At 44.4% G+C, this 142,930-nt stretch overlaps 4 protein-coding genes and 2 pseudogenes across 8 annotated transcripts; 2 read left to right on the top strand and 4 right to left on the bottom strand.

Moving 5' to 3' along the window:
* Nucleotides 1–1,208: 1,208 nt before the first annotated feature.
* Nucleotides 1,209–7,364, bottom strand: Tmem230 (transmembrane protein 230). 5 transcript variants are annotated; one of them, XM_040746340.1, is made up of 5 exons: nt 7,202–7,364; nt 5,882–5,980; nt 5,131–5,249; nt 3,152–3,274; nt 1,209–1,772 (listed from the first exon to the last, which is right to left on the bottom strand). In XM_040746340.1, the coding sequence occupies exons 3-5, from the start codon at nt 5,227–5,229 to the stop codon at nt 1,524–1,526; spliced, it is 471 nt and encodes a 156-aa protein (XP_040602274.1). In that variant the 5' UTR covers nt 5,230–5,249; nt 5,882–5,980; nt 7,202–7,364; the 3' UTR covers nt 1,209–1,523. The 5 variants fall into 5 exon arrangements, with proteins under 5 accessions (XP_040602274.1, XP_040602272.1, XP_040602275.1 ...); XM_040746338.1 differs by having other exon boundaries at nt 7,118–7,364; XM_040746342.1 differs by having other exon boundaries at nt 1,497–1,827; nt 7,118–7,361.
* Nucleotides 7,365–9,171: 1,807 nt separating this feature from the next.
* Nucleotides 9,172–13,345, bottom strand: Pcna (proliferating cell nuclear antigen). Its single transcript, XM_013112270.3, has 6 exons — nt 12,968–13,345; nt 12,149–12,246; nt 11,930–11,997; nt 11,410–11,604; nt 9,644–9,767; nt 9,172–9,555 (listed from the first exon to the last, which is right to left on the bottom strand). Exons 1-6 carry the CDS (start codon nt 13,186–13,188, stop codon nt 9,476–9,478), a joined length of 786 nt encoding a protein of 261 aa, XP_012967724.1. The 5' UTR covers nt 13,189–13,345; the 3' UTR covers nt 9,172–9,475.
* An 8,182-nt stretch (nt 13,346–21,527) lies between these two features.
* Cds2 (CDP-diacylglycerol synthase 2) lies at nt 21,528–66,597 on the top strand. Its single transcript, XM_005068665.4, has 13 exons — nt 21,528–21,817; nt 45,639–45,775; nt 46,664–46,760; nt 47,765–47,862; nt 49,473–49,612; nt 49,887–49,945; nt 50,733–50,815; nt 54,971–55,058; nt 55,693–55,761; nt 56,551–56,703; nt 59,171–59,290; nt 59,649–59,752; nt 60,065–66,597. Exons 1-13 carry the CDS (start codon nt 21,764–21,766, stop codon nt 60,195–60,197), a joined length of 1,335 nt encoding a protein of 444 aa, XP_005068722.1. The 5' UTR covers nt 21,528–21,763; the 3' UTR covers nt 60,198–66,597.
* Nucleotides 66,598–90,291: 23,694 nt separating this feature from the next.
* Nucleotides 90,292–91,742, top strand: LOC101829061 (annotated as a pseudogene).
* A 10,297-nt stretch (nt 91,743–102,039) lies between these two features.
* LOC101830951 lies at nt 102,040–102,860 on the bottom strand (annotated as a pseudogene).
* Nucleotides 102,861–121,020: 18,160 nt separating this feature from the next.
* Nucleotides 121,021–130,440, bottom strand: Prokr2 (prokineticin receptor 2). Its single transcript, NM_001281405.1, is given in 3 exon segments — nt 121,021–122,036; nt 127,129–127,711; nt 130,272–130,440. Coding segments are annotated over 2 exon segments (1,155 nt in total). The 5' UTR covers nt 127,587–127,711; nt 130,272–130,440; the 3' UTR covers nt 121,021–121,339.
* Between the last annotated feature and the right edge of the window lie 12,490 nt (nt 130,441–142,930).

A 142,930-nucleotide genomic window follows, 5' to 3' on the forward strand; every position in this document is an offset into this window, starting at 1 on the left:
ATGTGTGTAACTTCACTGGAGAGCTCCCTAGCCCCATGGTTCTAAAGCTACTATCTAAATACCAACTCCCACATTTTTACCTCCAGACAGGACCCAATCCAATTTCCAGACATGCAGCACTGCAACTGTTTTCCCTTTCCATGGCTCTCCTTGGGTGCTGAGTAGACATCTAGTTTTAACACATCCAAAAGTTATCTTTGCCCCAAACTCCCCTATTCACAGCTTTCTAAACATCAGCTGAAAACATATCCAGATTTCTAGTTGCCCAAGTCCATAACCTCAGGGAAAAAAAACTGACTGGAAAGCACAGTCTAACTCATAAGGCTAGTTACCAAAAAACAAACAAAACAAAAAAACAAAAACCCAAAACCAAAACACCATAATCTTGATGCTGGGATTAAAAGTATCAAATCATTAGAATGCTTTTCTAAAACATGCCTAAAATTAATCATTTTAAGTCTAGAGTTTGAATTATGACAAACTGAATTATGCAAACTCAAAACCAGATTTGACCTAATACATTTGCAGGGATCTTGGCCAAGTCTTGTAATCTTTAGCAGAATGATGTCATAGTACCAGGTGCCAGCAGTAGGGTTATAAACTTTAAGTACACTTATCTACAGTTTTACTAAGAAACAGCCAAAGTCTAAAGATGATTCAAACATCCTCTTAATCTACGAAGGCAGGCTCACCTGAGTTTTGTGGTGGGTATCCTAAGGAGAAACAAGAGGAACTGTTTTGCTTCTGTTTTTTTATTTGAGCCAGGGTCTTACTTGGCAGCCCTGGTTGTCCTAACACTCCATATGAAGACCAGGCTGGCCTTGAACTCAGAGGTTCACCTGCCTCTGTTTCCCAAGCATTGGTATCAAGCATGTGACCCCATAGCCAATGAAGTTTACATTTTGAAAAACCTACTTTGTAATTTAAAATTGTAGGTTGAGGTCAGCTGGGGGTGGGGGTGTTAGTGGTGCATGCCTTTAATCACAGCACTCAGAAGGCAGAGGCAGGAGGATCACTGTGAGTTCGAGGCCAACCTGGTCTATAGAGCAAGTTACAAGACAGCCAAGGCTACACAGAGAATCCCTGTCTCCAAAAAAAAAAAAAAAAAAAAAAAAAAAAAAAATCTAGGTTGCTGTCAATTTTTTAAAAAAGTCTATTACAGATGGATCACAGATAGTTTTACCAGCATATGAAAGTAGAGGAGAGTATACGGGATTAGACAGATACTTTAATTTTACCAGAATGTGAAGATAGAGGAGAGTGTAAGGGATAAGATAGATATTTTAAAAAATAAATTACTTAGTAATAAGAAACTAGACATAATACATTTTTCATATGCTACAAAAACAAGCTGACGAGAAGGCAAAAGGAAGGCTCACCCCGAAAGAGGGTAACACTTTCCACTATAGAATAGCCTGCTTTCCCAGACAATTAGCCTCACAGTTAGTACATGATGCATACACATGTGGAAAAACTTGTCAAGCTTTGCCAGGGACAGCAGATGAAAACATAACATGTCCTAATTAGCTAATTAAAAGCATAAGCATTTTGGAAAAGGACTCATACAATCCGGCCATTGTTTTGGTAAACATCTGCAAATTGTAGATTTCCTCAGACTTAGCCATAGTTTCTGCTTGATGTCTTAAAGTAAGTGCACTGTGTCTCTTCTCAAGGCTGAGGTGACTGCTAGTCATCAAAGTCTGGAATGTCATCATAGGAGTAACCCCGGTAGCCTTTGGATGCATAGTAGGCGATGCGCAAATGGTAAAATCCTGGCAGGAACACCAAAATGCCAATGATGAGGACAGGAACGGCTCGGTCTGCCCCCTGGTGGCAGAAGAAAAACATTAATACCATATAAACTACACCTTTGTATCCCTTCTTTTTGAGCATAAATTGTCACCTCCTCTTTTTCCTGTGATGGGGATCATATTAAGACTTTGGCATGTCTACACAGTGAATTCTAGGACACCCAGAGCTGCATAGAGAAACTCTGCCTTAAAAAATAACAATAAAAATACCCCAAATATTGCTTAAAATATAGTGGCATGTAACAGTTCCCCAAAATGCATGTCCCACAATTTTATTTAACTATCATCTGAGCAACTGGATGCTTAATTTTTGCTTTTTATAATTATAAAACAACAGTAGGAACTGCATTTTTTTCTAGGGTATTTAAGAATGGACCTGCATTATGATCAGAATACCTGTTTGGTGTAACTTAAGACACAGAATACAAGCCGGGCGCTGGTGGCGCACGCCTTTAATCCCAGCACTCGGGAGGCAGAGGCAGGCGGATCTCTGTGAGTTCGAGGCCAGCCTGGTCTACAAAGCGAGTTCCAGGACAGCCTCCAAAGCCACAGAGAAACCCTGTCTCGAAAAACCCAAAAAAAAAAAAAAAAAAAAAAAAAAAAAAAGACACAGAATACATAAACATAATCCACAGGAAAGAACTACCAAGCACCACTTAGGCTTTGAATACTGAAACTCAACAGGACTCAGCACACCAACAGAGAAAGGAACCCAATTACAAGGTGCAGTGGCCACATACTTACACACGACTCACGACTTCTCCCCAGACACTGATCAGCATATCTACATGGATGTAAAAACTACAACGATGGCATTGTACATGTCTGGAAGCTGGAAGCCAGGCACAGTCACATTATTCTAACCTGTATCAGAAGTCATACCTGAAAGGTTCAGGCATTACACTGGCCTGCCCTGTAACCTGGCAGAATGCACTCAGGCACTCTGGCCAGCCCAGAGTTCCATGAGAACCAGTCTACACGCAGGTGCAAAGGACCCCTTTAAAGGATAGACCCCTGCCCACTTACTCTCGTCTTCTCTCTCTCATCATCTCTTCTCTCTTATCTTCCTCTCTCTCTCTGTCATGTCTGTCTCCCCCCTTTCGGTCTGGCTATAATAAACTATGATTAATATGCTCTCCATGGCTTCTGCTCTATGGCTCGTCCTGGTTCCTTAATTAACAACAATACTTGGTAAGCACCTACTTCCAGGCATGACGGAAACATGCTCAAGGGGAAAGCACCTAAACAAAACCCCGCCCTATCTTTTTAGTGGAATCTACTCAACTTCTGGCTCACAGGAGAAAGACCCAGGGCATATTCTCCCATGTCCATTAGCTTACCCCTTTGCTGATGTAGCCCGATAGCAGGAGAGAGCCTATGATTATGAGCAAGGTGCCAATCAAAAACAGCACGGTGGCAAGTGCAATGGCCTTATAAGGGATCTTAGGAGGGCTTTTCTTAAACTGGAAGAAGACAAAGAACATTATTAAAATACCAGCCCAATGACTTTAAAGCAGAGAGGGTGATTAAGAACCAAAGTGGACGTTTCAGGTGTCTTTAAGTACGTCTACCAGCCAGTGCAGCAAAGCTGGGACTCGAGGAGGCAAAGCTCCTGCTATTCCACAGACCCCTCGTTACAACCAAGGAAAGCCCTTTAAACTACTGTCTCCTAGTTGTTGGACATGCCTTTACAACACGCATGTGCACGGAAGGTCGTAGTGACCTGCAGTAATTTCAGAGTGAGCACCCTGCTATCTACGCAGAAGTGAAAAGGTGACTTCTGGAATTAAAGGTAACCTAGCATGCAGTCAGTCCAAAGTTTAAAAGCAGAACTTCAGTTTTTCTTTTCTTTGTAAAGATTGACTTTCTTTTTAATTATGTGTCTGTGTGGGGGTATGTGCATGTGAGTGCAGGTATGTGCATGTGAGTGCAGGTGTCTGTGTAAGCCAATGGAACTGCATCCTCCAAGAGCTGCAGTTACAGGCAGTGTAAGCTACCAGACAAGGCTGCTGGGAACCCAACTTGGGTTTTCTGCAAGAACAGTACTTTTAGGCTGGAGAGATGGCTCCAGGGTCAAAGCATTTGCCTTCTAGATGACCTGAGTTCAATTCCCGCACCCACATGGTGACTCAGTCTGTAACTTCCAGAGGATCTGACCCCCTCTTCTGGCCTCTTTGGATACTGTATATTCATAGTACACTTTCCAGGTTTGGTTCCTGTACTCACATGGTGGCTCATAACCATCTATAATTCCAATTCTAGAAGAATCAATGCCTGCTTTTGACCATCTTTGAACACCAGGCACATGCATGGTGCACATGAAAGCAAAACACTCATACATAAATATAAATACAAAATATTAAAAACACTAAAACAGTATATGCTCTTAAGTGTTGAGTCACCTCTCTGTCTAAATTTCAGCTTTCTTTTTTTTTTTTTTAAAGATTTATTTATTTATTATGAATACAACATCCTGCCTCCATGTCTGTCTGCAAGCCAGAAGAGGACACCAGATCTCATTACAGATGGCTATGAGCCACCATGTGGTTGCTGGGAATTGAACTCAGGGCCTCTGGAAGAGCAGTCAATGCTCTTAACCTCTGAGCCATCTCTCCAGCCCCAATTTCAGCTTTCTTAAAGTACTCCATTATGAGTTAATTCAGGTCAAGGTTAAGATTCAGGGACAGATTAAGGCTAAATACAGCACGAACACATGAAAATGTCACAATGAAACCTATTATTATATAAAATAAGATATGCTACTAAAAACATTTAAAAAATGTTTAGAGGCAAATCTTCTAAGGTTTGGCTCATTACTGAATCTGATGTTAAGTGTTTGGAAGCACTCCAAAGCTATTATTAACTCTTTTTCAAATAAGTTCAAAGAATAATAGACTTATTTAATTTAAAACAATGGGTTTCTGCTTGCAACTTGACCTCTGGCTCAAGCTCCACCTAGAATACTCTATCCTAAGGGAAAGGGGAAAAGGAGCTGTTACCCTACTGAAGGCAATGATCAGGTGAGGACACAAACTTGTTTACTTTCTGTTTGCCATAAAGAGCATTTGTAACTAACTGCATCTCCTGACATCAGGAAAGAAGATTATTTTCTGGATAAGCTAAATAAAATCTGTAGCTACATGGCTTTAGTACTTCAACTGACACTGGAAACAGATAATCCTGGAACTGTTTAAAATCACCTTGTCAAGATCCCTTCTCCAAGCTGGGGCTGAAAGGGTCTTGGAAATATGTTTGCTTTTTGCTGGTCCCAATAACAGATACACAGCTAAATGTTTTTCTATTTTTTTCAGTGTGTTACCTGAAGGTCAATGTAGCCATCGTCTGTGCTGGAAAGCCTTGAATATTTTACTTTACTACTGGGGATCCCAGTCGCCAGATTGGTACGAGATGGCATCATAACACGGTGACACAGCTAATCTGAAAGGGAAAGACTGTTACTGACCATAGGAATAATAGTACATTACAGGCAAAGACATCAGATACTGTGTACTAGAGTTCTAGTAAGAGCAACTTCACGACCTGATACTTCTTGGACACACGAAGCACACATCTTTTAAGTATCTGGCTTGTTTTCACTGAATGACACCAAAGGCATTTCACAAAGAATCACATCCAGTTTACTTTGCTACCAATGTTTCCTGCCTAATTTTTCCCAAGTCATGTGGAGATGAGTGAAGACTCAAATCCAAAGTTCACTTTTTTGTTGTTGTTGTTTTTTTGAGACAGGGTTTCTCTGTATTGTCTACTCTGTAGACCAGGCTGTCCTCGAACTCACAGAGATCCGCCTGCCTCTGACTCCCGAGTGCTGGGATTAAAGGCGTGTGCCACCAACGCTTCGCCAATGTTCACATTTTCAACCCTCCCTTACAGTAAGTACTGTCTGCCCCTTAACTTTTCTCAGGCACTTATTTTTAAGTAACTCCTTTTGCTTGCTATGAAATGAGAGATAAGGAATGGAATACATTCACATCAGTATTTTGTCTATTCTAAATGTGATATCACCCTAAGTGCAAGTGATGTGAAAAATCTTATCAACGTGGGTAACTTACTGGCTATCAATACCACACCAGAAACTTCAGAGCCACCTGCCTCTCTGCTCCCATCCCAAGCATCAAACAAGTGATTTTACTTTCCACATCATGTAGCTCCTGGAAAAATGGATTTGAAAGTCTGTTTTACTCAAACTATTCAAACCAGACAGCAGTAATAAAATCATAACTACTGTATTATTCGAGAGTAGGTAAGATTTAAAAACAATGACATTTAAATAAAAAAAAATAAAATTTGAGCTCAGTACTGCAGTAGGTGACTGTAGTATTGGCTACTTGGGAGGACAGGTGTGAGTATACAGAGGGGGGAGGAGCCAGTTTGGGCTGCATAGTAAGACCAGAGTTCTTCCCTACCACAACTGAAATTTTTTAGTTCTTTATAAAGTCATAAAATTATGTAAACAGATTTCTGGGGGGTTTTTTTGTTGTTTTTTTTTTGTTTTTGAGACAGGGTTTCTCTGTGTAACAACCCTGGCTGTTCTGGAACTAGCTCTGTAGACCAGGCTGGCCTCGAACTCACAGAGATCCATCTGCCTCTGCCTCCCGGGTGCTGGGATTAAAGGAGTGCCATCACCACTACCCAGCCGTAAACAGATTTTTATTGCAAAAGTATTTGAATTGTAAATGCAAAAGTCTATTTTTAAGAAGATAACTAAGTATTTCAATAACCAGGCCTTCACTGGTTTGGTATTTTGCACATCATCTCTATAATGGTATGTGGTATTTATTTATTCGATCTTGGTGAGGTGCCAGACACTGCTATTTACAGTCGACTTAAAGTAACTAGCATGCAAAATTGGTGCCAAATGCCTTTTTGTTCATTACATTCTAGTTCAGAAACCGAGTATTAAAAAGGAACAACGCAAATCCACTTGCGTTTCTAAAACTGTTGGATCAAGAAGTTGCATTAAGTACCAGGTTTTTGGTGTTACCATCCCATTATATGCTTAATCCCTCCAACCTGAAAAAGTTCAAGCTACCAATAAACAGGAGTTTTGAGGCAATAAACCACACCTGATTTGTATTACATGCCACAAAGTTAGGAGGTCGCATTAAAACAAAAATGTTGCAGAGTCTGAGCGAGAGGGGAAGACTTGCGCTTTTCTTAGCAAAGGATTCTAGTAGGCAGTCACCACGCCCTAAATGACAATTCTAAAAACCATCAGCCCAAGTTTCTATTATGCTTTTTACCGGTCCCACCGCAACCTCGGCCACCCCCCCTCCAGCCCCCAGCACCTGCGCGTGGCGCTGTGGGCAGCCTCCCGCCGACCTCCGCCGTCGCCACCCACGGGTCAGGACCCACGCGAACTTAGCACTAACAAAACTGGCTACGGGAAGCAGCCTCGGTGGCTGGGCGAGGCTCGCGGCTGGCTTCCGGGAGCGCGCTCCCAAACCCCGACCCGCAGAGGGTGTCCCGCTCTCCGTTAGGCGCGCGAGCACCGCTCGCCCAACAGCCAACGGCGGTCAGAGCGCCAGCCCACCGGAAGCGGTGTGCGAAGAGGCGCACCGGAAATGGCGCCATCAGGAAGCTACGTCGTCACACCAAGTAGCGTAAGGCTGGACAGTTTTTAGACAGTTCCCCCATGTATCCCTGGCTGTCCTGGACCAGGCTGGCCTCGAGTTCCGTGTTTCCCCTGCTTCTGCCTCCCGAGTCCTGGGAATACCTAGCGGGCCGCCAGTTTGGTCTGGTGTTGGTGACCTGGGCCTGCTACCTCCACATGGTGTGTAGAAACCTAAGAGTCCCTCCCATCGCGATCTAACCCAGGGCAAGGCTGTTAATGTGGTTCCAGCCCAGACCCATCATGGCCAAGTCGGTGCACAGCAGAGTCCCCAGATCCGGAGGGTGGGGCTTCCCCTGCCCTACCCAGCGCTATGCTGACACTGTTCTGTACCCACTAGAGTACTCTCAGCCCCAAATTCTTGTCCTTGTTTCCCTATCTGGCTATCAGACCCCACTCAGGTCCTACTGACCAGACACAATATGCTCAGTGGAACACTGACCAGTCTTCATAAAGCATGTTCATCACCCCAGAGTTCTACAAGCGAGGTGTATTTGTAATCAATTCCTTCCCTACCTGTTGACACAAAGCTTTGAATAGTAGTAGTTACTGGGTATGAGCTCTAACCAACCACTTCCTAGAACAACTGAAGCTGTTATCTTTTACAAACTGCTGAACACAAAATTCGATGGGAAAGCCTCCAAAGCCACAGAGAAACCCTGTCTCGAAAAACCAAACCCCCCCCCAAAAAGCGATGGAAAAACTAGCTTGGGAACTATGGAGACATCGTTGTATCTAAGAACCCTCCGAAGTGTGGCCACCCATAAACCCAGCCTGGAAGCAGACAAGACTTGCTCTATAGCTCTGGGTTTGAGCATCAGTAAGACAGAAACACACAAAATGGTTGCCTACATCAACCTAGATTTTCTTCACGCATGCCCACACACCTGGAAAATGCATGCACACAAAAAACGGAAAAGATGCAGGGTAGTGGTGGCACACACCTTTAATCCCAGCACTTGGGAGGCAGAGGCAGGTGGGTCCCTGTGAGGAGTTTGAGGCCAGCCTGGTCTACAGAGCAAGTTCCAGGACAGCCAGAGCTGTTACAAAGAAACCCTGTCTCAAATAATAAAAATACCTGACAGGGTGTGGTGTAGTTTGGACAAGCAATGTTTACTGAGTGAAGGTGCTTGTCTCCAAGCCTGAAGCACATTTAATCCCTGGAAGCCACATCGTGGTGGGTGTACCAATTCTTATAAATTGTCTCCACACTTAATCCCAGCACTCGGGAGGCAGAGGCAGGAGGATCTCTGTGAGTTCGAGACCAGCCGGGACTACCAAACGAGTTCCAGGACAGCCTCCAAAGCCACAGAGAAACCCTGTCTCGAAAAACCAAAAGTCTCCACACATGAAATAGTAAATATGACTTTTCTTCAAGCCCACAGGTTTTTTTTAACCCTTCTTGCTTGACTCAAGCATCTACAAAATTTAAATTAGGCCTTTATATATTTGAGGTCTAAGTAGTCCTGAGTAGCCTAGGAAGAGATCCACCTACTCCTTGGCCTCTGTGCTGGAATTAAAAGTATTTTAAAAGCTACATCCCATGCAAGACTACTCATACCAGAAAAAAATTTTTTCTATAACCTAATCACACAGTCTAAAGTGAGACATTAAAAAAAAATCTCCATGATGTATTAACTCCAGGCTGCTTTAAAATGGAAGAGAACAAAAACCCATTTACATTTCTTTGAGAGTTCAAGTAGTTGTGTTTTAAAGACACTGTTATTTGAGTTTTGGATTCAGTTAACTTTATTTAAATTGAAAAACTTCTTGAAACTGCACTTAGCATCAACATCCTTTATAAAAATCACCAGTATTTCTAAGGCAGAAATATTTATGTTAAAAGAACCAGTTTTTACTTTGGAGCTTATTCTTTAAACAAATCGTGGAGAATAGAGAGAAAAAAGTAGGTTATTTACAGAAGATATCTACATATGTACTCAGGTACAAATTCGGTGACAGAAAAGACTTCAAAACATGCTGGCATCTCAGAAGCAGTTCTCAAAGGCTTGGTTTTCTCAGATTCTAGCAATGCCTAAGATCCTTCTTCATCTTCAATCTTCGGAGCCAAATAATACTTTAAGTGTCCCATGTCAGAAATTTTATACTCTACAACTGAAAGACAGGAAAAGTTAATTACTGAGGAGTAATATAGTATTACTATACTACGGAACAATGTTAAAATTTAAGTTTAGGATCTTACCAAGGGGTACATCTGCAGACATACTGAGTGTTACTGTAGGAGACAGTGGAGTGGCTTTTGTGAAAAAATTCAGGTACCTCAGTGCAAAAGTTAGCTGAACTGGCTCATTCATCTCTATGGCTACCTAGAGGAGAAAACAGGCTCACTATAAACAAAGTCAAGAAACTCATATACATTAGTTCTTAACATACAGCACAAAACAAAAATCTTTAGCTATCACTTGAGAATTTTATGAAAAGTTAAGACTAAATAAAGAAATGAAACTTATTTAGCTTATCTCTCTTGTAGAACCATACCCCAAGCAACCAACACAAAGAAAGTGCTGTTCTTATCTAGACTACAAACACTAATCTCTTCCAAAGAATCTATACAGAGGAAAAAGAAATGGAATGCTAGCTAACTAGTTGAGTAAAGTCATGGGTTCAATGAAGAAAACTAAGTCCCACCCCCACAGTAACCAGGGCTGGAGAGCTGGCTCAGCAGTTAATACTCGATGCTCTTCCACAAGACCCAAGTTTGGTTTCCAGTACCCACATCCAGCAGCTTATAACCAACTCCAGTAACAAGAAGCAACAAGTGGAATGCAAGCTAAGGGAATTTTCATTTTATCAGCATCAATTTTTAACTCCAAACTAATGAAATAGTAAACATATGAATACTGAAAATTAATTTCCTTTGCTATGGTAATGCTTATACTTTAAACAAAATACTTATGAATTAAATGTCTTATGATCTGAAGATTACAGGGAAGTAGAAATTCAGCAGACAGATTAAGGTTAAGAACCAGTCCTATGGGTTGTGTATATAATCTGTTCTAATCCTTAGTTATACAAGTTGCAGACAAGAAAATAACATTACTTTTTGTGAAGCACTCTGAATCTTACCACATTTAGCCCTAAAAAAAAAAAAAAAAAAAAAAAATCAGGGCTGGAGAGATGGCTCAGAGGTTAAGAGCACTGACTGCTTTTCCAGAGGTCCTGAGTTCAATTCCCAGCAACCACATGGTGGCTCACAACCATCAGTAATGAGATCTGGTGCCCTCTCCTGGCTTGCAGGCATACATAGAGGCAGGATGTTGTATTCATAATAAATAAATAAAATCTTTAAAAAAAAAACATACTTAGTTCAGACTTCTGTCTGCAATTTAGAATCTGATGCTCAGGCTATCTGGCAAAACTTTTAAAAATTTAGTATAATTATTAAAAAAATTTGACTTCTGAAAGTCTTGACTCAGGGATTGAGGAATTAAAGACACCTAGTATCTTCTGCTGGAATGAGGGCTTTCCAGGCATTTTCCTTTGACTCCCGAATATCTTCCTCATTTTTGAGGACTTCAAACTTGTCACCACTCAACCTTGCTCAGAACGCTTCTGCACCATCACATGGGCTAGCACATGGAAGCCCAACAACACATACAGCTACTACAAGATCTACCCGATCCCAACAGACTCACAACCCCAACCATCTTCTTCTGTTCACTTGTTAATCCTCGTTTATGTGTCAGCCATTTCTAGGAAGCAAAAGCTGGGACACCTAGCTTTCTAATCCCACCTGTGAAAGCATGTGCAGACTGTGGATCTGAGTTCAGACAGTCTGGTCTACTCAGACTCCACCTCAAAAAAGCTAGGCAGACAACTTTTTTTTTTTTTTTGGTTTTTCGAGACAGGGTTTCTCTGTAGCTTTGGAGGCTGTCCTGGAACTCACTTTGTAGACCAGGCTGGCCTTGAACTCACAGAGATCCGCCTAGGCAGACAACTTTTACTTACAGCTTCCTCCTCTTTATCAACATTGCTTGTTTGTGACAACTTAATGTTTCCATTTCCAAGCTCTCCACTTGCAGAAAACTTCACCCCATCCTTTGCACAGGATATTACAACAGCATCTCCAATGTGGCTAAGGTCTCGGCATATGCGCGCAAATTCACCAGAAGGCATCTTTACTACACAGCTGTACTCTTGTTCCTGTAAATCCCAAAGTTAAAGGTCAGAAGTGTGAAGACTACTTCACTTTCTCTTGAGCATCTTAATGAGAACTCAGAAGGCAAGACTTCTGATTTCTTTAATACGCAATTAATTTCAAACTGTCATTGCTTGGTGAAATTGCCATTTATTCTAATTACCCACTTTGAAACATGCATCAGCTGGTATCACATCTTGGCAAAATTCACTAGCAAAAACAAGATATTCTCCCAGCACTGAGGAGGTGGAGCCAGAGGCAGGCAGATCTGTTGAGTCTACAGATTGAGTTCTAGGACCCAGGGCTATACAGTCAAAACAAGATACTCACAGGGATTCCCAGCTGCTCAACATCCAAGTCCATTAACTTCATTTCATAGTCTGAAACTTTCTCTTGATCTAACAAAAGGAAGCAAATGTTACTGAAGCACATGTTCATATGTATGGTGTAAAATTTTACAGCCACCACAATTCTGTTAATATTCTTAGCTTTGAGAATTAGAGCATCATACTTTGCTTTGTGTAACTGAGTTTTAGAGGTGTAACTTACTTGGTGCTTCAAATACAAGCGCTAAGGTATCAGCATTATCTTCAGCCCTTAGTGTAATGATGTCTTCATTGCCAGCACATTTTAGTATTTTGGACATGCTAGAAAACAAGACGCAGGGCTTATCAACACCATGTGTTCAACAGCTACATTTTTACACCCTCTCCGACAGGGGAACTCTTTATTAACCAGGGTAAGGGCACCCCAAGTCCCCTTAGGGGGTGAAGTAACTTATCGGGAATGTGATCCTTAAAACCCACTGAAAGGCAATATTCGAGGAAACATTTTTTGAGCAGGATGTCCTTGATTTCCAGTGTGCCCTATCACGTCTGGCCTTTTCACAAATCTTTTAAAACGTATACGGTGGCAAATTCATTTATCTGTAAAAGCTAAAAGCTAAGACTGTTAAAATTTCCCACAAATGATGCGCAGTGAGATTCTGGACTGCAAGGTTAGAAAAGGCCTATTGTCCCTGTAAGTGTAGAGTACCACATTTTCACTACAACACGTTTAACAGGCAGCTAAAATTAGCCAGGACAAAGCTGTGCCACTAAAAAAGGCTGCTGGCATTTAATGAGCTGATCTCCAACACTGGCATTTTCCCGCCGGCACCCGTTTTGTGGCTTTGGCGCGGAAACAGCGGGTTCGCGCGGTCGCCAGCGCGGGCTTTTCAGAACCGCGCGCTTCCCTGGGCTCCGCCCCCGGCTCCACACACCAATCAGAAGGCGTGGATGACCATGTCAGCCAATGAGAGCTCGGAGCCGGAGCCCCGCCAAGACCCGAGGCGGGAGGGCTAGGGCCCCGCTCCCGCCACCCGCTCACCTGGTGAGGTTCACGCCCATGGCTAGGTTGCGGTCGCAGCGGTATGTGTCGAAGCCTTCGGAGCGCAGAGTGAGCTGCACCAAGGAGACGTGCGACGAGTCCATGCTCTGCAGATTCACGCCGCCCGAGCTGATGTCCCAGCAGGCCTCGTTGATGAGGTCTTTGAGAGCCTCCAACACCTTCTTCAGGATGGAGCCCTGGACTAGGCGAGCCTCGAACATCGTGGCGGCGACTAGATGCTAGAGACTGATAGGAGCGAGATCTGGCCGCTAAGGTCTCCCGGCTCGCGATGCAGAAGCGGCAGCGAGGACCCACAGGGAACGACTACCAACTTGCTGCGCCCGCAACCGTTTAATGCTGCCGCTTCCTAGGCGCGCGCTCTTCCCGTGCGCGTGAGTCTCGACGTCACCGCGCTGTCCCGCCCACTTTCCCTTCAGGACCAATCGTATCCGTGTCCCGCGCAAGGCCCGCCCCGCCGCGTACACAGAGGCGGAGCTGCGGCGTAGGGGCGTGGAGGCGTGGGGCATTATGGGATCTGCGTAGGCCCACCCTTGTGTGGCGGAGGCTTGGCTGCTGTTTCGGTACGGGGACGTTTCCGCGCCACGGAAATGGAAGTCACGTGCAAACCGAGCTGTGCCCGGGCTGCTGCCTTAAGCCGAAGAGTATACATGCTTCAAACACTACAGAGCGCTTTCGTTTTTCTACTGCGTAAGTGAAAACGCTGCGAAATACCGAGTAATGAAGAGGCCACCACATCTCAACCCCAATTTCCTATCACTTCAGTGTTCGGCGCTCTGAACTTTTCCTCCCTAAAGACTAAAGAATACCTTCTTACCGTGAACACTTCTGCCAAGAATCCCAAAGTATGACTATCTCTTAAGATACGTAATCCGTAGGTGCCACCTAATTTGTTAGTTTCCTGTTAAACCTGTTTCCCTTACTTTCCTGTCTGTGACTGTTATTAAGTGTTTTCATCTTAATTTTAGGCTAGAGATGAACCCAGCCTGAACCCCATCTAGGCTGGAGACGAACCCAGGGTCTAGACGCTAAGCACCAATAACCTCATTTTAAAATCAGGCCGGGTGTTAAAATCAGTACCCATTCGTGAAAATGCATGTGTTCTTGGGCGTTTGCATTTTTTTTTTTTCGAGACAGGGTTTCTCTGTGTTTGGAGACTGTCCTGGAACTAGCTCTTGTAGACCAGGCTGGCCTCGAACTCACAGAGATCCGCCTGCCTCTGCCTCCCAAGCGCTGGGATTAAAGGCGTGCGCCACCAAAGCCCGGCTTGGGCGGCTGCATTTTGTTCTACTGAAATTGCTTTTTCCTGTTGATTATAAGTGTGGGGGAAATTGAAAGCAGGTAATGGACACCAGCTGCAAACGGATGTAGAGCTAATTGTTTTCTATTACGTTTTTTCGCTTTGCTTTGTTTTTGGTGATGGATAAAATATATTTGATGCCAAAAGTGTAAAATGTTAATGTGAAATTCCAGTTTCTATTTCAAGTGCCTCTTTTGATTGTATAGAAATTTATTGAGTTGTATAGACTTCTGATGTGTGTTTTTTATTTATTTGCAAGTTTTGAAAATAATAAGGTTTATAAAATTTCAAAAACTTAAAAGGAATGTTTTAGCTGATCAGAGTGATTTACAACTGTATTTCCAACACTTGGGAAGGCCGAGGTGGGAGTGCCTGGAATCCAAAGTCAGCTTGGACCATCTACCAAGACTGACACTAAAAGGAAAAAAGGAGTATTTTACATATGATGATATTAATCACATGTCTTGTATGTTTCTCCTTTCCATGTTTACAGCCTTTCTCTTTAGGACATCTTATTTGTTTTGCTTTTCCTGTCTTGGAGATCTAGCAAGACAACCCCAGTCTGCTAACAGTTCTGACTGCCTCAAACTCCCTCTGTTGTCCAGTCCAGCCATGAACTCATAGTCCAACACCACAGCCTCTGGAGTGGCTGCGATTACAAGCCTGTGCCATCAAGCCTAACTGTAGTTACTTTTAATATCTTCGTCTGTAGAGTTCCTCAGCTTTTTTTTTTTTTAAACCATATGTCCAGGTATGATGAGATATGGACTTATTTATTAAGTCTAGAATACTCTGGACCATTTTGACCCCAAATGCCAGTTTTCCCTAATGTATTTACTCCCTCTGGCCAAGCTATTAGAAGTGTCTGTTTTATTGGAATTAAGATATGCTCAGTTGGATTTCTCTTTTTTTTTTTTTTTTTTTTTTTTTGAGATTGGCTATCTCTATGTTCCCTGATTGTACTGTACTGGAGCTTGCAGGGTGACAATTTGATTTATTTGTTTGTTTGTTTACTTATTTGTTTTTTTCAAGTTGGTTTCTCTGTGTAGCTTTATACCGGGCTGGCCTCAAACTCACAGATCTGCCTGCCTCTGTCTCATGAGTGCTGGGACTAAAAGTGTGTACCATCACTGCCTGCCTGACAATTTGATTTTTTTTTTTTTTTTTTTTTTTTTTTTTTGGTTTTTCGTGACAGGGTTTCTCTGTAGCTTTGGAGGCTGTCCTGGAACTCACTTTGTAGGCCAGGCTGGCCTCGAACTCACAGAGATCCGCCTGCCTCTACCTCCCGAGTGCTGGGATTAAAGGTGTGCGCCACCACCGCCCAGCGACATGTTTGTGCACTGTGTACTTGCCTGGTTCCCTTGGAAGTCAGAAGACAGCATTGGATCCCTTAGGATAGGAGATACAGATGGTTGTGAGCTGCCTTGTGGGTGCTAGGAGTCAAGCCTGGGTCCCATGGAAGACTCCTAATCACTGAGCCATCTCTCTGGCCCGAGATTTATGTCAGCTTATATGATGTACCATCATTTTATGCAGCACAAAAGAGGAAAACTACCATACAGTGCTCTATCATATAAAATTTCACTTTTTTAATGACTAAAAAGCACTATTATAGCCAGGCAGTGGTGGTGCTTGCCTTTAATCCCAGCACTAGGGAGGCAGAGGCAGGATGATCTCTGTAGTTGGAGACCAGCCTGGTCTACAAGAGCTAGTTCCAGGACAGCCTCCAAAGCCACAGAAAAACCCTGTCTCGACCCCCTCCCCAAAATAAAGCACTATTATGTTTGCAGCTCCCCCTTTAAATCATATATACTCTTGTGAGAACATTTGTAGAAAAACATGGGAGCTAGAGTATATAGTGGGAGAGTGCTGGCCTGACCTATGCAGCAGGCCCCAGCATGAGCCACAGTCACAAGAGAGAGTGTGTTTGCACTGTTTGCTTGCATTCTTACATTCAGGGTTTCTCACTCAGTTGCTGCTATTCTCTTTTTAATGTATTACACTCTGCTTTGTTTTTTTTGTTTTTTTTTTTTTTTGGTTTTTCGAGACAGGGTTTCTCTGTGGCTTTGGAGGCTGTCCTGGAACTAGCTCTTGTAGACCAGGCTGGCCTCGAACTCACAGAGATCTGCCTGCCTCTGCCTCCCAAGTGCTGGGATTAAAGGCGTGCGCCACCAACGCCCGGCACACTCTGCTTTGTTAAAGGGCATTGATGAAGCAACTCAAGTGCCAATCTAAGGCTGGAGGGATGGCTCAGTGGTTTAAGAGCACTGGCTGCTCTTGCAAAGAATTTGAGTTCAGTTCCCAGCACCAACATGGAAGTTTATAAACCTCTGTAACTATACTTCTAGGGAACTTCACACCCTCTTCTAGGCTCCAAAACACCAGGCATGCATGTGGTATACATATATACTTGTAGGCAAATACGTAAAATAAAAATTTTAAGAGAACTCTGTTATCTCTGGACTTTCTTCCAAGTCCCTGTCATTCATTTGTAAAGTTTGATTGCTTTTTTGTTTTGGGTTTATTTTTTTGTTTGTTTTTGTTTTTTGAGACAGGGTTTCTCTGTGTAACAGTCCTGGCTGTCCTAGAACCGTAGACCAGTCTGACCTCGGACTTACTGAGATCCATCTGCTTCTGCCTCGAAAATGATGGAATTAAAAGGGTGCGTTACCACTGCCTGACTCATTTGTAAGTTTTGATACTGACACTTTTTTGCTTTATGTATAAATAAAAGAAATTTATATGTGGTGCATGTATGTCTCAGCTGTAGATGGAGGTCAGAGGAAAACTTGCAAGAGGCAGCTCTGTTCCTCCACCATGGGGGTTTCCGGGTTAGAACTCAGGTACCAGACCTGCTATGCAGTCTGGGCAGCCTCAATTATTCCTTCATATATCAAAACATAACATAGGGTGGGGCTTGTATGTCTCTCTCTCTCTCTTCCTCTCTCTCTCTCTCTCTCTCTCTCTCTCTCTCTCTCTCTCTCTCTCTCTCTCTCTCTCTCTCTCTCTCTCTCTCTCTGTCTGTCTCTCTCTGTTTAGGACTTTGGGTTAGATCTCCAGCACCACAAACAAAAATAAAACCCTGTAATATAGCTACATATGTTTGTGAAGATTTTCTTTTCTTGGGCCTCTCTGTCTCTGTCTCTCTGTCTCTTGTCTCTGTCATCTTTTGAGACAAGGTTTCTCTTTGTAACAGCCTTGACTGTCCTGGAACTTGCTCTGTAGTCCAGGCTAGCCTTGAACTCACAGAGATCTATCTGCCTTTGCCTCTGCCTCACCACCAACCAGGTTTTCTTAAAATCTCTTTTCCTTTGCAAATAATATTCCTGCAGGTTGATGGTGGTTCATGCCTTTAACCCCAGCACATGGAAGGCAGAGGCAGATAGAGAAAACCTGTCTCAAAAAACAAAACAAACAACAAAAACAACCAAAGACCAAAAGCAATATTCCTAAAAATACTGTATTGGTGAGTACAGTTGAGGTTTTCATGGTTCAGAATGTAATTGAAATCTTTTTTTTTTCTGTTAGTTTTTATTATTTGAGTCAGGTTCTTAACTCTGGCTTGGCTTGGAACTTACTGTGTAGTCCAGAATGGCCTCAGACTTGCACTAATCCCCCAGTTTTAGCCTCCCGAGTGCTAGGATAAGAGGCCTGAACCATTACACCTGACTTAAGAACATTCTGTTGGAGCTTTAGATTTGGACTAGGCATCTGTACTGAGCCCAAGAGACCAAACCAATACACAGTGTAACAGAGGAAGCAGCTTTGGCTGGTTATCAAATGTCCCGTATCCAATGAGCTAATAAAGCTGTGAACAATTTGCTAGTTCAGCTACACTGTATTGCTGCTACAGCTAATTACTAGTTGATTGACTAAGTTGTATCCTGCTAAATTGTTTTCTAGTTCACAACTATGATTTTCTGAAAATGCTGTTTGATTGCATTGTGAGCCCAAATTCTCAGAACCTGCTTAGTTGGGTTCTGGAAGCCAGTCAATTCTGGAGTGACATTAATTTAGTGTAAAGAAGTTTTCATTTTATTTTTTGGTACTGGGGTATGACACAGGTCCTCTAGCAAGCTAGCACAGTTCCTAATGCCTTTTTCTGGTTTTGACCTCTGCAGTTATCAGGCCCATACACATGAAATAAAGTAAATCTATTAAAAAAAAAATGTACGGGCTGGAGAGATGGCTCAGAGGTTTAAAAGCAACTGAGATCCTGAGTTCAATTCCAGGCAACCACATGGTGACTCACAACCACCTGCGATGAGATCTGGTGCCCTCTTCTGGTGTGCAAGTGTACATGCAGGCAGAATACTGTATAAGTAATGAATAAATAAAAACCTTTAAAAAAATTTACAAAATGTGTGAGTCCTGGAAGAAATTATTTCAGAATGTGATAGTTTCAATGAATTTGACCTGCATAAGCTAATAGGGAGTAGCACTATTAGGTGTGTCCTTGGAGTATCTATAGTCTTGTTGGAGGAAGTGTCACTGTTGGGGTGGGCTTTGAGGTTTCCTATGCTCAAGCTATGCTCAGTAGAGAGACAGTTCACTTCCTGTTGCCTGTGGATTATGATGTAGAACTCTCAGCTCCTCCTCCAGCATCTTTTATGCCTGTGTACCACCATGTCCTATCATGGTGATAATGGACTAAGCATCTGAAACTGTAAGCCAGTAACAATTAAGTGTTTTCATTATAAGAGTTGTTGTGTCTCTTCACAGCAATAGAAACCCCAACTAAGACACAGAGGAAAGACAAAATATAATGAGCAGAAAAGAAGGAACAAAACCCAGGAACTGAGGAGGCACAAGAGCGTGTGAAGGAACTAAATGCTTTGGCTGGGGGTAAAGGAAGACTTTTTTTTTTTTTTTTTTTTGGTTTTGGTTCGTTTGTTTGCTTGTTTTTGGCTTCTCTGTGTATTCCTGGCTGTCTGGGAACTCAGTGTGTAGCCAGGCTGGGCTTGGACTCACAGAGATCTGCTTGGCTCTGACTCTCAAGTGCTGGGATTGAAGGTGTGCATCACTACTGCCTGGCTGAGGAAGACTTTTTACTTTTGATTTTTTTCTGCAGTTGAAGGACAGTCATTAAAACTGACACAAAGTACTTTTTTTTTTGGTTTTTCGAGACAGGGTTTCTCTATTGTTTTTTGGAGGCTGTCCTGGAATTAGCTCTGTAGACCAGGCTGGTCTCGAACTCACAGAGATCCGCCTGCCTCTGCCTCCTGAGTGCTGGGATTAAAGGCGTGTGCCACCAATGCCCGGCTGACACAAAGTACTATTAACATGTCTTCTAGAAATGTCTGACTAATGGATTCTTGCTCCCCACAACACTGATTTTTAGGTGTGGGTTCAATTAACCGGTTTAATTCACTACTTGGTGTGAGTTCAATTAACCCAGGTAGGTCTGATGATGATAACTGAGAACCTTGTTCAGGTCAAATTTTAAGGCATTGTCTAGTTGAATACATGTTTCATCACTCCATAACTCTGACTTATGTTATTGGTTTCCAGGTCTTGGTTTATTTTATTTGATGTGTATGGGTGTTTTGTCTCCATGTATGTCTGTGTACTATGTGTGCAACTGGTGCCCTAGGAGGCCAGAAGAGGATATTGTATCCCCTAGGGCTGGAGTCAAAGACATTGTAAGCTGCAATGTGGGTGCTGAGAATTGAACTCAGGTCCTTCCTCAGAAAAAGCAGCCAGTTCTAACCACTGAGCCATCTCTCTAGTCAGAAGAAGGAAGCTGGAACCAGAATTATTGGCAGTTGTGAGCTACCTTGTGAGTGCTAAGAACCAAGCCTCTGCAAGAGCAGCTAGTGTTCCTAACCACTGAGTCATCTCTATAGGTCTGTGTTTCGGGTTCTGACAGGGTCTCATGTATTATAGGCTGGATTGAACTCACTTCCCTATATAGATGAAGATGACTTCAAACTTTTGACTGTCCTGTCTGTCCCTTCCTCATACTGGTATTATAGATGTGTGTCCTTATACCACAAGTTTGTTTGGTGCTGGGATTAAACCCAGGTTTTATGGGTGTAGGCAAGCACTCTACCAACTGAGCTACATCCCTAGCCCTCTAGCCTTCTTACAGTAGACTGGGCTTGAAATGGAAGACTTAGACTTGTACTGACCAATGCAACACTCTTCAACTACATGATTGGTACATGATCTAGATAGTAACACCTTTACTTGTCCCAAAGATATGGTCACTCTGAGCTGGTGCTAAGTTTTTTAGATACTTTGATAAAGCAGTGACAAGTGGTGTTGGTCAAACAGGCGTTCACACAGACTTCAAAGCATTTACAAGAATTTTTAAATTATGGTTTGCATGAGGGCACTGCTGGAGCAACACCGGTGTTACTGGGTTCAGGCTGCCAATGTGAACAGTGGCTATAGTGTGATTTTGGTAACGAACATCTGGGTTCTAATTCTTACTAGGTATTTTGTAGTTGCTAGCTAAATACTTTCCCTTTCTAAGTTTAAAATCCATTTATCAACTGCATAGGCTATGTCAGGGATGTAGAGGAGCCATAGAAAACGTTCCTGTAAGCTGAAAGATCTTCCAAAAATCAGGTGCGGGAATAGCATACTCCTGAATTCTATCTGCAGCACCAAACATGACAAAGACTTAAGAAATTTATAATACTTTGGATGGTCTTTCTTGCAAAAGTTGTATCCATTTCCAAGTTTTTTTTTGTTTTTTTTTTTTTTTGAGACAAGGTCTCATTGTGTAGCCCTGAAACAGGCTACATATATCAGATCCACTTGTCTACTTGTCTCTGTCTCCTCACTTGTGCTGGGAATTAAAAAGGAGACAAACCAACCAAGGCGTTTTCTGAGCTCTGTGCCTAGACAGTGCTACTATTTTACCAACAACCACAGCTTGGCAAGGCAACGTGCGGTGAAGTTCGGGTTTCACCTCTGCTGATGCCCGCTGTTCAGAAGTCCACCTGGTCTCTCCACTTGGACTCCAAGCTGAGAACATCAAGTACTGGCCAGTTTACACAGCCCGGAGGCGCTGTAGTGCCCCAGTAACGAGTTACCTCCTGCGCGGGTACACGCGGTAGGACGCAAGCGCCCATTGGCTCGTTTTGTTCCCTTCTCCCGCCCCATCCCATTGCTGTCCAATGATCGTCTCCAGCTCCGCCTATCCACCCACCCGGTCCGTCTGCCCTGCCCCCTGGCGTCTAGGCTTCTGGGCCGAGATGGCGGCGGTGCGCGTGCGCGCTGGCTCACAGCTTCCCGGGAGGAGGAGCGAGCGGCCACTAGGGAGGCAGCGCCTCGGCTCTCCGGGCAAGGGCGGCGGCAGCGGTGCTGGGCGGGGACGGGCTCGGGGCTAGCGGTGCGGCTGCAGGGGCTGTGCGAAGCACTGCTGGGCTGCGAGGCGCTCGGGCCCGCGGAGAGGCCGTGCGCGCTGAGCCGATCTCCACCGCCACCGCGCTGCTCGCCCTGGGTGACGTCGTGCCGGGGTCCCCAGCATGACCGAGCTACGGCAGAGAGCTGTCCGCGAGGACGCACCGCCGGAGGACAAGGTAGAGGCGTCGTTGAGTGCGGGAGGGGGGAGCGTGGGGGAGACGCGCCGACAGCCTCGCCCTCTGACCTTTGTCGCGACCCTCGGCACCAGGCCTGAGCTGCGCAGAGGGTCGGCGAGCGTCCTCCGCTCGTGGGGACAGCCGCCTGCGGGCGCGGGGGGGTTAGCGCGTGAGCTCTGGCGGTGGGGTGTCGGGGGGTGTCTAGGCCTTCCTGGTGTGGAGACTGGACACCCCACAGACTCGGTGAGTGCGATGTAGCCTCACCACTCGCTTTAAAAATGCTGCTGTTAAATGGGGAGCGGGGAGACTCAGGCCATAGCATTTGTCCCCTGGGAGATTAAAATCCTTTCTTGAACTTGATTAAAACATTAAATTTGTTGGGTTTTGTCAGGGAGGCATCTTGATTCAGGCGGTGTGCCGTCCGGTTAATGAGCAGGTGTGTGCTCCCAATGGTGGTTTTGTTTACTGCGCCAAGTGTGGGCTTTGGTGGGGTAAAGGAGGAAGGTAAGGAGGAGGCCATTTTGGCAGGGACACAACCAATGTGGGGGGCGCTCCTTTGATTGAAAGTGCAAGGTTTGTGTGGAGAAATTGAAAGGTGCTACTGTGGATGTTGCATGACAGCATTTGCGCTTCTCGTCTTCGCAGTGGTCAGACTTAGTGACGTGCGGACAGACTGAGGGATCCTGGACCAGAGTGATGGAGACTGGTCAACTCAGGGATAGCCTGCTGATGACCTGCTGATGCTTTTTTAGGGCCACAAGCTGATAACAGAAATAAAGGTTCTTCTGATGGTTTCTAGCCTGTCTTCAGTATTGGAGCATCTTCCTCGTTTCCTCTGATTAATAGCAGACAGAGTTTAGTATCTTTTTGTTTGAGACAGGGTTTCTGTGTGTAACTCTGGTGCCCTAGAACTTGGCCTCGAACCCAGAGATCCGCCTGCCACCGCCTCCCGAATGCTGGGATGAAAGGTGTGGGACACCGTCACCCTTTTCCCCATTCCTCTTTTTTTTTTTTTTTAATAGCAAGCCTACAGCACCCACTTTTGTCCTCTGAACTTTTGTTTGGTTTTGGACAGAATCTCTCTATGAAGCCCTGCTAGCAGGCTTGGACGCCATCCCTCTCTGCCTACCCTGTGCTAGAGCTAAAGGCATGAGCCCCTCAGCAAGCTTGTATCTTTTAACTGTGTTTCAATTGGTTAGAGGGAACATCAGGGAGGAAAAGCTTTGACAGCATGCCAACTTACAGTAATTTTACTAGGAAGAATGTTCTAGATGAAAGATAGAGAGAGCTTAAATAACTTTGTTTCTACTCTAGACAGTGGATCATCAGAGGAGAACTCTATCCCTTTGGAGAAAGTTTAGGGCTGAGGTCCAGATTTAGGAGTATCTTGCAAAGACAGTACAGTATGGTGGATTGGCCCTGAAGAATGCTGTATTCACCCTGGATACTTGTTGGTGAGTTTGAAGGTTGCACTGTGGGTGACCCTGTCTAGTTAAGTGTGACTGCATACTTAAAGTTACTCGACCAAGGAGGTGGGGGAAGAAAGAAGGCCTAGAGGAGTGAGTGTTGTGGTACACAAGTTGGTCCCAGTGTTCCAACAAAGGCAGAGTCTGAGCAAGTTCTGGGACAGCCAGGGTTACATAGAGAAACCTTGTTTTTAAAAGCCTGATGGTGGAACACACACACACACACACACACACACACACACACACACACACACACACACACACAGAAAGTTAGCTTTAATGACCAGATAAGACAAAACAAGTGTAATGTTAGTAGGTGAAGCCCTTTTTACACTCCCCACCCAGCTTTTTGGCTCCATTCCCCAAACAAAGTGTCAGTTGATTCTTCCGTTCACATCCATATTTTATATAGAGAAGATATGAGGAGCTGTCCAGCCTTAGTAATTACAAGAGCATTTAAACCACGTGTGCAGTTAAAGAGGCTTGTGGTTGTGAGGTCTGCTAGGTGAATGTTCCCTAAAATACAGCAGTTACACATGATGCTTAAAAGATTATTGTAGGCAATTAGCTCATGCAGGGTAATGATTACTTATTATTGCCATGTATGGGATTTTGGTAAAATAAAAATATAAAAAATGAGTAAAAATTTATTGTAATAAAATAAAACTGGGATTTAAGAAATAGAAATCAAAAAGTACATTTAGGAAACAGTGATATGCATTATTTTCTTTTGATGAATATATGTAGTAAAATTGTTTGTGTGTGTGTGTGTGTGTGTGTGTGTGTGTGTGTGTGTGTTTTGAGACATGGTTTCTCTGTGTTAACAGGCTGTCCTGGAACTCGCTTTGTAGACCAGGCTCAAACTCACAGAGATCCACCTGCCTCTACCTTCTGAGTGCTGGGATTAAAGGGATGCACCACCACTGCCTGGCTAAAAAAAAAAATTAATAAAAAATGTTTGTTTTTATTTATGTTTCTGTGCCTTTTAAGGGAAATGAATTGTGGAATTTGAACTCTGTTACTTCATAGTACAAGAATCCAAACAACAGTTTTCAGGTCAATTCTTTAAAGAACAATTTAGAAAGGTTCCTCAAAATGTTACAGTTGCTAAACTGAGTTTGTAAAACTGTCTTGTTAATAGACAATCATCACTATCAAAATAATCTGGAGAATGTGTTTATAAAGGTCAGGAGGTTTTCGTTATATTTAGCATCCTAGAATGGTGTTCTCAAAGCCGGTTGCTAATAAAGGAAATGTTTTCTGGGATCTAGAGTCCCAAAGCAGTTGCCAAACTAAGACCCTTGGAAGTTAGGTGTTAGCACAGACCCATGCTGCCTGGCCATGTTTTCTCAGCACAGATTAGGAAGCAGAAGGATGAAACCTGAACCAAAATACTAAAAGTGACTGGTTTGGCATTTCAGGAGACTTTTGTTATGAACTTAAATGGGAGGTTTTGGGTTTTCTGCTTTACTTTGATGCTGAAATGGTGTGAAAATTTCAGCTTTAGTTGTTTCAAAGGCTTCTATTCTAGATGGGTAAAGTTAGTGTAGATAGGCAGCAAGTTGTCTGTCTGTCTGTCTATCTATCTATCTATCTATCTATCTATCTATCTATCTATCTATCTATCTTGAAACAGGATCTTGTGTTCCCTACTGGTACCCAGGTTGGTCTCAGACATGCTTCTGTCTAGCAAAGGCTGGTCTTGAATTGGAAATCCTTCTGTGTCTGTCTTCCCAGGGCTGGTATTACAGGTGTATGCCACACCTGGCTAGAAGGGAGAATTCAAGTTTTAACTGCAGGTAATCTACCTTGTGCCTGGACTCTGCCACTTGTCATTTCTACACGTCAGTTTGTCAAACCCGGATTATACAGGTGGTGAAATTGTATATGCTTCCAGTAATTTGATTGGATTCAATGTGTACATAGGGCATTAAGAACATGTCAGCTACTGCTGCTGCTGGTTAAAATAGACTTTTATAGGATTTAAATTATTATTTTATCTTGGCATGTGTTTAAACCTTCAAGTTATAAGTAGAATAACCAATGGCCTTCTGTGACCTGTTTTGAGTTCATTTTCTTGATGAATTTTACAGTGCTCAGACAACACACTTTAATTGTAGAAGGAACACTAGGGGTTAGTATGGACAGTCTTCATCTCCTTGGTACCAGGGAAAGTGGAACCTAGGGCTTCAAGCCTATTAGGCAAATGCTCTACCACTGAGCCATACCTCCAGTCCTCTTATTTTCTCTTTTGTCAGAGAGTGTCATTAAGTTGACTAGGTTGGCTTTGAAGCTGAGTTCTTCCTGCTTCAGCATCCTGAGAATAGATAGGCATAGGCTACAGGCTTGTGCCACCAGGTCTGGACTTTGGCTATCTTCTTCCATAGCATTAGTTATAATATACTTGAAGACATTCCTGAATAATGTATATGGTTTTCTGGTAGATTTTGAGAGTGAACTACTGAAATCTTGTTGTAAGAACTATAAGTTTTCAGAAGCAAAATTATGTTAATATTTATTTTTGTAATTAACAAAGATTTTTATATGTATCAGTGTTTTGTCTGCATGTATGTATGCATACACAATGTGTGCCCACCGAGTCAGAAGAGAGCATCAGATCCCCTGGAACTGGAATTATTGATGATTGTGAGCAGCCATGTGGGTGCTATGAAATGGGCCCCGGTCCTCTGGAAGAGCAGCAAGTGCTGTTAACCATTGAACCATCTCCCCAGCCTATGTATTATATCTTTTTAAAAAAGCTTTTATATGAGTGATGGGGGAATTGAAAAACCACAACATAACCACGCTTCTATGTAGGGAAATGAGGGAAAAGGTAGGTTTGTCATACACTTAGCATTTTAGGTCTCTTAAAATTTTATTATTTTTTTGTGTGTGTATGTATGTATGTATGTATGTATGTATTTTTAACTGTGTGAGGTGTGCATTGGCAACTGGAGGTCAGAGGAGGACTTGAAGGAACAGGTTCTTCTGCCTGTAGGACCCTGGAGATTGTACTCAGGTCATTTGTTGAGTTGACAGTAAACACCTTTACCCATTGAACCATCTTGCTAGTATTTATGTTGGTAAACTATTGTTTTATTTTAAAGACTCAGCTACTTCCCAATTTATGACTGCTTGAAAACCATTTTTCCCACAAAGCTAATTTACTCAAAATACCTTGCATGCACTTATTTCTTTAAGTAACATAGCTAGTTAGATGTAGAGGGGTTGATAGTGTGAAGTCATTTTAAGTTTTTCTCTTGTGTTGCACAACGCTGCCTTTAAGGATATAGGGTTAATGCATTAGTTTACAGTCTTTAGGAGTTCCTATATTGATGTTTTGGTTTAAAAATAACCTAAATTTTGTCTAGTTTTCTTTATTTCTTAATAAAAGATTTATTTATTTTGCATACAGTGTTCTGCCTGTATGTGTTCCTGCAGGTCAGAAGGGGGCACCAGATCTCATTACAGATGGTTGTGAGTCACTATGTGGTTGCTGGGAATTGAACTCAGGACCTCTGGAAGAGCAACTGGTGCTCTTAGCATCTGAGTCATCTCTCCACCACTTAATTAATTTTTTTGAGACAGAGTCTCACTATACATTTCTGGCTGTCCTGGATTTCAAGTGTAGACCAGGATGACCTTGAACTGAAAGATCCTCCACCTCCTGTGTTTTGGGATTAAAGACATGTGCTACTACTTCAGGCCTAATTTTCTTATGTAGTTATAAACAAAAGTTTGCAAAATCATCTTTGAAAATGTAAAAGCAAGTGAGGTTTCAGTGCATGTGATGAGTGTCGGGAGAACTTTTTTTAAAAAGAGAAAATACGACACTTCCTGGTGGTCGAGTGGTTATGGTTCAGCACTTTCACCCTGGTGGCCCTGGCTCTATTCCTGGTCAGCAAAGCCTCTCCAGGCCAAGTGGTGATGGCACATGCCTTTAACCCCAGCACTCAGAAGCAGAGACAAGGCAGATCTTTATGAGTTTGAGGCTTGCCTGGGCTACAGAGTGAGTTCCAGGACAGCCAGGGCTGTTTCACAGAGAAACCCTGTCTTGAAAAACAAACCAAAACAAAATGAAACAGCAACAACAAAAGAGAAAGTAGATTAGACAACTCTCAGTCTTTGGTTCTCTGATTTATTTGTTTTGAAGTCCATCCCTGAGAGTAGCCACTGAAGCATCCTTGAGTGGAACCCTGTTTAGGCTTGGCCACCAGAGGACTCCACTTAAGGCAGTGTGTGAGGCTCCTTGAGGAAGTGCTGGTCATGCATGACTAAGCTTCAGAACTATCTGTGCAAGCATCGTCAGTCATCAGTGTTCAGCACGTCCCGAACATTCTCTCTTCCAGTCCAGCACGTTGCCTGTGGCTCTGGTATACTGTGTGGCTCTGATTGAGGTCCGTATGTTTGGATCCTACTACAATTTAATTCCAGTTGTGTGTGCTCATACTCACATGTGGGGATGGAACACAGGGCCTTGAACATGCTAGGCAGATCATCTACCAAGTGACCTGTACCATAGCCTCTATATCAGTTTGATTTTCAGTAATTTTTTTTCTGATTTAAATAATTGTGTTTGTTTTTGGCTGTACAGGAGGTCAAACCAAGGCCACAATGGTTACTACTTCAAGTATTCTACATCCCTAGCCATTAAAAAAATAAAAAAAATTATAGTGTGTGGTGTGTGTGTGTATGTGTGTGTGTGTGTGTGTGTGCAGGTAAACACCCTACCATGAGTGTGTGGAGATTGGAGGACAGGTTTGTGGAATCAGTTTTCTCTTTCCACTTTTATTTGTGTTCCTGGGTCACCATCTCTCAGGCCAAGGTCTCATGTAATTCAGGCTAGCCTTGAGCATTCTGCATCTGCTTCCTAAGTGCTGAGATTATAGGCATGTGTCACTGTCCCCTTCTGAGAAACTCATTGAAAATAAATCTTGTTACACATTTCACAGCAAATAATCATTCTTTAGATTGTTTGAAAGCATCTGTGTCCATATTTCTGGTTTTTATAGTTGTCTGTCATTCTGAGGTTGTATAGGCTGAGCTGAGCAGATTCCTCTATACAGCTTGTTTCCTTGTAGTTGTGCTGTGATGGTTTCTAGTCCTTCAGTGGTATGAAAGGTTGTGGGGTTAAAAAGTACAGCCACGGGCTGGAGAGATGGCTCAGAGGTTAAGAGCACTGACTGCTCTTCCAGAGGTCCTGAGTTCAATTCCCAGCAACCACATGGTGGCTCACAACCATCCATAATGAGATCTGGTGCCCTCTCCTGGCTTGCAGGCATACATAGAGACAGGATGTTGTATTCATAATAAATAAATAAAATCTTAAAAAAAAAAAAGTACAGCTACTCCTCTAGTTTGGAAAAGAGGCTAGGGCTGTTAAGCTTGCCAGAGTCCTGTTAAATAAATACTGATTTGTTCCTGGCATTAAGCAGAGTTTCTGCTTTCCAAGTGTTGTTCTGTAGTAGTTGTTTGATTGGGGGAGTGGTCAGACCCCGCCCAGTCCCTCCTCCTCCACTAACTACTTTCCTTGTGCCAGTCACTGATCTTTGGCCTCCTGTTTATTCAGCGGTAGGGATGGCAGTGGGTCCACAGCTGCCTGACCTTGAAAATGAAAGTTAAATTTTATCGTGTTATTTTAAGTGGCAGTGCTTGCTAGGTCAGGATGTGAAGGGAAGGGTGCCCTGTGAGGCTTCTGCCTGTGTTTTCCCAGAGACACACCCCCTTCCATGGTAAGCTGTAGAGCTCCTGAGGGCTAGTACCTGTGGAAAGGCCTGGCCTGTGTTGCCAAGATCAGATGTCCTTTTGATTCGGTGCCTATGGCATCAGCCTCTTTGTAATAGGGCCCCTATAGAGCCAGCTTGACTGTTCCTGAAGACTTGGCTGAAAGTTGAAAAAGCTTTTGGGACCTAGAATTGTCAGACTATACTTGTATTTGAATCTCTGATATGGAGAGATGCCTGTCATGGATACCTCCCCACCCCAACTTAGTAACTGTTAGAGCGCCATCTTCCGCATCTTGGTTTGTCTCATACCTCAGTTTGTCATGTTCTCTATGCTGACCCTGTTCCTACAGTTTCCTTTCCCCCTCAGCTAGAATCATGGATCTCTCAGTTATGCAGGCTTGGCATCTGCTATTCTTCAGGCCCAATGGATAAGCTTGCCGCCAAGTCTGACAACCTGAGTTCGATCCCTGGGTTCTACTTGGAAGAAGACAGTCGACTATTGGAAATTGTTCTCTGACTTACACACACACTAAATTAATCTACATTATTAAGAAGAGATCTTCTAGTCTTGAGTGGCTGCTCTGCTCCTCTGCCCAGTTCTGGACTCTGGTTCTAACCAAGGTTCCTGGATTTCTTATCTGCCACCCTGGAATATTCCCAGTAGTTCAGGACTCCATACCCTTGCCTTTGTGAACTCTTCCCATTGAGCCTCCTCTGGTCCTTCAGGATGGGCTCTCAGTGTCTGCTGTTCTAGTTCATCGGGGCTTTGTGTCTTCCAGCTCTTCAGAAGTTACCCTGTGAATTATGGAACAAAGGCATAGACTCCTTTCTGTCTTCCCTGGTACCTCCTCCTGCTGGATGCCTGTGTCACTGATCTTGGTCCTTAGTTCCAACCTGTGAAGTATTTTTTGTTGTCACCCTCTTCCACTTTGGCTTTTTTAAATCACACTTTCTCACTGGACACGATTCAGGCCTATGTTATAGAAACAAATGAATGTGTACATGTCAGAATAAAATCTGTCTGTGAACCCATGAGAGACCCAGCCATGGGTCAGCTCCTGTGCAGGTAGCTGAGACTGGAAGATCACCCTGAGTAATTGACAGCTTTCCTCTTTGTGCTGAATTCTGCTGTTTAGGTACCACTGAACATATATGTATATATACATGAATATGTATATATGTAGATATATTTCATTTTAGACATTTTACACATTCTTGCATTCTGTGTTTACACCTACTTTATGACCCATGGTTTTCCCATTTTTAAAAAATGTGATTTGAACATTGAGATTTTTAACTCAGTATTTTTTTAAAGATTTATTTAATTTTATTTTTTTTGTGTATGGGTGCTTTTTCTGCATGTATATATCTGAGTACCACATGTATGACTGATGCCTACAGAGGCCCAAAGTCGGTGTCAGGTTCCTTGGAAGTGGAGTTACAGAAGGTTGTGAGTTACCATGCCAATGTTGGGAATTGGACTGAGTCCTCTGGAAGAGCAGCCAGTGCTCTTAACCACTGAGTTATCTCTTCAGCTCCTCAGCATCCTAAAATTTATTTGTGTGTATATAGCAGAGGACAGTTTGTGGGACTTGGTTTTTTTCCTGTTTGTGGTTTCTGGGTACTTAATTTAGACCACCAGGCTGTCTTGCTGGTCCTCACCATCATTTTTTTAAACTTAGAAAAATTATTATTTTTATGTATATGTGCGTGCCTGCATAAATTATGTGCAAGAACCTGCAGAAGTCAAAAGAGGGTGTTGGATTCCTTAGAACTGGAGTTATAGGAAGTTATGAGCTGCCATATAGGTGCTAGGAACCAAATTCAGGGCTTTTTGTTTTGTTTTGTTTTTCAAGACAGGGTTTCTCTGTGGCTTTGGAGCCTGTCTGGAACTAGCTCTTGTAGACCAGGCTGACCTCGAACTCACAGAGATCCGCCTGCCTCTGCCTCTGCCTCCCAAGTGCTGGGAGTAAAGGCGTGTGCCACCACTGCCCGGCCAAACTCAGGTTTTCTACAAGAACAGCAAGTACTCTTAACCAGTTAGCCATTTCTCCAGCCACCCTACCCCAGATCATTTAACAGTGGCAGGCCATTGTGTTGTGTGATGAGCCTTAGTCTATTAAACTAGTTAAGAATTTAAGTTGTTTTAAGTATTTGCCTGTTAGAAGTAGTGCTGTATGAGTACTGTGGCTAACAAACACCACCACTGAACTGATTCTTGGGCAGTATCCTTGGAAGATTCTTTTGTTTAGAGTCAGAGGTTCAGAAAAGGATGTCCATTGTTTAAACCTTTGATACAATAAATGCATTTCCTTCTACAGGAAATTCATAGATTCCACAATGTGTTTGTAATCTATCCTTCACTTGTTTCTTGATTTTCAAGAGAAGTATGATAGCCTGGCACTGACAATGCAGATTTGGGAGTTGGCTTGCCTGGTTTATACTGCAGCACTGTACTAATTTGCCATCTGAACAGTGGCTGGGAATGATGGGTTACTGATTGTTCTGAGGCATTCTTTCTTTCTCCACATGAAGCACACTTTAGAGAAGGCTACCCTTTTTCTCCAGAGAATTTTCTTAACCTGATTTTGGGTATATAGGTAAATAAAGTATCTATATAAACCAAACATTTAATTAAATTTGTAAGTTTATTTTAGGGATAGGGATATCCCTAATAGCTTAGCCATCAAATTTCTAGCTACATGAACATGAGGAACCAAGTTTGGTACCCAGAACTCATCCAAAAAAGTTAGACATGGTGGCATATCTTGTAATCTAGAGTTGTGGAGGCAGTGACAGATGACTCTGGAGCTAGCCAGCCTAATGACAGGCCTGTCTCCTGAATAATGACACTTGAAGTTGACCTCTGACCTTCACATACATACATACACACACATAACACATACAAGCACCCATACCAACACATGTATACATGCATGCACATACAAATTTTTTTTTTACATTTCTTTATGTATGGGATGGAGTATGCCATGGTGTATATGTGACCACAGATCACCTGCTGAAATCAGTTTTTTCCTTGTTACTTGGGTTCCAGGGGATCAAACTCAGAGTTGGTAGCAAACACCTTTACCCACTGAGCCATCTCCCTAGCCCTAGTAGTTTTCTTTAAAGTTGCTATACATATAATTTTTGTTCATTGAACAAAAGCACATTTACATTTGAGTTGGATGCTCTTAATTTTATATAGCGCTAAATCTTAAAACCATATTATTGTTAAGACAGATGTGGTGCACATGTCTTTAATCCCAGCACTCAGGAGTCAGAGGTAGGCAGATCTCTGTGAATCTGAGGCCAACCTGGTCTACATGCAGCCTGGTTCCAGTACAGCAGCAACTACATAGTAGAGGAACCCGATCTCAAACATCAAAAAATATTGTTATTTACTTTGTGGGGGTGCATGTGTGGGTGTCAGAGGACAACTTCCAGGAGTTGATTCTTTCATGGTGGTTCTGGGAGGTCAAATTCACATTGTCAGACTTGGTAACAATTGGCCTTTCCTGCTGCCTTAGTTTCTTACCTTCGGGGGTGAGACTGGAATAAATGGTTCAGCACCCTGCTCTTGCAGAGGACCCAGGCTCAGTTTCTAGTACCCACATGAGGTGGCTCACAACTGTCTGTAATCCTAACTCTGACAGATCTGAGGCCTCTGGCAAACACCCACACATAGGGTACATGTAAACAAAGTTAAAAAATGATAAAAAGAAAATCTTAAATTAAAAAAAAGTTTCTGGGCATGATGGCGCATGCCTTTAATCCCAGTACTAGGGAGGCAGAAGTGGATTTCTAAGTTTCTGGCCAGCATGGTCTAACGAATTCCAGGACAGATAGGGCTACACAGAGAAACCCCATCTCAAATAAGCAAAACAAACAACAGAACAACCACCACCATAAAAAAGCAGCAGAGACAGCATGTTGTCTTCATTAGGGCTCTATTACTGTCATTACACACCGTAACCAAAAGCAACTTGAGGAGGAAAGGGTTTATATCTGCTTATAACTGTGGCCACATTCCATCACTGAGCAAAGTCAGGACAGGAACTCAAACGGGGCAGCAACCTGGAGACAGCAACTGAAGTAGAAGCCATGGAGGAGTTTTTCCCTCTGGCTTGCTTAGCCTGCTTTTGTATATAGCACCCATGAGTTCCAGCCCAGGAGTAGCACTATTTACAGTGAGTTGGGTTCTTCTACTTCAGTCATGAATCAAGAAAATGTACCACAGGCTTGCCCACAGGTCAATCTAATGAAGGCATTTTCTCTTTTCTTTTCTTTTTTTTTTTTCCCTTTGGTTTTTCAAGATAGAGTTTTTTTTTTTTTTTTTTGTGTACAGCTGGTTGTCCTGGAACTAGTTCTGTAGACCATGCTGGCCTGGAACTCACAGAGATCTGCCTACCTCTGCCTCTTGTGTGTTTGTTGGGATTGGTTAAGGGCAGGAGCCACCACTGCCCAACAAAAGGAGGCATTTTCTTAATTGAGATTACCTCTTCCAACCAAAATGATTCTAGCTTGTGTCAAGTTAGCCTAAAACTAGTCACTACACTGAACTTTAGAGAAATCAAATAGTTGATTAGGGAAAGTTTGTCTTTGTAGACAGTGGCAAAGGAATGACAGAGTATTATGGCCTGTGGGCTGTAGAGCTGTGGTTAGGCCTGGCTTCGATCCCCATTGCTATCAAAACAATAATGGAGCTGTTTTAGCCACGTTGAATTAATGGAATGAGAGTAATTGTGCTGTCATAGAGGTAGACATATATTCTGTACCTTCTGATGGAGGAGTGTTCTTAGAAAAATCCCACTTGCAAGTTATCAGAGCTTTTAGTTGTAAAGACTAATTGACAGGAAATTGAAGGACAGAAGAATACATGACTGAACTAATGGCCTGGGTGCTTCTGCAAATAAATGGCTTAGAGATGCTCCAGTTTCCCATGAGACTGGGAGTGTGAGGGGAAGGTAGACATGGTAGGAAGGTAAAGTCACTCACTGCATTAACTGACTTAAAGAATATTAATTATTTCTGAACTTTATTTGAATGTTGATCCAATGAAACTTATGCAGAAAAATAATTGAGATTCTTGATATATTTGATATTTGTATTTAATTTGATATTTGCAATATATATATACATATATATATATATTGCATGCTTTGACTGAGACCATGTTAGGGATATCTTCATGAAGTTTATGTGTTGTCCCTGTATATTGTCCCAGGAAAACACTGATTGACTGGGAAGGGTCTGCAAAGCATGTGGGCTTGATCCCTTTGGTCTTGCAGAACATGTCACTTCCTAAGTCAGTTTTCTACTCGGGTTTGGTGAAAGAGCCACCAAAGAAGGAAACCTTGTGAGTGTTTCAGAGAAAACACTAACTTCCTCTGCATCCAGTTTTGTAGAGAGGAGGTGGTGACAAGTGCCTAGAGTTCTTTGAGGCTTACATACTGGAAGCAGGAGCATCCTGGATTAGTGTGAAATGATGTACTACAAAGCCTTAGGCTCCTAAGACCCCAATCAAGCCAGCTTTTTCTGTGAAACTCTCTGGACTTCTAGTCCATTTCCACATCTCCTATCTATTCTTCCCCTTGCTTTTGTGGAAATCACTGCCACACCTCCATTAGGTGGCATCTCCTGCCATCCTCTCAGTAGATGATCTCATGTTTGGTTCTTGTCTTAGATTTCTGCAGCTGCCTTGTTGGACTCACAGTTTGGCTTTCCTACAGACTCTGTCATGAACTCCTTTTAGATGGCTGGACTTGGTGTCAGGAGGTTGAGGTTGAGTTGGTGCTAAATCAGCTGTGAAGATTAACAGCTGCTTGGGCAGCGAGAACCAGGGCTGTGATTTAGGGAGGAGTTGGTGACTAAAGTATTGTGAAGCACAAAGAAAATTGGTCTGTGAGAGTTTTATTTTAGCACTGAAGTACTGGGTAAATATGTGTTAATGCTTCATTAACACAACTCCAGTATTTTATTTAAAAGTGTTTAGGATTTAAGAAATGGATAAAATCAAGCAGTTCAAATATTCAGTGTTTGGACATACCACAGAATAGTAATTAAAAACCCAAGTTAATAAAAATGTAACTTTGAACATTAATTATTCTTCCTGGGTAGGTTAGTAGATAAAATTTAAATATTATTTCCAATTATAATTTACAAAAATACCTAAGATAGGCCAGGCAGTTGTGAGGCACCGCCTTTAATCCCAGCACTCGGGAGGCAGAGGCAGGTGGATCTCTGTGAGTTCGAGACTAGCCTGATCTACAAGAGCTAGTTCCAGGACAGTCTCCAAAGACACAGAGAAACCCTGTCTCGAACCCCCCCCCCAAATTACAAAAATGTCTCACATTAACTGAGTTTATTAAATAAAATATTAAAACATGAACTTAAAATGAATGCCCTTTTAAGATTTGCACCAATGGTGACATTGACTTAGGTTGGGTTTGTCTCCCAAGTGCTGGGTTTAAAGGTGTGCACCACCACTGCCTGGCTGCAAAGCAGTAATCTCACTGTCTGAGAAAATGTCATAGTTTGTTGCTCTTGGATTTTATTATATCTACCCTATCAGTAAAGCTTTGTTGAACTGTAACGGACATGTGGAAATGTGTACACGCAGTAATTTCACAGTGACTTCACAGCACATACCTTCAGCTACATCAGATCAAATAGAACATTCCCAGAGGCTCCTGTGTGATGTTTTTTTGTTTACTGACCTCTTTCATGGGAGTCACCTGTCTTCTGGCACTTGTGTGTGTATGTGTGTGGGGGGGGGCTAGTTGTGACCTACTAAATTAATTTCAAGACCTAGTGGTTCTCAGCTTGCTACTTGAAAAAAATGTAGCCATGTTTCATCTAATTATTCTTGAAGTAGGAATTTTCTTTTTTGTGGATGAAAAGGATGAAGTCCAGGATGACTTGGTTTCTCCCAGGATCACATGGCTTGTGCTGTTTGTCTTGTTCCCATGTTGTCTTCTTCCTGAGATGAAGAACGTTGTTTAGAAGGTCAGTTGTAGCTGTTTGTGTTTTATGCTCAGCTTATCCCTCTTAATGTGCTTACAGAATGGATGTTCATTAGGAAGACAGTTTTGGTGAATTGCTGGTATTAGCACTCTGAGCATGAGTCAGATCCATTTGTTTGTTGCTTTGGTGTTGTTTTGGGAGTACATTTGTCCTCTGGTCTCAGGATAAAAGGCTACTGCAAGACATAGATGGCATGGGCTGTCATCATACAGGAAAAGCCTAGTGCCTTCCCTGCCTCTCTGGCATAGCATGTTGGAGAGATTTCTGTCCAGCCCATGTCTCAGGGGCTTAGTGCAGAAAGCCCAGTGCAGCAGTCCTGTCCTCCTTACCTTCTGCTTGAGAGGCCGTTACTTCTAACCAGCTTCTCTGGGAATTGGTACACTGAGAGCTGCTGAGGTCATGTTTCACAGTCTGTACCCAGAAATTCCTGCTTGAGTATGCACCTAGGGATACTATCAGGCTGGAAATGTTCCCTAACTTTGTTAATGCTTAGCTGAGACTTAATTGTAACAGCCTTGAATTTTCAGGTTCTTCACTCATGCTAGAATTATCTGAGAGACAGACATGGGATATAGCAGTGAATATATCAAGTCCCTCTCAACATGGAGTTCATTACTGTCAAGAGTTAATGAAGTTATACAGACTAAAGCAGATCATTCTTTTACCAGTCTCTATGTTGCCCAGGCTTTTGGAAAACCCGAGCTCAAACTCCTCTCAAGTATCTGGGACAGCCAGTAACATACTACCACACCTGCCTAGGTCTGTTGCCTTTTCTTCCTTTCCTTTTCTGTTCTTGACAGGCTCATGATATAGTCAAGGCTGGTCTCAAATTCACATTCTTCCTACATCAGCCTCCAACTCACAGAGATCCGCCTGCCTCTGCCTCCCAAGTGCTGGGATTAAAGGCGTGCACCACCACTGCCTGGTCCATCTTCTTTTTTTCTTAACAAAAGATTTATTTTAATTATGTGTGTTTGTGTGTGGATGTGTACATGTGAATGCAGGTGCTCCCAGATGCCAGAGGCATAGGATCCTCAGGAGTTGTGATGATGTGACCCACCTGACAAGGCTTCTGGGAACTGAATTCAGGTCCTCTGGCAGAGTTGCCTTTCAGATTCAGCTTCTTGGTTTTTGGTTTTTTTTTCTTTAAGTCTTGAAGTGCAACATTAGGTTGTTGGAGAACTCACTAGTTTTAAAAATATGAGTTCTCATTTACAGTGGTGGCAGAGACAAAGCTGGGAGTTTGGGTAAGGTCTGATCCTAAGGAAGTTTGAAAGGGTTTAGACGTACATAGTATTTGGACACTGGGCTATTCTGTAAAAGATGTAGGATGGAGGAGAGCATTAGTTACTTTTCTATTCCTGTGATAAAACACCATGACAAGGCCACTTATAGTAGAAAGAGTTTATTTGGGCTTATAGTTCCGGAGGGCTGGAGTCCATGATGGTGGAGTAAAGACACGGCTGCTGGAGCAGCAGCTGAGAACTTGCATCTTGAACTGGGAAAAGGAAGCAGGAAGAGTGAACTGGGAATGGAGAGAGCTTTAAACTCTCAAACGCTGCCCCCTAGTGACTTACTTCCTCCAAAAAGGCCACTTCCTAATCATGTCCAAACATCACCATCTTGGGACCAAATATTCAAATGCCCGAGACTATGGGGACATCAATTCAGACCACCTTAGGGAGGCATGAGGTTAACTGTTCTTTCCTTGCTGCAGTGTCAGCATGGACAAGAGTGGGTTCAAGGCTGGAGGAAGGTGGCTAGTTAGACTGTTGATGGTATCAGAGGAGGGACGATACACTAACTTCAGTTCAGGAGTCAGAGAGGTGATAGGATGCAGTGAAAGCAGTTTGAGAGGTAGCGTGTGCAAAGTTAGGGATGGGCATAAGGATTGAGGGAGGAGGAGTCACATTTCACACTAGGAAATTCAAGGTGAAAGATAGTTTGCTAAGACAAGTTACACAGTAGGAGGAGGGGATTTGGAGAGGAAATGATGGATTTGGTTTTGGACACATGGAGAATTTTGGGTGTTTGTGGAGACCCCTGAGAGGTATTTGGACATAAATGTCTTCAGTCAAGAAGAGAAATTTGATGGCTGGAGTATAGCTTAGCAATATAGAAAGCTTGCCTAGCATGTATGTGCAAAGCCTTGGGTTTGGTGTCCCCCTGTCCCAAAAGGAGGACAGTTGGCGGCCTGATTTGAGTGAGATTACTCAGAACCTGTTCAATGGTAGAACCCCAAATTAAGGGACAGTCTGAGAAAGAGGAGCTGCTAAAGCGAAGGCTGGCTAAGATAGCGTAAACGGAGATGGGAAACCAGGAGAGGCTGCTTAGAAGCCAGAGGAGCGTGCTCTCTCTCTGTCTCTGTCTCTGTGTCTCTGTCTCTGTCTCTCTTTGTCTCTCTCTGTCTTTCTTTGTCTCTCTCTGTCTCTCTCTCTCTCTCACTGAGATGAGGATAGAGCATTCAGAAAGGTTTAGTCATGAAGTTCTGTTGATGAGGGAGCTGCTTAGTGGACCAGGCTTAGTTAGATGAAGTTGACTTGCTGTGGTTTGAGGAATGGTGCAGCCACGGATAGATCTTCCCGTGGAGCGGGGAGGAAAGTGCATTAATTGGATGAACTTTTAGAAGTCGTTTACCATTGGGCCCGCTTGGATGGCTGGGAGGAAGTGGTGAGAAGAGGGAGGAGGGTCAGCAGTGGGGTGAGTGAATCAAGGGCCAGGCAAGCACATGGCAACCCTAGTGTAGCTTCCAGGAGCCCTGGGGGGTACATGGCCTTCAGTGCTGTGTCCTCTGCCCGGATTGATGAAGTAAGTGGTTTACAGTTAGGTTTTGAAAAGCTCAGTCTGCACCCCCACTGAGTGCTGCTACTGTAAGCCTGTAATGAGTTTCATCTCGGGAAGCTGAGTGTACTTTCTGTAGATTTTTAGTATTGATTGAGACTTTGGGAGAGCAGGGTGTGCTGTGTATGGTGGTGGCTCTGTTAGGGCTCAGAAGCGATACCCCAGCATGTGGCGCTTTGGCATGCTGAGTATTTTTAACTAAGTCTCAGAACCAACATCTTTTGGCTCTTTTCTCCTGCAGTCACTCTGACCACCTGACTCTCCTGATGTTCTGAAACAGCCAGCCAGCAGTATCCTCCAGCAGAGTTGCAGTTGTAACTTTCCTTTCTGATTCTTCAGCAGCTAGCTACTGAACCACACCACAGGCAGAAGGACTTGGTTCCATGCAGGAGAGACTTGGTCGGTTAGCACCAGCTCTCACTTTCCTCAGAATTGCCAGCGTGCTCAGGAAGAGTGTATTAATAAGCTTCTGTTCTCTGCGGTTCATGAGCGCTCGCTCGCCTGTGATTGCCCCTCCCATGGGAGGTAAATCTATGTGCTGCCTGCCTTTCCTGTTGATCTGTGTAGGGCAGGGAGGAAGTGCACTTTTCTTCTACAGTTCCAAATTCAAGGAAACTTATCTTTGACCTTTTCTTATGTGCTTGTCAAATGGGATTAGTATTGAAAAGGACTGAAAGTGTTTCTTTGTTCTAACAACACCCCCACTGCCATACAGTATACATGCAGACATTCATCTTTTTGTCCTGTCAGAACTCAGATGGAAACCGACTGGGCTTTCCCACAGAGAAGGACACAGGATCCTGACATTTCTTAAGTACCCTCTGCCTAGCAGTTTCTCTCCCGGGACTTGTCTCCACAAGTGGGAGGAGTTGATTACCTTGGTAGCTGGCCAAAAGCTTAAGATGACAGGTTGATACTCAGCCCTAAGGTTACACTAAGGCTATGTCTTCGCTCCAGGAGGAGGCTTGCAATTTGCATATAAAGCGGTGCAAAAGATCGTTTGTAAGTTATGGAGTCACTTCAGTAAGTGGAACTTAGGGATAAGACTGCTGGGTCCCAAGAAAGGGGAGAGCTTGGGGAGCATAACGACCGGTGTGCCAAATGCCACCACTTGAGGTTTCCTCGAGAATGAATGAAAGAAAGAAAGCCTAGTGGGTGGTTCTGCTTGTTTCCTTGCCCCAGTTGTTAGCTCTTCTTAGACAAACTGGGGTAAAATGTGAAAATTTTAGCACGATACAAGAGAATCAGTGTCTGGTAAAGAAATGGGGTGTAGAGCAGGATGAGTCAGTGCAACCCGGGCCCCAGCCGCACTTCTAAAAGGGCAGACTCTGTCTCATGGGGGTTCAGAAGGTTGCTGGCTCTGTGAGCTTGAGGCAGCCTGTCATGAAGTCCTGTGAATTAGTGAGACTGGGAAGAAAATAGGGTGCATGAGTTAGCACAGGCTGTTGTGGAATGACTGAGGTCCTCCACAGCAAAATCCAGACCTTGACACAGGGGCTTCCCTGCCCACTCTGCTTCCCTCCACCAGTTCTTTCTGTTGGAGCAGACTTACTTCTGTGCTGTTGTGAGACTTGTGTGGTCCTGGCTAAAGGAGGTGAAGAGTCTGGAAGTCTGGTCAAGGCACCTTCTGAGTAACGGTTTCCCCAGTGTCTTTTTGTGTGAATCTTGGTGTCCAGGACTGTCTTCATTCGGAGTGCTGCCACCTTTCCCTGAAGGGTCTATGTGAACCTACAGGAAAAGGCTTCCAGAGGGGCGGTTTCCCTTCCTTGCTGAGCAGTACTGTTTCCTGTTTACACCAGCATCCCCACTCCTCTGGGACTGGCTCAGGGACTATGGGAGGATGGGTGGGAGCTGAGGAGCTGCTCTGCTTATCCTCTGCTTTGGGGTCTGGGGAGTAGGAAGGAAGGAAGGAAGGAAGGAAGGAAGGAAGGAAGGAAGGAAGGAAGAAAGAAAGGAAGGCAGACAAGCAGGCAGGCTCTTGGGAAGGAAGAGGAGCCCTGGAAAGAAATGGGGGTCCTAGGGAGAGATGGGAGTCCTGGTTAGTAGGAGGGGCCCTGAGAACAACCTATTCCTCATGCACTGACCTATGCTCATCCAGGATGGAGGCAAGAGTGGGTTCCAGGAGCACTGAGTAGCTGTGGAGGCAGACTATGTGTGGTCCATGGGAATTGGTGAGGGTACTGCATGTTTAGCAGATTCTGTATAAGGTCTTGAATGTGGGTTCAGTAGGGACCCTGAGATGGAGTCTATTTGAAGAGTTATTAATGCATGGACAGACAGAAAACAGCATTGCATGGACTCTAAGGAGAGCTCAGGCTCCAATACCAGAGAAAAACAGCATGGTGAGCCTGAGCAGGCCACAGTACCTTCACAGTCCTCTCACAGATACCCACAAGCACTCTGCTGAGACACTGTCTGATTTCCTAGTTAACAAACTCCCAGGTGTCAGGGTCTCATCTTGGAAGTGATGCATCAAAGGACATTGGTGGCCACATATCCTGCTTCCCACGTTCCCTGCCTGCGTGAGAACCAGACAGCCTGACTGCAAGCTTGGGCTATGAAACCACCCCCATTCTTAGAAATGTATAAGAGATCCAGTGTCTGGAAAATGGCTCAGTGCTTAAGAGCATTTGCTGCTCTTCCATACCTGGGAACGAGCACAGTTCTCAGTACCCACTTGGTGGCTCACAACCATTTGTAGGGGGATCAAACCCCCTCTTCTGGTGTTCGAGGGCATAAGCATGCATATGATGCACATAATGCATGCAGACAACAAAACATATAAAATAAACATCTGTAGAGGAGGAGGCCTTCACTTCTGTATTGTGTGCATCCTAGTGGAGAGTGAGCATGCACGTGCAATGTTGCTTTAACAGGTATTCTGCACGTTGGCTTAAGGAAATCTTCAGTTTTGGTTGGGCTGCCTGTATGAAATAAGGAAGCCCTGCAGGCAAATGCTGCATTCAAGTAACTTGTTAGTACTCCAGCCCACGATTTTTCCCTCGACCCTGTCCTCCTTGGGAGTGATGCCCAGGTTGGCTGCGTGTTTAAGGCTCTCTTCCTTCTGAACTGTGTGTTTTGCTTGTGTTACTGAGAGGCACAGGAGAGGCTGACGGGAGCCAAGCAGACTCCCCACAGCAATGTGTGAGATAAGGGTGAACATGAACCAGCCTTGCTTCTCAGACTGAAGATGCCACCTCCTGCAGAAGGTGTTCCTGGGTATCTGTCTGTCTTGCTATCACCTGGAGCTCAGCACTTTAGAATTTTTAGTTTTTTAAATTCATATTTATTTACTTATTGTGGGATGGGGGCATGTGTGGAAGCTAGAACACAACTCCTTGTGGAAGTAAGTCCTCTCCTTCCACCCTGTGGACCCCAGAGATTGAACTCAGGTTATCAGGTTTGACAGCACTGTCTTTACCCACTGAGCCATCTCCCTGGCTTCACTTCTGATTAAAACAAAACAAAAACCCAAATAACCCAAAACCTTAGCATTTCCATGTGTGCCACATGTGTATTGGTCCCTGGTGAGTTCAGAAGAGGCATCACATCTCTTGGAGCTGGAGTGACAGACAGATTTGAGTGCTGTGACTTGAGCTTGGGTCCTCAGGAAGAGCAGCAAGCCCTCTTCACTGCAGAGCAATCCCCCCCGCACACACATTCCCCCATTCTCATTTTTCTGTGCAGAATATGCTGCTTTTATTCTGTGCCAGACTTCTGGTCCAGGTTCCAACCTCTGCCCACCGGGGAAGCTGCCGTGGGCACTTTGCTCCCTCATGTCCACACGAGCAGCTGCTTTCCTGAGTGGAGGAGAGGCCAGAGAAACTGCAGGCTCTAGGTTCTCACAGGTTTCTGTTCCCTTGGTGTACTTGGCCCTGACCCCCACACCAGTGTAAGGGTGAGTAGCTGGAGGAGTGGCAACTTCACCTTTCCCAGCTGTTGGTAGGAGCGTGGCGTTAGGATGGGTGTTGGCCTCTTGTCTAGAGGGTGCTCCTCACTAGGGCTCCAAGGTGTTTATTTCAGAGAGACCCTGAGGTTGCTCATGGGGGACAGGTGAAACCTAGGGCGTTCCCTTCCTTCAGACCTTTTCCATTTCGTAGTCTCTCATCCTAGTCACCTGGGGTCTTGGTAGTGACGGCTTTGTGAGGGTTCTTTATCTCCTTTTACTGATTGGTGTTTCAGGGTACCTTTTTTTCCTCTTTTAAAGGGAAGTCGAGTCAGATTTGGGATGGTGTCGTGTCAGGCTTGAGGTTCATAAAAGGCCCCTGAAGACAGTTTTACTATGCATCCTTGATTGACTTGAAATTCCCTGTAGGCCCAGGTAGGCCTCAGACTCAGGACAGTCTCCCTGCCTCATCCTCCTGGGCTGAGATGACAGGATTGCAGGTACAGGCTGCTGTGCCTGGCCAGAGAGGTTCTTGGCATCCTTCCCTTAGCTTTTCCAGAATTGGCCTCTGTGTTTGTTCTTTCCTGCCTGGGGACCCAGCAGTCTCTGTGAGTCTCCTTGACAACAGGAGAGATAAGTTAAAAATAACCTTGTGCTGGGCTTCCCTGGTGCTTGGCTCAGTTGCCGGAGCTTCTAGATGCTCCTAGAGTATGTCAGTGAGTGCTTACGATGGGGATGGAGGGGGGGGGACTGACATTTTGAAGCCCCGAGATTTAGGAATCAGACTAGATCACCACCATTGTTATCTTGTCTTACTTATAGGTAGTTGGTTGCTAGTACGATATAGATTGGAAACTGATGTTGGTGGTGCTAACTTCACTTCCTCTAACTGAGAGGACCCATCATGGAGGTGTTAGTGTGTCTCTGTGACAGTGGAGTAGGACACAGCTCTGGTGGAATTTGCTTATCTCTCTTCAGGGAATCCCTATACCAGCATAGAGGATATAGATCCATGTAGTTAGGTAGTGTGCCAGCTTAGCATGTGCAAGTTCCTAGGTTTAATCCCCAGCGCTGTAAAGCAAAGCAAACAACACACAAACAGGAACTCCCAAAGGATTCCGATTCATCTGGGTCAGTGGTGACACAAGCTGTGACTTCTCCCTGGGTACGCTGTGTCTGTCGCTGTCTCTTATGTCAGCAGTCCATGCTAGCCAAGGCCCTCCATGTCAGGGTTTATCAGTTGTAAACTGATTTAGCTGTGGCCATCTTTTAGGACAGTGACTGGATCTCTCTGTCACACCTGGGATTAATCCCCCTCCTCCCTCCATCCTTTAGTAGGCATTTTGCTGTGGGCCAGACACGAAGAAATGAGAGCAGGATGTCATGGTCCAGACTTTAGAAGTTGCCTGGGAAACTGTTTTATAAAAGAACCCAGGGTGAATAGAGCATGAGGTTGAGGGAGAGAACATGTCTGTGACACAGAGTTCTTAAATAAGGGATACATTTTAAAAATTCCTACAAATGAGTAAGACAGAAAGCTCAGAAGAAAAACTGTCAATAGCTTGACAAACATTTCACAAAAGATATTGCAACAGTCAATTATCGTGAAATTATGCGTGGGAGAGATTAAAATTTATTTAACTTGCAAAAAGTGATGGTTTTTGTGTCATATTTCGCAAGGTTTTGAAGATGTGACAAAATGTCAGTTTTAGTTTATTTTGTTCTGAATTTCATGGTGAAGAATAGATTGAATTCCAGACTGAAAGAAAATGTAATGGGGTGAGCATGTTGAAGTTAGAAGACGTGGGCTAGCCTGGGACATTGGGCTAAACATTTAGCTTCCTAGAGCCTGTTTCTTGTTTGTAGACAGGGCCTTTCTTCCTAGTTGCGTTCTGAAACTCACTGGGAGGTGGTCTGAACTTCTCTGTGTGTCAGGTTGGGGGCAGTGCAGGAATTGCTAAGTGGTGCTGTTGAGTTCTAAGTGATCTGATTCCCTCCACCTCAGTCCAGTTGCCTCTAAGAAAGAGAAGATCTGGGTAACAAGATGGTTTGTAGGATCAGAATAGTCTGTTGCTTGGTCCTGGGGTAGAGTTTGTGGCTGGTGTACTTTTGTTCCTCTCTCTCTGGCAGAGGACAAGGTCAGTTCTGCAGGTGTTTCCTTTGAGGATAATCCTGCATGCAGCTCTCTGCAAGTTACATTTCAGAGGGGTTGCTGATGATCGGGGTCATGTGTGGGGAAGGCAGAGGGAGGTACCCAGTTCTGGCTAGAGCATTGATTTGAATGGACCAGAAAGGTGGGGCTTCTGCTCTGTGGCAGCTTTCACATACTGTATTCTTGTCAAGTCCAGAAGTCTTCTGGGCTTTGGGGCATGGTGGTATTTACTAATCTCTGGGGGGTAAGAAGCCATACATCTGGCTTCTTCTGAGAGCCTGAACAGTGCCATGACGGCTCTGGAGGTTGTGAGAGTCCACAGGATGCCATGGCACAGTAGAGCCTCCCCCTCAGGCTCAAGAGCCCATAGAGAGGTTGTTCAGAAGTGGATAGCTATTTCTGGGTGCTTGTGGCTTGCAGGGATGAGCCTGGGATACTTATGCAAGGAATGGCAGGCTCGGGGGCCAGGCCCTCAGGAAGAAGGCCACACCTCCTCCTGTTTGCATCCTTGGGATACAAGTGAGCCGTGTCTGTCTTTTCCTACCTCCCCTGCCCCCCATGGTGTGCATGGCACAGGATTCCTGTGTCCCATCTGTTCTGTGACCTCACGGTACCAGATGCACTTTGAGTTCTTATCCTGTATCTTCTCTTCTCTGATAACTACTCACATCTTAGTAGTTAACCTAGCAGTTTTGACCTGTGCTCTTCTGTTTTTACCACGTAGGAATCAGAATCAGAAGCCAAGATCGATGGAGAGACTGCATCAGACAGTGAGAGCCGAGCAGACCCAGCTCCCCCACCAGCCTCCGTAGATGACACCCCAGAGGTCCTTAACAGGGCCCTTTCCAACTTGTCTTCAAGGTAACCATCTTAGTGGTGCACCATGCCCATTGCCATGTAAGACTGATGTCTTTAGGATCTCTGGTTCAAGGTTGTTTTCTCTCCACGTATATCCACTGTGAACATTTCTTTCAGTTCTCCAGGAAGACTAAGAAATGTCTCAGCGTAAGTGAATCAGGGGTAAAACTTCTGACTCTCAAGTAAACCAGTCCTCTATCACCAGCTGGTGCGTGCCTGAGAAGCACAAACTATAAGACTCCAAAGCATTCCCTGAAAGTGTTTCTGTGTGCCTTCTGTGGATAAGAGCATCATGAATCCTGGGTTCAAAGCCTGGCTTACCATTAGCTTGCCATCGGATCTGTTTCCATTTCTCAGCATAATGTGTACAAATATTACATATTGATTTAACAATGCCAGTTGAAGTAAAACCTATTTAGATTGTTGTATTGGGGGTTGGGTGGGTCAATACATAAAGTTCTTATAGATATGCTTGTTGCATATTTGTGATAGTTGGTACTCTCTTTGTCTAAGATGGCTGTTATCATTGTGATTTTAAGGCCATGCCATGTAGAAGCCAGCTGTAGGAGAAAATGATTTAGCCTTAGGATTAAATGGTCATGGAAGCCATCCATGTAGACACAGAAACAGCACACTCACTATCTTACCCCTGTTCTCCCACACCACCCTCGGGGTTTGTTTAAGGAGTGTGTTAGTGTGACTTCTGCACATGTTGAGCTTGGCAGTGAGCAGGCATTGGTGCCAAGGTCCTGTCCTCACCAGCTGTGCATCTGCTGAGGTGTGAGGGAGGTGCTCTGGAGAGGACGACATTTGGGACCCTCCAGTCTCACTTCTTTAGGCTGGTGCTGTCGTGCTCTCTGGGCTGCTGACGGGTCTTTCTCTCTCACCTAGATGGAAGAACTGGTGGGTGAGAGGCATCCTGACTTTGGCCATGATTGCATTTTTCTTCATTATCATTTACCTGGGACCAATGGTTTTGATGATGATTGTAAGTACCATTGTAAGCCATTTCAGTGCTGCATCCAGCTTTTCCTGGGGTCTGTCATCTGCAGTGCCTGCTGCCCACAGTGCCTTGTGTTGGGTTGGCTCTGGGAATCCGTGTAGCCCCAGGTTCTCAGATCCTTGTGTCTCAGAGCACCTGTAACCTCCCATATCTCACATGACAGCTGTGGGGTCACTGGCATGAACGGTGGCCCTGTCTGTTGGTTTGTGTGAGACTCTCGTTTCTTGCTTCCCTGGGGCTTTACTCACAGACTTAGAACATTCACTGAGAAGTTACAATCCACAGGAGTTCAATCTTCCCGACTGTTCTAGTTTGCCTTTCTGTTGCCATGATAAACGCCATGGCCAAAGGCAACTTGGGGAGGACAGGGTTTACATGTCCTGACACAGTCCATCATGGAGGAAGTCAGGGTAGAAAACTAGATGCAGGAGCTGAAGCAGAGACCACGAGGAACACTGTTGACTTGCTCAGTCTGCTTTCTTATACATCCCAGGATTACCTGCCCAGTGCTGGCAGCACCTACAGTGGACTGGGCCTTCCACATCAATCAGCAATGAAGAAAATGCTGCATAGGCGTGCCTACAGGCCGGTCTAATGAGGCATCTTCTCAGTTGAGCTTCCCTACTCTCAGACCTCGTTTAGTTTGTGTCAGGTGAACAAAAACCTAATCAACACTTAGAACCCTGACGGACAGTTCTAGATGATGACAACTTGATGTTGAGCAAAGCCCTTCTCCCCTCCCCCCCACATGTGTATGTGTAAGGGTAAAGAGGGAAGATGATTGGCTTGAGTCCTGGAAGGTTCTAGAATAAGAGGTTAATCAGGACATGAGGGCTATGCATTTTGCTATGAGCAGTTGTGACTGACGTAAAGGCTGTGTTACCCTTGGGTGGTATGAGAGCAAAGGAGGAAAGCAGAATCAGTGTAAGATGGAAACATTCTTAAGTGCTGAAGGCCAGTGAAGACCATAAGATTCTTCTGTTTTTCAGGTGATGTGTGTTCAGATTAAGTGTTTCCACGAGATAATCACTATTGGCTACAATGTATACCACTCCTATGACCTGCCCTGGTTCAGGACCCTCAGCTGGTAAGCTCCCTTGGTCTGTGGGGCACTTTGCCTGATGTAGGTGATGTGATTTGTGTCAGGTACTTAGAGTGTTGGTGGCCATAGACCTACACAATGTCTTTGAGCCTGTGTCTTTCATAGGCTGGATTGTACAGCTATTGTTGAGGAGTCTTCAGGAGCTGGGGACTTCCCTATAAGTAACGTGCCTGTGACTGGGTTTACCTCAGTAGTAGGATTCCCTAGATTCCTACAGCCAGGGATTTTGCACCCCCACCTGAGATCAGTGTAGCTTTATGCTGCAACCCAGCCCTTCACTGGAGTCATCCGGAGCCGGCAGGTTCTGGTGTGGGTGTTGCGCTCTCTGGAACTTGATTTCCTCATCAGTACAACGTATTGTTGAGGCCTCCTCTGTCGGAGCCCCACATCCTCTAAGGCGCTCAGGGTGCCAGCATGGTTAGGATCTGAGCTCCTTCAGACACTCTGTGTTTTTCTTCTCCTAAAACGGCTTGGCTCCTTAGCAGCAAAAGCTAAATAAAGAACTGTAGCACATATGATTTCTGAGCCCCTTCCTGACCCACCTGCTGTTGGCTCCTCTGTCCTCAGATGGTGTTTCATTCTAGCAGAGCTGGAAGACTCACTGACTGTGCTAATTGCTGTGTGATTTAATGGGCTGGGCAGTAATGATTTGTATGTAAGAAACTTGGTTATGGAAGGAAGCTGACTTGCTCAGACTTGGGTACACTCTTCCGTGTGTATTGCATCCCTCAACAGTACAGGCTGACTCTCAGCCTCCCCCTGCCCTTGTGATTGCTCTCTGGGCTTAGATGTTGTTCTCCTTGTGGCTGTTCTGTAGTTAGACAGCTGTGTTTTGAATTTTGTTAATGTACTCTGGAGACCTGACCCTTGCTGTGGTCACTTTGAAAAGGAAAATTTTCCACACAATTGAAAATAAACCCAATGTGGGAGTTTTTGTACTTGATAATTAAAAGATGGGAAAGAGAAGCTCCTTGATTTCTTCTGTTGAGGGCTTGGGGTGACCAGAAGCATAATGGAGGTGTTGATTGGGGCTCCCCCTCATGTTCCTCCAGTTGAAGAGAGGATGTAAATCAATGTGTACTTAGTTCTAGGTGAAGGATCTGGGTCACAGCCAGGCTTCCAAAGGGGCAAATGTCCTGAGATGGAGCCTAATTGCCTAGGAAGTCATCAGCTACTGCTTGCCATCAAAATAAATATGATGTGGTAGACGGATGCCAGATCATTCAGGCCATGCAGCTTTTGTTTTTTAATTTAAAATAAAATAGTGTTGGAGCAACAAATGAAAACAATGGGTTGGTGAAGGAGGTGTTCCAAGCCAGGAAGAGGTAAAGCAGGACAGACAGTGACAGAGAAGTGGAGAGTTCCTATGGGAATTGTGGGAGTGAGCCTAGGGAGGTGGGCTGAGGCAGGATTAGGTGTGGGAACACCACAAAATGGAAATTCCAGGTTTGTAATAAAGGGAGAGTAAATAAAATGTGCCATAAATTTCTAGATCAGCTCTCAAGGTGGTGGGCTGTTCTCCCTTTTTGGGGTTTTCTGACGGCTTCTTGGAGGAGAGCTGTTGCACTCCCCTGGCACCATCTTCTTATTTCCAGGTACTTTCTCCTGTGTGTAAACTACTTCTTCTATGGTGAGACAGTGACAGATTACTTCTTCACTCTGGTCCAAAGAGAGGAGCCCTTGAGGATTCTCAGTAAATACCATCGGTTCATTTCCTTTACCCTGTATCTCACAGGTATGTATCATGTGTTTCCCCCAGTTCTCCTCGGGCATCCTGTTCCTCTGCTTCATTTGTAGGAGTTGGTTAAGGTTTTGTGATGTCAGTTGATCATGCTAGAAAGAGAGCTCTGTCTTACATTGGCTGCAAACTGGTTTCCCCCCATGGACCTTGAAATCATTGTAATGCTTGTTACAAATAAGTTAGTCAATGGACTACTTAGCTCAGCTAAAGAAAAAGAAAGAAATGCAGTGTGATTCATTTTATCCTCTCTCCTCCTGTCTCCAACTAGGGTTCTGCATGTTTGTACTGAGTCTAGTTAAGAAGCATTATCGACTGCAGTTCTATATGGTAAGGGGAGTGTGTGGGGGAGAGGGGTGAACGTGTATGTTATGGGGGTGTGTGAGAGACTGAAATTGATTTATTGGTTTCTTGAAGAGCTACAGAAACTAACCAGCTGAACTTGTTGGCCAGATGATTTGTAGAAATTCATCAGGCCTTTCATGTTTTCTTTGACAAATGAGAACTTGATATGATTTGTTCTGTATTCTGGAACCTAGAGCAGGAAGAACAAGAGTCCTGCAGTCCTTCATCTAACTAGACCAGACATTCAACTTACATGCTGAGGTCTTTCCTCTGGGCATCTGAAGGTGGGAGGGCCATGCTGCAGCCATACAGGCATTGCTGCAGGCCTCCATCTCATTCATTGTTTGGTGCTGGTCGTTTCTTGCCTCAGCCTGAGAGCATCTGAGTGGGAAAATGAAAAGTTCCCAGGTTCGAGGGCATGAAAGAACTCACTCACTTGTAGGGTGCAGACCCTGCTAGTTTCATTGTTGTTTGATTGGGTATCACTGTGTAGCTTAGGCTGGTCTCACATTTGCAGTTCTCCTGCCTCTGGAGCACTGTGATTTCAGGCATGCCTCACCCATGTCTGACTTAGTCCTTGCTTTGATGGGACTGTCACTGAGAAGGACTATGTTACTTCCAGAAGTTTGTTCTATGCTTCTCACTGCCAGTAAGTCAGGTATTAAAGCACGTCTTACCTATTTCTCACGAGTTTCCCATTTGTTCCTTCCTGTTCTTTGAAGTTGGTTTTGCAATAAACTTGGTAGGTAGAGTTCCTTTCCTTCTCTTGCAGTTTGGCTGGACCCATGTGACCTTGCTTATTGTCGTAACCCAGTCACATCTTGTTATCCATAACTTGTTTGAAGGAATGATATGGTAAGTAGGGACACTGGGACACTGGGACATTGCCTTTTTTTTTTCCTCTTTGGGGTTGGGGGTTGTTTCTCATATACAGGTATGCTAATGGCCTCTGCCTCCATTTTCAGGCTTCCTTTGTGTCCTCCATTTTCAGGCTTCCTGTGGGCTGGTTTACAATGTGTAGCTGATTAAGTAGGTCTGATATGGCACCTGATTTGAATTTCTAGTCCATTCCCAGGTGATGTAGAAGGTGTTGTTCAGAGCCAGACTTTGAGATGCTCTAATCTAGATTGACAGGTTCATTGAAAGTTAAAGAACTGAAGGTCAAAAATTGTGGCAACAGACTTGATAATGTAGGTGAGATAGTCATGATTTCCTACAACTTGTAAACAAGAAAGGTAATGAAGATACACATGTAGGCAGATCTTTCTGTCCCACAAGCCAGCTCCCAAATAATCACATGGAGACTTTTATTAATTAGGAAAGTTAAGCCAATAGCTTAGGCTTGTTTCTAACTAGCTCTTATAATGTAAATTAACCCGTTTTATTAATTTACTTTGTGCTTTATGGCTTTATTACCTTTACTCTCTATTGCCCATGCTGTTTTCCTGCTTTCTCCTTACCTGACTGGTGACTCTGCCTTCTTCTTCCCAGCATTCTCTCTGCCCTGAAAATCTTGCTTAGCTATTGGCTGTTCAGCTTTTTATTAAATCAGTCAGAATGACACATCTTCACAGTGTACAAAAAGATTATGCCACAGCATATACACTTGAATGGGTCAGTAATTATAGAGGAGCTTTGAAAGCTGTTAATTCCATACTTGGCAAAGAAGAAACGGGATCACATGGGTCATGAACTGATAGTTACCTGATCTTACAGAAGATCGTACAGAGGGAGGAGATGGGAAACTGATTTCCTTTATGGTTAAAAATAAATAAAATGCTGGAGAATTGAATCTGGCAGTGGGCCAGAAGAACAGTATGCTACATCTGTGTGATTTGATTTAAGTGTGTGGTTTCACCTGGAAACTTGTCTGTTGTTAGTCACAGGCTGATTGGAAAAGCAAGATGCCCTTAGTGGGATGGTTAAGACATTGCTGGTGTAATGAGAGAGATAAGCCCACAAACATCATCTCAGAATGTGTTCACCTCTAAAGAGTGCCTGTAAAATGTTAGCCTTATGTATTATATTTAAAACAAGTTAATGGCCCAGGGAGGTAACAACTAGCTCCTTCCCTGTCTGGGTTTTTATTAGGTATTTAAGAGTGCTAAATTCAGGGCTAACATACCATGAAGATCATTTGTGATTAATACTAGCGTTTCTACTGAAGACGCCATCATAATTCTGTAGAACAGAGATGACTGGAAGCATTGATGAAGGAAATGCTGAGGGAGTTGGAGGTGAATAGAGTGAGGATGTTCACTTTCAACTCCCTCAGAGTAAGCCAGGAAATATGATTTACATATAGCATATTGAACTGTAGCAGAAGAACTTAGAACAGTGTCAGAATGAGGAGAGGAGGGGACTGGACCAGTTCTGTTGGGAAGGACATGTCAGCAGAGGAGGAGCAAGGAAGAAGTAAATCTCTGAGCACTGGATTTGTTATAACCATGGAAGTGTTTTTAAAACCTCAAAACCTGCCCCCAGCGACATACCTCCTCCAATAAGGCCACACCTCCTAATCCTTCCCAAATAGTTCCACCAACTGATGACCAAGTATTCAATATATGAGCCTATGGGGGCCATTCTCATTCATACCATCACATTCTACTACTTCTTGGCCCCTCTAGGCTTGTGACAAAATCTCATGCAAAATGCATTTAGTTCAACCTCAAAAATCTCCATAGTTTTTTAGACTCAATAGCTTCAAAGTTCAAAATTTCCTCTGATATTCAAGGCAGTTTCTTAGTTGCAATGCCTCGCAAAACCAAAAAGCAAACTATGTGCTTCCGACATATAATGGCACAGCATTTATATTTCTATTCCAAGGGAGGAAATGGTGCTTAGTGAGGAAATACTGGACCAAAGACAAGACTTAAAACTGGCAGGGCAAACTCCAAATCCTCTAGTTCTATGTCTCATGTCGAAGGCTTAGATGTCTCCTCCCCACTTTGCTGGCTACAGCACACTTCTTTTCTTGGGCTTGTTCTACTCACTATGTGCAGCTCTCCTTGGCTGCTATCCCACAGCTCTGGTACTTCCAATATTCTGAGGTCTACAGTACAGTCTGGGTTTCACTTTAACAGCTTCACACAATGACCATTATGGGCCTCCATTCAGGACTCTCCTGCCACATGTCTGTCCTCAGCAGCTTTCCTTAACCAAAGGAAGAAGATTCCACAACCCCATTACTTCTGTATCCTTCATGACTAAATCCAGAACCACTTGGTTCATGCTGCCAAATTCTGCTACTTGCTTAGGATGGACCCTGGCCTCTTCCTTGAATAACATTTGCACAGGCTTTGATTGTTGTTGTTCTGAGAAGCAGGTAGTTCCTTAAGCAAAACTTCTCTTTTCACAAGTTGTAGGATTAGCTGGGTGGTGTCTCTTCTTGAGGGTACCACTCACTTTATCCATTTCTCCTTATCTTTGTCAGCACAAACTTTGCCTCCAACCTTACATTTCTTGGTTCTTTTTTTTCTCTTCAAGCTATACATTTTACATTTCTTTTTACCCCCCCCCCCTTTCTCCTTGTCATTGAACATGTGCATAAGAGTGATTACTAAAAACCACAGCAGAGTCAACATTAGGCTGTCTTGAAGTCTCCTCTGTCAATGAAATTAGTCCAAAGCTCTTCAGTTTAGTCTCTGGTGAATTCTTAGGACAGGGGCAAAAGTAGCCACATTCTTTGCCAAAATACCACAAGAATGACCTCTATCTCATTTGCTAATATTTAGTTCTCGTCTGAAACATCTTGAGCTGGGCATCCACAGTCCACACTGCTCTCAGCACTACTAAGCTCTGACTAGGATTGCCAAGTTTGTCCTGTTACAGCATTCAACTATTTTCCTAGTCCAAAGTCCCAAAGTCTTCCACATTCTTCCAAAACAGTATGGCCAGATCTGTTACAGCAATAGCCCACTCCCTGGGCTTTTGTCTTAGTTACTTTTCTGTTGCTTTGACAAAACCATGACCAAATCATGAAAGAAAATTGTATTTGGGACTTATGACTCCAAAAAGAGTCCATGACAGAGATAGAGATAGAGATGGACACGCACACAACAGACACACAGACAGACAGACAGACAGACAGACGGACACACACACACACACACACACACACACACACACACACACACACACAGAGAGAGAGAGATGAATGGATGGCCTGGGCTTTTGAAGCCTCAAAGCCTGCCTCTAGTGACATTCTTCTTCCAACAAGGCCACAAACAGTTCCACCAACTGATGACCAAGTATTCACATATATGGGCCTGTGCGGGTTATTCTCATTCAAACACCATAGAGAGTATTAGTGCTGTAATAAATAGTGAGAAATTTAACTATGACATAATGATGTATATTGCCTAAAAACATAAAGATAATTACTAGGCAAAAAGAAAGATTTAAAATTTTAGGGAATAGTAGTAGGGATGGGGAAATAAGCAGTGCACCCCCCCACCTTGAACAGTTTATTATTTTGCTTATATACTACTTTGTAATGAAAAAGGAACAAATGACATTTATAAAATGCTGTCTTCATTTGTTCTGTTATTCAGTGAACATCTAAATGCCAGTCATGTGCCATGCACTAGGTATGGCATTTTGGTGTGTGTTCCCCACTGCTTTTCTTTAGAGAGTGTCTGTGTGTAACCTAAGCCAACCTTGAACTTAAAGCAATCCTCTCTTACCTTCCCCAGCTGGTGTTAGAGACTTGTACAGCCATACCTGACTTACTTTTTAGATTTTTATTTACAGATATCAGTTAAACATAGTAATGTATCTTATTATGCTTTCATTATGTATACAATGTATTTTCATTATTCACCTTTTATTGCCCTCTCTTACTTCCTTCCCACTTCCACTGATTCCTTTCCTCTTCCCATATTTATTTTCTTCTCAACTTAAGCCTTAATGAGTTACAAATACACCATGAGTTATTTTGATAGTGAATTATTATTGACACTCTTTGGTAGACTTGTTAGAGTTATTTCTCTCTTGGATTTTTTTCCCTAGGTTTATTGTTCCCATTTCATGTGTCATCTGTAATGATATTATGGCCTATATGTTTGGCTTTTTCTTTGGTCGGACCCCACTCATTAAGGTAAGTGGGTCACTTTGATATGAGTTGTCCCAGTGGGTGTAAGGCTTTCTGTATGGCTTGTCTGTGGGTGAAGAGGAAGTCTTGTTGATGTGTATCCACTGTAGTCCTGTCTTCATGTCACTTCGGGGATATGTAAGAAAAAAAAGCTCAAAGAGACACAGGCAAATACTTATTTCAAAAAAATCTACCAAATACACTTTTTTATGTAGACATACTTTTGGGGCTCTGGTCTTTATTTGACTATTTTTATTAATGTATATTTTTATACTATAATACATGTGTAAGTCACTAATGGAATAGAAAGAATACTAACCTGAAGAACATAGGATAGGAAATAAGAAAACCTTTTTTGGGGAGAATTTTGAAAGTGACACAATTAATTGAAGAAGGATTTTATGTAGAAATACTTATTTGTATGGATTTGAGAATGTCTTACTGTGTAGCCCTGGCTGGTCTGGAACTCACTGTATAGATCAGGCTGGCTTCAAAGAGGTCCTCCTACCTCTGCTTCTTTAGAGCTGGGATTAAAGGTTTGCACCATCACACCTGGCTGGAAGTACTTTTCATAAGTAATCAAGCAGCAAACTGGAGTTGCAGACTTATCCTTTGCTGACAGTGTGTTTTCTGTCTGCAGCTCTCTCCAAAGAAGACCTGGGAAGGCTTCATAGGGGGCTTCTTTGCCACTGTGGTGTTTGGCCTTCTGGTAGGTGGTAGCTTCTGTCTGGATGGGGAGGGCACAGGGCACCACACCATCTTCAAAGGCCTATGAAGGAGTGGAGAATATGTCTTCCCAAACCAGAGACTCTTCTCCTGCCTTGCTGACCTTGCTCAAAAGAGTATGTTCTGTAACTAGCCTGGCAGCTTCCAGTTTTCAAGTAATTGTATAGGGGCCCATGCATCCCTTATATGTCCTCTTATGCCCAGGCACCTGGTAATACTAAGATTGGGGTGATGACTGGCAACTTGGAATAAGGGGTGAGGTAAAAAGTGTTACTTCACTCAAGATTTTCTTCTGCATATGACTTGCCTGAAGGAGTATAGTCTTCTAGCCCCTTTGAGGACACCATTCCCTGTGCTGATCCTCAGTCCTTCCCTTTCTAGTGTTGGCTGACTGTCACTGTACCCCACACACCCCCGCCGTGGCTTCTATGTAGCACTGACTTTAAAGATTCTTAGCACAGTAGGGCAGGGCTCCATAGGTGGGAAGAATTGTCTTGTAGGTCTTTGCTCAGATCTTTCCTGGGTTTTCAAGGTTTGTGTTTGGATATATATGTGTGAGTTCCAAGTAAGACACACAAACCTTTTTGCTTAACAGTTCAGGTAAAATATACATGTGGTGAAACAAAGCATAAACCTCTCTTTGAGCCATGGCGTCCAGTGAACAGGGTGGGAAGTACTCTGAGAGACATGGCCCGGTCAGGTGCTGGCCAGCCAGGCTGGATGTGTGCAACTAACTGGTGTTCCTGCTTGCCCCTCTGCTCCTCATCCCTAGCTCTCCTATGTGATGTCTGGGTACAGATGCTTTGTCTGTCCTGTGGAATACAACAATGACACCAACAGCTTCACTGTGGACTGTGAGCCATCTGACCTATTCCGCCTGCAGGAGTACAACATTCCTGGAGTGATCCAGTCAGTTGTTAGCTGGGTATGTACTGCTTTCATGGGGGTGACTGCAGAGAGGAGTTCTCCAGGGATATTAGCTTCTCCTCTCCCAGATCTGTGAGCTCTGGGTCAGGACCAGGGTAGAGGAGACCTTTCCCCAACTTCATGTCACTTAGAGGAATGGTTCTCCTATTGTGTGGGTTCCTAGAGGATCATGGATCTCTTCAAAGGGCTCTGGGAAATCCCAGCTGCTTCCCGAATAAAATGTGCTTCTTTCACTGGGATGGCATCTTCCTGATGAAGAATTAGTGGTTAAAACTTGTGTCACTTGGGTATGAGTTAAAACCACTGCACTGCCTGGACTAGCAGCTCACTGCCTGCTTCATGCTATCCCCTCCTGGCAAGTGTAGACAAGCCACTTGCTCTTGTGAATGCCCTTGATGAGATTCTAAAATTAGCAACTTCATTAAAATATTCTTGATCCTTGACACCATTTTAATATTCTCTGTACTGAAATGGAAATCTTTTTGCCAAATACTGATGCATAGTGTGTCCCAACAAAAAAATGTGTTCAGTTGTTTAAATTGTGAGCTCAATTAGCTGCTTAGTTCTTAGTATAGAGTTTTTTTTTATTGGAAACGGCTTGGGTATATAGTGGACATTTTTCTTGAGAAGAATGAAATAAGCCTGTCACTTCAAAGAAAATGACTGATAGCAGTTGTTACCAATGATAAAAATCCACATTTCAGGTGAAAATGAGAATTTTCAAAGTGTGCACCTGTTGTAAACATGTCGGCTTTCTGGCACTTAAAAGCTCTCTGACATCCCATAACAGAATGTGCCCATGTGTGGAAGAGTTGCATAACAGTGACCTGTTTCTTAGATGATCAGTGTATGGTGTTCCACAGTTTTGTATGGTATTCCACAGTCATGTCTGGATAAAAGGTTCACCTGCAATACATTGTAGACCAATGGATTTATGTGAAGAAGTGCAAAGAATTCTTTAGGAGGATTTCAGATTCTGCACTGTAGCTAACTTGGTCTGGCTTTTGTTTTTGTGAGACAGGGTCTCACTATGACTTGTAACTCTTCTGTCCCCCGAGTGCTGGCATTGTAGGCGTGTGCTCCCACATAGCTTGCAGCTGCTTCTCTTCTCCACATGTGTGTGCTTGCATGAATGTGTGCATATTTGCAGGTGTGTGTGTAGGCCCATGGTTGGCGGCAGAATCTTTCTCAATTGCTCTTCTACCTTATTCTTTTGAGGCAGGGTTTCTTGAGTAAATCATAAGCTTACACTATGGCTTCTTGCTAGCTTGCTCTGGGATTCTCTTCAGAGCCTGGAATTACAGGGGGCTGCTTACACACTTAACATTTCCATGAATTCTGGGGAGCCTAACTCTGGTCCTCTGGCTTGTAGGGCAAGTACTTTAACTGATGAGCATCTCCCCAGCCTGCCCCTAAGTTTTAAGGAACTGTGTCTGTCAGGTTCTGACGAAAAGATAAAGAATACCCACAATTCTCTGAGAAGATTGCCGAAATACTCATCTTTTTGAAATTACATTCTCTGTAAGACTAAGGAGGAATTTCCTCATATATTGTCTGCAAAACAGTGTAAGAAGTTGATTGCAGAATTTCTCCTTTTGTTTGAGACAAGTTTTTATGTGGTTTAAACTGGCCTTAAATAAACTCTCTGTAGTTGAAGGTACCTTTGAACTCCTTATCCTACTGCTTCTGCCTTCCAAATGCTGGGATTATAGGCATGTACCACCACTCCAGGCCAGAATATCTTAATGTCTACCATGGGGCCAGATGTTAGAGACTTAAAAGCATGGGCCAGCCTTTTTTAAAGGGTCATTTCTTTGTTATGTATGAGTGATGAGTGTTTTGCATACATGGTTGTATGTGTATGCCGTGCCAGTGGAAGACAGAAGAGGGTGGCAGATCTGTTTTGGTATATTTGATCACTATGAAAATCAACCATGGGTCAAGAGGCCAATCCAGCAGCTAGTTGAAAAGAAGTGACCATAGGGAGTAAGAGGGAGTCGGGAAAACAGCTAGAGAAGTAGTGAAGTACAGGAAATAGTAGGAAAGGACTTTGAGTTTGGCAACTTTTTTGGTTTGGGATGGTGGAAGAGAAGCTCTCTTCTTTGAAGTTGGCTAAAGAGGAAGGTCAGCTGGTTGCCCCTTGGCCTCTGTGAGCTAGCAGGTTTTCACCCCAGCATCTGACTCTCAAGTCTTTATTGGTAAAATGGTAAGATTGAGATTTAATTTAAGAACCACACAGATCTCCTTGAACTGGAGTTATGGGTGTTTGTGAGCCACAGTCTGTGCTAGAAGCTGAACCCAGGCTCTTTGCAGAAACAGCAGGTGCTTCTAACCACTGGACCATCTCCCCAGCCCTTTAGTCTTCTGATTGAAAAGAGAGAAGACTAGTTTTAGTAATTTGTTCCATTAGCTGTAAAAAGTCAGACTTGCAATTCCTTGACTTTGATTTCACTTATTCTCTTTAGAAAACAGTGAGGATGTACCCTTTCCAGATCCACAGCATTGCCCTCTCCACCTTTGCCTCGCTCATCGGTCCATTTGGAGGGTTCTTCGCAAGTGGATTCAAACGAGCCTTTAAAATCAAAGTAGGGAAACACTTCTCTCTACCCCTCACTCCCTATTGCCCTTCCATGTTCTCCTCTCTGCCCTGCTCCATCAGCATTCACCCCTTTACCACACCAGCTTATGCACCCTGGCACCTAATGCCTGCTCTTTTGACCCATGTACTGAATTTTGGGGGGCAGTAAGCAAAAGTAAAAGTCAGTTTTTAGTTGACTTTTTTTCAATTTACAATTGTATTCTGTGATCACCTGAGCATTTGATTTTACCTATACCTCTCCATCGCCTTCTCTAACCAGCAGGATTTTGGTTATGGGGTGGATCTGTTAGTGTGGGATTTGGTTGTTGGTGACCCAGGCTCATTCTTTCCTCTGCCTCTAACAGGACTTTGCCAATACCATTCCTGGCCACGGAGGCATCATGGATCGCTTTGACTGCCAGTACCTGATGGCCACCTTTGTCAATGTGTACATTGCCAGCTTTATCAGGTATGGTTCCATTCTACCTGAACCAGATGAGCTGGAAACTGCTCTGTAGACCAAACTGGCCTCAATCTTAGAGATGCCCCTGACTCTGCCTCCTGAGTGCTAGGATTAAAGGCCTCTGACTGTGGATGGTGAAATCCTCAAATTAGTTTCTTAAGTTCAGTAAGAACCATACTAAGTGTGAGTGTGGATTTCAGTTGTTACTGTGTATGAATCTTCTGAGGTCCTTCCCTCTCCAAGCATGGTGAATTCAGGGGTCAGAGACCCACAGCCAAGTGGCTGCCCCTGCTCAGGGATGCTTCATTTGTGTTGTAGGGGCCCAAACCCGAGCAAACTGGTTCAGCAGTTTCTGACGTTGCGGCCAGATCAGCAGCTCCACATCTTCAACACACTCAAGTCTCACCTGACTGACAAGGGCATTCTGACCCCTGCCTTGGAAGATGAGTAGTGTCCAGCAGGACCAGGAGAACCGGAGCAGGACTGAGTGAGGGGCAGGCCACCACCAAGGCCAGCCCAGATGCTGTGACTTAGATAATGAAAAGCTTCAACTCACTGTCTTTTTTTCTTTTAAATTTGTTTTGTTTTTTAAGAAAATCTGTATATACAGTCTGTTTATAATGTGGGCTGTGAGTAAGTTATAGCTTTGAGTTGCGAAGAAGTCACAGGGAAGAACAATTTGGGTTTCTCATACAGGTATTGAACACATGAAAGACAGTGCTGCCCAGCTCAGGGGGTCCGGTTGGGGGTTCTAACCCCCACCCATCTAGTTGTTTCTGGGCAGTGTGAGAGGTCATGCATTTGTCTATGTCTGACTAGTAGAGAGACTTTCCCAGCTGGCAGAGCTGTTGCTGATGCCTGTCGCTGGGGCTTCTGCAGGCATCCCTGCCTGGGAGCAATGGAGGGCTGCCTGCTGTAAGAGGGAGGGCGGGAGGGAGGGAGGCTCACTGATCAGATGAGCATCTTGTCCAAGCCAAAACCCTGCAGAGGGCACTTGAGCTTTGCTTCTAGTTTGCTTTCACCATGCAGACTGAAAGAAGATTTCAGACTTTGTTTTTCTCAGAAAGCATGAAGAATTTATGAAGTCTGGAAAGAGAAACCCACACTGTAATATTTCAAATGTATGCAGTAGAAGGCACTGTCGAAACCTTTCCTGCCATTCAGGCTCCAGGGGCTTCTGGAGGAGGTCCTGCAGCCTGCGTCTTTCAGAGCTGAGGCTTCACGCGTGTGCTGTGGGTTTGCTGCTGCTGAACTCTTCCGGGGACCTCTGCGAGGGGGGGAGCACACCCTTTGCCTGGAAGCCCACTTGTGTTGCTGCTGTGTTGTGTATATAGCACTCGAGGTGAGTGTGTGTCTGTGTGTTTCAAAGTCACTTGTCTCCTATATGAGTTCAGTCATCCCTGGACTTCTCAGAGTCCCCGAGTCTTGCTTAGAACTGCAGCAAGCCTAATCTCAAGACTCAGTATACACTTTTTTATGAAATGTGGCCACTTTAGATGTAGTTTGTACTTTGCTGGGGACCTCTTGCTGTTGTTTGTGTAAGCTGTGATTGTTCTTTTCCTTCCTAATCATAAGTGAGACTGATAAGTTGGGAGGCTGCTTCTTTGTCAGGCCCAGGAGCAGTTGGCAGAGAGGGAGCTTGTCCCCAAGCATGTTAACACCATGGCCATGGTGTCCCACTGCTGAGGAGGGCACAGTGACTTGCTTTAAGCATCTTGGTCTGCGCCACTTTGTTTTCAAATTAGCCTCCCAGCTCTTCCAATGCAGATAGCACTCAGAATGTCTTTCATGCGCCACCATGTGGCCTACATGGGGGTAAGGGCGGGGGTGGGACAACTTTTTGGTTCTGAGCTCCGACTTCTCTGTCAACGTTGTGGCTTTTCTTTCTCCCTCGGCTCCCAGGGCTGCATTGAACCCGCTGTTGCCTTGGGTTTGGGTTCTCCGTGTGACCCCGGGTGGGAAGCTTTGCTCTCAGGTTCTCCTTTTCTGACTTACCCTGGAAGTTCACGAATTCTGCAACTCTACAGAGAAGTTCCTGTCACTAGAGGCCCCTGTTCCTATTGAGTCATGTCATGGGCACCCAAAAAAGGAAATACACCCAGGTGTGTTTTATGACCGCTCCTAAAGACAAATCAGTGTTTTCTTAAGCTTTTCAGTGGTGGTTAGGGATGAGACTGTACTTTTCTGACTAAAAACTGACCTTGGATCACCAAACTAGATAGAGCTGGGTGCACCATTCCCTAACTGCCAAGACTTACTTGAGCAGTGGTGACTGGGGCTTGAGGAGGTGGTTGCTGGTGTCTAAAAAACTGAAACGCAGTGCTCACTGGAGCTGCCAGCCAGAGGTTTTTATTCCCGTTCAAGTAGCCAGGTGAGCAATGCCACTGTGTGTCTGTGTGGCACATTGTTCCATCAAGCAGGCAGCACTCTAGAGATTACTTTACCACACACCATGCAGATCTTAGTGGCTCACATTAACTTACTCTACACTCATCTTGTTTTGCCAGAAATAAAATTTTTGTGCCTTTCCTTGTCATGAGTTCAGTGTTTGTTACTTTCATGCATGGCTTTATATTTCCCACTTTGTGTGATTGTAAATTCTGTGCAGTTTTAATTTAGAGGGTTTTGTTTTCCTGCTTGTATGCCGTCTCTTCATAGCAGCCTTCCAAGGAACCTCAGATGAGAGCCATGTGGTGGAACCAGGAAGTGTTCCACCTCACAGCGTGCCTGCAGGACAGGATTATCTAGTCCTGCATCCCCAACACCTAAGTACTGCAGTGTTCCTTCTCTCAGGCCCCAGAGACCTGAGCAAGGCCTGAGCCAGGAAGTGCTTAGATGACTTATAACTGGTGAGGTTGGGATTTGGTGAACCCAGGCTGACAGAGAACAAGCCAGGGGGGCTCCCTGATGAGTTCTGCTCATGATGGTTCCTAGGGAAAGGAGCCTTCCCTTTGCATATTCATTTCCACCCTCTTAACCACCTCAGTGTGAAAACAAAGTTCATAAAGTTCATGTTTCTGTTTCACTTGTGAAGGTGAAGAAGTTGGGAGAGTGAGTGTATACACACACACACACACACACACACACAATTTCACAATGTCAGCCTTTGAGTTTCTGCTTTATAACCACATTTAATGTACTGTAGTATGCAGTGCAGTAACCAGTCTTCAGATGTATGAAATCTAACATGTAATCCTACGTAGGTGGACTATGAAACTATTTGTATGATATTTCACCCCTGCTTGCTTTCATCCTGTAACCTGGCCTATGTTATACAAGAAAATTGGAGCAGTGTATTTCAAGGGAATCAACGAAGACCTTGTGGGCTAATTGCTGGCTTGGCAAGGGCCTGATTTGAGTGAGTCCCTGAGGTCAGTCCCTGTGTTGATGGAGCTGGGAGGAGGGGTGACTTCAGGACTTAGGACACAGTGTAGGGCAGTCACTGTTGGTTATGAAGTCAGCCTGGGTAGACTTCCAGGGAAGGCTTTTCCTCACTACCAGTGTGGGATGTCACAGCTAAAGACAGGTCATGTGTTAGGAACATCCAAGGCCATGTTGTCCTTTCTCTTTCAGAGTCTGTGCCCCCACCGTTCCTGCACATGCACTGTGCTCATGGGGGGGGGTGGTTTCACTTTCTCTCAGGCTTCTTTCAGGTCAGGGTGAGGAGGGAGGCCTAAGAGAGGGTGGCAAAGTGACTGCTGCAGATGTAACATGAGGTAGTCAACTATGGGTGAACTATGTCTGGAGCTTAGGGTGCTGAGGGCACCCCGGAGGAACTGTCAGCTTCTGAAGAGAGGAGACTAATTCTTGGGCAGCATTTCAGACTCTTGCTTATCTTGGGTACATGAAACTTCCTTTCCCCGTTATCACTTTAGGCAGTTGCTCAGCATCCTGTTTTTAAAGAGATTATTGGCTTCTACTTCCAGACTCAGTTTCCCTGGTTGAGTTGGGGGCTTTACGGAGGGTGCTGAGGTTTGGATTAAGTGGTAGGGGAGGGTCCTTATTTAAGGGTTTTGCTAGGCCCATTTGTAGCATCCCAGCCAGTCCTCACTCACATCCTTCCAGGGTGAGCCTATGCTTAGCATCTATAGCTTAGATGTGGTCCATCTTTCTGTCGTGTTCTCCGCCCCCCCCCCCCACTTCAAGTTGACTGGCAGCAACCCTACCCAGACTCTGGGCTCTCCTGTGGGTGGAGGCTGTTACCATTGGGTTGCTGCTTCATTGGGCAAGCGGCTCTATTGTTTGCAAAGGTCAGAAAATTCTGGAGTGTGAGCAGTTTAGAGGTGTGCTTTGGATGCTGAAGTATTGGGGTTTTAGGACATAGGGATGATTTTGAGACTATAAGGGTAGAATATGCAAAAGCTAGAGTTTTAGGATCTTCAAATCCAGTGACTGTTGAAGACCCTGTCCCCATCCTTCCCCTTTGTCAGGTGCCTATTTGCCTGGCTCCTTATCTTATTCTCCAGCTGGCGAAATAGCAGCAGTGTGTTATTAGCAATTGCAATCATATAGTGCTTAATATGTGCCAGACACAGTGCTAAGGCTTACATGCATTACTTCCTTTAATCCAGAAGCAGCTCTGGCTAGGTGGTATCCCATCTTACAGATGGGAAAGCTGAGCTCTGTGTTAGAGACTGAGAACAATGTGAGGAAGATGGACCTAAGGCTTACCTGGCTCTCTGTCGGACCAGGTTGTAGACTGCTGGCAGCTGTCTCTTCCCACCAGCTGGCTGTGAGGGTGCCCGTGAGGATTTAATGAGCTAATGCACATAAGCGATTAGCAGGGTACCTGCCACATAGTAAGCACTCAATAAATGGGAGTTGCTTTTTTCTTTTGTTGTAAGCTGAGCTCAGTGAGCAGTTTGGCCCACACTGGTGGGCTGCTGGGTATTCAGCCATCACACTCCCTGCCTGCACATAGTTTGGCGCTTGTGTCCTAGAAAGTGACCACACTGTCCTCCAAGAGAAGACTTCAGTGGACCAGTGGGAAGGAAGAGCCCTGTGCAGCTTGCTGTTTTCCATGGCACCAAGGCCACCCCGACTGAGGGACGATGTGAGGGTGCTTCTGTTCCTTTTCCCTGTGATTGAGATTGCTCACAGGAAGGCTGCTTGCTCTGACCTGGGGATGCCCCAGCCTGGGCAGCAAGGTCCTGTCTTTCTCTGGACTCCACTTTGTACACCAAGGCCTGTACTCTGTTGTACAGTTCAGGACTCCATGGTTCTTGCTACAAGTGGGTAATTTCAGGAATCGAGCAGGATAGAAGGAACAATCCTGAGGCTGAGTGCACTAGCCAGAAATTGAAAGCCCTGCCCATGCTCTTGACACCATAACCCTTCCACCTTGTGTTTCTATCTTAAGAGAACAGGTTAGAGCAGGTGACCACTGGGGACAGGTTATGTGAATGTTTCTGTCTGTTCTAGACTAGCAAAGGATCACACAGATTATTAATCATGGAAAAATGTTTCATTGGTTTTCTGAATGGACATGGGGAATTAGGGAGGGGGGAGAGAGAGTCTGCCTGCCTGCCTGTCTGTCTGTCTGTCTGTCTGTCTTGGCCAAGTCTTCATTCTGACTGAGTGGCATTGGCTAACATAACCCAGGAGATTCTCAGGCCCTGTGAGGAGGAACTACAGTTCTGAAGGTGGAGCATCCCACAGGCCCATGGCTGGAATTCAGGTACTGGAGCTCCTCCTGCTCCTGCTCCTCAGGACTTGGGTTCGCCAGGCTGGTCCTTCCTCCTTCACTGTGCCATCTGATGAACCAGGCAGTCCTTTGTCTGGAGAGAAAAATCCAATGGTAGCAGAAGCCCTGGGGCACTGCTTTTCTAGACCCTGGCCAGGCCCAGCTTGGTAGTTCTTGAAGGACCTTGAATGAGTACAGCATTCAGAAGGACTTGTGACACGGCCATCTGCCCAAGGGAAATTGTAGTATTTGGTGTCACCTTCTTAGTCGTCTCTGTTCTCCTTACTAGAACACGTTTTCCTCACCCATTAGGTTTGTGTGCTGGTTTTGCTGGCTTTCTCAAAGGAACACCAGTGTGGAAAAGGGGGGGAAGAATGTTTTTGCAGTGAGCTGAATGTGCACACATGTTTATGAGAGTCCTTTGTGTGAGGTTTCCTCTCATTTCTTGGTTTCTGTCCTGGGTCACACTGAGCACGTGTCTGAGGCTGAATACAAAGTGGAGGCAGGGAACCAGTCAGGCCCTGGGCGGCAGCTCTTTGTCCACCTCAGGGACTCCTGAGACGCCAGGGGACAGCAACAGGACAGAACAGGCGGGGTGGGAGTCACACAGGCAAAGGTAGACTCAGACAAGCTCAGTGCTCCTCGGTGGCTGCAGGGACCAGAAATCACCCCAGAAAATCCATCCCGGGAGTCCTGGGGCTCAGTGCCCTTTCTAGAGGCCGTGTGGACCCAGATCTCAACTGAGGTTTAACACTTTTCAAACCACAGTGGGGACCACAGTGGAAGACAGAGCAGAGCACCCCCAATTTCTCAGCCTCTTCCGTTGTGTGGAAGGACCTGCTGAATCCAGTTGTATTACACTGCCTGGCTGCTTTCCTGCCCTCAGACTGGGGGAACTGGGACACAGCACTTGCTGTGTGGAATCCATGTGACTATCCTTGGGTCTCCCCAGATAGGCATGTACTTGTGTGTTCCTGCTGTGCCACTTTTCCAACCCAAGTGTCCCTAAATCAGTGTTCTTTCTCTCTGCATTTAGGATTGGTGTAGAACACATGGAGATTCTTTTCAGCACAGTATGAGAATGTGATATATTGTATATTGGAAAGTATTTACCTTATTTATATACCTGAATGTTCCTATTAAACAAATAAACATATATTAAATTCTAGATTGTGTATTGTTTTTAATGGGAGAAACCCTTTAAAATTATTTTATGTGTATGGATGTTTTGCCTGTGTATATGTATGTGTACCATGCATGGCCTGTTGCCTGCAGAAGAGAAGGCATTGGATCCCCCCTGCAATTGCAATTATGGATGGTTGTGGACTACCATATTGATGTTGGGAATCAAACCTGGGTTCTCTAGAAGAGCAGCCAGTGCTCTTAATCTCTGAGTCATTTCTCTATTCTCAAGGAGTTGATTTCTGTGTTTGTTTTTAGACAGTCTTACTGTGTAACCTAGGCTGACACTGAATGTAATATCCTCTCACCTCTGCCTCCAAATGCCGGGGTCACATATATCACAGTCAGGAAGTATATGTATGTGTGATGTGTTTGCATGTGTGGGCACGTGTGTAGAGGCCCCAGGTTGATGTTGAGTGTCTGCCTCTTCCCATTTGCTCTCCACCTTATATACTGAGGCAAGGTCTCATGCTGAGCCCATTGCTCAGCTTTTGGATAGTCTGGTGGACTCCCTGTCTTTGCTTCCTACAGTATGGGATTACAGGCAGGCTGTCATGCCCATTGGATTTTTATGTGTTCTGGGGATCTGAACTCAGGTTTGTACAGCAAGCATTTTATCTGCCTAACCATCTCCCCAGCACTAGGAGAATGGTTTTGTTTTTTAATATATTAAAAACTTTAAAATTAGATTTATTCATTTGGCATTTTATGTGTGGGTGTTTCCTCTACATGTGTGTATATGCAGTACTTGCATGTCTGGGGCCCAGCGAGGTCAGAAGATGGCATTGGATCCCCTGGAATTGGAGTTACAGATGTTTATAAAATACCCAGGTCTCTGGAAGAACAGCAAGTGCTCTTAACTGCTGAGCCATCTCCCCAACACCCAGGAAGTTTTGAAGGCTGAAGGCGGGGCAGGAGTGTGGTGACCGGGTGTGTTTACTTCCTGTGACTGGGGTGGGCAGTGTGTTCAGCCAGTGTGACCTTCCAAGGTACTGCCCACCACCCCAGCTCCTAGCTAGAGACATCTCTGCCCTTGGTCATTGTGCCAGCTGTCCTGGCATCTTCCCCTCTCTGTGGTTGCTCCTTCCCAGCCTTCCTTCTTCCTAAGTGGCTTATCACTTGTCCATCTCATGGAAGGGCATTCTGCCTAAGCCTCTCTGCCCCCCTCTAGTTACCCAGGTGTTCAGTCATTCTGAGGGCTTCAGCCACCGCATTCCCATGTTGCCGTAGCTCACAGGGCCTGTGATTGCAGGTGCTTTTTTCCAAGACCAAACTGGAACTCATGGCCTTTACTGACATGTTCTTTGACTTACCATCTCCGCTATTTCATGCCTGTAACGTGAATGACATCGTCAGTAGTTGAACTGGCCACTCTCCCTTCTGGCCCTCTGGGCAAGGCCCCATTTTCCTGACAGAAATTCTGTGGCAGTCTCCGGCTGTCTCCCTGTAGTGTGGTCACCTCTGCTGCTTACTCCTTACACCGCAGCTGGTGTTTTCCTGTCTTGGGACCCTTTGCTGCCTTAGGGTGCAGCCCAGACTTGTGACTACTGTCTCTGAAGGGTGCACTCAGGCTCTGCTCTTGCCAGCTACTCATGGTGTTCACCTCTTCTTTGTCCAGACATTCATTTCCTGACCTTAGCACGTGCCTTTCCTGCCTGGTTTCTAAAGGGCCCTGGGAGAGTTGAAGATAGGGCCAGATCCAAACCCCAGGAGAGGCCAGCCTTACCAAGGCTAATGTTCGGGAACAGTGCAACTTATGGCCATAGCCTTTTGGACAGAGGCCTGTGTTAGTGACTTTCTGTAATAGGGACTAACCAAATGATTGCCTGCCAATATTTGAGGTGCAAAACCCATTACATTTATTTTCTTGAAATGTGTTAGTTTTCTATTACTGGGACAAAATCCCTGGTAGACATAATCTTATGGCAAATTTATTTTGGTTCACAGTTTCAGAGGTTTTATTTCGGTTTGCTTCAAAGCAAGCAAGCAGATCATAGTGGGAGAGCATGGCAGAAAAGCTGCTCACTTCAGGGCAACCAGAAAGCAGAGAGGCAGGGGCAGGGCCAAGAAAGGCCCTTCAGAGGTGCCTTGCCAGTGAACTCCTATCAACTAGGTTCTACCTCCTAAGAGCCCATTCAGCCATGAACTTGTCAGCGTATTAATGCATTGATGATATTAGCACCTTCTAAACCTATTTTTTTCATTTGTTTTTGAAGCTAGGGTTTTGTTATGTAGCCCAAGCTGGCCTCCAAGCCTCGGTCCCCTGCTAGTCTTTGTAGTTATAGGACTACAGGCATGCCCTGCCACAATCAACTTGCCCCTTAGGTTGTAAACACCTCTCAGTAGCACCACAACATGGGGACCCAGCCTTCAACATGAGCCTCTGGGGACATTTTGTATCTGCATCATAGCACCAACAAAACCTGATTATAACCATCAGTTTCTGGGGTTGATGAGAAGCCTAATAGTTATTCTCTCTGGCTCTTCTTTTTCTGTATCCGGAACAGAGTCCTCATGTGCGATTAGAGTGGGGACTATATGGTCAGCAGCCCACCTGGGAAGCGCACGTGTTCATGGTCCTGATGCTCATGCCCTTGAAGTGCCTGCATCTGCTCTCCCTCCATTCAGAGCCCCCAAATGGGCCTCGACAACCAGCATTGATTCAGGGAACATTTAGGAAGTGCTGTTCTGTGCTAGGCCTTGTCTACACACTGTCACAGAGTCCCAACTCTCAGGGAACTCAGACGGGGACAGATGGGGTCAGGAGAGAGGAGCATGGAGTGCTGGTGGGGAAGACTGCAGCTTCGGACAATCGGGCACTTAGAAACTGGGGAAGGGCGTCCCATGCCAGTGCACAGCAAGGGTGAAGACATACGGAGGTGCTGTAAGGGCGTGCTGAGTCGGGGGGAGGCACTGGCAGTAAATGCAGCCTGGCGACAGCTGTACTCTGCACAAAATGAGATGCTGATGGAGAGAGAGAGTTTTGGCCTTAATTGTTTGGTCTGATGTTTCCAGGTCGGCACTTGGCAGCTGCTAGATGACAAACACTGCAGAGGGACAAGGGTGGGAAAGGGAGGAGGGAACGACTATGCAGGGAAGAGCACAGTGCCTCAGACCCACAGGAGCAGCTGGGAGGTTAGAGACAGCATGGGGGAGAAAAGAGTAAGGGATGCCTGTGAGACTCCATGTGCACCAGAAGAATGGCACCACCAGTTTGGGGCTGTGGAAGCTATGCGGCACAGGGTGGGAAGATGAAGTATGGGGCACACTTAGGAATGGGAATGTTCCTCATGGGGATGTCTGGTCCAGGGAGCAGTCTCTTCAGTACCGAGAGCCTGGAGACTGGATAAAATCACCAATGGAAGAATTGAGGTCTGTCGCAAGTTACTTGTCTGTTACTGTCAAGTGACACCATGGCCTATAAAAGAAAGCATAAATAATTAAAATTGGGGGCTTACGGTTTCAGAGGGTGAGTCCATGGTCATCATGTCGGGGAGCACAGCACGTTAACTAAGAGCTTCACTTGATCCAAAAGCACCAGGCCGAAAAAGCTTAACTGGGAATGGTATGGGTTTTTCAAACTTCACTGCCACCCCCCTCAGTGTGACATGCCTCCTCCAACGAAGCCACACCTCCTAATCCTCTCTAAACAGTTCCACCAGCTGGGAAAAGACATTCAAATAGATGAGCCTATGGGGTCCGTTCTCATTCAAACCTCCACAGGGTCCAAAGCCAAGCCCTCAGGTCTAATTTGAGGATGCACTTTTTTCCATGTAGTACTGGGCCCTGGCCTTCAGTGCCACTGTTCCCTCTGTCTGCCTCAGACAATCCCATCTTCAGCCCACACCGACCTGTTTCCAAGTGGTCTGCTCCTGCCTGACTCAGAAGCAGCTGTTGATTTCCACCTGGGGAGGGGCAGGGTTCTAGAAGCGCAGCGTTTTCTCCTTAAGGGGGAAGTGTAACATAACCTTTGGTTTTCTGGGAAGGAGAGAAAGGGAAGCAAAGCAAGAGTCTTCCATGTTTGATGATCCTGAGCAGCTGGGGCAAAGGAGCCCTTTAGGAAGGACTCAGCCCTGGCATTTTAAGTCACAGTGCCTGTCTCCCCATAGTTACCAAAAGATGTGATCGCTAGTTCTGGAGTCAACCCAATTGCAAGAATAGCATAAAGCCTCCCCCAAATGATGTGACAGACTGTGATGATCCCCTGTGGAAGGCCTCACTATCCGTGGGGAGTGGATAGAGAGTGGGTTGGCGGGGATCAGTGGGGTACATGAGAGGATGTGAGGGTGAAGAAGTAATAAAAAAAGAATAAAGAACACCCTACATCCTTCAACTAAATTGCCCAGATGTTAATATTCTGACATTTTTTGGTGTTTTCTCATACACTTTTTTCTGAACCATTTGAAATTATAAGTATAGTGTCCCTTTACTGATTTATTCAACTTTCATATTATCCTACTGTTTTCTTCATAGTGAAATAACATGAATTTCTTTTTTGAACAATTAGAAGTTTTCTCAGGTGGGGATAGTTTACACACGTAATCCTAGCAATTAGAAGGCTGTAGCTGGGGAGTTACAAGCTTGAGGTTTGCCTGGGATACATAGTAGGACTGTTTTTAAAGAAAAAAAATGCAGAAACACCAGGTTCTCATTTTAAAGTGGAAGTGTTGCATCTTCTAGAACTTTCCTATTACTGCACCATTCTTATTGCTGTTAAAAAATAAAATAAAAAATTTCAGGTCCCAAATAGTGAATGCATAACTAGTAAACCCTTATCTGTTGGTTCTAAAGCCTGCTCTAGTTATTTTTCTAAATTTTCATTTTTAGGAGTTTAAGAATTATGTGTTTTTATAGTGTGTGTATCTTTGTGTGTCTATGCTTTTATGTATGTGTGTGTTTGTTGGTATGTGTGTGATGGAGTATGTGTTTTGATGTGTCTTTCTGTGTGTGTATATCTCTGTGTGCCTTGTGTGTGTGTCTGTGTGACTGTATGCATCTACACATGAATGTGTTGTTTATTGAGTGTTTTTTTTGGGGGGGTGGGGTGGGGACAAGGTTTTTCTGTGCATCAGTCCAGGCTGTCCTGGAACTCACTCTGTAGACCAGACTGTCCTTAAAGTCATAGAAATCTGTCTGCCTCTTTCTCCCAAGTGCTGGGATTAAAGGTGTGTGCCACCATTGCTTAGCATGTGCTTTTTCCAAAATTCTGATTTGTTTATTTGTTTTATTTTCCTGTTTTCTAAAGAGAGAAAGAAAGGCATGGATTTGAAAGGATGGGAAGGTGGGGACGATCTAGGGGGAGATATGAGGGGAACCATGATCAGAATGTATTGTATGGGTTTAGATATTAATTCATGAGGAATGCTACCTTGTAGAGTCCCTGAATCAAGACACTAGAGAGTACTTTGGTTTTTTTTGAGATAGAGTTTCTCTGTGTAGCCATGGTTATCCTAGAACTTACTCTGTAGACCAGGCTGGTCTTGAACTTAGTGATCTACCTGCCTCTGCCTCTTGCATGTTGGGATTCAAGGATGTGGAACAGGGGGAACACTCCTCCATTGCTGGTGGGAGTGTAAACTTACACAACCACTTTGGAAATCAACTTTGGCAGTTCCTCAGAAAATTGAGAATTGATTTTTCTACCTCAAGATCCAGCTATACCACTCTTGGATGGATACCCAAAAGACACCCCATCCTGCCACAAAGACACTTGCTCAACTATGTTCATAGCAGCCAGAAAGTGGAAACAACCTAGATGTCTTTCAACCAAAGAATGGATAAAGAAAATGTGGTACATTTATACAATGGGAGTATTAATCAACTGTTAGAAAAAAAAATACATCATGAAATTTGTAGGCACAGAAGGATGGAACTTGAAAAAAAAAAGAATCCTGAGTGAGGTAATCCAGATCTAGAAAGATAAATATGTACTCAATTATAAGTGGATATTTGCTGTTAAGTAAAGGATAACCATGCTATAATCCATAGACCCAGAGAAGTTAGATAAAGAGGAGAGGTCTAGAGGATATCATGAGTCTCCCTAGGAAGGGGAAATAAATTAAATTCTGAGTGGACTGTGGTGGGTGGAGATGGGAACAGGAGGGGTTCAGTGGGGGGGGGGGGGGTGGAACAGAGGTAGTACAGGGAGAGATGACTGGAATAGGTGGGCATTTAGGGGGCTATATGGAAACCTAGTGTTGTGGAAAACTCCTGGAACCTATGAGGGTACCCTAGTGAGGACTCCTAGTAAAGGAAGATATGGAGCCTGAACTGTCCATGTTCTATAACCAGACTAGGTTCCCAGTGAGACTGTGACACCAACCCAGGGATAAAACTTATGACCCACAGACCTGTCCTGCTTGCAAGATCTGCTGGGGCAATAGTGTCTCAGAGCTTGTGGGCCAATGATTGGTCTAAATTGAGGCCTCACCATGAGAGGCAGCCCATGCCCAGCACTGCCTAGATGGCCAGGATCCAGAAGCTGGATGTCTCAGAGACAAGGCAGAACCAAACACAACTACAACAAAGTCAATGAAATGATTCCTAATGATATTCTGCTATTCTCATAGATTGGTGAGCCTAGCCCAACCATCATTGGAGAGGCTTCCTCCAGCAGCAGATGGGAGCAGATACAGAGACCCACGGTCAAACAGGTGGAACTCGGAACCCTGAAGAAGAAGGGGAGGAAGAATTGTAGGGGCCAGAGAGGTTGACACCAGGAGAACATGACTCACAGAATCAACTAAGCAGGGCCCATAGGGGCTCACAGAGACTGAAGTGGCTCCACGGTGGCCTGCATGAATCTGTACTAGGTCCTCTGCATGTATCTGTGGTTCTTTAGCTTGGACCTTTTTTCAGACTCCTAATAATGGGAGTGGGGGTATCTTGAATCTTTTACTTGCTCATGGGACCCTTTTTTCTGCCTCGTTCAGCTTTGATTTGAGGGTATATGCCTAGTTTTATTGCATATTGTTATGCCATGTTCTCCTTTCTGAAGGGAAATGGGGTATAATGGATCTGGGGTAGTGGGGAGGTGTGTGTGTGGCTAAGGGTGGGAAGAAGGGAGGTGGGGGACTAAGGACGGGAGAGAGGGGAGGCTGTGGTTGGGGTGTACTGCATGAGAGAAGAATGCATTTTAAAAAGGAGTGTATGAAAGTAAGTATTTTCAATTAAAAGAACAAGTAGCATTTTAGATTGATTCATGTTGGTGAAAACTGGGTTCCCTTTCTTCGTATTAATTAAAACCAATCCCAACCCTACCAAGACTCAGAGAAAATACGGAGTTGTCTCTACTACTCACCAGCTCTAGAGAGTTTCTTCTCACATCTTAGCATAATAAGCCCCTGTTTGATCCATGCTGCAAAACCCACTCAGTGAAACAGCAGTTTCCCGAAGAGAGTGGAAGCCAAAAGTAAAAGCCTGATGCTGCACAAAACAAAGTGATGTTTGGGACTGCGGATGGGGGCTGTGGAGGCGGCCCTAAGAAATCAGAGCCACGGGACAGAGAGAAGAGTGATCTTTTAAGGCTGCGTGTGGCGCGTGCTTGTAACCAGCCACTTGGAGGGAGTGGCAGAGGGCTCTAAGTTTGAGGCCATCACTGGCTGCACAGGATGTTTCTTGAGCAAACAAACAAACAAGAACAAACAACAACAACAAACAAAGGACATTAAGCACACACTTTCCTATAAAAATATTATTCCTTTTGGATTTTAATGAGCCAAATTGCAATTTTCTCCTATATTAGCAGGCTGCATCAAAGCCTTGTTTGGGGACTCTCCTTTCAGAGGCCTGCCCAGCAATTCCCACAGAAGATTGTGTGTGTGTGTGTGTGTGTGTGTGTCTTTTCTTGGAAAACTGCCTTCTCCCTTCCTCCCTAACACTGTGACCACCTCTAGTCCCTTATTTTTATAAGTTTGAGTTGACCTCAAACTTATCATAGAGATTTCTTTAAAGTCATAAACTTTACAAGTTGGTCCCACTAAGGCAGCGTGTCTTCACATGGCATAGTCATTTACACCTTTCCACAGAAGGTATTTTTTTCTATGATTAAAAACCAATTAGCCTGTTTACAACTGGTTTAAATGGTTTGAGGTTTGGGTAATTTATTTTGTTGATATTAAGGATTTTGTTTACACATTAAATCATTCCCTAGTTATACAATCAGAAATAGAGAAAGCAGGGGCAGCTGTCAAGAAAAGGAACCACCCAACTCACAGATACACAACTTTTACACTGTGACAAAGGGAGGGATTTCAGCATGGGCTTCAAATGTCTGGATGCACAAACTGTGTGTGTGTGTGTGTATGTATGTATGTATGTATGTATGTATGTATGTATGTATGTATGTCTAGCTAGCTACCTGGTTCATCTACCTGTAACAGTTACTTTTCTGTTTGTTGAATAAAACACCATGACAAAAGCAATTTAGAGAAGTTTATTTGGGCTTACATTACAGAGAGATAAGAGTCCAGGATGGAGCAGAGGCAGCGGGTAGCAGGCATGGCAGCTGGAGCATAAGCTAAAGGCTCACAAGCACAGAACAGAGAGGGAATTGGTAATGGCGTGTGACTTTGAAACCTTATAGCCCACCCCAGTGACATACTTCCTCCAGCAAGGCCATACTTTATAAACCTAACTAAGCAGCACCACCAACTGGGAACAAATATTTAAACATCTGAGTTCATGGTGAGCATTCTCATTCAGACCACCATACTATCTGTCTGTCTATCTGTCTGTCTGTCTATCTATCTATCTATCTATCTATCTATCTATCTATCTATCTATCTATCTTCTATCTATCTATCTCCTGTCTACCTACCTACCATCTGTCTACCTGCCTATCATCCGTCTACCTACCTATCATCTATCTATCTACCTACCTATCTATCATCTATCTACCTACCTACCTACCTACCTATCTACCTACCTACCCATCTATCATCTATCTACCTACCTACCTACCTACCTACCTATCTACCTACCTACCCATCTATCATCTATCTACCTACCTATTTACCATCTATCTGCCTACCTAAAAAGGTATCTGATTCTTAAAAAGGGAGAAGAAACCCAGAAACCCAAGTAAAGAACCAGAGTGACCCTGCTGTGATGCAAAGTCAGTGTGACACTATTGTTACTTGTTTTATGACATAGATGAGTATTTTTATAGCAATAAAGGAATTGTTGTTGTACTTTGTATGGAGTCCTTGCTACACAGAAGAAGAATTCCCGAGAAATTACCAACTTTAATCCTGTTTTTTTTTTTTTTTTTTTTTTAGAAGAGAAGGGCTTGCACATGCTTGGCAGTCACTACCTCTGAGCTATATTCTCACTTCTATAGTATATGCATTCTTATCTGGTGCAATTTTAAGGGACCCCATAGTAGGTTAGAGAACAAGAAATGCCCTCCCTTCTCCCACTCCACCTGCCCCATTTCCCCTTTAATGGGGGATGATGGGGGATGTCCTGTGTGTTATGAATGTGTTTCTTTTATTGGTTGATGAATAAAGCTGTTTCAACCAATGGGCAGGCAGGATGTAGCCAGGCAAAAGTATAGGTGGGGCTCCCAGACTAGGAGAATGCTGGAAAGAGGAACACAGCGATTGAGTCAGAAGACAGATCCATGTAGCTTCTGAGGGAGTAAGAGATCTGGGCATCATTGGTAAGCCAAGACCATGTGGAGATACACATATGAATAGAAATGGGTTAATAATTAAGAGAGAGCTAGCCAATAAGAAGTCTGAGCCACCCACCAAACAGTGTATAATTAATATGAGCCTCTGTGTGTTTAGTTGAGACAACTCTGGGACTGGTGGGACAGAAACTTCCACCCACAACTACTGATCCTGTCCACTGCAGTTTGAGAGACCTGAGTAAAACACAGTGCCCATTTAGAAATATATATGTATGTAACAACAATTAATGAAAAAATGAGGCCATGAATTTGTAAGAGAGCAAGGAAGGGTATTTGGGAGGGTTTGGAGTGAGGAAAGGAACAGAGGGAATGTGTAAATACATTTTTCAAAAACAAAGCAAAAAAACCTCCAAACTAACCAACCAAACAAAAAACACAGTACCCATTGCACAGTAGCCGTTGCAGCCAGGAAGTGCTGCCACAGGCCCAGCAGAGGGCAGTAGTGAATCAGGAACTAAACTCCAGCGCTCCAGCAGCAGACTCTAGTGATCCTGGCCCAAACTTCACTGGCTTTTCTGTCTGGATGAAATGGCTCAACCACTCAGCCTCCTCCGTATGAAGTAAGAGATAAGTAAGAAAATATGCAAGGAACTTGTCCAGTTCCTAGCATCTAGCAATCATTGGCCAGAAACTTCGATTTGTAATGACTGTGGTCTGAGAAGTGAATTTCTTTCTCTGTGAAAGAAAGAACCAGAGTCAGCATTTCAGGGAAACTGGAGATGGATGTTGCCGCTGTGTGCACCGAGAAGTTCAGTCATGGGAACAAAGAGTGGGCACATTATAGCCACTAGACTTGACTTAGCCCGGGTGTCCTAGGGCAGCTGGGACAAAAGTGCATTGGGATGTCATCAGCTGACTATTTCATGGCTTTGTTGAGACTCCCAACCAGGACTGGACCTCCCTCCACAGATGTCCTAACACATCTAGAGAGGTGGAATGGTTTGTCCTTTCTGTTTCAGTTGGGGGATTCCAGACTGTCTGGCTTTGTGGCACCGGACAGGTTAGTTATCCTGTCTGTGCTATGGTTTTCGCAGTGTATAATGAGTAAGGAAGAAGTTACTTTTCCTCTCTCTCTCTCTCTCTCTCTCTCTCTCTCTCTCTCTCTCTCTCTCTCTCTCTCTCTCTCTGTGATTCAAAACATTCCTAATACTGTGATACTTTAATACAGTTCCTCATGTTGTGACCCTCAACCATAAAATTATTTTCTTGCTACTCCATAACTATAAATTTAGTACTGTTATGATTCATATTGTAAATATCTGATATGCAGGATATCTGATATGTGGCCCCAAAGGGGGCAATGACCCACAGGTTGAGAACCACTGTATAATAAGTAATGGCATGCCTACCTGTATTAGTTACATTTCTTGTTGCTGTGACCGAATACCTCACAGAAGCAATGTAAACGGGGTGGGAGTGGGGGGCTATTTGGGCTCATAGCTTTGAGGCATGCAGCCCACCATGACGGGGTAGACATGGCAGCTGCAGTGTGACCAGATGCTTCCTGAAATGACAAGACAGGAGGCAGCAGCCCCTCGTGTGTTGTCATACCATGAGACAGAGTGTAGGGCCAGAGAAGTAGGTGTGGGGCAGAGCCCTCAAAGGTCCCTTCCCATGGCATGCATGGAAGCACCATGTCCCAAAAGTTATCTAAGCTTTCCAAATGGTACCATCAGTAAGGGACTAGGTACTCAAAGCATCAGTCTGTGGGGACATTGCTCATTCAAGTCATAGCACCACTCCACGCAATGGTAAGGATTGAATAAGCTTCTGCTTTCCAAAGCTTATTTGACCTCTGTTTCACAGTAAAATTTCACAAACACTAGTTGTAGTCAGTTTCATAAAACTAGCCAACTACAGGTGGTGGCTCATACCTGTATTCACAGCATTTAGGATGCTGAGACAGGAGGAACCCTCTGAGTTCTAGGCTAGCCTGGAACAGGGAGAGACTCTGTCTCAAATATCCAAAAGCCAAAGCCACTGTCTCCAGCAAAATGCTGGCATTTACCTTTTCCTCCGTGGGTCTATGTGGAGAACTTGACCTTTGTTCTCTTTCTTTTTTATTTTAAAATAATTTATTTTTATTGTATGCATATCAATGTTTTGCCTGCATGTATGTCTGTGTGAGGGTGTCAGATCTTGGTGCTACAGACAGTTGTTAGCTGCCATGTAGGTGCCGGGAATCGAACCCAGGTCCTCTGGAAGAGTGACTAGTGCTTTTAATTACTAAGCCATCTCTCCAGCCCCCTTTGTTTCATTTCTTGTCAGGGTCTCTGTGTGGCCTGGTCTGGCTTGAGTGCGCCATCTTTTTGTGTCTCCTAAGAGTGGGATTGTAGTTGTGCACCCCATGCTGACTCTAGCCTTTCCTGTTACCTTTGAGATGGCCTTGTTGCGGGCCAGGAGTAAGCTCCAGTCTGGACCAGTGTGCTCCTGAGCATCACTCCCATAGTGACAACACACAGAACTCTTCGTAGTAGCCACTCTGTGTTGTAAGACTTTGAGCAAAGACTTTCAGTGGTCCATTATGTGCTGTCACAAATATGGGAGTGCAAGGAAACTATTAAAAAAATGTCAAAAGGCCCTGAGACAACAAGAAGAGGGTTCTAAAGTGGGACATTTTGAACATCAATAAGGATAATACTTGTGATTGATTGAACTGTCCCCATTATATTTAAGTGTGTGCACCCGTAATGACGCTGAAACACACTTTCACTATAGGAAGATGTTAATAATCCAAGCCGATTTCTAAACCTTGGGAGTGCTAATGATGGGACAGCATCTCTCCTACCTTTTCTAACAAATTGTGCCCTGGCCCTGAAACTCCTGCTGCATAAGCATGAACCAATTTGCAACCTGTGTGGTAGCCTTAAAACCCAAGAATAAGGTGACGGAACCATATGCACGCTCCCCCCACCTTTTTTTTTTTAACTGAACGTGGGCGTAAGGGCTGCGCATGTGAGATGACGTGAGGACTCTGCCACTGAGTTACATCCCATGAGGTGTGTGGCAGTGTGTGGTTTGAAGGGAGTGGCACTGTCAGGAGGTGTGGCCTTGTTGGAGGAAGTGTGTCACTGTGGAGGTGGGCTTTGAGGGCTCCAGTATTCTCAGGCTGTGCCCAGTGAGAGAGTTCACTTCCTGTTGCCTGTGGTATCAGGATGCAACCCTCCTCCACTCTCAGTTCCTTCTTGAGCATTGCGTCTGCCTGCACACTGCCATGTCCTGCCGTGTTGATAATGGACTAAACCTCTGAGATGTAAGTCATCCAATTAAATGTATTCGTTTATAAGAGTTGTCATGGTCAAGGTGTCTCTTCACAGCAATAGAAATCCTAAAGACAGCTAGGTTCCATATCCACGTGTGGAAAGCTACTTCCCACTGAATTGAAAAATCAGTATCAGATGGATAGTGGATTCAGGTGTAAAAGGTAAAACCATCAAACTTTTCTGTTTTTTTTTTTCCCAAGGACGTAAAGGTGGGACAGAGTTTCATGCAACTCAGGCTAACCTTGAACGCACTTTGTAGACAAGAATGACCTTGAACTTCTGGTCCTACCACCTCCATTCTCCCAGGTTTAGACTGTGTTGGGATGGAATGCAGACCTTTCCGCATGCTAGGCAAGCCCTTTACCAACCGAGCCACATTCTCAACCAACAATGAAGCTTCTGGAAAAATATAGGATGATGCCACTTCATAGCCTTGGAGCACGCAAAGACTTCTCAAACTTACTGGAAGCCTATGAAAGAAAACATTAGATAGATTGAAAAGCTATTATGTTGGATAGCTCAAGGGATACAATGGTCAAAAGCTGTTTCTTTTGATGGTATCTCTGTACACTTTTGGTCTCATATTGCTTTATTTGGGCATTTTTTGTGTTTTTGATAATCTGCTTGTGTATTTGGGTTTCCATGTTTGTGTTTTTGTGTCTTTCTTGTATTCTATTTTGTTTTTTAAAGAGAAAGGATGGGGGTGGATGGGGATGTGGAACAATCTGAGAAGAGTTAGGGGATGGGAAAAGTGTGATCAGAATATATTGTGTGAAAAAATTTCAATTAAGAAAAGGAAAAAGAAAAACTGGGTTCTCCCTAGGTTACGGTGGTGACTCTCTAGAACCCATCTAAAAGCCAAGTGGGTGTGGTGACCTCTCAGACCTTGGGAGGCAGACAGAGGACCTTGGGATAAGCTTTCCAGCAAGGCTGGCCAAGATGAAGACACCCTACATTAACTTCATGTCTCCACATTCCCACACACATGTTCACACATGTAAGCATACATACCACATACATACATACCTTACCTATAAACCCGGTTCTTGTCTTTGAAGTACATGAATAAGCCTGATTAGTTTTCTTTCCTGTGTTGTTGGCACCCTATGGTAAAGAGCTGACCTGGGTGTGCACCTTTCTCTAATAATACACGTGGTCACCTGGCTCCTTCACCTGCACACACTGTGCACACAGGTTTCTTCTTGGACCCCCACCTGAACTGGGCTACATTTACACCTCTTTTGTAACGATGCGACTTGTCTCCTCCCCTCAATGACTATCAAACTGGGACAGTTTCCGTTCAGTGTATTCTCAATATATCCTGGTACGGGATAGGAGGAGCTGATCCAGCCTGAACTGGTTTTGGGTGCGTGTGCAACAAGGCAAAGTTATGTCCTCAAGAGAACTTGGGTATGTGTGCTGCAGAGATGGCTCTTCCAGAGGATCCAGGTTCAATGCCAAGGACCCACGTGGCAACTCACAATCGTCGGTAATTCCAGTCCCGTGAGACCCAACATCCTCACACAGACATACGTGCAGGCAAAACAACAAAACAAAATAAAGAATAAATCATTAATAAAAGAAGAGATAACTTTTTGGGAGAATTCCTGTTTACCACCTAATGCCTGTGCATACTTGGGCACGAATATGGTTAAAAGTCAGATGCTTTATGACAGGGACATGTGAAAAGCAATTGTATGGCCTGACCTATCATAAAATAGAGGACCACCCCAGTGTGCGCTTTCTCTTGACCCCTATAAAAGAGAGGCCCCCTAGGCCGGGCAGTGGTGGCGCACACCTTTAATCCCGGCACTCGGGAGGCAGAGGCAGGCGGATCTCTGTGAGTTCGAGGCCGGGCTGGACCGATAGCCTCCAAAACAATACAGAGAAACCCTGTCTCATAAAAACCAAAAAACAAAACAAAACAACAACAACAACAAAAAAAAACAATAAAAGAGAGGCCCCGAACAGTAATGGTACCCTGAGTATCTTCACTCGTGTCCCGGTGCTCCCTTGCGATGCAGTCTGATCTTTCAATTGCTTTGCTTTAAATGAAGTCCCTTGCTGCTTTTGCAAGTCTGCATGGACTTTTATTTCAGTCCCTGAGGTAAGAGACCAAGAACATGGAAACACCTGACCTCAACCGCCAGTAACCGTTGCTGCGATGAAATACCCTGCCGGAATCAACCTAAGAGAGAAGGGACTTACTCTGGCCTGCAGCTCAAGGTCCGGAGGTAAAGGTGCCCGGAGCAGAAGCAGCTGGCCAGTCCCTTCCACCATCCCCACCATCGGGGACAGAGAGGGGTGAGTGCATCCTACGGCCACCCTCCCTTTCTCCACTTACACAGTGCAAGGTCCCATCCAGGAACAGTCCAGTCCCACGGGCCGGTCTTACCAGTCAGCTAATACAAGAACACCCCCGGCTCCCGGCAGGCCTGTTGAGGGGCTGTCTGTCTTCCAGGCAATTGTAGGTTCTGTCAGGTTGGCAACACTAGCCAGTGAAGTGATTGAGCAATGAGAACCTGGGTGGGAGGAGGAAACATGATTCTCCTATGCATCACCAGCCGAACCCTGTCATCAACATGCTGAGGTGGGGAAATCCAGTCAGTGATGGTGCTGATTCTAAGTCCTGTGTGGAAGGGAGGGTGGAGGTTTCTGAGAACACAACCTGAGGCATTAAGGACCTGGAGAAGCTGCTGCATAAAACTCTAGCCTAACTGTTCATTGGGTTTAGAGATGGTTTCTCTGCCTTTCCTCCCCTTCCCCCCCTCCCCTCCCTCCTCCTCTTCCCTCCCTTCCCACTTTCTATCCACTACAGATGAGATAAGGAGCCTTATTCCTCATGCAGTGACAGGAGTCAATGACCTGGAATTGTTCTATCACTTATGAAAATAATAAGCAGAGACAAATAAGCCATCCCTTGACCCTTATTAATCAATCAGAAAGATAGATGCTCAAATAGACCATCATAGGGCTGGAATGTGGTTTAGTAATAGAATGTTTGTCCAGCATGTACGAGGGCCTGAACTGATAAAATAATAATCATAACCCATTCCATTACTATGTGGGAAGGTTTGTTAATAGTTTAATGTTTTGAAAGCTCTCCACAATGAACCATATTCTGTGACTCAGATCTTATTAGCACCATTTTGTTTCCTCTCTGTAGCACCTCCAGAGTGAAATGTGACCCCGCCTGTTTCATTAGGGCATTGAGTCAGAGTTGTTCATGACCCCAAGACAGTCTTCTTTCTTAGCCCTTTAGTTGAATATCACTGAACTAGGTGTGGTGGCTCGTGCCTGTGATCCCGGTACCCGAGGTCCAAGAAAGAAGGATTGCTATGAATTTGAAGCCAGCCTGGGTTACAGATCCTGTCATGAAAACAAAAAGCTCAAAAGCAATGGTAGTAATCCACTCACCACCCAGAAAACTTATAAAATTGGTTCCCTTTCCACATGGATCAGACTGAGGTTGGCTGGTTTGGCAGCAAGCACCTTTGCCTGATGAGCCATCTCACCTGTCCGGAACAATTGCTTCTTATCTTACTATTTCCCAGATTGTTTGAAGCCTGAGGTTAGTTTACATTCTGGCTGATGTGGTTGTGATGATTGTGATGTGACTGAGCACTGTCTGGAAGTTGGAGTATGATTGATGTTTGTTTTTAGAGCTATGTGATTAAGCAGGATTGTTGGTAGCCATGTCTTGGCACAGCATCTCAACAATGCCATCCCCCTGCAAAGGGAGGTCAGGATGCCGGCTCCAAATAGAACAAACTCAATGGCTGTCTTCTTGTCCAGTCACCTGGATAGAAACCTGCCGTGCTACAGCTACTTCATGGATTGTGAAATGAAACAAACAAACAAACAAAAAAATCACAAGGGGCATTAGAAAATATTTCAAGATGAAGTGAAATGAGGACAAGGAGCAAAGTAAACCTAAATTAAATGGAAAGAAAAGAGCAGCAAAGGAGAGGAAAATGGAGGCTAAAAGAACACTGGGAAAATCACTAAGACTGAAAGTTTCATTCATTGAAAAGGTCAACTGTATTGATAAATTTTTATGTAGAACCAAGCAAGAAAAAAAGCAAATAAGACTATTAGTCCTCATTCTCTAAAAGAATGGGGAATTAACAGAGGAATTTGGTATAGATGGGATTTAGTTCAACAATGGCCATCTCAGTCCATGAGGCTGGATGTCTCAGCAGCCCCAGTCTGGTGCTGACAGCTTGGAGAGCTGCTGGTCTCCAGTCTAGGAATGAATAAGTTGGTTCTAGTATCGGTCAAGGAATGCCATAGCAACAGTGTAGATGAACTTGCCAGTGAGAGTGAAGTCAAGCAGACAGAAGCAAAATTTCCTTATTATGTGTCTTTTATCTGGGACACCAGAAGGTGCCATCTGCATTTAGGGTGGGCCTTCCAGCTTTAATAGTCTGACTAAGAAAATCCTTCACAGAGCTGGATGGGTTCTAATTGATGTCAGATTCAGTCAAGTTGACAATCAAGTTTAGCCATTACAAGTACTTAAATAGATAAAGTAGACAAATTCTTGGAAAGCCACACAGCTTACTGGAACTTACCCCAGAGGAAATAGAGAATCCAAACAGACTTGCAACAAATAAAGATTTAACTAGTAACTCTCCTTCCCATGCTGGAAAAGCCCTAGATTAGTTCCCCGGTCCTCCCAACTCATTCTGTAAGGCCATTGTTGTGCTTCTCTAAAACCATAAAAACCAATTTGAGAAAGGAAAACTATAGGCCAATAACTTTTATGAAAATAGATACAAAATACATAAACAAAGTACTAGCAGCCTAAATTGAGTAGCGCACAAAAAGGCTGTACAGCCATGTATTGCTTAACAGGGAAGTAATTCAGAGAAATTCATTGTTAGATGATTTTTATCATTATGTGAACATCATAGAGTGTCCTCACACAAACTATAGTGGCTAATATATAAAGGCAATGTAATCTATGGAGACACTATCACATTTATAGTCTATTGTTGACTAAAAATGTTGTGTTGTTATGACATGAATGACTGTGTAGTCAAGTGGGATTTATCCACTGAATGTAAGGTTGAGTTAGTGACCAGTAATCAAGTAACAATAAACTACATGATTATCCTAATAAATGAGGAGAAAGCATTTGACTAAGTCTAAAACCCTCTCATGATAAACAATCAGTGAGGAAGAGAAGGGAGACTTCCTCAGACAGATAAAAGCCTCATCAACTTGTGACTTTCTGAGATTAGGAACAAGAGTGGGATGCCTGCTCTTATTGCCTCTCTTCCGAATTATGCTGAAGATCTTAACCATCCACATAAGAAAGAGAAATAAAAGGCACCCAGATTGACTATCTCAATTTGTGGTGAGATGAGCCTGCATATACAAGACTCAGAGGAGTTCACTAAAATTCCAGCAAAACTAAAAATTCTGCTTGATATTAAGATGTTAGATCAGTTGCTTAGCATATTCAAGGTCCAGGGCTCAAAACAACAGCAAAACCCAGGTGTGTGTGTGTGTGTGTGTGTGTGTGTGTGTGTGTGTGTGTGTCTATCTCTATCTCTGTCTCTGTCTCTATCTCTATATTTTTTTGATACAGGGTTTCTCTGTGTAGCCCTGGCTGTTCTGGACCCAATTGTATTTTTGTATATCAGAAGTGAACTGCCAGAAAAGATTTTTAAAAGTCCTATTTGCAACAACATAAACTATTTAAGAATAAACTTATTCAAGAAGGTGAGAGACTTGTACAGTGAAAACACCAAATATTGATGAAATACTGAATATGTAAATAGGTAAGAAGACATCCCATTTTCATAGATTAGAAGACAATACTGTTTGGATGTCTGCACTATCTAAAGCTTTTTTCAGATTCAATGCAATCCCTAGGAAATTCTCAATAGCATTTTTAACAGAAAGATTTTAAAACTAAAATAGTGTCTATGGGACATAGAGAAGCTGACTAGAAAATAAAAAATGATATAGGGTTTTCATAGTTCTGCCTGATAAGAAGACCTTGGAAAGAACTTGAAAATGCCCACCTTGGACTACTCTGTGAGACTCAGCCATCAGGCTCTCTCTCCCTTCTGTTTGGTCAACCTTAGAGTGACAAAGACTCTTATATAATGTCAGATAGGACTCTGAGCACAGTTCTGAGGGAGGAGATCATATAACTTCTAGGCTGGGACATGGGAATTCACTAGCAGAGATTGACTCAGATGTGAAACCCTTACCAAGTTCTGAAAGCATGTTAGAATCAGGGCCAAGCTAAAAGACCCTCTGGGAAGCACTTAGGTTCTTGGGTATATTCTTCACTGACTATGGAAAGAGAGCACACACCCCCTTCTTGAATCTCTGTCTCTTGTAAGGATTACTAGGCATATTCTCCTAAAGCAGTGATTCTCAACCTGTGGGTCATGACCCCTTGGGGATCAAATGGCCCTTTCTCAGGGGTGGCCTAAGACCATCAGAAAACACAGACATTTACATTAAGATTCATAACAGTAGCAAACTTACAGTTATGAAATAGCAATGAAAATACTTTTATGGCTTGGGTCACTATCACATGAGGAACTGTATTAAAGGGTCGCAGCATCAGAAGGTTGAGGATCACTGCTCTAAACTGTATCCACAGCCTTTGTAACTTAATTCTTAAATACTCCATTGGTCACAGAATTCATCTGTAAGAACAAACTTTTATGTGTGGAACAATTTTATAGGCAGTCAAGTGCTTGCTAAACCACTGAACAAATTAGCGAATAGCCTGTCAGTTGAACTCTATGTCCACTTTGCAGAGGAACACTGCAAAATTGGCGGCCAAGAAATTGTCTGTCTCCCACAAGCAGGGAATTTTTGTCTACATAGCTAGCTGTGGGACAAATACCCTGCTGAGATGAGCAGGTCTTTGCTGCAATGGTGCAAGTCACCTGGAGGACTAATCCTGTGCTTTAATCCAAACCAAGTTAGGGCTCAGAGCTGGGGCATCACTGATCTAGAAATCCAATCTCTCTAGAGGTGTGTTGGCCAGTAGAAACAGATATTTCATAAGTAGGATTTATCATGAATCAAGGTCCCATGAATCACAGAATAGGGAAGAGCAGTCTTCAAATTCCCTTTGCAGAGAAGGGTGGAAGCAGGCATTGAGAGGCAGGAGGCATTGTAGTCCTCTAGACTGGATGCTAATGGTGGCTGGTTCAGCTACAGAGAGGCAGAGATTCCCTGGACATCGTTTAGATGTGGAGCCTATGGAACTTGTCAGGGAACTGAATGAGAGTGGAGGTCAAGAGGAATCAAGGCCAATGTTAGTGAGGTGTGACAGTGCATGCCTCCAGTCCTAGAAGCAGGAGGGAGAGGCAATAAAACTACCTTGTTGTGGAGATTCTGATTGCATTATGGCACTGAGACTGTTAATAAAGTTTACCTTGAATCAGGGGACAGAGGTGACTAGCTGACTGGAATTGGCCATAGAGAAGCCAGCAATTTGAATAGAGAAGATGTACAGGAAGGAAAGGGTGAGTTGAATTCGGTGCTTCCTTTTGGCTTTGGGGGGAGTAAAGAGATACCTCTCTTATTGGGTCTCTGGCCAAAAAGCAAGGTCAGATGGTTGCTTCTCGACCTCTCTGATCCAGCAGGTTCAGAGTTGGTGGTGTGAGGTTGGAAGGCCCTCTAGGCTGTGGCCTGAGTGATTAGTGGAGTGTTGACTGCAGGGCTGTGGAGCCACAGACAATGATTAAAATACCAGTAGATTCATATGCAGGCAGTAAGCTGACAGAAAAACATCAGTAGCTCAAATCTGAGATCAGCCTGGTCTACATTACAAGTTCCAGGCCAGCTGGGTATTTCATGAAAACCAACCAAATAAACAGAAAACTCAAGTCTGAAAACGACCGTTGGACAGGGTACCACCATTTCCTCACAAGGGTCTTGCACTTCTTTTAGGGCTGTCGAGGAGGGTGGGGGCGTGGCTGGGTGAAGGCGGTGAGGATGTTGGGTGGTGCTGGCTTCTCCCTTTTTTCTCCCCACTTTGGAGGTTAGAACTCCTCCCAGCAGAGGCTTCTTCATATGGAGTTGAGAATGCTGGCTGGGTGGATTGCTTTGCTGTGTGTTTCTGTAACCTGTTTCAACATTTTCTGGTATTTGCTGAGTGTGAGGGCAATGAGGTTGGCAGAAGTAATAAGTTTTACTCTGCTCAGTGAGTGAATTTGCTTATTTTAGATTCCTCGGTGAAAATCACTTCCTGTCCACACTGGAGGCTAAAGGGTGAAAGTGAAGACCTCAAGGCCAACAGACAAACAAAATAACAGCAATAACAACAACAATAAACAACAATAAAAAGGATCTAAGGGCAGAATCAACTTACCTCACCTAAGCACTGGCTTGCCTGTGGAGAGCGCGAGCGGTTTGTGTGAAGGAATGCTTGGCAGGAGACCACCGAGGAGGTGGGGAGACGAGACAGTGGAGTGTGAGCAGCATAAGCAGCAGCGGCTTGTGAGGCTGCAGGGGTCCCTCAGAGCTGCCGGCACCAAGAGTGAGGCCCTTCCTCCAACCCCTTCTGTTCTGGGGACACTGAATCTTCTAGCATACCCTACCCACTGCACTTACTGCAGAGAGCATTCATGGGGCCAGGGGTGGGTCTCGGGCACTTAGTCACAAGCACTCACATCTGGAAGCCAGAGAAAGTACAGGAATGGTTAGCTTCAAGGGAGCTGGCCATGCCCTGACTGCTCTGGAATGCATTATGGAGGCTGTCAGACTGAGGCAATACCCACAGAGCACGCAGACTATGACACCTGACTCGGCACAGTGGATGATGTTGTTGCCTGTGGCGTTTTCATGGCTTGAGATCCTCCCAGCTTATAAACAGTAGGAGAATTTCCATAGTTGACAAGGAGTGGTAGAGCTGTTGCTGGAATGCATGCGTGAAGTGTCTGGATAGTTGGCTGGCTTTCACTGAAGGGTGCCTGGCTCATGTGGACTCAGACTGGAGTTCTGCGATGCAGATCTTGTGTTACACAGTGTGCCTGGTGTTGGTGATGTGGGGGTGGGAATGCAGTCCAATCCATTTGCTAAGCCTTTCCTCCTGCAGGAAGCCAAGTTTGCAGGGTGTGCTGACAGACTTACATAGGTTGCCGTGTGTTAAATGGACATGCTGAAAAGGAAGTGTGGATTTAGAAAAGAATTATTTGTCATCACGATATGTCATTAGGGTAATTGTTAGGCATATTAAAGGTACTGCATTAGCGTTTGAAGTCACAAATAGTTCTAGAAGCTACTACATAGCTTCCCAAATGCACATTGATCTTTTTAAGGACCTTTAACTATTAACCCCCCAAAAAAGACTACATGGAAAACCACAGGAGTCATTTTTGCTTAAAAAAATTTATAGAAAGCATTGCTTCTATGCCACAGGAAGGGCAGAAGGGCACTGAGAAGCAGAGAAACTGTACTATTAACCGGTGTCAGAGGGTGAGCAGGACTTCAGAGCTCCTGTGAATCAGTGTCCAGCCATCGCAGTTTGAGTTAGGCAGCTTCAAGTGGTCTGATAGGAAGGTTGCCATCCGAACCTTAGCTATGGCCACCTCACGGGGATGGTGAGTTTAAAGGCACCACGAGTGGAAGATCAGCACAGATCTTTGTCACTAGAAAAGGAACCACGAGGAATGTCTGAATGACTGGACAGCAATCCCACCCTGCTGACTCAGCTTACAAACCACCCAGGCAGCACTGATGCTAGTCTGTTCTCTTGCCATTCAGGTTTCAATAAGAATATATAAAATAGGGGCTGGAGAGATGGCTCAGTAGTTAAGAACACTGAGTGTTCTTCCAGAGGTCCTGAGTTCAATTCCTGCCAACCACATGGTGGCTCACGACTACCTTGAATGAGATCTGGTGCCCTCCGCTGGCATGCAGGCAGAGGACTGCATACACAATAAATAATAAAAAATAACTTTAAAAAAAGAATATATAAAATAATACTTGTGCTAAGTGTGGGGTCACACGCCTTCAATCCAGGGCTCAGGAGGCAGAAGCAGGCAGATCTCTGTGAGTTCAAGGTCAGCGCGGTCTACAAAGTGAGCTCCAGGACAGCCTGAGCTATACAGTTGAGTTATACAGTAATACTCTGTCTTGAAAAACAAAACAAAAAAAGTCACTTGTGGAACACATACCCATTTTACTTCTACGTTACTACACAAATAATTCACTTTTCATCTGGTCTGTTTTAATCCTGTCTCTTGCTACCACCTTAAAGTATCCTGGTCATCACACCCCTGAATCAGGTACCAGCCTTCTTTTTTTTTTGGTTTTTTGAGACAGAGTTTCTCTGTATTGCTTTGGAGGCTGTCCTGGAACTTGCTCTGGAGAACAGGGTGGCCTTGAACTCACAGAGATCCATCTGCCTCTGCCTCTGCCTCTGGAGTGCTGGATTTAAAGGCGTGCACCACCAACATCCGGAGCCTTCACCTTTTTTTTTTCATCTACTAGTTTATGTCGAAAGCAGTCAAAGTTGTCCAGCATCTTGTGGAGGCCTCGCTCTGTGAGGGGCAGCTGGGACACACAGTAGGCCAGGTCCCGGTACTGCCACTCCGTTCAGGCTGTGCGGAACTGATGACACAGCTTCTCCACCAAGCTCTCAGTCTGTTTGTCCTTGGTGATGTAGGAGAGGAGCTGCTTCATGATTCTGTGGAAGGGCCCCTCCTCCACCCCACCCTCTGGGTCTGACAGGCAGCTGATGGTATCAGGGAGCAGATGGGCCCAGGCCTTGGTACAGAACCTTTCTTTGTTGTTAGTGGATGCCTCTGTTGGGACCCTCCAGTGTCTTGAGGAAATCCTCTGTGAGTTTGTGCAGAAGGATGAGATAAAGCCAGCAGTGACCCATCTGCTATGGGAGCTGGCCGGGGAAAAGGTCTCCTGCTCTCTTCTGGAGCGCTGTTCCTCTGTCATGCTTCTTGGTATGATGGCACGAGGAAAACCAGAAATCATAGGAAGCAATTTAGACACTCTGGTGAAGGTAGGGCTGGATGAGAAGTCCCCACAGGACTACAGGCTGGCCCAGCAGGTGTACCTTGCCATTGCCAACATCTCGGACAGGAGGAAGCCTTCCCTGGGTGAACGCAAGCCTCCCTTCCGGCTGCCTCAGGAACACAGATTGTTTGAGAGACTTCGGGAGATGGTCACAAAGGGCATTGCACATCCAGATCCCCTCTGGATCCCTTTCAAAGAGGTGGCAGTGAGCCTCACCTACCAGCTGGCAGAGGGCCCTGAAGTGATCTGTGCCCAGATGCTGCAGGGCTGCGCAAAGCAAGCCTTGGAGAAGCTCGAGAAGAGCACCTCCTAGGAGGACCCCAAGGAGACTGTCCCCATGCTCCCCACATTCCTGCTGATGAACCTGCTGTCACTGGCTGGGGATGTGGCCCTCCAGCAGCTGGTCTATTTGGAACAAGCAGTGAGTGGAGAGTTGGGTCGGGGGCGCGTTCTGCGGGAGGAGCAGGAGCATAGGACCAAGGAGCCCAAGGAGAAGAATACAAGCTCTGAAACAACTATGAAGGAAGAGATGGGGCTGGTCGGGGCCACTGCTGATGACACAGAGGCAGAACTAATCCGTAGTATCTGCGAGAAGGAGCTGCTGGACGGCAGTCAGGTGCTCGCTGCCTTTGTTCCGCTGCTGCTTAAGGTCTGTCTACAACAACCCTGGCCTCTACAGCAACCCAGCCCTCTGTGCCGCGGCTTCACTGGCCCTTGGCAAGTTCTGCATGATCAGTGCCACTTTCTGTGACTCCCAGCTTCGTCTTCTGTTCACCATGCTTGAGAAATCTTCACTCCCCACTGTCCGTTCTAATCTCATGGCTGCCACTGGGGATCTGGCTATCTGCTTCCCCAACCTGGTGGATCCCTGGACTCCTCCCTCCGAGACCCAGCTCAACAAGTGCGGAGGACGGCGGGGCTGGTGATGACACACCTGATCCTGAAGGACATGGTGAAAGTCAAGGGCCGGGTGAGCGAGATGGCAATGCTGCTCATAATCTCTGTGCCCCAGATTGCTGCCTGGCCAAGAATTTCTTCAATGAGCTCTCCCACAAGGACAATGCAGTCTACAATCTCCACCTTCAGCTTTTTAAACCTTGTCTTTATCTATGGCTGAAAACTTGTCCCACCTCTAAGGTAGACAAATATAGGGAATAGTTTAGTAAAATGGATTCTAATTGGTTGGGCTATGTACATATCCCTCTTTGAGTAATACACTCAACAGCCTGAAGCCCTCACTTGAATGTACTACGCACACACAACCGTCTCTGAACAATGCACTTAGTACCTTATTAGAGACCTAGAACCCTCACTCACATTGAATGCCAGGTACTCCCCACTCCAAATAATGAACTAAATTTCTTCTCCCTTAATGACAATCAAACTGGACATCTTCAAGTTGGGTGGTTGACTCAATGGTTAAGACATGTTCTTGCAGAGGACCTGGGTTTGATTCTTAACATGTGGAGATTTACCACTGTCTGTAACTCCCAAGTCCCAGATACCCTCTTTTGACCTCTGAGGGCACTAGGCACACAGGTAGTGCACAAACATACAGGCAGGCATAACACTCATAGACATAAAATAATATGGATTTCCAGGTATATGGAGGGTCAGACACTCTAGTTTGCTTTTTGGTCTTAGTCTCTGTTTGCTGTGTGCACACAGACTCCTTTCAACCTACTGGACCAAAGTTTCCAATAAAACAATGGGTCTGTAGGCAGACGTTTCTGTCCCACCAGCTAGTTCCCAAATAACCACACAGAGACTTAGTGATAATTATAAAGGCTCAGCTGATAGCTTAGGCTCATTTTTTAGGTAGCTCTTGTAACTTAAGTTAATCCATTTCTTTTCATCTTCGTACTTCCTGCTCGATCTGCATCTCATGGTGTCTCCCCAGACTCCTCAGACGCAACCCTTCTCCTTCCCAGCATCCTCCTAGTCTGACTCTCCCACCTAACCTCTTTCTGCCCAGTTGTAGGCCACTCATCTCTTTATTAACCAACGAGAGTCTTTTACATGTTTATAGTGTACAAAGATTGTTCCACAGCAGGATTCGAACAAAATGACCAAAGTTTCCTAAATTCTAAATTTAGTCCTCTAAATATTTGATTAAAAATGTCTTTTCTACCTTCAACCAGATTACATAAAAGCCAGACCAGTGACACCCTCTGGGGAGTCCCAGTTTCAGCTTCTTAGAATAGTTACTGTCAGGAACCCTGAATTTTAACTCAATATTCCAGGACATGCCATTTGCATCCTATGGCAAGTGCCTGTAGTTTTCTCCCTTAAGGTTGGTTGTTCTTTTCAGCCAGTGATGGGACAGGCTGGAAGTGCTAGGAAGTGTGCCAGGGGCTGGCTTTCAGCCAGTGATGTATTAAGTCGGTAAATAATGGGAAGGGCAGTCGGAGAGGGAGGGAGATGAATAAAAACAAAATAGTGATGTATGAAAATGCCATAATAAAATACTTTGTGCACTAACTTAAAAAATAATATTGTCTTTTGGGTTGAAAGAAAAAGTTGGTAGATAAATATCTCAGATCCTTTGTCTCATGGTGGGCAACCTTCATGTGTATTCTATAGTCTTAGTTACTATACACTTTGCTGTGACAAATACCAGACCAAAGCATCAAAAGGAAAAATGAGCTCACTTCACTTACAGTTCCAAGGGGATACGGGCCATCATGAGAATCAGGGGGTGGCATGGCAACAGGGACATGAGGAGCATCAGGCTGGCTGGTCATATTGAACAGGCCATCATGGGGTTCGGGGGATGGCATGGCAGCAGGAGCATGAGACTGGTTGGTCATACTGAAGTGGCAGCTAGGATGCAGAGAGGTAGCAGAAAACGGGACTGGGCTATACAACATCAAGTTTCATCCCCCATGACGTACTTCCTTCAGCGAGACTCCAGCTCCTAAAGCCTCCATAGCCTTTCTAACAGTACCATTGGCCAGAGACCAAATCTTCAAACACATGAGCCTGCGGGGAACATTTTATATTCAAGCCTTAACATACACTAAGCCCTAGAGTTCTCCAGCAAGATGGGCCCCAGTTGCCCTGAGTGGCATCATGCTCCTTAATACTTGTTCTCATACTAGATAACTCAACTACCTCTCCACAGTGCTCCCTGGGATTATTTCCCTAATAATTTGCTTATACGCCCTGTCTCAGGCTAATCTTCTGCTCTCTGCCTTCTCTTGCACAGTAACCCATTGAGTACCTCATGTATTTTCTGGCTAGAGTCATGTCTCTCTGGGATAGATCACAGTAGAGGCCTGTTGCATCAAATTTTCTGGGGAGAAATGAACACATGTCTACTCATCCCAGAGAGAACACTAACAACAGACCAAAGTAACAACTCCACCCAAGTGTAACTTGGTGAACCATTGAGCATATTGGCTCTATTTGCAGGATTTGGGGTGAGGAGTTACTTAAAAGAGTGTGGGTAACTCCCCAACAGCCACATTGAAAAGTCTCACACCATTTTGGATGATGATTTTCCTACAGCTGCATCAATAAAGTCTGTACTATATATGTTCAGGCAACCACACAACGCCATGCAGCAGAATTATATCCAGCTGACGGGAAGGCACAGGAGGGAGTGACTAAAACCTCAGCTGAAGATTTAATGGCCCCTTCTACCCCTTCCTCCTGTGAAGAAATATCAAGAGGGTTGAACAGGAATAGTCACGGATGCTCTGAAGATGGTAATGGCCGGTGTGGTCACAACATAGCCCCATTCTCCCATCTCTTGCTGGGAAGTCCTTTTATTCTATCCTTTCCTTTCCTCCCACTTCCTTATCCTAAACCAAAACTACCATGCAGAACAATTTAATTGTTCTAGATTATCATCTCTGTCATAGAAATTGTCACCATCTTCTGTCTCTTTTTAAGACACTTAATAAGCAAAATATAGATCTTGTCTGTGTATTGCTTATATGAGTTTGAATGTTGTTCAGACTGTAAGCAGGTAAACAAAATACATTTTCTTTGTCATATCACCACTCCATAAGCACAAGATCCACTGCTTTTCATTTAGTGCAGGCACGCTCTGTTGGCCATATGAATGATGACCTAGCAGAGATATAGGCAAGTAATACAAGAAAATGATATTTTTAATATTCTTTCTTCTTGGGTGTTTCCTAAAGATAATATAAGGACTTTGTAACCTATTATTCTGGAAATTGGCATATTGGGTTGATGAGATAACTTAACCCTGATGACCTGAGTTTAATTCTTAGGGTCCACTTGGTGGAAGGAGAGAGATTATGCCTCAAAGTTGTTTTCTGACCTCCACACATGTGTTATGTTGTGAACATACATAAGTGAGCACACACTGAATAAATAAATGTAATGATAAACATGTAAAAGAAGACATTTGGTGAGATTGTCTTTTTAAAAAATCGGCATACAGTTTCAAATTGCCAACCAACTCAAGAATAGACTTGAACTTATAATTTTTCTTGACTCTTCTGCATACAAATGTTAGCTTCTGTGTCCTTGATTAGATAAGTGGTGCTGATTGCTTGGGAATATTGAATTGCCTACCAGGGAGATAGTTGAGTTTGTAAGTATGTGTGTGTTCTACAAACCCATGAAGCATCATGTTCTTTGGAGCTGTCATGTGCTGCCCCTTGCTGTGTTTTGCCAAGGGCTTCTAATTAACTCAGGGACTGTTGGCCCCTGTGGGGGGCTGAGCACAAGTCAGACAGACTTGTCTCTCTTCCTGGTTGTGGGGGTTAGTGATTTTTGTTTTTAACAACTTGACACAAGAGGGAAAGTCGATTGAGGAATTATCTCCATCAGGTTGGCTTGTAGGCAAGTCTATGGAATATTTTTTTGGTTGATGATTGATGTGGAATGGCCCAGCCCACATCAGACAGTCCCACCTCGGGATGTGGACCAGAGTTGTATAAAAATGCAAACTGAGCAAGCCAATAAGCAGAGTTCCTCCATGATTCAGGTCCTGCCTCTGGGTTCCCGCCTTGACTTCCCTCAGTGATGAGCTATGAAGTGGAAGAGGAAGGCACTCAGCCCTCTCCTCTCCATGTTAGGGTGTTTGTCTGCAGCAGAGAGCAGACAAGGACGCCACTTCTCATCTCCACCTGGTTACCTCAGCTAACTCAAAACACACTCAGCTGTTTGTACTCTAGTCACTTACTGTGGTCTTAGCTACTGTATTATTGCCATGAAAAAACACCATGGCCAAGGCAACTTGTAAAGGAAATAGCTTAAACAAAGGTACAGTGAGAGAATACACCTGGTGTTATGTTTTAGCATCATTCCTCTTGTGAAAAGAGCCAAGAATATTCCTTCCTGGCCTTTTATTTGTTTTTCCCACAGAGATAGTGTGGACATGCCAGGGCATTCTCTTCATGCCCTTGCTTTCAAGTGTATTCACTTGTTATGGTTTATGCAATTCTTTCCTGAAGGCTACTGTGTGGGAAGACCATTCTGCACTCTGTCCCATCCATAGTTCATAGTGAGTTCACAGCTTTCTTACACAGGCTCCCACATGAACCCATGGGGCCCTGTGGTGGGCTAAATGGGAACCAGCCCCATAAACTCATATATTTGAATGCTTGATCACCAGGAAGTAGAACTGCTTGGGAAGGATTAGGAGGTGTGGCCTTGTTGGAGTAGGTGTACCACTGGGAATGTGGGCTTCGAGGTTTCAAAAGTCCATGTTGATCTCAGTCCCACTCTCCCTGCCATCAGATCAGGATGCAGGTCTCAGCTACTTCTTCAGCATCATGCCTATCTGCCACCATGGTCCCCACCATGGTGATAATGGACTAACTCTGTGAAGCTGTAAGCCAGCCCCCAGTTAAATACTTTCTTCTCTAAGTTGGCTTGGTCATGGTGTCTCTTCACAGCAACAGAACAGTAACTAAGTTGGGGCCATTCTCATTCAAACCACCACAAAGATCTTGTGGGAAAAGTGCTCACAAGAGACTGTAAAGCAGAATGAATGTACAGCCATCCCACTTCTTTATTTGAGAGGTTGCTGAGGATGGAACCCAAGACCTTGCATCTGCTAGGCAAGTGTTCAACCACTGACCTACACATACAGCCTGTCAACAACTTGTATAGACAGATGTAAATTATAAATGAAACAGTCAGTAGCTCTCATACACATGCTCACATATATGCAATTCATATAAAATCACATATGTGTACTTGTGCAGAGAGTGGACATGATTATGCCCATAATAAATTGGGAATGATGTGGAATTTAGGGAAAGATGCTATTTGTGCTTTCACACTGTTTTACTCCATTCATGATGGTTTTTGCTTTGTTTTGTTTAGAGACAAAGTCTCAAAGGTGTTTTAGAACTAGTTGTATATTCCCAGGGAAAATTTGGACACACTAGTCTCCTTGTTCCCATTTCCAAATGTTGGGACTGAAGGTGTGTGCCACAGTGTTCCACTGACTACATCCTTTATGAATAGAGAGGTAGATCGAGAAAATCAACAATGTCTTCCTTCTGACTTTCATCTGTTCTGATAGAGATGGCTGGAAGCAAAACTACTCCCTCTCCTAGCTGCCTTTTCTTTACCTCAGAAGTGGCTCAGTGGGTCCATGACGCCTACCAGTGCACCTCACTCCAGCTGCGGTGGTGGTCAAAGGGTAGATCACTATGAGTCAGTAGGCCTGAGACTTAGGTCCTTGCCTGACTCTCTATCCCTCTCAAAAGCTCCAGTGTGCCCTTTAAATCCCATCAGCCCCACCCTGATGTGTTTGGGGAAGATCTTGTTCCTCGTCTGGTATCTCAGGGAATTATTCTGAGTTCAGAGTCACCCCAGTTAACCACAGCATTCCCCATCTAATGGTCCCATAAGTACTCACACCTTCTGTACCAAAAGGCAAGTCATTGCCAAGTGTTTAGGAGAGGATGACAAAATCAAAGCAATTTATCTTCTCTCTATAATACAGCAGAAATCAATAGTGATTTGCGGAGTCCCCATAGTACTCCAGCCATCAACCAGCATCAGAGTTAAATGTTATTATGAAGCATCTTCCCAGCAAAATGCTCTCATATCTCCCCACACCATTACAGAGCGAGCATGTTCTAGAAACCGAAGACAACAAGCATGCCTAGTTTAATAGTTTTCTCTCCCACTGTTATTTAAATCACCCTTAATAAGGGGACTCTCTGATGTATAATTCATGGCAAAATAAAGCCTACTTCCAGTTACGTAAGCTGCCCAGAGAGGGTCATGGGAAATACACTAATGAGATGTCTGAGTGAATGTTAGCAGTAATTCTAGCAAACAAAGTGCACCAGGGCAAACTGTACTAATAGCCTTTGGGCATTGGGAATAAGAGAGCACAGTGGGTAGAGTTTCCTAGCAAGATTAAAAAGAGAGACTTGCAGTCTAATGGAACATTTTAATTTAAAAAATTACACTAGTCTATTTTTTGTATGTCTTTGTGCAAGGGCACGCATCTGTGTTTGTGTGTGTGTGTGTAAGTTAGAAGATAACTTGTAGGAGGCAGTTCTTTCCTTCTGCCATGTGTGCCTCAGGGATTGAATTCAGGTCATCAGGCTTTGTGGGAAATGCTTCAACTCACTGAGCCATCTTGTGGGTCCACAGCTTAAGTTTTGGACAACCAGTTAGCATGGGTCATTATAACCTGACACAAATCCTTTCTCTTCCATACACATATTACCAACTGTAGAGGATGCTGTCAGTGTTCCACTTGAAAGGCATCTGGGAGAAGTTTTCCTTTAGATCTGCACAAGGACCCAATTTATCAGTCAGTGCAGACTCAGTAATGTGGACATTGGCTTCTAACAATGCACTATGCAGACCTTTCCTTGTGTAGGGTCTTTGCTCAGGAACCTCTACCTTCACATCCCTCACTCCACAGCCACAGTAAGGACTAGCTGATCCAATGCTCCAAAGGGCCAGTCCCCTTCCCTAAGGGGAGTCTCACCTAACAGCAGCCAGACCAGCGTGTCCAGATAGGAATGAAGCAGAACGAATGTCAGAACGGTGTCTTCCGCCAGCCTTGTCCCGACTGGCAGTCATGTGAAGCAGCCACAACCCTTTACATGTGTAAGTTATTGCCTTTACAGCAGTTCACATTCCCTGTCTCAGAGATACATAGAATACAAATGCTGGAGGAGCCTCGGTCATTTCTCTAACAGGTCCTGTGTGGGGCTGACCTGAGTTCTACTTTACTTTCTTTCGCTGTGACAAAGACTGTGACCAAAAACAACTTGTAAGGAAAGGGCTTATTTGGCGTCTTAGTTACTGTTCTATTGCTGTGACAAAAAAACATGACCAAGGTAAATTATAAAATAAAGCACTTAATTGGGAGCTTGCTTACAGTTTTATAGGGTTAATCCATGGCCATCATGGTAGGGAGCACAGCAGGAGGCAGGCAGGTGTGGTACTGGAGCAGCAGCTGAGAGCTCAGGTCAGATTTGTAATTGTAGGCAGAGAGAGAGAGAGAGAGAGAGAGAGAGAGAGAGAGAGAGAGAGAGAGAGAGAGAGAGAGAGAGAGAGAGAGAGAGGGAGGGACAGAGGGAGGGACAGAGGGAGGGATGGAGGGACGGAGAGACAGCGAGAGGGAGAGAGAGAGACAGAGAGACAGAGAGAACCTGAGCCTGAGCCTGGAGTGGGCTTTTGAAACCTCAAAGCCAACACCTAGTGACACATCTCTTCCAAAGAGATGCCCCTAATCCTCCCTGAATAGTTTCACCAACTATCAAAATCAAACAATCAAAATACTATCCTATAAGGGCCATTCTCATTCAAAACACTACTTACGGCTTGTGTCTGATCACAGTCAATACTGAGGGAAGTCAGGACAGGAACTCAAGGGAGAGCAGAGGCAGGAGCCACAGAGGAGAGCTGCTTACTGACTTGCTTCATGGATTTCTCAGCCTGCTTTTTTTTTAAACACTGCCCAGGGGTGGCAGTGCCCACAGTGAGCTGGGCCCTCCTACATCAATCAGTCAAGAAAAAGTCCCATAGACTTGCCTACAGGTCATCTGATGGAGGCAATCCCTAAGTAAGGGTTTCCTCTCGCCAGATAACTCTAGACTGGGTCAAGTTGAGCAGCAATGGTGGCCCCCTAAACTGTGTTGAAACCCTAATACTTGAAACTTAAGAATGTGGCTTTATGGGGCTGGAGAGATGGCTCAGTGGCTAAAAGCACTGACTGCTCTTCCAGAGGACCCGGGTTCAATTCTAGTGGCAGCTCACAACTGTCTGTAATTCCAGTTCCAGGGGACCTGACGCCCATGGCAAAACAGCAATGCACATGAAAAAAGAAGAATGATTGCATACATAGTTAAATAGGATGGTGGAAGATGAGAACATTAATCTGATATGGTTGGCATCCTTATTAGAAGAAGAAAGAGACATAGAGAGGGATAGCAGAGAGCAGTGTGACACATCTGTAACCATGGAACAAAAGGATTGTCTGTAGAGACGGGAAGCTAGGAGAAGCAGGATACATTCTCCGAAAGCTTTCAGAGAGGGTGTGGCTTGTTGAACCTCAATTTCAGACTTCTGGCTCCAAACTATGAATGCTATTCTCTTATTTTAAGGCGCCTGCTGGTGGTCCATTGTTATATCACTCCTATGGAATGAATGAATATAAGCCCCTCCTACGTGTCTATCTTTGTGGATTAGTCTAACCTGGTCCCATTTCACTTTCACTCAGAGCAGGAAACTCACAGCCTGGCCTCAGTTCTGTGTGTATAAAATCTGTCTATCTCCATCTGGACTTTTTGTCACACACTTGGTTTAGAATGACAGGCTTGAGACGGTTCTGAATCATGAAGGGCTCTACTGCAAAATGTTGTATACCCCTTAGCCCAGCTCATGAAAGCCCAGGAGAACTCAATAAGCCAGGCTCTTGGAGGATCCCCAGCCTACCAGCACTTGCTGTATAGACATCTCTGTGCTGTGGTGTGGTTGCTTCATTCATTCATTCATTCATTCATTCATTTGCTTCTCTTCCTGCCCAGGACAACTCCTGAGTGCTAAATTCTTTGCTTTATTTAGTGGTTATTTCTGTGCTGCTTCAGCCATTTCTGCTACAGAAGGAGACCAGAGGGCCAGGCTTGGCCTCTTCACGTCTTCCTCACCACAATGACAGCATCACTCCATTTGGGTCCCGTGTTTGCGTTATAACCTTCATCCTTCCTCTGGTTCAGAGCCAAAGGTTATCTCCTTAAAGCCATTTCCAGAGGCAAACATACAACTGTACAAGGTTTTCTCTGTGAACTCATGTGAGTCAGTATATTATCATCCCTCTCTTATTTATTTATTTTCTGAGACAAACTTTCAATGTGCAGTCCCAGCTAGCCTGGAACTCACTATGTAGACAAAACTGGCTTCAAACTCAGGAAATCTGCCCGCTTCTGTCTCTGAAGTGCCGGGATTCAAAATGTGCACCCCACACATGGTTACAATCATTACTTAATTCATCAAAGCATATTCGCCCAAGACAACATTCAAAGTTAGTGAGAATGGACATAAATCCATATTTAGAGGTTTTCTATTCTTTGAGGTATCAATATTTTATTCAATTTTTATTTTAAGTGATGTTAATTACAGCATTTGAAGAGGAAGAACTAATTCCACACAAAGTGGAAGATTCTATAATGTACCCATTAAACTGCTAAAAAATAGAGTGGTGAGACTATAACAGAGGTTACTTGAGATCCATAGTGTTATCGTGATGTGGTTGCAATCATCTGCCCAGCTTAAAGATGGAGATCCTGGAAGCTTTTTCATACTCAGGTGCAATAGTAAAAAAAAGAATGAAGGAGGAGGAGGAGAAGAAGAAGAAAAAGAAGAAGAAGAAGATGAGGAAGAGGAAGAGGAAGAGAAGGAAGGAAAGAGAAAGGAAGGAAGGAAGGAAGGAAGGAGAAAACCACACTACAGCACAAGGAAGAATTGGGTCCTGAATGACTGGCTCCATCATGCCCACCCTCCCCATCCTAAAATGGCACAAAAGAAATAGCTAATCACATCCTGAAGTCTATTCTTGGTGTAAAACAGGTAGAATGGGAACAGGGCATGGAGATCTGTCTTTAAAAAGTCCCTTTCTCACAGGTGTGTACACGCTACTCAGAAGTTAGGGTTAGGACACCAAGCTTAGATGCTCAAGAAGCCATGATTTCATCTGTGGGTCAATACAGATTTACAGAGGGCCTGCACGTTCCCAGCTTCCAATTGCAACCTTACATCTCTAGAGGGGCTCCTCCCCAACCCACGTATACAGCTAACATGACCCTTTCTGGAATGGGATTTCTGCTGTACCTAGGAAATAGTAAATACCTTAAAGCCAAGTTATCCTTAGCCTGGACATCTAACATGGTATTTATTAATTCTCACATCCCCAACATGCATTAAAAGGTACACTAAGTTCTGAAAGTAACTATGCTGCAAAGTAGCTTAAAATTAACGATTCTGCAATATTCATTTATGCTTGAAATTCCAGTCCTAGACCAAGCTGTGGCCACCCACATTGATGTTCTTGCTATCCAGCAGAGCTGACAGTGTGAGTTTGATACCTGGCTTTAGGGTGTGAGTGTACCCTAAGCCGATCAGGCAGGAGTTGTTTACTTTGACCCAAAAGCAGGCGTCAGGTGGACCTGATACTTGGCTGCTATTCCAAAGTGAGTGTTAACGTTTCCTGCTGTCCAGGAGAGACTGACGGCAGCCTCCAACATCTTGTCCACCTTCTGGTAAATGGAGCCACCAAACACCATCCCATTAGTATAAAGCTGGAATTCATCCATCTTGTAACCAGCTTCAAAGTTGCTCTGGGTCACTTGGGACTTCAAGGTCTCAAAATTCATCTGGTACCCAGCCAGGAAGCCCTCGTAGCCGAGGGTCCCAGATCAAGGGCCCAGCGATGTCAAAACCCACATCACAGCCCAGTTTGATATGGCCTCTCTTGTACCCTGTCTTGACTTTAGCAGCCACCGCCCTCCCCCATTGCTAGGTGAGAAGGATGAATCAATGGTCTGCTTCGGTCTACACACAGGCTAGCCTTGCATGGTGATCTCGGTGCCCAGGGTGTTTGTTGTCTGTGTTCCACATCTCTGCAAAGGTCAAACTGTACTTGGTTTCCAGGCTGCCGTTCACTTTGGTGGTCTCTGTGTTGGCGGAGCCCAGACAGGTAAATTCAAGTCCAATCTCTGATTTCGTTTTCAAATCAAGTTTTATTAAGAAAAAGCTGTAGCCCCTGGTGACGACATCCCTGGCAGACTTGCCAAGATCAGCATATGTGGGAGGCATAGCCATGTTCTCAAAAGAAGGGAAGGTGGGAGGTAAGGCAGCTATGGCGGGGGCTTTGGCTCAGAGCCCCGGAAGCTTTTTATTTATTTTTTTGTTCTTTTTTTTTTTAAGACAGGGTTTCTGTGTAACCCTGGCTCTCCTGGAATGTAGACCAGACTGGCCTTGATCTCACAGAGATCCACTTGCCTCTGGGATGAAAGGCATGTGCTCCCAGGCCACATTTCTGAATATGCTCCCAGGCCAGCCCCCGGGGCTCATTTTTGTCTGAGTGGGGAAGTTGGCATAGTTAGAATTCACCACAGAAACTGAATAGTAATTGTGTGAAGCAGTGCCAATCTGTGCAGTGTCAGACAATGACATTTGATTTATAGGATTCCCTCAGACCTTCTGAAGCTTTACTGTCTGTCTGGTCCCAAGGTGTCGGAAACACCCTGTCACTCTGGAGTTTATGGCTTTGGTGTTTATAGGTCCCAGGATCCCTGGGCATGAACACAGCTTTTCCTATACCCTCTGACTCCCTGGAGTAAGATGGTTTGTCCAAAAGCATCCTAAATTCTGTGTTCCAGTGCTTTTGTCTCAGCCTGCTGGTTTTCTGTCTGTCTGCATGTCTGTCTGTCTTTCTTTTGTAATAGAAGGCATGTGCTCCACTACTAAGCTAGAACCTGAGGCCAGACTTTTCTGTATGCTTGAAAATGTTTATAGCAAAGTCTTTTATAGTAAATCATAATTTCTCTCTCTCTCTCTCTCTCTCTCTCTCTCTCTCTCTCTCTCTCTCTCTCTCTCTCTCTCTCTCTTGCTTCTTTTTTGTTTTTCGAGACAGGGTTTCTCTGTGACTTTGGAGGCTGTCCTGGAACTAGCTCTTGTACCAGGTTTGTCTTGAACTCACAGAGATCTGCCTGCCTCTGCTTCCAGAGTGCTGGGATTAAGGGCATGCACCACCAATGCCTGGCTTGAGCTGTCTTCAGAGCGTCTACATGAAGTGCTCAGTAGATTTTGAAATGAAACATTTTGGTATATAAACAGCACTGGCTAATTTGGAACTTGAGTTGCCAAATTTCACCAATAAATTGTTTATCGGGTAGTGGGAGAGATGAAAATGATTGTTCTAATCTAGAGCAGCACATTTAGTAAAGTCCTTACTCTTTATACTTCTATTTTTTTTTTTTTTTTGGTTTTACGAGACAGGGTTTCTCTGTTTTGGAGACTGTCAGTCCAGCCATTGCCTCGAACTCACAGAGATCTGCCTGCCTCTGCCTCCCGAGTGCTGGGATTAAAGGTGTGCGCCACCAACACCCGGCACTCTTTATACTTCTTAAAATTTAATTTAAATTATTTTTCGAGATAGGATTTCTCTGTGTAGCTTTGGAGCCTGTCCTGCAACTCGACTTGCAGACCAGGCTGACCTCAGACTCCCAGAGATCTGCCTGCCTCTGCCTCCTGAGTGCTGGGGTTAAAGGCATGCGCTACCACTGACTGACTTAAATTTAAAATTTTAAATGTATTTATTTTTTTCTTGTTACATATGTGTCTGTGTGTGAGGGAGGGTGTATGTGTTAGATTTCTGAGGAGCTTAAAGAGACAGGAACCTAATTTCAGCAGATGAGACTGTGTTCAGTGGACACACAATGAGGGAGCAGGCTCTGTTTCTCAGGGAAAGCTGAGTGGTCTGCCAGAGGAAAAAAGACAGCTTTAACCCTTTATAGGGATGGAAATGTTTGCAGCACATGCTTTCTCCTGTAGAACCGTCAACTGGGGTTGCCTAACCAAGATAGATAACTTATCATTTCAAACCCCTAAGGGGCACAGAAATGTGCAGTGGAGGTGTAGATTCTTCCTTAGCTGTTGCTGCAGAGAGGTGTTATTGTTGGAGGGGAGTAGTCAGGGGTCTACCCCTTTCTCTGCCTCCAGCCTCCAGCAGTGCAGGGCTTGACTTTTTATCTGAAGGGGTTAACAGGAAAGACATGCACACACTCTCTTGATGCTTCCTTCTTTATTCTTCTTCTGTAGTCTCTACCGGGAATGTCCCCTCCTAGGCAGACTTTGGCCAATGTCTTTCCCTGTTTTAGAAGCTAATCGTCAGAAAGAGTGGCACCCTAATAAAAGTCAGAAAATCCTGTTTATAGTAAGTAGGGCCTGGAGTTCTATAGGAAGTCAGTCTTTCTGTTGGTACAGAATTGCTCTGCTTAGAGGTTACTAGAGAGGACAGAGGGAAAGAACATTTCAGAAGATCAGAGAAGCACAGAGGAGTGTTGATCTGAGTCCCAAGGTGCTCTGATGCACTTATAAAATATTCTTATTAATTTTCTGCTCTTTAGTCCCCATTCCTCTCTCCCCAATCTTTTCTCTCCAGTTTTCAAAACCTTAATGCTTTTTTAAAGTAAATCAACAATTTCATCATCTTTTTTCTTAGTTTAAAATTCCAGTTAAAGTAGGCTGCCCATTTATGATCTTTAGTTCCATTGCCTGGGATTTCAGTTTGGTGTGTAAAACATAAGCCAGAAATAGTTTGAGAATATTGTCTTTATTTTTTTTGTGGATGTTGCTATCTCCTTTTGTCAGCTGGAGGAGTTTGTGCTCAGGTCAGATCCAGGTGCTGCATATGAGAGTGCCCCCACCTCCAGATTGGCTCCCCTCACCGTAGTTCTGGTTCATCCTGCACATTTGTGGGAATGTGAGGGGTTTGAGACACTGGGTGAGGACCCCCTGTGTGTATCTACCTGGCTGAGCCAATAAGATAGCTTGTAGTCTAGGTATGCCATCTTGGGCTTTCCCAAGAGGCCATTGCACATCCTGGAAAGTCCCCCTTTACATCCCCTCCCTGTTGGGCTGGAGGGAATAAATGCCTCTTCAGCATAGTTATTATCAGGCACTCATAGCATTTCTAAACTAAAAGAATCAACTTTTGATAGGCCAGAGAGGATCCATACAGAAATCCAGAATTGGATATTGAAGGAGTGACAAGAGGAAATAACCATGTGCTAGCAAATAAATATGCATGCAAACACACACACACACACACACACACACACAGAGAGAGAGAGAGAGAGAGAGAGAGAGAGAGAATTTCTAATAACTCAAAATAAACCAAATCAAAAGAAGAGCCAGGCCCCAGAGACAACCAACAACTTCTACCTGAGGTGGCATCACACACAATTGAGTATAAAGGGTCCACGTTGACTCAGTGTCACTCTTAGTGACTTATTTGGTGCAAGTGGATCATCCTTGGTGCCATACTTCAGGCCCTAAAACTGTTGACAAAAACATATCTTTCATTTCAAAGGGAGTGAGGTAATTTAATCTGATCTAAATATGAGTGACCATGTCCCAAGAACATTGACTCAGGTTATCTGAGTAGCATGGTTCCATGTGGAAGTGGTTACATGGACCTTTATAGTCACAGAACAAAAGCAAATCATAAATCCAAATGTGTGAAAATATACACTGGAAAAATCCTTTTCAGCCATCTGTTCAAACTGAACCAAAGACCTCAACTTAGAAACAGAAACACTGAGCTGTCAAAACAAAGCACTTCAGGACATAGGTATACACAAGAGTTTTCTTTTTCTCACCCATTTTTATTGGCATATGTTAAGTATGTAGAATATTGTGTTTGATTATGACAGTTACATATGTATGTGTGTGTGTATGTGTGTGTGTGTGTGTGTGTAATGTATGTTGTATGTTGGCCATATTCACTCCTCGCTATCACCTCTTGCCCCCCCACTCGTACTGATCCCCTTCCTCTTCCCAACTTCTTCCTCTTCTACTTTTTAATTTATTTTTTTCTGGCTGCACACATTTGGGTAGGGTTGCTCACCGGAGTGTGGGCACTTCTAACAGCAGCTACACCACTAAAGATGTCTTTTTCTCTCCACTACCAACCATGAACTGTGTATAAATATCCTGGGAGGGTTGGGGTCCTGTAAGTCCCTACCTGTTCAAGGCAGACAGACCTTCTGTAGCTCTTGTCCATGGAATCATAGCTGCTGTGAGTCCAAGAGTTCCAGAGGCATGCAATTTCCAAAAGTCAGTGTTCCACAACGTTCCCTGCCTTCCTCTGGCTCTTCTGTTCTTCCTGCTCTTCTTCTGTGATATTCTAGGAGCCTTTCGGTAGCTGATACATAAAACCCTGTTTATGGCCAAGCATGCAACAGCCATATACTCCCTACACTTGGGTCAGTTACTGAGTCTCTGCCGTCACAGCTGAATTTGCAAGCAGGCTTCTCTAGCCAAAGATGACAGTAGGATCTATAGGCATAAAAATAGTTTTTCAGAAGACAGTTTGATGGGTATTTCATTCCTCTTTAGCAAAACAACAGTGGTAGTTTCCCCATCAGAGTCTATGAGCTCCCTCATTGAGCAAATTTATGGTACCAGGCATGACTTCCTTCTTGTGGAATGTGCCTCAAATCTAAGTAGAAGACACTGGTTACCCTATAGAAGACTTACAATTCTTCTGTCAGTCTTTAGCAACAGAGTCTTACCTCTAGTTCTAGTGGGAAGCCAACAGCAGTTACTGGCAATTGGTATAGACCAAGAACTTTCTGACTAGACCCCAATAGCACAGGGAATAGCACCAAGCATCGGCAAATGGGATTATGTAAGATTAAAACAAAACAAAACAAAAAACCCCTCCCATACAGGAAACAGTCAATCAAATGAAGAGACACCCTACAGAATGGGAGATTTTATTTTAGATTATAGTGTAGGGGATTGTTTCTCTGAATTTTTTTCTCAGTATATTTGTCATTGGTATACAGAGAGGCTACTGATTTTTGTGCATTAATTTTGTATCCTACCACTTTGCTGAAAGTGTTGATCAGCTATGGGAATTTTCTGGTGGTGCTTTTAGAATTTTTTTCTCTCCTTTTCCTATTTGCATTCCTCTTATTTCCTCATCTTTTTATTACACTAGGTGAGACTTTTAGCATTGTGAGTAGAAGTAGAGAGATTGGACATCCTAGTCTTGGTCCTGATTTTAATGGAATACTTTGAGATTTTGTCCTTTCAGTTTGGTATTAACTATAGATTTGTTATATATAACCGTTACTATTCTCAACATAGCATCTCAAATGTGTTCCCTCTTCCCTTATTCTCTCCAAAGCTTTTACCATAAAAGGATGTTATATTTTGTCAATAGCGTAACCCTAAATTTCTAAAGAGGATCGCATGATGTTTTTCTTTGATTTCATTTATATGACGTATTATTTTTTATCTCTTTGCCAGTGTTGAATCATCTGTGAATCCCTGAACTAAAGAAAACTTGATCATGGTGAATGATCTTTTAAATGTATTTCTATATTTAGCTTGCAAATATTTCATTGAGAAACTATAGATGACTATTACTGGTATTTGTTGTCTCTTTATCTAGTTTTGGTTGTAATGTCAGCTTTGTAAGAGAAGTTTGTTTTTCTGCTTAATGCACTACCTTGAGAAACTTTGACTGAATGAAGATCTCAAAATATTCACCAGTGAATCCAACTGGGCTTTGAAATTGTTTTTAAAATTACCATTTCTCTTTCCTTGTTATGGGTCTGTTTAAAATATTGATCTCACTTTGGTGGGTCAGATGAATCAGGACATTTATCTGCTTCTTTTAGGTTTTATGACTCAGTGAAATACTGGTTTTAAAAAGCATATTTTCTGAATTTCATTGTCACCTGTTGTAATGTTTCCCTTTTCCTTTCTAATTTTATTAATTTGGGTCTCTTTTTTGCCAATTTGTTAAGGAATTTGCCAGTCTTATTTATCCTACTAAAGAATTAATTCTTGTTTCACTGGGTTTTTCTATTTTTTGTATGTTCCCATTTCATTACTTTCTGCAAGTCATTTTATTTATTTATTTTTATTAGTTAATTAAGTAATTAAATTTTCCTAGCCCAATTTCTCTTTCCCCTCCCTCCCCCCTCTCCTCCTAGTACCTCCCCACAACTTTCCCTCTCCCTGCCCTCCTCCTTTCTCTTCATAAAGGGCAGGTCTCCCATGTATATCAGTCAGCCACGGCATGCCCAGACTGCCTCAGTCTTAATTGTTTATTCCTGCGTACTGCTTTCGGGTTTGGCTTGTTCTTGTTTTTCAAAACCTCCATTAAATGCATCATTAGGGTTTTTGTTGTTCTCTCTGTTTTTTTTCCATTTTGTTTTGTTTAGCAGAACTCACTATTTAGTGCTGGCTGACCTGGAATTTGTTATATAGACCTCTCATTCACAGAGATCCACCTGCCTCTGCCTTATCAGTGATTAAAGGTGTGCACCACCATACCTGGCCTTTCTGATTTTTCAATGTGGGTACTCAGAGCTGTAAACCCCCTTCTTAGGACTGCCTTCATTTTCTCCTATAAGTTTTGATATAGTTTGTTTCCATTTTCACTCAGTTCTAGGAATTTTTTATTTCCTTTTTGATTTCTTCAATGACCCATTTATCATCCAATAATGTGTTGCTTAACCTCCATGATTTTGTGTATTTTTCATAGTTTTCTTGTTAATTTCTAGCTTTAGTAAATTATAGTCAGATAGGATACAAGAAGGCATTTCATTTTTTCCATATTTGTTAAGACTTGCTTTGTGTCTCAATATGTGACTTATTTTCAAGACTGCGCCAAGGATTACTGAAAAGAATATGTGTTTGGATGGAATAGTCTTTAGATGTCTGTTAAGACTATCTGATCTTTGATGACATTTAACTCCAATATTTCTCTATTTTTTCTCAGATAACCTGTTCTTTGGTGGGAGTGATGTATTGTTTAATATGTTGGGATTATTCTTGCCTTATGTCTAGTGGCTATTGTTTTATGAAACTTAGCTCACTTGAGTTTGGTGTGTGTGTGTTTAGAACTCTGGTGTGTTGTTGATCGATAGCTTCCTCAATCTGTATGAAGTGACCTTCTTTTTATCTTTAGATTAGTTTTGGTTTGGAGTATTTTGTCAGATATTGGATTGGTGATACTTGCTTGTTTTCTGCTTCTATTTTCTTGGAATACCTTTATCTGCCTTTTCACTTTAAGGTCTGTCTTTGAAGATGAGATATTTCCTGTGGACAGATCCTGTTTTCCATTCCAATCTGCTATTCTGTGTCTTTTGATTGGGGAATTAGGACCATTAACACTGTGAGATATGACTGAAAGGTGTGTGTGTATTAATTTCTGTCATCTTGTAGTGTTTTTTTCCTTAGTCCCCCTTTGCTTAACAGGTTTCCCAATTCAAATTTTCTCTGCAGTCTCTTAGATGTGTTTGTATCTTTTGTTTAGCCCAAATTATTCCTTCCACTTCTTTGGATAGTTTGGGCATCATAAATTCCTTTAGCTTGCTTTTATCATAGAAAATTTTTCTTTATCCTTTTGTGGTTGATAGTTTTGCAAGATATAATAGTCTAGTCAGCACCTCTGATCGTTCAGAACTTGAAATACAATGCTCCAAGTCTTTTTAAAGTTTCAGATCAAAAGTGATACATACTATCTCAGGATCCATAAGAGCGCACCTCCAGGTCTTTTAAAGTTTCAGTTGGAAATTCAGTTGTGATTTTGATGGTTCTATCTTTATATGTGACTCGTTCCTTCTCTATTGTCCCTTTCAAACACTTTCTTTGTTCTGTATATTTAATGTTTTAATTGTAACATTATGTGAGAAATTTCTTTTATGATCTGTCTATTTGAGATTCTGTATGCCTATAATACTTAAACTGGCTTCTCTTATGCTAGATTTGGAAATTTTTATTTATTTATTTTTTGAAAATACTTTCTATGTTTTTAGTATGGACTTCTTATCCCCATAATTTGAAGATTTTGCCTTTTCAGATTTCTGAAAGATCTCATATGTTCAGTTTATGGGCTTAAACATTATTTTCTTTAATCCAATTTCTTTACCTTGTCTTTAAGTTCCAACATTCAGTCTTCCTCATGATTCATTCTGTTGGCAAGACTTTCCACTGAGTTTTTCATTTGACTTACTGAGTCTTTGAATTATAGCCTCATTTCAGTTAGGGTTTTTTTCATTGTTTTCTTTTTATTGAATTCTATTTTCATATCTTGAATGGTCATCCTTATATCATTCAGCTATTTGTTTATATTCTCTAGGAATTAATTGAGTAGTTTATTTCTGTTCTCTTTAACTTCAGTAGGTTTTCTGTGCCCTCTTTGAAGTCTTTGAACACATTTATGATGGTTCATTTGAATTTTTTGTTTGGATGTTCATCTAAGTTGCCCTATGAGGGACCATCACTATGGTATTGGTGGTTTTGGGTGGACATACATTGTTTTAGTTTCTCATGTTGCTTTTATTTTTATTGAGACTTGTATATCTGGAGCTAACACATTATTTATGGATTTTAGTATGAGTATATAACTCACTTCTGTTCTGTAGGTTTTTGGATCTCTGCTAGCTGTTACCTTGGTTTGGTTGGTTTGTGATCATCTAGGTACTACTTGGAAATTTAGTCTTGGGAATTATGCCTCGATTTCTCTCTCTCTCTCTCTCTCTCTCTCTCTCTCTCTCTCTCTCTTTCTCTCTCTCTCTCTCTCTTTGCGTGTATGTGTGTGATGTGCACCTGAGATTTTTAGGAAAAATTTTAGCATTTGATACAATATTGTGAATTATAGTCGTCTTGCACTTATTAGATCTATAAACTTGCACGTCTCATCCAACTACAGCTTTGTGTCCTCATCTCTCTCCTCTCCTTGTCCCTAGTAATCTACATTCAACTCCTATTTCTATATATTTATATGTACCATTTCTGGACCTTACTAATATTACAAGTTCCCCAACTGCTATGAGTCTTAGCTCCCTTATCCATAACATGACCTAAGAAGATCAATGGGAGGGTTGTATGAGTTAACATACGGCTTGACAGTGAGTGTGGGGACTGTGGTGCTGAGTCATCATAAAATATATTCTTGACTCCCCTTTTCCCAAGCTATGTTTCTAGGAAGACTTGCCAGCTGCTTAATGAAGCAGCCAACCTGTGATTGTTGCAAGAGTTGTTATGGCAACCATATTTTTAAGTCACTAACTTGGCAATGACTACAACATTGGAACTATGTGACAATAAGAAGAGTTAGGGATAACGATAAAAAAGAAGAGAGAGGCAAGAAGACTGCAGAGTAGCTGCAGAAGCACAGACTAAAGGCAGACATTTGGCTGAGTTTTTCTGGGGAGATGTGAACCCCAGATAGGACACAAAGGACAGACCTAAGTGAGACTAGCTTAGTAAGCCATTGAATTTACATGGGTACTTACAGGACCGTGGGTGACTCAAAGGCAGTTTTGTCACAAGAGAGACCACTCCAGAATGGATGACAGCTCATGGAAGCTGCATCTCCGAGTCCATCTCTCTGGCAGTTGTTACTGCGTACGTAACCTTGGAGTGGGTTTAATCTGAGTCTTATGTGACTCTTAAGGAGCCTCCTGAGAGTTGTTACTTCCTTCCTGAGTCTTGTGGATATCCCTCCTTTCTGTAGCAGGAAATATTTCCATTTAAGGAAACGCAGCACAGAGTGAGAGGTGTGAGCACTGCTCCATGGCTGTGGTTGCCGAAGCCATTTGATCCTGTTGCCATCCTTTGGAAGGAAAGGAGGACCGTTCTCTCTCTACTTTGCTGGTGGTTGGACCAGAGGTCCTCTCTGTCTTTTCATCCCTTCTGTGTTTTCCTTCACATCTGTTTCTGTCCCACCTTCCTGTGCTCTCCATGGAGAGCTCCTGGGACAGACATGGCCCCAACCTCTTCCCATAAGTCCCCGGTGACTCCAGCACTGGATCCCTCTTCTTTGCCCATCACTCCTAGACATGGGAGGAAGAGACAGCCTCATACTTCTCACACCAGAATGGAGGGAATAACAATTTACATTCTGGACACCGTTATGCTGGGTAGAAACTCATAAAGTGTGTAAGAGAAATCCTTTGACAGGAGGACAGGAGAGTCCATTCCTGGATTTACTAAGGTTGATGTTGCCACCACTGCTAAACAAATTAAGGGCCTGGCTCAAAGCATCCATTGTTTCTTTTAAAAACATTTTTATTTAAATTAGAAACAAACCTGCTTCATGAGTCAATCCCACCTCCCTCTCCCTCCCCTCCTCCCCCACTCTCACCATCCCCACCCCATTGCCCCTCCGCTCCCCAGGGAGGGTGAGGCCCTCCATGGGGGAACCCCAAAGTCTGTCATATCATCCAGAGCAGGGCCTAGGCCCTCCCCCATGTGTCCAGGCTGAGAGAGCATTCCTCCACGTGGAATGGGCTTCCAAAGTTCATTTGTACACCAGGGATAAATACTGATCTACTACCCGAGGCCCCATAGATTGCTGAGGCCTCCTCACTGACACCCAGGCTCAGGGCGTTTGGATCAGCTCCATGCTGGCCTGCCAGCCATCAGTCTGGGGTCCATGAGCTCCCCCTTGTTCAGGTCAGCTGTTTCTGTGAGTTTCACCAGGCCGGTCTTTATCCCTTTGCTCATCACTCCTCCCCCTCTGCCACTGGATTCCAGGAGTTCAGTTCAGTGTTTAGCTGTGAGTATCTGCCTCTGCTTCCATCAGCCACTGGATGAAGGCTCTAGGATGGCATATAAGGTAGTCATCAATCTCATTACTGGGGAAGGGCATTTAAGGTAGCCTTTCCACTATTGCTTAGATTGCCAGTTGGTGTCATCCTTGTAGATCTCTAGAAATCTCACTAGTACCAGATCTCTCCTCAAACTTATAATGGCTCCCTCTATCATGGTATCTCTTACCATACTCTCCTCTATTCTTCCCCCGACTCAACCTTCTTGCTCCCCCATGTCCTCCTCTCCCCTCCTCTTCTCCCCCTCTCTTTCTCCTAGCTCCCTCTCCCTGCCCCCATGCTCCCAATCCACTCAGGAGATCCTGTTCCCTTCCCCTTCTCCGGGGTACCAAGCATCTCTCTCTTAGGGTCCTCCCTGTTTTCCAGCCTCCCTGGCGGTGTGGATTGTAGGTTGGCAGTCCCCTCCCTGCTTCATGTCTAAAATCCATATATGAGTGAGTACATACCATGTTTGTCTTTTTGTGACTGTGTTACCTCACTCAGGATGGTTTCTTTTAGTGCCATCTATTTGCCTGAGAATTTCAAGATTTCATTGTTTTTTTCCGCTGAGTAGTACTCCATTGTGTAAATGTACTACATTTTCTCTATCCATTCTTCAGTTGAGGGACATCTAGATTGCTTCCAGGTTCTGGCTACTACAAATAATGCTGCTATGAACATAGTTGAACAGATGTTATTGTGGTATGAATGTGCATCTTTTGGATATATGCCTAAGAATGGAATTGCTGGATCTTGTAGTAGACTGATTCCCATTTTCCTGAGGAATTTCCACACTGATTTCCAAAGTGGCTGTACGAGTTGGCACTCCATCAGCAGTGGAGGAGTGCTCCCCTTTCTCCACATCCTCTCCAGGATAAACTGTTGTTGGTGTTTTTGATTTTATCCATTCTGACAAGAGTAAGATGGTATCTCAGAGTTGTTTTGATTTGCATTTCCCTGATGACTAAGGATGTTGAACACTTTAAGTGTCTCTCAGCTATTTTAGACTCCTGTATTGAGAATTCTCTATGTAGTTCTGTACCCCACTTTTTAATTGTATTATTTGGTGTTTGGAGACTTGCTTCTTGCGTTCTTTATAAATTTTGCATCTGCTGTTTTTTGTGCTTGCCACATCTTGCTCAGAAGCATCTATGCTTTGATCTGTACCCCAGAAGTTAACCTTAACAATGGATGGCATTTTTAGATCCTCTTGCATTCTGGATTTGGGTTAGATTTGACCAATAGGAGGAGTTACGAGAGACTCGAGGGCAGATGGAAGGGGAGGAATACCCTCCACCTACCTGCTAGATAGGAGCTCTGTCCTTCCCGAATGACTCCTCCATGCTGATCCCAGCTTTCACTGGGCTCCTGCGCCCTTTTGCTCCCCTTGCCTTGTCTTCTGTCTTGGGGAGGAGGTGGTGCTGTTGTCTGTTGCTGGAGCATCATCCCTCTGGGAGCCATATTTCTTAGTTGGACCCTTGTTCCCACCTCACTCATGCAAGCAACACTCACTTCCATTCAAGTTTTCTCATTTGAACCAGCTGAGATGAAGTAACTTGTTATCAAGACACTGCTTGATGCAGGAAAAAAAGAGTAGTGACAGCAAGGATACTGACTTAGGTGGGTTTGGCTTTCTGAGACAGCAAAGATGCAGGTTGAAAGAGGAATGGAAACAGGAATAAGCCTGGGGATACAGGATCAGAGCGAGGAATCAAGCTCCAGAGTGAATGTAGGTCTTGCAGATATGTATGGTGTTCCTTGCCTCTAGTGTGTGCTGGTGCTGGAAGTTATAGATGTCTTCCTGGGAGAAGGGGACAGGCTCTGTGGGCAGTGGGATCTTTGGGAAGTGGCTTAAAATCTGCTCTCATGTGGGTTCTTTGGTTGATAAGTTGTCTTAAAAGAAGAGCTATAGAGTGAGTGCCAGGACAGGCTCCAAAGCAATACAAAGAAACCCTGTCTCGAAAAGCCAAAAAAAAAAAAAGTATATTACAAAGTCCAGATCAGCGTTGTCTCTTGTATGCACCATGTACTGTGGTGCACTGTCCTAGAGTTCTACAAAGAGTCCTCACCAGCAAGAGGTCCATATCAACTATACCCCCACCCTCGACCTTGGACATCCCAACCTCTACAACTCTTAAAAATAAGCTTCTTTTCTTCATAATTTACCCAGTGTCCAGTACTCACTTATAACCATACAAAATGAACTAAGACAGGCTTTTTCACTAGGTTTGAGAAGAACTTGTGATGGGCCAACCTCTTGGCCATTTGACCAGTAGTTTCTTTTCCAGTACTTTATGCCTGTGAGTGGGTCAGGAACCAGGGCATTGGGGATCCCAGCTCCATCTCTGTGTTCTCCTTGTTGGACCTGGTTGTCTCCCACTACTGCCCCCTCCAGGGTTTGTAATAGGGATGGAGTGGGGCAGGCCACAGTTCCTTTCCCTGCCATGTCTTGTCCCCAGTGTCCTGAAGTATGGGTAAGTGGGAAGGTATATATTATTCATCAAGGCGGTTCCTGCAGGTAAGAGGTGACTTTTGCCATTCCCAATTCACAGGTCAGCCCAGGACAAGCTCTTCTGGGTCTGCGTATCTGTGTATTTCCAGGCAAGCTGGCTCCTTTATATTTCTCAGGGAGGGATGTTGAACTGGGTGGAAGGCCATGTTACTGCCACATCCCTCTATGTAAGGACTAGAGGTAATTGTCAGGCAGAGTTGAAACACACAGAGGCAGAATCACGTTTTCCTTCATAATTTGCCCCATGATCTTTGAGAGGTCATCTCCTAGGTAGAGTTGAACATCATTTGTGTTGAAGGGACCCTTTCTTCTTTCTCAGTCTCCTTCCTGTTGTACGCTTGGGTCTGTTGGGAGGAACAACATCACCATCCACGTGTGGTGGCCCATGCCTTTAATCCCAGGAGACAGAGGCAGGCAGATCTCTGTGAGTTAGAAACCAGCCTGGTCGCTGGGCAGTGGTGGCACACAACTTTAATCCCAGCATTTGGGAAGCAGAGGCAGACATATTTCTGTGAGTTTGAGGTCAGACTGGTCTACATAGTGAGTTCTAGCACAGCCAAGTCTACACAGAGAAACTCTGTCTTGAAAACTCAAAATCCCCAAACCCAAACCAAAACAAAAGAACCAGCCTGATTTACCTAGTAAGATCCATGATAGCCAGAGCTACATAGAAAGAGTTTATCTCAAAAAACAAACAGAACAAAAAACAAAACAACAAAAGAAAAGAAATCGCATTACCTATTAACAGCCTCTCACCACAGCCTTGCAAAGATCGTCATTTTTTCTTTGGAGATGTCACACAAACACTCAGTTAAACATTCACCAGTGTAGTCCTCCTTCCCATGGTAGGATGAAGAGGCACGCGTGTGGTTTCCTTCCTTCCTCTCTGTAACAGCGCACAGAGCTACCTGTCTGTAGTTACCAGGTTTTCAGTGGGGAGAAAGCTCTTTCTTAAGACATGTGTTCTGCAGAAAGTGTGGGCTGTGGCTTGGGTGACTGTGTGCATTTCCATAAACAAGGCTCCCTCTTCAAGGGTTTCAATCTGCATCAAAGTGGCAGACTTGGAAGGAGGGGTGGCAGGGATGCTGCAAGAAATGAGTTTGACTAATTAAAATCTCAGACCTAGGTCTCATCATCTTGTGGCCCAAGTTATGTGTTATGACAACCAAGGTTTGAACTCAAAAGACAGGACTGAATTCTTATTCTTCACAAGAATGCCCAGTAAAGTGATTAAACACGCACGCGCGCGCGCGCGCACACACACACACACACACACACTTAGCAAACACTGATCAGTTGCTCACAGAGAAAGCTTGGGGTCACACCCCTGAGGCCACTGGTCACATTTTGCTAGCTGGTCAACATATAACTTTTTAAACTTTATAGCTTCCATTGAAACATACTTTATTTAATATGTATGTGAGTCCTTAGCATTGAGTTCATGGCCAACGTTTCTATAGTAAAACTTCTCTAACATATCTGTTTTCTATGTAAGATGTATCTTCTCCTTCTTGTACCTGGGAACATTGAAAATCATGTAAGCACTGTTTGGGGGCCCTATAAACAAGACACGACCCAAATAGACTTTGAATGCCTATGCAGGATCCTGGAGCACAATTCTGCCTATTACCACAGAAACCAGTGATCAGACAGAAGCAGATCCTATAGACTGTGCTGTATCCAAGAAGCCTGAGAGAGACCTGCCTTCCTTGGTTCACCTCAGTTAGATTTTTTTTTTTGAGTAGGGGTTTCTCTGTATAATAGCCCTGGCTGTTCTGAAACTCACCTGTAGACCAGGTTGGCCTCGAACTTAAAGAGATCTGTATGCCTCTGTCTCCCAAGTGCTGGGGCTACAGGCATGCACCACGACCACCTGGCTCAGTTGGCATAATCTTATAGTGAACAGGGGCAAAGGCCTGTAAGTCATTCTCACATTTGGTCTTGTCCATCTTGTCAGGTGGTCAGCTTAGTCTCTGGGTTCCTAGACATGGTGGCTCTCTCCTTGTCTCGTGTACTTTTTATATGTAGTCAGGGAATGGAGATTGGGAAGGGGAGTAGAGAAGGGTTTGTCTTGGTGAATGAGTCTCCTATTTCTCCTGAGGCACCATTTAGATCACATGTAGGCTAAAGGTTAGCTCAGAACAAAAAGGCTGTTATCAGTGTGTATGCGAAGGTTCTTATACAGTATGAAGTACAAGTGGGACTCTTGCACTGTGGAATGTAAATGCCCCTCCTATCATCTACCAAATATTTGTTTACAACTGAAATAAAAAGGCAGAGTCTCAGCTTGTTCAACCTCTACTGGAAACATGTGCTTTGGATCAGTCAAAAGTCATACGTTGTGTGTCTATACAAGCATCATGAGTACAGATTTGGGGGTTACAAATTTTAGTTTGTAAACAAATTCACAGACATGCAATCCTACAACAATGAGATTATACATATACATATAAATATCATAACAACTCATGAGGATACATACACTAATATTTTCAACTGTATGTAGAAAAGAGAGTGTATGTCAAAATAAATATTAGTGAAAATACACCATGGAAAATTTGTTTTGGAGAAATGATTATTTATAAGAACTGGATGCTATTCTTTGAATGTTTTCTGGATAGAGTTAGGTACCATGAACAACCCACACTCTGTCTCTTAATCTTACACCATAAGACTTCCAGAATGGGGATTTAACCCCCTTTTAATGAACAAGCAAAGAAACCTAGGGACTTAAACAAGGTTCTCCATATTCTAGAACCTGCTCCCAAGGTGTGCCAAGTCCTATGGACTGAGGTGTGGGCAGTCACTGAATGCTGCTCATTGGCCCAGAGTTAAAATCCTGGGACAAGACTTTAGCTCTAGTGAAAATCAACTGTGTACCCTTTATAGGTCACTTCTTTCTTTGGAATTCAGATCTGCCAAAGAAAGGAGCTAAATTTCATGTCCTCAAGGCATTTCCTGGTCTGGTGTCCTACTGGTGTGTGTGTGTGTGTGTGTGTGTGTGTGTGTGTGTGTGTGTGTGTGTGTGTTTGTTTGTTTTCTTGAAGTCAAGAGAATATATGGTGAATGTAAAGGAAAAGTTTTGAAGTCACCAATTTTGATTAGAAACAGAACTTGTGTTAAGATTTCTAAATACCTCCCACATGTCACGTTCTTCCTTGTGATGTCTAGAATTGTTTGTCACGCCTGAGGGCCTGAAGCATTTAAATTTTTTTTCCCAATTTTAGAAGTAACTTATTTTAAACATTGGATGCTTAACAAAAACCTGTAACAGCCTCATTGCATAACCATCCTTTATCTTATTATGACCAAGATAATGGATCTGCTTTAATAAATGAGATTAATTTTTCAATGTGAAATAGTAGGTGTAAGTGTGTATTTATCTTAACATGTAAAAAGTATCTTAAGCTTGCCTTTATTTAGTGTTGAGAAGAGTGAGCACAAATGCAATTAGCTTGCTACCTTAGTTCTAACTGGAGCATAGTTATTCTCTGTGTGAAAGAAGCCTATGTTTTAAAAATCATTAATAAACAAGGGGGCACGAAGGGTAATGGTTCCCTCCTAACTTGCATCCAAGAACACACTCCTGAGAGAACACTGATGTGAGGCCAGTTGCTAGCATGAGACATACCTGTTCTAAGAACACCTGTGGAAATCCCCTCTCATTTCAGGGTTGAGCTACTTAGACAGCTATTACTTCATTCATGTCTAAATATATAAACACAGCACAAAACATTAGCAGGGAACCCTTTGAACACTGGGATTACAATTCTGTAGGTTAATTATTCCATATGATAACCACATACACTTTATTCACAGGAACATCACACATACACATTGATACTTACAGAAGTAATATTTAGCTAAACTAAATGAGAGGAAGCTGGTATGTTTGAATCTAAGAAGGAGGTGAAGTCTGTTGATACACTCAAAGGATACAGGGTCTACTGGAGAGATTGGAGATTTATCCTAGAAGCATGGCACACCTATGCCCTTGACAGAAGAGCAGTCCTCCTGCGTTATTGAGGAAGGTCTTCCTTGGTAACTGATGTGCAGTTAAGTGGGGGATGCATACCGGGATGTCAAGGAGGAAGGAGACACATGTAGCCAGGCAGGTAAGCCTAACCAACCCTACTGTTCAGTAGATGACATAATAACACAAATGAATTCAGTCCTCAGGTCTACCAATGTTATGTTGGGAAGCCTGTCAGTGCTTCTAAGACCACAGGGTTGCAAAAAGGACAGGCATTGACTACATCCTCTTGATTACAACCTGGGACAGGGAGTCCTCTATGCCCCACTATAGATATGCTACTAAAATGAGTTCAGTAGTCCCTGGTCCATGAAAATGTGGAGCTATTCCTCTATGGAAAAAAAACCACAGTGAATGGTATTTCCAAACTCCCTCTAATGAGCTATTCAGTGTCACATTCTTAGTAAGGGTAGAGCTGAAAATCATACACACCATGACTTCAATGGTCTTTCCCATTGATCTGTTTTCATCATTCCCAATTCGTTAGTGGAGACACACAGAGATGAGGCCTGGCATTAGGATTGTTACACAGATCTTTGGTTCTCAAGCAGAGTTCCTTTTACAAAACAGAGCATGTTCTAGAAAACTGTCCAAATTGTAACAAATGGACACAGATTATATTCACTGCCCCTGGCAACCTCTGCCTCTTTCTGTGTCTTCTTCCTCCATGACCCCAGAGCCTTGAAATCATTAGCATTGAAGTATCAGGAACTGATGCATTTCTTGTCTTGGAATTTCCCATCTTCATCCTGTAGGCTGATGAGATTTGACACATTAGTGGTAAAGACGTTTTCCCCCTTTGAAATCACACATCAAGGAGACAGCTGGAGAGGGGTGGGGAACGTAAATATGGTGTATGAACTCCCTTCTCATGAGACAGTGGGCTTCATACTGATGGAGTCATCCTTACACTGTGTCTAAGTGCTTATTCTATTGCCTTTTGACAGTTCTGTACAGATGAGATACAGATGAGAGAATATGGAGCATGGCTTTGGCCAGTTATTTATGACCTCTTTTTAGTGATCTAGATGGATGAATAGATAAGTAGATAGATAGATAGAGCTTGATAATGCCAAATAGATTCTACCATTTTTTGGGGGGGGGGAGGGTAACTGTTTCTGCATGTAGCAGGTAATCAGCAAATGTCATCTCCTATCCTTGAATAATCTCTTGGTGTGGCTTGCAGACAAAAGGTAGTCAGTCTACGTCACTTGCTGCCATTTGTGTCTAGCAACTTAAGGTGTTACACAGATTTCAATTGTGCTATATGTTAGGACACAGAAGCATCCAGACACATTTGGTAGGAGGGTACGGATACAGCTGTCTTTTCGCATGTAGCTCATGAGTTGTTGATGGTGTGAGATACACTGAGTATTGAATTTGTCTTTTCTTGGACATCACCAGCAGGCTACTTTAGCCTGATACAATCCACCTCTTCCGTGGCAGGCACCGCACTGGTTTTGAGGTCAAGGTCAGCACTGGACTTGCTGCCATAGCGAGAAGGTTGCCAGTGCAGCAGCAGAATCTTCTTGAAGTACTTCATGGTGTTGTTCTTGACCGTCATGAAACATATGGTGTTGATCATGCTGTTGCTCATGGCGATGCACTCAACAACATAGAAGGCAGTGAGGTAGTGCTTCTCCTTCACAAACACAGTAGGGAAGAAGTCTCGCACGATGGTAAAGCCATAGAAAGGTGCCCAGCACAGCACGTAGGCTGTGAGGATGCCCATGAGCAACAGCACTGTCTTGCGGCGGCAGCGTAGCCTCTTGCGGATCTGCTCTGTCTGGAAGCCAGGTACCGCCTTGAACCAGAGCTCCTGGGAGATCCTGGCATAACACAGGGTCATGGTGACAACCGGGCCCACAAACTCAAGACCAAAGACGAAGAGGAAATAGGATTTGTAGTAGAGCTGCTGGTCCACTGGCCAGATCTGGCCACAGAAGATCTTTTCCTGATTTTTGACAATATCGAGGATGGTTTCGGTGGTGAAGTAGGCAGATGGGATGGCGATGAGGATAGAGACCATCCAGACCAAAGCAATCAGGAAGGAGGCGGTCTGATAATTCATCCGTGGTTTTAAGGGGTGGACAATGGCCAAGTATCTGGAGGGAGATGGAAGCCAGAAATGGTGGTTACACTTGGAAGCATGGTTGACAGTTTTTCTTTTTTTACCAGCCCAGAGTATACACAAAAGCCTGGAAACAGCACTATGAATCCCCAGGTGTCCACTACCCAGGTTTCAGCAGCCCTAACTCATTAACAGTCCCTTTAGAAATTTAAAAGAAACAGCAGACAGGTTAAATTAACCTGACTTTTCTCTCTTGACTGGCATAGGGATTGGGAATTATATTTTCTCTCTGAGATTTGTTTCCCTAAATACAACCTGAGACAAATGGTACTTGCAGGATGTCCACAAACATTAAACATGGTAAGGATATGCTTGCATGAGTATCTTTCAGTAGATACATGTACTCATCTGTTCATGGTATTATTATACCCTTTGAGTTTTCAGTCTTGCTGCCCTGCCCACGAACAAGGTACTCTTAAAGTTCTTATTCCAAATATCTCTGATTTAAGGTGGAAGAAGACTGTGCACCTCAGAGCAAGGCATGGGCACTGCTCAGGTTCCCCCCCCCCCCACCTTGTGCTAGACAGCAGCCTGCATTATGGAGGCAGTAGGACTAAGGATCTAGTAAGAAGTAAGGTATGCCCAGGTTCATGGCAGATACCTGAATCCAGTCTACTGATACAATACTTTCAGACCTATCTCCCCATGCCATTTCACACTCAAGAGAAAATGCATAATGCAGATGCTTCACTGTGGTACCTTAAACCTTTACCCTTCATGGGAAACAGGATCACCTGTGTGGTTGCTTGTCTCCCTTCTGGAGAGATGGAATGATAGTTACTTAGCTATTTGGGTCCTGGAATAATTTCTGTGCATTATGTGGGTGGGGGACAGGAAGGGTGGTGGGGGAAGGTGGAGGAAGAGAAGAATTGTGAGAGGTAGGTAAGAGACAAACTATCCCGGAAACAAATGTGTGGGCCAAGAGCAGGAAGTGGTGGGTCAAGGGTTGGAAGTGGTGGGCCAAGAGCAGGAAGTGGTGGGCCAAGAGCAGGAAGTGTGTGGGCCAAGGGCTGGAAATGGTGGACCAAGAGCAGGAAGTGTGTGGGCCAAGAGCAAGAAGTGTGTGGGCCAAGGGCTGGAAATGGTGGGCCAAGAGCAGGAAGTGTGTGGACCAAGAGCAGGAAGTAGTGGGCCAAGAGCAGGAAGTGTGTGGGCCAAGAGCAGGAAGTGTGTGGGCCAAGAGCAGGAAGTGATGGGCCAAGAGCAGGAAGTGGTGGGCTAAGAGCAGGAAGTAGTGGGCTAAGAGCAGGAAGTGTGTGGGCCAAGGGCTGGAAGTGGTGGGCCAAGAGCAGGAAGTGTGTGGACCAAGAGCAGGAAGTGGTGGGCCAAGAGCAGGAAGTGTGTGGACCAAGAGCAGGAAGTGGTGGGCCAAGAGCAGGAACCATGTGGGCCAAGAGCAGGAAGTGTATGGGCCAAGAGCAGGAACCATGTGGGCCAAGAGCAGGAAGTGTATGGGCCAAGAGCAAGAAGTGGTGGGCCAAGAGCTGAACCCATCCTAACACACAATTGGGGGAAGGCTCCCTGGTGGATGTGCTGGAGCTCTCCACCTATCTGCGTGACCAGGCTAGGAGCACATCCATCACAGGACTGGAAAGGCAAACAGGTAGACTCCCCCACTTGACTGGGGCAGGAATATCTCACAGTTGGGCATTCATTATTCTGTGTACTGTACTGATATAAAGTCTTTAGATACTGTAAAACAAATTCAGGACTTAATAGTTCTCTCAATCTTGTCCTTGTTAACATCAAGTAAATCAGGAAGAAATGAGCACTGACTTAGGAGGTATTAGGAGGTCAGTTTCTAAGCTGTGTACTTGGGTAAATAGCTTATGCTCCTGAGACTTAGTGTCTGCATCTGTGAAGTGGGGATAATAATGACTTAACTGACAATCTATCAGGATTTTTGTCAGCTTCCAAGAAAGTAAACATTCATAATGTATGATGGAGTTATAGGACATTGCTTATGCTGATTATTTCCTATGACTCATTTGTTGGCAAGGGAGACATCTGCGGGGTCTCTGTTGCCAAATATCTGCTTGAGTGTGTGTGTGTGTGTGTGTGTGTGTGTGTGTGTGTGTGTGTGTAAGTACTTTTGAGGTCAATGGATTCCTTTAACTCTCTACAACCTCCTCTTCATGAGAATAGTCTCTGGACTCAGCTTCCAAAGACAGCTCGAAGTGGCCCTTCTGATGTCTCTACAGAGCAGAACAGACATATTTGAACAAATAGTGAATGGAGATGCATAGGGAGGCTGGTGCATCTGCAAGGAACCCAGGCTGAGCATGGGGCAGTGCTTAAGCCCCACTGTGTTGCTGTTTCCTGGTGTCTTTATAGTACATGTCCTAGCTTGAAATGGCACACATTGTGATAGTGCACTTGGTGAGGTCAGAAGTTTGACAGGGTTCTTTCTCACCTGGCAAACTCAGGGCCTTTTGAGGGGGCTCTTAGGAGAGAACCTATGTGGAAAGAGAACAGAGGCTCATGGGTCTCTTCTAGCTAACAACCTAAGTTTCTCCATCTGAGGTGACTACAGATACCTTCCCAGGAAAAACTACCCAGCATGGCCCCAGTAAAAAGACCCATTTCCTAAAAATCAGCACCATAAAGGAAAGCCGGGAAGTTTAAGGCATGAGAATCAGAGTTCAAAGTCATTCTGGACTATATAGGTGAGATGCTTGTCTCTCTTGAAAACCTAGCATTTATAAATCAGTGTATCTTTAATGTTCTTCTTTTTCTTTATTATATTAATGTTTGATAATTCCTAGTTTTAAAAAATAGGAACAAAACTTCTTGAGTCCAAGAGCCACATCTTCTATGACTTGGGTTTCTGTGTGTACAGCCTGGGAACAGCAGAGCCCCAAAGCCTGTTGTGGCCATGGCAGATGCTCGGTACCTTCTCCATATGCCTCTGCTCTTACCCCTTCAGTGTATGCTCGATTATAGCCCCCCCGCCACCCCCCCGCCTTTACCATTTTGCTCTGTTCTTCCTCAAACCCCTATGTTCTTACCACTTTGGTGTGTACTCCCTCATTCCTCTCTGCTTTGGCACTTCAGCGTGTGTGTGTGTGTGTGTGTGTGTGTGTGTGTGTGTGTGTGTGTGTGTGTGCATTCCAACATGCCTACACCTGCCTATTTGCTTATTTGTTTGTCTGAGGGTTTTCTCTTTGTTACCTACCCAGTATTTTCAGAGATTCAATGACTTGAAAGAGCCCTGTATAAGTACCCTGGCTCCCTTCTCCTGCTCCTGGAGAACTCTGAACTGTGATCCACACCTACTCCAAAGGTTCCTTAGCAGGAATCCCCGTGGAAGCTTTAGTAATGAGTCTGTTGCCCTCACTTCTCATTCTCCTCTCAGTGCTTTCTGGTTCATCTGCACGTGGATCCCTGTGTCAGAGGGATTGGGGGGATAGCACAAATTAACATATATGTATCTTAGTTGGAGACAAAAAGACCCAAGGCATGATGATTGCTCTTAAAATATATCTTTGGGGAAGGACATCTATATTTTCATACACAATATGAAATGGAAAGTCAGGCTGGCATAGCCCAAAATGCTAGACTCAGGATTTATATCCTATGATTGTTGTGGCGTATTTGTACACCGTGTGAAGATATAGTCTCCTGGGGAATAAAAGACAGGTCAGCAGAGCATCAGAGTGCCTATCATGACTTGCCAAGTGGCAAAAAGCTGAACATAAGTGTGGAGTCAATGGGTGAGGGACAGGAAGAAAGGCAGAGGAAGACAGTCACTGGGAGTGTGGCACACTTGGTGGAGTGGGAAGCTGTGTGGGGAAGGGTTGGCTGGGGAAAAATGGAGCCTCTGCTGTCTGTGTCATTGCAGCATCACAGACCATAAGATAAAGCAAAATTGACACCACCGTCAGTGACACAAAGCTTACAAGGAGGCCAATCGCTTAGAGTCACTCATGAAAGTGAATAAAAATGCAGAGCTTTTACAACTCCCAGCTCAAGGGATTCCCATTCAGGAGACTTGGGTGGGTGGGGTTCAGGAACTAGACTCAATCACTATAGCAAGTGATAGGCTGATGATTTTCCTGAAGACTCTTGTGCAGCTGTCTGGTGAGTGTATATCTCATAAGCTGGCTTCCAGACTGCAGAGCCTCAGAACTGGATGTAACAAAGGTGCTTTCCCACAGGTATCTTGCTATAAAAAGGAAAAAGCATCTTGTTCCTGTGTCTTTTGTTAATAGAACTGGAAAATAACTAACTGGTGTGTTAGAGAGCACTAAACAGCTCTTAGAACAAGGGAGAAACAAGAGCTGAAGGAGATAAAGGGGAAGGCCACTAAGCACATCAGAATGCATTTCCAAACAGCTCAAAAGGTCCCCTCCGCCCTTCCCTACCCCCGCCACTGGTGACAATGCTGACCTAAAACTGTGTACATGAATGAAACATGCAGGATGTCTCATTAGCTGCTGTTATAAATCTTACCTATAAATTTATAACAGAGCAAGGACTTGTAGAAGGTCTCATGCAAATGTATGTAAATAAGCATGCAGATGCATGCAAAACAGCTAAAGCAAACATGTCCTTCCCTTTTTCCTGTAAGCAAACTCTGCTCTCTTACTTTCAAGTCAGCTCTGCAACGAAGTCACTAGAAGGAATGCTACATGCTGCATGATTCTGATGAAGTGACTAAAGAACAGACAGATCTGAACTGTGATGACAGAGAGTGATTTCTGGGACTGGGAGTGGAAATCACCAGGGGCACAGGAACCTTCTCAGGCAATGGAATGTTTTGTATCTGGACTCAGCTATGTGAGAAACTTGGTACCATGGCCTAGACTGGGAGCTGCCCTAGTTAACTACCCCATGGCTCTTGAGTAGTTGCTGCCTGAACTTTTTGCCTTCTGCCTTTGTGTTGGAGATCATGACTGCCTACATCTGATGCAGATCTCAGGTCATGACCAGAACTATGGGACCCAGAAGTTTCCAGCTCGCTCAAATGTTGGTGAACAGAACACAGCTGGAGAAAGTCTTCTCAACAAATCATAGGACTTGCATCTGGAGTGATGCCAGCCCGTGAAAGCGGAAGTGAACCTCACCTGTCAATAGCGATGGCCAGCAGGGCATTGGTGGAGACATAAAGAGAGACTGTACGAAGGTAGTTGACAGAAGCACAAAGCACGTGACCATGCTCCCAGGAAAGTTGACGTACCACGTAATAGTCCATCTCAAAGGGGCAGCAGACGATTGCCACCAGAAAGTCAGAGATGGCCAAGTTAGCAATGAGGAGGTTGGTAAGGTTGCGTAGCTTCTTGTAGCGGGCAAGGGCAGCAATAAAGACAAAGTTGCCAATGCCACAGACTAGCATGATGCCTGCCAGTGCCACGCCAATGACAATCTTGGCTGCAAAGAAGGTCTGTGTCTTGGTCATGTCCTCATCATCATCCAGGGGGAGGTCGTAGTCACTGTAACTGAAGTTGAAGGGGAGAGAGGAGACATGATCTTGAGGTGGATTCAGATCAGGTGCAAAGCTAGTGTTTCTGTTCTGGGCTGCCATGTTGATGCCTGCAGGAGGGATGGTATCAGGGAGGAGTGTCCAGGTGGAGTTCAGCACCTCCAGCGGGGGTCAGTGTGTGCAGTTCCCTGCTGGAATCCTTGAGGAGAATTGATACCATTCAGGATCTGGGGTGGGGAAGACACAAGGAATGGACAGCAAACATCAGATATAACAGATTCTCCCACAGTTCCCAGGTACAGTCCAACCAGACCCACCCAGAGGTAAGAGATGGGAGACCCTCTTCCTGCCGGCCACAGAATGAACTGGACTCTCCCAAGGGGGATGGACGCCCTTATCCTTCTTCCATCAGACAGTGCTGGTTTGGCTGTTGTTACTCTCAACCTTATCAGACAACGGCATAAGGCCGGGGACGGAGAGTAATCTGTTTGTGGGTGGGAGTGGCTTTCCTGCTGCCTGCCTGTTCTTTGCTTAGGGGCTCTAGAAACCAGCTTCTTAAACTGATGTTGTAAAACAGCCTCTTAAACTGTGGGGGTTGCAAAAATCTGGGTGACAGCAAATGGTTTCTGAATGGCCAAAAATGAGTTCAAAAAATAAAATCAAACATGCAATGAATTGAAGCTGTTTCTGGCATCCCTCAACCACGTTGCATCAGGAGATTTCACTGTAGCCTTGTTTCTAAACACACATGTGCGCCTTGACCTGCATTTTATCTCTCTTTGCAGTGCCAGTGAACAGGGCCTGAAACACCTTGCCTCAGACCAGACTGTGCTATGAATTGTACTTGTACAATTATTGTACACCAAAGCTTTCTGATCTCATAGAAACATAATGGTTTACTTATGTAAAACAAAAGGCTTCGAATGTCACCATTCCTGAGTACGTAAGTACCAAACTGATCTATCTTTTTTGCTTGTTTGTTTTATTTTTGAGGCAGAGTCATGCCACTTAGGCTGACCTTAAACTCCTGATCCTTTTGACTCAGTCGACCAAGCAGTGGAATTATAGACACACACTGTTTCATTCAGCTACTAACGGGGGTGTTCTTGGATTTATTGTGCTAAAACATTTTTGATTTTAAAATTTCTATGTGAAGGGCTGAGAGATGGCTTAGTAGTTAATCATGGGTGCTTGCTGCTCTTGAATAAGACCAGAGTTCAGAGTTCAGTTCTCAGCATTAACACTGGCTTGCTTAAAATTGTCTGTAATTCTAGATGCCTTCTCGGATACCCTTTTTTGGCTTCAGACGGTACTCAGCCACCCCCCCCACACACAGAGGTATAATAAAAATTTAAAAATTGCTGTTTGAGCAGTTGACTTGAGTTTCATTAAAAATGGTCATTAAATGAAATCTGGTTTGGAATTAGGACAGGATTTACAACAGTTTCTCAAATGGCCCTGAGTTTATATGAAGTGATATTCTCAGTATTGGTGGTTATAAAATCAAAATATCATTCAATGTGAAAACACATTAAATATGCTGTATTTTTATGTAAAAATAAGTAATCAATCTCATTAGTATGCAAATTTGCTTTCCTCATCAATAACTGGTAAAATTATATGCATATCAAAGAATTGTTTTAAAATACATTAATGATTTTTATCTGCACGTGTTTGACTTATACACCTACTTTATATGTTTATAAACCCAGGGACATGTAAGAAAATCTCAGGTGACTGAGGTCCTCCTGAATGGAAAAACCTGTTCTAGAATAAATCATTTCTCCCCAGGTTGTCTCTGCTGTTCTGGGTCTGTGCCTGGAACCCTTCCCTGGGTGCCCAGATTCCCATCCTCAGCCACCCTTGACTAAGGAGGGACTGAGCCTTGTGGGCATCTGTGTCATCTCAAGTGGTGGCTGCTCTGAGACCAGACTGAACTGAAAACAGCCTCTAAGAACAGATGGGGATGCCCAGGGACTCTAAGGGCTGTTCTTCGCTGCTTGAGAACTCCTTTATAACCCTGGTGCCTTCAGATGTCCACAGTAGGGAGAGGAATGCTATCCCCCAGGAGGCGACCGCTACAGGGAAAGGGGTCCCTGGGTGGCTGGGGAGAGGACCCCAGCCTAACGTGGTCTGTTTCATCATCCACGAATCGCCTCCTCTCACACCTCACCACACCTACCAGTGTGGGAGCTGCGAGTAGGGATAGCAAGAAGCCATCAAACTGGACAGCGAGGTCTGTCCAGCCTTGTGAAGGCAGGGAGATCGGCAGGGGACGGCCAGGAACAGCAGTCACAGGGGCATTAGTGAAACCCCAACTTACTACATACGGATCAGCTGCGGGCTTCACCACACTTGACAGTTTGGGTCCCAGCGAAGTCTGTACCCTAGTGTCCTCCCTCTGGGTTGTCTATTGGTCTTGCACAGGGTGACACCGGGGACAGATAAGTGGGAGTTCTGACTGGCTTCTCAGCACCAGCCTGCAGGCAATAGGGGAGAGCCTGCCAGCCTGTCCCTTGTTTCCCACTAGTCTCGGAGATGAGGCTGCCCTGCCCCCGGGTTAGAAATCCAGTGGAAAATTCAAGCCCAAGAAAAAAAGCCAGCCACCAGGGCTGTCTGAGGGTCATGGGAATGGCCCGGATACCTCCGCCCTTCTCAACTCGCCTTCTGCCCGCGTCCCTGGTTCCCGAGCTACGCCCTAGTCCCCAACCTCAGTGCCCGAAGGCTGGAAGGGATCTCCAGGACTTCTCAGTGCCCGGAGTCAGCCCACCACCACCCGGCACTCACCTGCCTCGGTGCCTCCAGGGGCGCACCCCCAGGCCTGCGGTGGCGCGATAGGTGGGCGCGGCCTGGGCTCTGGGGACAGTGGCTAGCCGCGTGCTTGGTGGGCGTGTACCACTCTGTCCCGCTCTCCTCCTTGCCTTTCTGCGCGTCTGTCTGTCTGGAGTTGCGGCTTCTCCCTGCAACTCATCCCACAGTCTGGGACCAGCCCTAGTGGCCCGCCCCTACTGGCTCCCGACTCCGCCCCGGGGACCCGGCCTGCCTCCAGTCAGGCTAAAAAAGGGTCTCAGACTATGCGGCGGTCCTTCAGTAGGCTTCCTAAGCTCTTGAACCGCGTGAAACATTCGCGAATGGGCATCCACAGTATCTCAGAGACTGAGCAGTAGCATCCTCTGCAAGCAGCTGTGATTTCCACCCATGTGCAGAGTTGGAGTGTATGAGTGTGTGTGTGTGTGTGTGTGTGTGTGTGTGTGTGTGTGTGTGTGTGTACAAGTTCTCAGCGCCAGCGTTCTAGCCCTCTGTCTTCTCTCAGAGGTGGTGCAGAGGAGGCCCCCATACTGGAATGCAGACCTCAATTAAGAGGTGAAGCTGGAAATGGTGGTGGTGGCGGCATGGTTTGTCGATTCTGTGGTCCCCAAGCAAACTCTGAAATGACCTTTCCTATAATATTCCTTGGCTACGCAAAGACAATCTTAGTCCAACTTGTAGCCTCTCCGTGGAGACTCCTGGGCCCCTTCCTTGCTTCCAGAGGAGTTATCCATCCAGCCCAGAAACGGAGGGCTTTATAAATTGCCATGTTAAAGCAAGAACTGTGTGTTGGCCATGGAGAGCATTTTCTAGATGGGGCACAACCAATAGGCTGCTAATTTAAATTTCCCATGTAAAAGACTTGGAAAAGTTATTTGGGATAGGGTGTTCTGTGGTTCTGCCTGTGCTACCTTATATGAAACGGACCCACTGTCCCACTTCCCCCGTACCCCCAAGTCAGGACAGGAGACCTGCCTTTCTGCCTTCCTCACAGGGGAGAGGCTGGCACTGGAAACTTGTACACACACACACACACACACACACACACACACACACACACACTCCAACTCTGCGCATAGGTGGAAGTCACAGCTGCTTGCAAAGGATACTACTGCTCAGTCTCTGACACTGGCTGATCAGGACAATTTCCAGACTGGAGGAAGGTCCTTGCAGTTTTGTTTTGTTTTTGTACAAGGAGCAAACTGATGCTGTGGTCAGATACCTGAACATACTCTTTAGGACATTCTTTCAAGGGTTTGTTCACACTTATCAACTTCAATTAAACACTTCACCCCTTCTGGGCCATGTCCACCAGCTCACCCCTTATACAGGAGATACAGACGCTTAGGACCCTCAGGTGTGCTCATAGCATTCCCCAAGATAGATTTAGGGCAGGGTCATATTCACACAGGTCAGGGAACCCATAGTTGCCATCTTAGCAATTTGATGTCTCGGCAGAATTTATGTATCAGGGGACCAGCATGCAGTCCCCAAGGAGACAGTGCTTTAGAGTGTTGAAGTAGTTGTCTTAATTCAGGCTCCTCAAAATGACCCCTAAACAAACTTGAGTGCAGGCAGCTTATGGAAAGTAAGTGTGGGGTACACAGGAAGTGATAAGGGGGGCAAGAACCAATTCATTCTGCATTAATGAGCAAGGGATGCTATGGCCATTGGGGGCTCTGTCTCATGGTTATCCATGGCAGCACAGGGCAGCTAGAACATACAACCATTGCCCCAAACCCCTAGCTCCAATGGACAGTTTTCCTTTCTTTTTCAGACAGTTTTCTTGGGAGTGTCAATTGCCCTTCCATGTGAGTCATGGAACTCCTTATGTGATGGAGAAAGCCTAAGGCTGAGAAGGGAGAGTTTCGAGATTTGAGTGGGAGGTGTCAGCTGCTGAGAGTTACACCACTGGTGAGATCAGATGCCCAGGGGAACATGGTGTCATGCTGGATCCAGGCCACCACAGGGGGCAAAGGAGCATTCCCCTGGATGAGGAGTCTTACTGATGGCATTCACACTGAGATGGCGGTGAAGCCAGGCAATCCTGGGTAAGTAGGGGGTTGAAGGGTTGAATATTTCACAGTATACAGTTGGAGACAACTTTGTGTCCTGACTTTGTCTCATAAGCTTGCAAGCCTGGAAGTGGAGATTTCTTAGTCAGGGGAGATGCTAGTTATTAATGATCCCCTCCCCCCCACCTCTAGTCAGCAGTTTCTCAAACTGTCAGTTAAAATCTCCTCTCTGAAGTCTTTGTAGGTGGGAGAGGCTTTGCTGAACTCTGTAACATGATCATAAGGGGAAGGAAAGGCAAAAGCTAACGTGAAACATTGTGCAGCCTTGCCCCAACGCATATCCTTGAGTAAGTGGCCTCAGTAGTTGCCATGGGTGCTGAGGAAATGGGGAGATGAGGAAAGGAGATCTTTAATTTGTGGCCAGGAGGTTGTATATTTGAATCTACTTGAGAGACATGAATGATTAAAAACTCAGCAGTTGTAACATTTTGAAAATATTACATCTGGATTGATTCCCTCAAGTCAGTTTTCTTTACTGTAACAAAATACCCACAACTGGGTACTTTATAAAGAAAAGATACATTTAGGATACAGATTTGGAGGTTCAAAGACATGACCCCAGCATTATCTCGTGGAATGTTTTCATGTCATGATGGGAACTTTGTGTGAAAGAAAGAGGTCACACGACAAGAAGCCAGAGCAAGCCTGAGGTCCCAGAGCAATCCTATTTGTCCCTTCTAAGGACATGTCCCAAGTGACCTAAGATGTCACAATAGGTTCTACCTCTTGAAGGTCCCATCACCTCTTATTACCACAGGACCAAATTTCAAACACAAGAAATCCTAGAAGATGAACCATTACACCACCCTGTCCAACACACATCACAAAGTATGTGCCTTGGGAGGAACTCCAGTATTATTCAGGAAATTAGAGCTGGTTAATGCTGCCTCAGAATAGCATCTCTGGAAGATTCTTGACTGCTAAAGGGAAGCACTGAATTGTTGGGTGAGCCTGAGACAGCCATAATGACTCCATTTACTCACCCCTTCCTATCGCTCCAGTGTATTCAGAGGAGACAAAGTGTGGGGACTGTCTTAGTTTTATTTTGTTGCTGGGATAAAACTCTCTGACCAAAAGCAATCTGGAGCACATAGATTGCCTGTATCTCGATTGTGATACCAGTGTCTTAAGGATGTGCCATGTTTCAGGACAGCTTCTCAGTCAAAAGTAAACTCACACAGTTCAAAAATTAAATCACATAGGGTGATGTCTTGTAAATTAGCACGTTTACCCCTCCCCATCAACCTTCTGCCTCCCATTCTTAGGGATTCCTTCATATTCTTCTAGCTTTTCCTTTTCCCTGTTCTCATTTATCCCCCTATCTCAAACATGTCCATATCCAATACACAGCTGACTTCCTCATCCTTCTGCTGTAACATAGTCTATTGTGTAGACACACTGCTGTTGCTTTTTAAAACCCACATTGTTAGATACATTGTAACAGTTTCAAATTGTCTGTAAAACTACAAATTAAATTATTTCCAATTTTTAATTCTTGTCATGTTATGGTATAGAATAACATACATATTACAGTTTATCAGTCTACACATCTTTTGGTACATGGGTAAGTATATTTGTATGACAAATTCTGAGAAGTAGTATTGCTGAGTCAAAGCATAAAATGCATTTGCACAAGGTTTTGTGTCAGATCCTGTCACAAAAGCACCAAAGGCTCCTATGAAGCAGTCTGTTGGGCAGAGGTCAAGGTCCCACACTGATGAACATATGTCTATTGAGCTAGAAGAAACAATATTCCAGAACAAGATTTCTCAGCAATGCTTCCTACCCTCAGTCCTGAAGACATAGTTCCCTCCAGTCTTCCAAAATATGGGAGGGCATGGGCTCTGTTCTAAAATTCCTTCAAGTCATTTTTCTATGTCTGTGTATCTCTTGTGGAACAGTCAGAAATCAAGTTAAGACTGTGACATTGTTATTGACTCTAGACACATTGGTAGATAAACTCTGTAAGAGTGTAATTTAGCTTTGTGAATTACTGTTGAGGTTCAAGGTGCCCTAGCTTCTACCTTTTGCACACCCTACCTGCTTTTCCAGGCTTCTGTAGAATGACTGGGTGAGACACCAGTGGGCTGGCATGATTAGGAAGAGCTCTGGCTGCCTCTCTGGTTTCAGAGGGCTAAACCAGATGTCAGTGGGGAGAATGAAGAGATGTCAGATCTTATGGCCGGTATCCCTACTTCCTGTCTGTGGACAAAAACCCTAGAGACTTTTTGGGATTGCCATTAAACTGTTTCAGTTTTGAAGTCCAGGAGGAGGCAGTAGGAGGGAGAGGTGTGATGAGTGAGTGAACTCCTTGAAGGATGGAGCTGGTCACCAGGCTCAAAGCTAAAGTCCAGCTGGGTATGGGCATGCTCACCTGTAATCCCAGCACTCTGGCAGGTTGAGGTCAGGACTTCAAGCCCAGCATGGGACACAAGTGAGAGCCTGTTTAAAAGAAGCTAGGACTAGGCATGTAACTCAGTGGTAGTGCACTTTCCTAGAATGTACAAGGCTCTGTGTTTGGAGTTCAGCACTTGCATGCACACACACACACACACATGCACACACGCATTCGCACACGCATGCATGCACGATGAACTCTAACAGAGTTTAGTTAATGCCATTTCCTTTGTGGTAAGGGGGTATGGACCTTTTTTGGCTGGAAAGGTGGGGGTTGAGAGTGTTCTAGCTATTGAGGAACACCAAAGGCTTTCCAGTCCTGCTGACTGAGATTGGGAAAGACTTTTTTATAAGAAGCACTTCAGTTTTGATTTCCTTTGTGCCTCTGTATCTCTGGCTTTCACCTCCAGGTGAAGACCTGGTGCTCAGGTATTCGTGTCACCTTCCCCGAGCTCAGGAAACAATGCAATCATGCTACATGCCACCCGAATTCTAGAGTGGTACACATGTATGAGGACAATTTCTCAGATGTGTGCAAATGTCAATCAATCAAGCATAAATGTGCTTGGACTCGTTTTAGGAGGGAGTGAAAGTTGTTATCATTGTGAGTGACAGAAGGCTCTGGGTTAACTTGAATATTAAAAGAGTATGACCTTGATTTGTGAAGTGAAATAGGACCTTAAGTTGGGGTACTTAAAACATCTAGAGACGGAGATTTGCGTGTACTGTGCTTGCTAGGGAGCTGGCCATAGGAAGCGCTGTGGCGAATGGAAGGACACGATGGAGAAGGGAAGGTGGTCAAGAGAGGAGACAAAGCCCGTGCTAAGGTGGAGGAAGTAAGCAGAACTTAGGCTCCTTGGGAAAGCTCACAGCACAGAACGAAAGTTCCCTGTTCTGCCAGCAGAGGGCGCGATTGAGCCCTTGGCCGATAATCTGGAAGGTGTGAGTCAAATCATAAAGCAGCTCAGTCGGCCGATGCGCACATAGATCAGACCCGTCTGTTTAGAGAAAGCAGAGGACACTTGGAGTTCTTTTCGTTGTTGGGAAAAGCACCTGGCAGAAAGAACTTAGAAGAGAAAAGACCTATTTCGGCCCCTGGTTTCAGAGACTTCAGTCCTCAGTCAGCTGGTCTCATGTTTCTGGGCACGTGGTACAACAAAAGCACGGAAAGAAAGCTCCTCGTGTCACAGAAACTACAAAACTTGATGTGTGGTCAAGAGGAGGGGCCGGGGGACAAGACACACCCTGCAAAGGGTGCTCCCAGAGACCTGTTTCTACACCGAGACCCCACCTCCTAGGAAGGCCGTGACCATATGAACCAGTGGATTAATCCACTCATGAGGTCATAGTCTTCGAGAGTCAAACACAGTCTGGACACTGCTGCCACTGGAGATCAAGCCTTCAGTATACGAGCTTTTCGTGGTGACACTTTGTGGCCTGACATCTGGAAGACAAACACGCGATGACCAGGGTGAGCTGTTTCTCTGTCTAGGTGTTAGTTGTTGGTGACGGGGGAACGACACCCGGGGACACCTGCCACCTGCCGCTGCTTTGCATGGCTGTGCTATAACTTCCTAACTGGTCTGTTTGTGTCTGTCACCCCCAGTGAATTCATCTGAACATTCTGCTCTTATGGCAATGGCAGAGGTGCCCGATCAAAGAAGCCAGATGTGAGTCTCCATTTGATTACGTGTGCTTTTATTTCATCCGCTGGGCACACGTTGAGAGTCAAGGGTTGGGGAAGTCCACCCTGCCCTCCATGGGAGAGCATTGCAAAGTTCCGTCGTGAAAGGCCCGGAACAGGGAGAGGCCAAGAACTGAGCCGGATAATGGCACCCACCACACTTGCCTCTCGGCTCCCGAATCCAGACCTGCCTTTGGATGCGATGTCATCACCTCAGTCTCTTTGGAGTCTCATTGTCTTTTTCTATTTAACTTACTCTAAGGTAGATTCTGATGTCTGCTGTCATTGAAACTAACAGAACCAGGTAATTTTTGCGCGAGTGTGAGAAGAAGCAGCTAAAAAAGATGAAGGGCCAAAGGGTACATAATAAATTACGGATTTGAGATGCAAAGCAGACTTCATCCTCTTCCTTGGGATACAGCCTGGGGTCAGGATTCCAGCCCTTGGAGGCCAGGGAGTGTGGGACTGTATACGTAGTTTTGTATGCTCTGACCACACCCACCAGAAGCCACTCGGAGATTTCGGTCCTTCATGGTGGCTGTCATGGTTGCTTCTCAGTTGCCACGACCAAAAGCAGCTTGGAGGGGAAGGGTGGATTCGGCTTTACTCCCCCTGGTGGCAGTCCACTGCTGAGGGAAGTCATCCCAGAAACTCAAGCAGGAGCAGAGGCAAGAGCCATAGAAGACAGCTGCTCATTGGCTTGCTCCAAGGCTCACATCCGTCTCCCTACACGTCCTAGGACCATGGGCACAGGGGCGGTGACACCACGGAGAGAGGCAGGTAAGTGCAGAGAAGCAAGCCCACTGTGAATAGCTCCCGAGTCTTAGTTCATAGCAGATGCCATGCTCCCTTTTCTAGCCCTCCCAACACCCAATGGCAAAGTTCTCCCTGATGTTTATAGTTTGCCCTATGGTGCGCGTCCACTTACATAAGGTTTGTTTTGTAACCTACAAAGCTGGCACCCAAACAGGAGCTTTTAAGCCAGTGAATTCAATCTATATGGGCAGTTGAGTTGCCCAGAGTTCTAAAGTGGGCATCTCCTGTTTACTTGCAAGGTGGTTAACACTGGATCTGCCTGAGGCCATTTGATGGTCCCTAGTTTTCCAGACAAGGGACTGATCTTGTCCTAGTGGTTCTTGCTGTTTTTTCTTTCTCTCTTCTTTTCTATCTATCTATCTATCTATCTATCTATCTATCTATCTATCTGACCCAGGGTCTCAGTAGGTGGCTTTCCTGAAACTCACTCTGTAGACCAGGCTGGCCTCAAACTACCCAAGATTCACCTGCCTCTGCCTCCTGAATGCTGGCATTAAAGGTGTGAGCCACCACACTCAACCTCCTTGCTTGATTTTCTTGATGAAGAATTAGCTCCTGAAAGAAACAACTATTTCCTACTTGTTTTGCCAGCAGGAACTTACACTGCAGGGGCATCATGGGAAACTGAACTGAGAGGTCATACCATCACCACCAAGGCCAAGACTGTGCCTTTCTAGTGGTTGACAGTCACTCAAAACTGGAGTTATGATTTCTCCTTAAGTGCTTTCAGACTCACTTTAAACACTGTTATTAATGCAAGTGGTGCATCGAGGCAGGCGGGCTTTACAAGAAGGCATTTCTTGTAATGAAAACCTGGTTAGCATCCAGAGTTTTTGGACATGTGAATAAAAAAACTGGAAGTGGAAATTGCCACGCATTGGAGTAATTATCCCCAGGTGCTGGCATCATGGAGGAATCTTAAGTGCGTATATTTTAAAGCTGACACAGAAGGGACAAATTTCTTGTGTAACAACGAACGAGGGCACACACATGCAAACAAGAAGGTATGTAGATATTTGACAACAAGGAAACAATAGCAATCCGTTCTGACACATTCAGTGCTTTCGGAAAGTTAATTGGGGTGTGAACTAAGCCAATAAGATGGTTTTGTGCAAGCGTTTTTTGTCATTGTATTACTCTCTGTGAGCTGAGCATGGGGCCCAGAGTCGCCCCTGCTAGGCTAGTGCTGTCCCACCAGGCTGTGTGACCCTGCTTACTGGACTTTGCTTTCCAATAACCAAAGCGCTGGCTAAAAGTCATCTGATCAAACTAATTGGAGGGCTTGCCGAGGATTTACATTGACAACATCCTTACGTCCGGAGCCCCATCAGTGAAGGACCATGGGGGAAGCTATGCTGGCTGACCAGACACAACACTCAGAGGACACACCTTAAAGGCTCCAGGGAGCAACTTTTAAAAGTCTTTAAATTATTCACATGTGCATATATCTGTGTGTAGGTATGTGCATATATCTGTGTATAGGTATGTGCATGCAAGTGCAGGCACCCGTAGAGGTAAAAAAAAAAAAGTCTGTTTCTCCTGAAGCTGGAGTTGCAGCTGCCTGATGTACTGGGAAGCGAACTCTTCCTCTGAAACGGAAGTGTGTGCTGAGCCATCTCTCCAGGGAGCAACTCTTAACATATGCATCATTTGGTGGAACTGTGAGAAACACGCTTGAACCAGCCAATCAGAGGAAGGGACTCTGGAGACAACCAGGTGTGCCTCACGGGTCTCAAGTCAGGACTTGGGAGGGCAGATTCACAGCTAGAAGACATCCCTCAGCTCTGTGGCACTCTGTTGGGGCCCTCCTTGGTTTCCGATACTTCCCCTTTATGCTTTCCTTCTGCTCCAACTGGGTCTGACCTCTCCAGTTTCAAAGTCTAGAAATTTCATATGCCTTGGAGAGAAAAATAATTTAACTGGCCCAGTCTGGGCCAAGCGTTTACCCCGATGGCCACCAGCCCATTAGAGCATCTGTTCTATTTTGGAAAGTGCCCTCTTTCTAGACAGATGTAACCCCAAGTCCCTTCCCTCCACAGCACAAGCAGACAACACACAGCAGCCATGTGTACCCTGATCCAGTCCACTGTGGCAATAGTAGGGGCAGCAGACGCATATCGTGAGCCTCCAGGAAGATGGAAGACAGCATTCCTCTCTTCTGACCCCAAGCTTAAAAAAAAAAAGAAGTTGCCGCCTTATCTTTGTCAAGCAAATCATGGGCATACCACATGGGGGTACCACATCTGGGCATAGACTATTGAAAAGCTTGGAGCTTTTGTTTGCATGTTTGGCAAACATAGTGAATAGAGCTGAGAGATGTGTTACTGTACATAACTATGGAGAAACATAGAAGTCAGAGTTCAGTCAGAATCCTCCATGCTAAGATGTAGCTACAGTAGACTGGGAGGACTCACTACTGGGCAGTGGATGGTCTGTTAAATGGTTGAAGGAAGGAAGGGAATTTCCACTTTAGGCACTTGGAAATATCTGGTTGGCAGGGGTTACATCTGCCCAGAAAGGCATAGTTTTCATCTTTGAACTTTGCTCGAATCCACTCTCTATAAACTGTGGTTTTCTGGAATCTGTTTGCAATTATTGATTTCATTCCCTTATTACACAAAAAGCTCCATCGGTGTCTCTGGAGTACCTTGGGTCTCCCCTGCATCTGGTTTTCCTCCTCAGTCCTTGCTCTCTCCTGCTCTGGGGGAGACTCCGGGCCCCTTGGGCGCCATCTTTCCTGTGAAGTGGGCTGGCCTGGTAGATCATTGTTCCTTCTGGCTTCTCTCTTTCAGAGTTCCTCTGACCCAGTTCCCCAATTGCTCTTTCCATCATTTTATACGTAGCTGGGTACACATCTCAAATATCATTCTGTTAGAAGTGACACGAGATTTTGTCCTCTTATAACTGGAAGCAGATGTTTGTAACTGACTTTAGAATACTTTTGGAGTCCTTGGGTGGGTTTTCTGTTCCTTATTTTATTATCTATTTTCTGATATGAGATAATTCCAGCTTGCTTTATGCAAGGCATACATTGGATGGGCAGTCTTGACCAGAGGGCTGATGGACAGTTGGGCATGAATGATTGAAGTCTCCTCTGGGGTGAGAACTCTCTGAATTTCTTCTAGCCACTTCCAACAACAGGGCGTTATCTTTTTTTTCTTAGAGATTATTGGATTCCTTGTTATGTTTTGTGTGTGTGTGTGTGTGTATGATGTGACCTACGTAACTATTTGGTGGGTATTTTGGAAAGTTTAAAAAAATATAGAAAGAAAAATGGATTGGCTCATTTGGGAGACCTTTGGTTAGAGAAGCTGCTGGGGACTTGTGGGGCCAAGTTGTTAAATGCAGATAAAAAGCACTGAACGTCAAAAGACCCTCATGGAAGGTCGTGGTAGAGACAATGATTTTGGGTACAGTTAGGAGTCTCTTGATGAGCTATAAAACTAAGAGGCTATGGGGGCTGGGAAGCCCGGAACAGCAAGCCAAGAGCAATCTTTGCAAAGGGTTTCAAAAGTGCTTTCCATCAGGCAGGAAGAGGCAGAGTGGGGAAGCCTGAGTGGAGTAGGCTATTGAGAAAATGATATGCTATTTATGTCTCTGATTAATAGCTGGAAACCTTTTGGGGTGTTGGTAAGGGCCCAGGAATTAGGAGACACACGTGTAAAAGAAGAAAGGAAACAAGTATTGCCAGCATTATCGGGGAATTGTGAAGCACTGGCAGGCGTCAGGTCATTTTGCTTTGCCCTGGGTAGGATATGAGGCTGGGGGATGAAGGAAGGTGCCTGTCTGTGCTTTAGGAATGCTACGGAGTACAGAGCAGTGAGAGAGGCACACACTATATTTTAGATTCTCTCAGTGACCAAGGAGACAAAGCTGGCACATCTGTTGCTGATGTGGCTCTGAGCAGACACACTGTCCCTGCTTCTTAGGCTTCCCTGTAAAACAAGAAAATGATACCTGGGGACTAACCTCACTGGTTCTGACTTAGAGGTCTGGAGCCCGGCCGGGGCTTGGGAGCTTTGAAGCTTTTCCAGATGACTCTAAGACTCAGGAAAGACTGAGCACCCTCCTTGTGGGTTTTCTTGCTACTGTAAACGTTTGAAAATGAAGTTGCTCTTTGAGGTTGGGCTCATCACCGCACTTGTACTGAAGAGTGTGTTTGCTGGCAGCCAGCTGCAGCACAGTGGACTGCTCTAAGGTGTAATTCAGCAGCATGAAGAATCCCACCGTGAGGAAGTATCTGTGTGATACAAAGTCATAAATCCTCGATCCTGAGTTTAGTTGAATCTAATTTTCTAAAATAATTTAAAATCATGGGGGTTTGTGAATGATGAAAGAGGTTAAGTATAAATTTTGTTTTAACAAAGGTTATAATCTGTAATTTGGTTTAAGAAAAAACAGGCAATGATTCGCATTGTGGGTGAACTTTGGTGAGGTAGTATAGTATAGTTCTTAATCACTTAGATTGTGGTGCATAACAAATTGTCCCCGAACTTAGTGGTTTGACACAATAATATTCGTTAGTTCTCATCAGCCAGTGGGTGAGTTGTATTGGTCTGCTGATGGGAGTGGGACTTGGAGGATCTTGGCTGCACTTGCTTGCATGACAAAGGTCAATGTGTGAGTTGGGCGTGGGCTGAGTCTAGGATGGCTTCACTTACATGTCTGTTCAGATCCCTGCACACACATAAAAGCCTGGTTTAAGCATGGCTTCTGTCCTTTGAGGCTCTCCATTTAAAACCATTGCACTGAGGGTTATGAGCACAACTCTCTCTCTCTCTCTCTCTCTCTCTCTCTCTCTCTCTCTCTCTCTCTCTCTCTCTCTCTCTCTCTCTCTCTCTCTCTCTCTCTCTCTCTCTGTGTGTGTGTGTGTGTGTGTGTGTGTGACCCAAGCTGGCCTAAAACTGGCAGTTCTCTTGCTTCAGTGCCCCAGGTGCTGGGATTGAGGTGTGTGTCTCTGTAACCAGCTCTCAGCAGGAATCTGGAGGGGCACATGAAATCCCAGAACTTAAGAGCAGCTCACCTTTATTGCCTATCATGTGATAGCCCCTGTGCTAAGCCCTTCAGTTCATGCTCAAAGCAGTGCTTTGAGGAAGCGGGGCAGGGGACTCCGAGGCTCGGGGCAGCAAGTGATGTGTCTAAGGACAGTCAGCAGAGGGCAGCTGAGCTGGACCTGCCCATCTGACTTCAGGATGTGCTCAATAACCACCTTATTATAAAGTCTCCCCAAAGGCAATAGTGGTATACCCAAGGGTCTGGTTGCTTAGTAACCAGTAAACATTTGGAATGTACTGTTGAGCAAGTGTCCCAGCTAAAGCTTGCTTTTCTCTTGTAAACACCAATTTCTGTGGTCAGTTCTAAACCCAAATCAGAGGTGCCTGAAAGAGCTCTCTCTTATTACTTGCGGGATACATTCGATACAGAAAAGTGAAGGAAGATCCATTTCTAGCCCTGAGCAAAAACTGATTAAAATTGAATCAAAGATCTTAATGTAAGACTTGAAAGTTCTAGAGGAAAATGTATGGAAAACCCTTTAAGGTATAGGCATAGGCAAGGCTCTCTGCAAATGATACCAAGAATTGACAAAGAGGATTACATGGGACTAAAGAACTCTCTAGCCAAGGAGTCAACCTGCAGAGTGAGGAGTGAGTCTGAAGAATGGAAAA

Source organism: Mesocricetus auratus, unplaced genomic scaffold, assembly GCF_017639785.1.
Source record: "Mesocricetus auratus isolate SY011 unplaced genomic scaffold, BCM_Maur_2.0 Super-Scaffold_100004, whole genome shotgun sequence".
In the NCBI taxonomy this organism is placed as follows: domain Eukaryota; kingdom Metazoa; phylum Chordata; class Mammalia; order Rodentia; family Cricetidae; genus Mesocricetus; species Mesocricetus auratus.

What these genes read in the sequence shown, in the direction of transcription:
- Cds2 (XM_005068665.4), top strand. Translation starts at nt 21,764, where the DNA reads ATGACCGAGCTACGGCAGAGAGCTGTCCGCGAGGACGCACCGCCGGAG. An exon ending in ACGCACCGCCGGAGGACAAG is followed by an intron (nt 21,818 to 45,638) that starts GTAGAGGCGTCG and finishes TTTACCACGTAG; the next exon opens with GAATCAGAATCAGAAGCCAA. An exon ending in GTCGGACCCCACTCATTAAG is followed by an intron (nt 55,059 to 55,692) that starts GTAAGTGGGTCA and finishes TTCTGTCTGCAG; the next exon opens with CTCTCTCCAAAGAAGACCTG.
- Pcna (XM_013112270.3), bottom strand. Translation starts at nt 13,188, where the DNA reads ATGTTCGAGGCTCGCCTAGTCCAGGGCTCCATCCTGAAGAAGGTGTTG. An exon ending in TTGAGCAGCTGGGAATCCCT is followed by an intron (nt 11,605 to 11,929) that starts GTGAGTATCTTG and finishes TGGGATTTACAG; the next exon opens with GAACAAGAGTACAGCTGTGT. An exon ending in GTCTGCAGATGTACCCCTTG is followed by an intron (nt 9,556 to 9,643) that starts GTAAGATCCTAA and finishes CCTGTCTTTCAG; the next exon opens with TTGTAGAGTATAAAATTTCT.
- Tmem230 (XM_040746341.1), bottom strand. Translation starts at nt 5,229, where the DNA reads ATGATGCCATCTCGTACCAATCTGGCGACTGGGATCCCCAGTAGTAAA. An exon ending in ATGGCTACATTGACCTTCAG is followed by an intron (nt 3,275 to 5,130) that starts GTAACACACTGA and finishes GTCTTCTTCCAG; the next exon opens with TTTAAGAAAAGCCCTCCTAA. An exon ending in CGGGCTACATCAGCAAAGGG is followed by an intron (nt 1,773 to 3,151) that starts GTAAGCTAATGG and finishes TGTTCCTGCCAG; the next exon opens with GATTTTACCATTTGCGCATC.